Source organism: Tursiops truncatus, chromosome 1, assembly GCF_011762595.2.
Source record: "Tursiops truncatus isolate mTurTru1 chromosome 1, mTurTru1.mat.Y, whole genome shotgun sequence".
In the NCBI taxonomy this organism is placed as follows: domain Eukaryota; kingdom Metazoa; phylum Chordata; class Mammalia; order Artiodactyla; family Delphinidae; genus Tursiops; species Tursiops truncatus.
In genome coordinates this window covers 17541881-17686059 of record NC_047034.1, presented here as the reverse complement: position 1 = coordinate 17686059, position 144179 = coordinate 17541881, and positions in this window count along the sequence as shown.

The window sequence follows — 144179 nt, the reverse complement described above, 5'->3', positions numbered from 1 at the left end:
GCAAGTATTTTGTGTCCCAAAATTCACTCCAATGAGTTACAGGAATGCCCTTTGGGCCTAAGAGTAATCCAGACCTCCCGGAAGGCAGTCATTTCAGTGAAAGGACAGCAAAACATTAGTTTCAGGGTTCTGGTCCCTGTCAGTAGGAGAAAGGGCTGACCGTTCCCTCCCTGGGCTGCAGGGTGCTTTTGGGTTGGGAAAAATGCATTCTGTTTCTCTATAAAAAGAATTTACTGTAATTATCATATCTCTTCTCAAGGCACATGCCAAAATCATCAAGGATTTGTTTTTGCCCAAATTAATGCCTTCTAATAACTCTCATATTTTTTTGCATTTGTTGGAAGTGTGTTTTTTTTTATACACCTTGCTCTCCATTCTGTTTCAAACCCAATGGAGATCGAAATGAAGATACCACATTTCCTGCTGAGAAAAGCAGTCACATGGAGAAATAAGATCAGCTCCAAGGGTGCTGCAGCCTTGGAATATTTAAAGATGTGCTATGTTGGGACAGTAAAAAGTGCAAATGATTGTTGGTTAACAAGTATTTATTATGGCCTTGCAGTGCGCAGAGAGCTCATGAAAGCTGGTATCACTGATTTGTAAATTCCAAGGCTGGAAGGAGCCATAGAGAGACCTACTGTGCCCCAGTTCTTTTTATGGAATTGAGAACTGGGGCCAGAGAAGGAATGGTCTTGACCAAGTTCCAATAGAGAGTAAAAGCTAGAATCCACTTCTTTGCTCCTCTGGTCCAGTGTTCCTTAGGTCACTTTTGGCAAGCAAAGCCCTATTATGCAATGCTAGGGGGTAAGTAGTTGACAGGTTAATGAAGTCATTTAAAGCAGAGAATCATTAAAAGAGATGGTATGTATATTTTAACATTAACATTTTATTTTATCATGAAAATGTATAAGTGAACACATAATGAATGACTTAAAAACATTCATGGCCAAGGATAATTTATTTTTCTGAGTATGAGTCCAGGGATTAGAGCTCATGTTGTCTTCTTTAGATTAGCCAAGATTTCCAGTTGGATTGCTATGTAAAAACACTAAAACTAGACACTAAAAAACTAAACACTAAAAAGAAAACACTAAAAACACAATGTCAAAACAAATTCAGCTGGTATGAAATTTTCATATTTAAAAACAAGACAAGCCACCTACAAACTAAAAGTGATCTGCTGCCTGTGGGTACGGGTCAGTGTGCTTCACAGAGACAAAAGAGTATTGGTCAATCTGGGAAGTCACTTAGATGGAAAAGTAGCTACGAGATGTATCAAGATTTCCAAACTTTGTCCCATCAGCTGCACGAGGACTTCCCCAGCTACCCTAGTCCACAGATGTCCTTGCCACCTCTGATTTCTTATTCACTGTGTCACCTTGTTGTCTAACAAAAGCTGTCTCACTCTACTTTTTATTTGATTTTTATTTTTTTCTTGAAGTATAGTTGATTTACAATGTTGTGTTAATTTCTGTTGTACAGCAAAGTGATTCAGTTATACATACATATACATTATTTTTTAAAAAGTCTTTTCCATTATGGTTTTTTCACTCTATTTTCTTTACTATGAATATATCTCATTTTTACCTAAAATCTATGACTTCAAGCAAAAAAGACATACTTTTATTGTGTAACTACCCAAAATTTAGCATAGAGTTGGGCAAAGGAAAGTCACTGAAAATGTCCTAATTGAGTTTAGCTGAATTTGATGCTGGTACCTTTTGAGATCACCCAACAGCACACATGCCTCTTCTATCCACTGTCAGAACAGTCATGTGTGTGCTCTTTGAAGAGCTTACCCCATGACAGGCACATGAAAGAATAAACTAGATCGAATACCACTATACCAGGGTACAAGTGAGCACCCCATCAGCAAGGAAATCAAGGACCGCTCAAGGGTGTGTTGTGTGTGTTCACGTGCCTGGAAAAAGTCCTGAACTTAATGTATGGGCTTTGAGTCTATAAAGAGGAACTCCCTGAGAGGGAAGATTGCGAAGTATTAGAATTGATTACCAAGGGAAGTTCAGGGAATACTTTCCCACAGGCCTTTGTAGCAGGATGGATTCATCTCTGTCTGGCATTATGGGGCCACGAGGCCCCAGTTCTGCATTTTAGCCACAGATGTTCTTTGTTTCAACCATCCGAGACAAAGGAACAGCTCTTGTCTTATGGAAGCTCTGCAGGAAGACAGGCTCTAAAACCTCCCAGAGGAGATCATTTCAATGCTTTATCACTCAAACCTTGAAATGACCTTCTTTGGTCCAATGGCAAACTCTCTGGCTATAACTTAAGTATATTTCCTTTTGTGGGTCCTCTGTGGGCACGGAGCATATTTATTTATTTATTTAATCATTTATAGCTTTTAGAAAAGAAATCTCCATGGACTGAAGGACTATGCTCAAATCCTTCTCTCTCTTCTGTAGGTAAAACACCTCTGGTTCCTTTAACCTTTCCTTGCAGGAACTCTTTCTGATCCTTTTAATCATGCCGACTGCTCTTCTCTTGCCCAGACAGGATGTGTGAGGCAGCAGATTAATTTATGCTGGGGCAGGAGGATTCTCTGTTGATATGTGACACACAACCATCTGACTGCATAGACGACACACCCTCTTGGACCATGCAGAGTATGGTGGGAGCTCAGACAAAGGAGAGACAGAACAGGATACAACACTTAGGAGATGTCTTAGCAAAGACTGTTTAAAAGACTTTAAAAGATGCTCTTATGTGGGATTAACTACAGTGTTTTCAAAAACTTGATCAAATGGCTTAACTATGATACTAGTCCTCCACTTCGCAAAAGCTCAGACTTTCCTCTTGGGTATAAAATGTTCCCAACACTGAGCATGGTATCATAAAAATACAGTTGCAAAAAAAACATGCTGACACTGTAAAAATTAATAGTTTTCTTGGAAGTCGAGTCTTTTGAATACTCACAGTGGTAAACTGAAGAGAAAAAATTGATTTTTTTTTTCTTTCTCTTGTAAAGTTAGTTGACTTTCTTGTCTTAGTTTTCCCAAATGAAATACTTTGGACGGAGCGCACAGTAAATTCTCATCACCAGGCAGTCTCTTAGTTTGTCATCCAAATGCTCAGCCTTGTACTCTGGAACTCTTTGGGTCAAAACGGTTAATGATTGTGTAGAAATAAAAAAGTGGCCAAATATTCAACCTTTAGAATAGTTACCTAGAAAGAGTTTATCTTAGTTTCCCATTCTCTTAAATGTCATAAGAAATCATGGCTGTTAGTTTCTTCCATCACTGAACACATTTGCCATTTCTTGCTACTCAGTTCAATAATTAAAAATCCCCCAAAGAGTGGAGGGATTGGTTCTTAGATCTTTTAAAAAAGACCTGGGGAATGTGCCAATGTATATAAAAGGTGGCTGATTACAAATTGATGAGATACGTCAAGTTCGGGCGTAGATTTCCTTACGTCTTTTAAACTTGGAGAAGGTGACCTCTACAGTCGGGCATCTCTTTTTAGAAGAGCCTGAGGAAACAAAAAAGTCAAAAAGTTGATGTGAAAGGCAGTGCCAGTTTTTAAGTTGAAAACTTTATACTGGAGCTTTCCAAACCGGTTGTTAGTATTTATAAATTTCTAAACCAGCTGAGGTATTCTGAAGGAAAAGGGCTGGATAGGCCTTGGTGGGGGAAAAATGCAGAATCTCAGATCTAGAAGGGTTTGGGGGATAGGCTAGTCCATTGCTATGATTCTGACTATAAAATGTATTTGTGGTTGTTTATCTGTCATCTACTTTATTTGAAGAGTGGTCTTATCCCCTCAAAGTTTTCTCATCTTCAGGCTAAATGGTCCCAATTTCTATACTATCAAGCTATTTGAATTCTTTCCCATCTAGATTTTTCCTCGCTGGAAACCACTTTAGTTTGCTGAGGTCCCTTTTAAACTGTGACTTCTTTAAAATGGTACCCTTTGCTATGCATTTATACATCTAAATATGGATTTTTTTACCTAAGCACAATACTTTAATTTTTCTTTCTAACTTGTTGTATTATTAACTCAGGGCCAGTGTATGATGGGCTGGAACCCTACCTACTGGCTGAGATCAGCTTCCAGTAACACCTGCAGAAAATCAACCCACCCGCCTGGGCAACCACTATCCTTTCTCTGTGGGGCTAGAAAACCTAGTCTGACATAATGAAAATCTACTAAAAGTCATGGTCTTGAAAATTTGAAGGGAGTCTGAACTTTTTCTTCATGATTGAGCCACTTGACATTTGGTAAACGCAGCTTCCTTTTTTATGAGGAAAATGGATTCACAATGTTTCTGAAAAGATTCAAAAAATCTTTGTGGATACTAAATTGCTCCTGAAAACAATATTTTGATGATTATCGCGTAAATGAATCAGGATCACATGGGTTACATTTCTGCTCAAGTACACATGGTTTAAGCGTGAATGGAAAAGTGGTTATGTCTTGTGAGTTTCATAGTTTTCTCTCTTTCTGAGTCTTCGAACTTCTCCACTTACATCTGGGAAGGAAAAGGGAGAGTTTGAGAGCTTCACAAAACCTCAAGTACACCTGGCTTTCTTCTTGCCACCACTGAAGGCTTTATGGATAAATTTTTATGACATAAATAAATGTAGCTGTGGAAAACTAATAAACATTCCCAGCTTCACCAGGTGGGTCTGATGTCAAAAGAGCACAGTCTGAGGTTTTCTTGATTTCTTTCTTTTTTCTCTATTTGTCCAGCTTTCCTGGACATTTTTAAAATCTCTATGTCCTCACATACTCTCAAGTATAAATAAATCAACTCTGCTATTTCCTTGAATAACTTATAAGTCTAGGAAAGCACTTTCTTAGTTGAGGAGGCAGGAAGAACTCATTAACTTTAATGATCTTGTTTGCACCTGGAAGGGAGGTGGGTAGCAGATAGATGTAGTTGCAGGCTCTTAGACTCTGTATCTCCTCCTAATCTTCAGAGCTGGGTTGTAAAACTCCTGTATATGCAACTATGTGCCAGACCGGCCCCAACCTGTCTTCTCAGGACCCCGCAGTAATTCATTATTAGAATGTATTGTGGCTGGTCCCACTCAAATTTTAGCAGTAAGTTCCCCAGTTATTGGGTCTCTATCTTGTTTCTAAGTCCCAGTATGGCTGAGTCTCTATTTTCTAGTCAACTCTCTAGTGAACAAATTTCCCTGATCATCTTCATTATTCTTAAATGTCAAGATTTCTGCACTGTGACCTTAGTCCTTTTAGTGACCAGATACTTATCTGGCAGCTCATGCTCCAGGGCCTGAATGTGTGACTTCTGATCCCGGATCCCTGTGCTCAGGCCTCCGAGATGCTGTCCCCAGTGTGAGTGACATCTATGCGTTGCCTGCCACTTGTAAACTCTCAGCCTACCCCACCCCCCAAATTTCCTGCTCCATTCATTTGATTCACTCACTTGTTTTCTTATTTATTTGTTTGTTCATTCAATGTAGATCAACTGCATATTAGGTTAATCCCATGATACCTGTATTGTGTGAACAAAATAGGATTTAGCCAGGTGAAAAGCGGGGTGCAGGGCGAGCATTGTAGACAGAGGGAAGAGCATTTACTCAGGATGCTGGATGTAACACTAGGAAAAGGGCAGCTAGAGTCCTTGCCCTTGTAGAGCTTACACTAGAGTTGCTGGATGATCATTTTCACTTGGAAGCTTTATAAAGATCACAGATTCCCATATTCTTTCCCTGGAAATTCTGAACTGGTAGGTCTGTACTAGGACTTGGAAATTTGCATTTTAACAAGCATTCCGGGTAACTCTTATCATCACAAGTTTGGAAACCTCTGCAGCACGGGAAACGCGAAGGTTCTAAGGTGGGGCGTGTTTGGAAACCATGAGCAGTTCCATCTGGCTGGATTGTGGGGCGTGGGGTGTGGGATGGGAATTGGTGAGAAATGAGTTTGAAAGTAAGTGGGAGTCAGATCGTGAGAGACCTTGGATGCCAACTAAGGAAACTAGACTTTGTTTAAAGGCTGTGGAAGGCAGCAAAGGATTTTTTAGAGCGTGATGGTATGACAGTTTTTACAAGTCCACTCTTTGATGTTTGGATGGTCAGGAGAGGGGAGGGGATGAGGGAAGGTGGAATCAGAAGATAGACTAAGATGATGTCCATGGGTGTTGAGCTTCCTATAAAGGTTTGGGATGGAGATATGAATTTGAAGTCATCCTGACACATGTGGTAACTGAACAAGCTGGTCAACTGGATATTTTCAATTTCTGTTTTCCAATACATATATTGATTTCTTGGTTTCCCAGTTAAGCATGTGTGATTTTATCTCCAACCAACCACATGTAACCTTGCTCCTCTGTTCACGTCCCCAGATCCTGCCCAACATTCTGGGTCTTCCTAAGCTTCTCCTCCCAGCTTCGCTACCTTAACTAGTCTGGCAGGGACCTTGATCCCCAGTAGGCACGCCCGTGAGGGGCGAGCTGGCTGCTCTCTTCCCATCTTATCCCATCTGCTAGGCTGGTACTTGACTGGGGGTAGAATCTTTCTAAACCTCTGTGGTTTCCCACAGAAAAATGGAAGTAGGCTCCCTTCCTGGTGGGAAGCTTCACTTAGCTCTGCATGATTAGCAGCTGTAAGAGTCTGGACTAGGATGTCCTTTAGGGTTTTGGATTTAGGAGAAGAACAGGTAATTCGGAGGAAAGACTACCTGCCTGCTCCATCTATTTCCTGTGACTTTATCTGTAAAGCCAAAGTTTTGCTTTGAAAACACAATTTCTATCAACCTCGTGTTGGTTTTTAATAATAATAGGAACTAGAGCATTGGAAAAGCAGTTCTCCAGAGGATGCAAGCAGCAAACTCTATTATTCTTATTTTTTCTCACTATCCCTTAAACCAGATCTGTGGATTAGTTTTTCCTTATTTTTTTTGGTTGAAATCTTGACCAGGTTCCAGAAAACTTTTCAGACACTTTTAAATAATAAAAAGTCCACTAGTCACTTTCAGCCCCAAGACGCACAACTAAACTTGGCCATCCAGTTTTATAGTCAGCATGGTAATACCAAAATATAGTATTGCTTTAGTTTGGAAAGCCTTGAGGGTGAAGGGAAGTAGATTTCTCCTACCAGATTAAGTTATATTCTTTCAGGGAACAAATATTAAGCTCCCTGTGTGCTCTCCTTAGCGCCCCTTTCTATAGGATTGAGATGCAGGTCAAGTGATCTTACTCTATAAAAACACTTTTGAGAGTCTCCAGTTCTTTCAAACTTTGTATACCCTTGAGGTGGGTGATGGCCCAAGGCTGACCTGTCCAGTTTCAAAACATAGGCAGTCTGATCTCTCACCGTGTGATGTGGAAGTTCTGGGCATCTCATGCTTTGTTCTTGGTTTCTCTGCCTTGGCAAAAACCGAGTGAGAAAGAGTCACATAGAAGATTCCATTATCAGGTTAATTTTGGCCAGCACTAAATACTTTACAAAGTGTTTTCACATGTATTCATTTCATTTGTTTTGTAGCAATTCCATGAAATAAGCAGCACAAAAAAAAGTGACACCCAGTTAGGTTAACTGGTGTATATGAGCCTGGAAAGATATTAATAGTGGAGTCTGGATTGAAACCCAAGTCTTGCACCTTCAGGCTGGTTTAGGATTTGGCCCAGTGGAGCGGAAATATGATGTTTTAAAATGGGCCCCAAATCCAGCTTTACTCATTACTATGGTGTGACTTTTATGTAAATGTCTTAACCTTTCTGATCCTTAATCTCCTAATATAAAATAAAGTTAGTATCATGTATATCCACAATTTTGATGAAGCAATGCTGAGGGTCTTGTTACGATGCAAGTCTGGACGGTGTCTGAGATTCTGAATTTCCAATAAGCTCCCAGGTGAAGACTGACCATGAGTGGCAAGGGTTTAATGCACGTCATGTGTTTGGTACACAGTAGACATTCAGTAAGTATCAGTTTCCTTCTCCTTGCTGAATAGCCCATTTGATTTTAGGATCCATTATAAATTTCCTTGTCATTTGACACAGAGTCAGAGATAACATGGAATGCCTTTTAGAAAGACACCCACGCGCAAACCCCTCCTATGGTCCTCTTTGAGTGCAGTTGAGGGCAGAATGTACTAATGAATGAATTCTGGCTCCCAGTAACACAGTACCAGCAGCACTAATGTGAGAAAAATTACCCAGATCGGGGGCATGTCTGATTCCAGGTTCCCAAACAGCTACTTTATCTTTACTGAGCTAAGAAATAAGCAGAGGGCTTGCTAAGAAAGTGTAAAAGATGTTTTCTTGAGAGTTATTTTAAAGAAATGAGATGGTTGTAAGAAGCATGAAGATGGCTCAAGACCACCACACATGATGGCCTAAAGCCATAATCCAGCTATAGTTTGGACAGTCATTTTTCCATTATAATCTATTGAGAAGGGAGCGACAAAAATATTCTCAAACCCCAAACCTAACTTCCACTCCTGAACACACCTGTTTGAGTTCTGGCATGGCAGTATACTGGCATTCATTTAAGCTCATTAATCTTTAAGAAGGTGTAAAGGGATCATGGAAAAACCTTTCTTGCCAGCAAAGGGCTGCAAATTATGCTTTCAGTGTTCAGAGTCTTGGTGTGATAATCAGACACCATCTTAAATTGTCACCAGTTGCAAAAGTAACCCTAATCTGGGAGGGGAAGGTATTTCTTTTAATTGCATGCAATTCTTTACTTGTATTTTCTAAATTTACTTGTGATACTTGGTATTTCCTCCTGAGTGAAGACGCCTCCTGTGCTAACACCCTGAGCATCTTAGCTACCAAAGTCGCCTGGGATGAAGTAGCATGAATTCCTTCCCTAGGTAGACAAAATCAGAGGAGACTTCTTCCACTTTCCCCAGGTGGCCGTGTGTGGTCTGTGGCTTGTGGTGTGTAGGAGGGGACATTGACGTATTGGACACATGCAGTGGAAAAAGGAACCAAGTGGGATAAAATTGTTTGTGGTATAGGAAGGCACACTTTGTTTATTAATAGAAAAGACTAGAATATGCAGCAATTTTCTTGCAAAAGTAACAGAAATTTATAGAAGCTAGAAGAGTACAACAGAACAATTTGTTGTCCCTGAAATTTTTTTTTCATTACCAATAAATGCTGACCATAATGACATGTTTACTATTTTTTTCCATTGCAAAAGTAATACTTATAAAACAATATTTGGAAATATAGAAAGTTAGTGGAAATAGATCCATAATTTTGGCATTTAAAGGCAACTGGGTTTAACATTGTGTAACGTTTCTTTCTTGCCTTTTCTTTGCTAAAAAAAAAAAAAATTTGGTTTCCGAAAATGTTTTTGACCAGAATTGTGTGGGTTGATGGCCTCAGACCCACCAAGAAATGAGGTAATTGGCCTCTGCATAATAAGACAGTGCTACATGCCCTTAGTTACCAAGAAAGGTAAAGTCTCAACAAAGAGGTTCCTAATGTCTTACATCACTTGCCAGTGTGCTCCTTTTATAGATTCTTTGTGTTTAATGGACAAACTCTGAGCTCTCTCTAGTGTGGGTTATCGGTCCCCCTTTTATTTTTATTTATTTTTTAATTTTCAAAATTTTTATTGGAGTATAGTTGATTTACAATGTTGTGTTAGTTTCAGGTATACAGCAAAATGATTCAAATATATATATATATATAATATATATATTCTTTTTCAGATTCTTTTCCCTTCTAGGTTATTACAAAATATTGCATATAGTTCCCTGTGCTACACAGTAGGTCCTTGTTGATCATCTATTTTATATATAGTAGTGTGTATATGTTAATCCCAAACTCCTAATTTATCCCTCTCCCTCCCTTTCCCCTTTGGTAACCGTAAATTTGTTTTTTGTGTCTGTGGGTCTGTTTCTGTTTTGTACATCAGTTCATTTGCCTTCCTGAAGTTTTCTCTCTTGGGATTACTAAGTCTGCTCTCCCCCCACCCCTGCTGAGTATCATGAGATCTCCCTTCTATACCTGACTTGGGAAGAACCTCTTTCCCTCCTGACTACACTCACAAAAATTCTTGGAAGGGTCTTAATTTGAACTCTTGAATGAAAGCTAACCTGTAATTTTCAGGAATTAAAGAACTGGTAATCCCCAGACTCTAGCTTGTGAGCACCCCTCCTTCCTTCCTGCAATGTGAACTTTGTAGACAACAAGGTCACGTTTAAAGTTTATCGTTTTATTTTCTACAGAAGAAGTCAGATGGCATTGTGCAGAGTCAGCTATATCATGCTCTTAAAATGAATCTTTAACTGCTCTGATATCTGAATATTACTGAATTTCATTGGCCCTGTGACAAAAATATGTTAGTAGTGTACGTATTTGTTGGATGCTTTGGATTTTATTTTTCATCAGTCTTCTTGAGGTAAAATTTGCACATAAAACGTGTTCCAGTTGGATGAGTTTTGACAGTTGTATGCTCCTGTGTAACCAACACCACCATGATCCAGATACGGAACATTTCTGTCACCCCCAATTTCCCTCATCTCATTGTGGTCAGACCCCACCTGTATCCACCTTAACTCCAAGCAATTAGTGATCTTCGTCTTGTCACTATAGGTTAATTTTGCCTAGTCTAGAATTTTCTATCAATAGAATCATCCAGTATGGACTCTCTGGTGTAGGGTTATTTTTACTCAGCATAATGTTTTTGAGATTCTCCCACGTGGTTGTATCTTATAACGTGTTGTTGTTGTGTTGTTACTTTCTATTGCTGAGTATTGTTCCATTGTTTGGCTACACTACAGTGTATTTATTCATTCATCTGTTTACAGGTATTTGGATTGCTTCCAGTTAGGCTATTATGATTAGAGCTGCTATGGATATTTGTGTACAAGTCTTTGTGTGGACATAGGTTTCCGTTTCTCTTGAGTAAATATGTAGGAATGGAATTTGCCATTTGTATATTCTCTTTAGTGAAATGTGTCTTCATGTCTTTTGACATTTTCTAACAGAATGATTTTTACTGAGTTTTGAGAGTTCTTTATATATTCTAGATACCTCTCCTCTGTTGGATATATGGTTTGCAAATATTTTCCTCTCAGTGTGTACCTTGCCTTTTTATTATTTTAGTGGGGTCCTTCACAGATCAAAGGTTTTTAATTCTGATGAAGTCAAATTTATCAATTTTTCTTTTATAGATCATGATTTTGGTGTTAAGTATAAGAACTCTTTGTTTAGCCCTAGATCCTAAAGATTTTCTCCAACTTTTTTTTTTTAAGTTTCATAGTTTTACTTTTAAGTCCATGATCTAGTTTTTGTATAAGATATGAGACTTAGGTCAAGGTTATTATTTCTGGATGTCCAATTACTCTGCCACCGTTTGTTGAACAGGCTGTCATTCCTCCATTGAATTTTTTTTGCACTTCAGTCAAAAATCAGTTGGGCATCGCTTCTCAGCCTTTTGGCTAAGATCAAGTGTAAAAATCAGTTGGGCATATTTGTGTGAGTCAATTTCTGGGTTCACAAGTCTATTCCATTGATTTATGTCTCTGTTCCTCTGCCCATACCACACAGTCTTGATTACTGTAGCTCTATAGTAAGTTTGAAATTGGATAGACTCAAATTTATTCTTCTTTTTCAAAATTGTTTTTAGCAATCCTAATTCCTTTGCCTTTTCCTATAAATTTTACTTTTTTAATTTTTTAAAATATCTTTATTGGAGTATAATTGCTTTACAATTGTGTGTTAGTTTCTGCTGTATAACAGAGTAAATCAGCTCTACATATACATATATCCCCATATCTCCTCCCTCTTGTGTCTCCCTCCCACCCTCCTTATCCCACCCCTCTAGGTGGTCACAAAGTACCGAGCTGATCTCCCGGTGCTGTGCGGCTGCTTCCCACTAGCTATCTATTTTATATTTGGTAGTGTATATTTGTCCATGCCACTCTCTCACAGCCACTATGGAGAACAGTATGGAGGTTCCTTAAAAAACTAAAAATAGAACTACCATACGACCCAGCAATCCCACTACTGGGCATATACCCTGAGAAAACCATAATTCAAAAAGAGTCATGTACCTCAATGTTCACTGAAGCTCTATTTACAATACTCAGGACATGGAAGCAACCTGAGTGTCAGTCGACAGATGAATGGATAAAGAAGATGTGGCACAGGGGCTTCCCTGGTGGCGTAGTGGTTGAGAGTCCACCTGCCAATGCAGGCGACGCGGGTTTGTGCCCTGGTCCGGGAGGATCCCACATGCGGCGGGGCGGCTGGGCCTGTGAGCCATGGCCGCTGAGCCTGCGCGTCTGGAGCCTGTGCTCCACAACGGGAGAGGCCACAACAGTGAGAGGCCCATGTACCACAAAAAAAAAAAAAAAAAAAAGAAGATGTGGCACATATATACAATGGAATATTACTTAGCCACAAAAAGAAACGAAATTGAGTTATTTGTAGTGAGGTAGATGGACCTAGAGACTGCCATACAGAGTGAAGTATGTCAGAAAGAGAAAAACAAATACCATATGCTAAAACATACATATGGAATCTAAAAAAAAGGTTCTGAAGAATATAGGGGCAGGACAGGAATAAAGACGCAGACATAGAGAATGGACATGGGGAGGGGTAAGGGTAAGCTGGGACGAAGTGCGAGTGGCACGGACATATATACACTTCCTATAAATTTTAGAATAGTCTTATCTATATCTAAAACAAATCTTGCTGGGATTTTGATGGGTACTGCATTAAACTTGTGTATCAATTTGGGGAAAATTGACATCTTTATTATTTTATTATTATATTATTTTCTATGAAGATGGTAAGTCATTCAATTTACTTAGATCTTCTTTGAAGTCTTTCATCAGTATTTTCATCAGTCTTTCATCAGTAAATTGTAGTTTTTAGTATATAAGTCCTGTACATAATATTTTTTTAGATTTACACTTAAACATTTATTTTTTGACATTCTAAATGGTACTGTCCTTTTAATTTTGGTGTCTGTATGTTCATTGCTAGTATATGGAAATACAATTAATTTTATATATTTATTATGTATTGTGCAGCCTTGGTGAACTCTTCATTAATTCTAAAAGCTTTTGTAGATACTTTGGGATTTTCTATGTACACAATCATGTCATTTGCATCTAGGGTCAGTTTTATTTCTTCCTATTTGATCTGTCTGCCTTTTTTTTTTTTCTTGCCTTATTGCACTTGCTCACATGTCTAGCATTATGTTGAATAAGAGTGGACATCCTTTCCTTATTCCAAATCTTAGAAGGAAATTATTTAGTTTTTCATCATTAACTATTTATGACATTTTATGTTAGCTGTAGGATTTGTATAATTGCTTTTAATCAAGTTGAGAGAGTTCCTCTATTTCTCTTTTTCTGAGTTTTTTTTTTATCATGAATGGGTATTGAATTTTGTCAAATGCTTTTATTCCATTGATCAATATGATCATGTGATTTTTCTTTTTCAGTCTGTTGGTATGGTAGATTCCAGTTAGAGATTTTGTAACATTGAACTGACATTACATCCCTAGAATAAACCCCGCTTGGTCATCATGTAGAATTCTTTATATATATTGCTGAATTCTTTTGCTAATATTTTGTTAAGGATTTATGCATTTAATCATCATGAATTTATGAGGAATATCACTCTGTAGTTTTCTTGTACTGTCTTTATCTGGTTTGATATCAGGATAATATTAACTACTTAAAATGAATTAGAAAGTATTTCCTTTTATTCTATTTACTGAAAGTGATTGTGGAAAGTTGGTGTTAATTCTTCTTTAGGCATCTGGTAGAATTCTTCAGCAAAACCCACTGGGCCTGGGGATGTTTTTTGGTGTTGGTGGGGTTTAAATTACAAATTTAATTTTCTGAAAAGTTATGTGACTATTCAAATTATCTATTTCATACTGGATGAGTTGTAGTAGTTTGTGCTTTCTGAAGAATTGGTCTATTTATTCTAAATTGTCAGGTTTATGTGCGTAGAGTTTTTCATAGTATTCCTTTATTATCCTTTTGATGTCTTCAGTCTGCAGTGATATCCTCTTTTCTCCTTCCTGTTATGGTAATTTGTACCTTGTCTATTTTTTTCTTTTCAGTCTTGATAAAATTTTTTCAACTTTATTGATTTTTCTCAATGAGCTATTTTTTTATTTGAGTGTGTGTATGTGTGTGTATTCCATTTATACCCTCATTACGTTCATATTTTTTAAAAGTCATTGTGAATATTTGTCATAGTTGTTTTAACATCCTAGACTGCTAATCCCATTATCTCTGTCATTATGCATCTGTTTGTACCGACTGACTTTTCTCTTGGTTATGGGTCATATATCCCTGCTTCTTTGTATTTTAAATAATTTTTATTGGGATGCTGGATACTGCAAATGCTATATTGTTGAAAATGTGTATTTAGTCGTCTTCCTTTAGAAAGTTGAATTTTGTTTTGGCAGGGAGTTAAGTGACTCGCAGTTCAATATGACCCTTGTGAGGCTTGTTTTTAAGCTTTCTTAGGGTGAATCTGGAGAATGTTTTCCTTTAGGGCTAATTTAATTATACTCTTAAAGCATGCCCCTTCAAGAGGCTCTAATAAATAGTCAGGGTATTCAGCAAGTTCTCCCCATTCTAGCTGGTCACAATTTAACTCCTGGTTCACAGATCCCAGTAGTTGCTTTATGAGTGGCCTCTTAGCGTTACACCTTATGCATGTGTGGCTCCATGTTCAACGAAGGACTCAAGGTAACTTCTATATGTATTTCTGGAGCTCTTTCTCTCTGCCCGTCACATTTCAGCTCTCTCAGCCTCCTTGAACTCTTATCTCTGTTTCCTATATTCAGTGCTCCGCTAGGGTTCAAACCTCTTTTTCCTGCAGTCTAGGAAGTGGCTGCCTCCAGCCAGAAAGCCATGTTGATCATAGGACTTACCTCATTTCTTTCCCTGTTTACAGAATGCACACTCCTGTGCTCTGTTTTCAGTGTCTGAAACACCTGTTTCATATATTTTATCCAGTTTCCTATTGTTTACAGCAAGGGGACAAATTTGTTCCCAGTTATTCAATCACATTCAGAAGTGATAGTCCCTAAATTTGCTCCAAAAATGTTTAGATTTATTCAGACAATCGATGTTTCCTTCTTCAGCTTGTCTTAGTAGTTTTGAGGAGCTTCAATCCATTTCTTCTCAAATACATCCACAAATCACTTGGAATAATGTGATTGCAAACATCATTCCTCCTCTGCTCGCCATCATCACCTCTCTTCCCCGAAAACAGACATGTTTTTCTGAGGCTGTGGGTTTAGTAGGTAGGGCAAAAAATTTAGTTGTTCTCCCCTCATTTGGGAGGATAAAATCATAAGAATGAGGAACATTACAAGGCCTGGTGTTGCCCAACAGACTCCTAGGTAACTTGGAACCTCTCTCCCCATCCCTCTCCTTCTCTCCCCTCTTCCTTTCTCTATGTCTGTCCCTCACGTGTGTGTGGCGGGGGGTGGGTGTGGATGTATTGAATAAAGAGGCTTTTAGCTCATGTCTTGCCTGACAAGTTGAAAATGACTTTCTCGACAGATGTGCCATAAACAATATCTCCAAAAGCTTTCACTTAGGAGATCTCAGTGGGTATTAAAAAAAAAATACCTTATCAATAAGCTTCTTAATCACACGGCAAGATCTTGGTATTTATCAGAAAGAGATTTGAGCCAAGTTGTTTGATGTTGATCAGTATCTGGGGTGAGAAAAATCTCTCTTTTCAAGGGCCTTCAGAAAAATTTTCCCCTATTTGTCAGGAATGCCAGATTCCTCAGATTGAAGTAGATGTTCCAGGCATAGTTGAGTGTCGTAGGAATGAATGCCAAGGGGAATGTGTTTCCCCTTCTAGCTTTGTCACCCCTATACCTTTTAATTTTCTCTGAAGGGTATTAGAAAAACTGGAAATGATAGAGTGATACAGTTTGAATTATATTTTGTCACTGAAAGAGGCAAGTTGGAAACAAATGATTTTTTTGTTTTTGGTAGATCAGTTTAAGATAACTTGAAGAAGGGCCTTGAGTCTTAATATTACATACAGAATAAGAGGATTATATGAAGTGTGAAGAAAAGAGGATTATATGAAGTGTGAAGAAAAATTTCTTTTGAATATTTGAGGAAGGTATTGAAAATCCAAGACTGGAATACCAGTTGAAGAATATAATAGTAATCATTGAGTTAATCGAGGCTTCTGATGTGTTGAGTTTAAATATTCTCTAGAAGGATTATTGGAAAATATATGGAACTGTGTGGCTCCTAACCATTTATGAGGAAGACAAAATCATGCCATGATTGACTGAGAATTGCATTGATAATGGGAACTATAGGGTTTTTTTAAATTTATAAGACTCTAATGTTGAGTATAGTATGTTTCAGATGGTAATCAAACACAGAATGTTGTAAGATAGTTGATGAGATATTCTTCTGTTGGATTTTCTCAAATAATTAAAGGCTGTTGTTGATTCCACCAAGACAGCTTTGCCTGTAGGACAATAACTAGCATGTGTTTTTATCTCCATGAACATATGTTTGCAATTGCACCCATATACATTCTTAGGAAGGGGAAGTTTGCTGGTCTCTGACATGAAATCAGTACTTCCATAGCAGACTCCAAAGCCAACAATATAGGAAGCATGTATTGTCTTCTGAAAGAATCCGATTGGTGAATTAATCAGGGATGGTGGCCAATGTGGAGGATGATAGACTTGTCATAACTTCTTACAAATGTTCTCGCCATCAAAAAGCATCAATGTGCTTTTGACTGCTGTGGCTAGATATCAGATATTACCAGAACCCTCTGTCATTTATAAAGGAGCTTACAGTTGAAAAGGTGGACTTTTAAGAAAGTAAATAAATTAGTAGATTTATGTTTATCAGTCCCAAAACATTGGAACGATCTGAATTTAAATCTTGGCTCTGTTAAAGTGTGAATATAGGAATGTATTTTAATACTAAGAGACCTCAGTTTCCATCTCACTTACTAGCATCCAACCTTCCAGGTAAAAATCTGAAGAGTTGTCCAGTGTGCTTTATTTTTCCCTCATCCCTTACCTCAAATTTAGCAGCAAGTTCTATTGGCTCTGCTTTCAATATTAGCCAGATTGATCCTTTAAGTATGCATTGGATCACAGCACTTCCCTACTCTAAACCCTCCGGTGCCTCCCCATTGCCCTGGCAGACTATACTTCTCCATGCCCTTCAAGGCTCCATGTGAGCTTGCCCCTGCCTACCTAATCCCCAGCCACATCCAACCCTCCTTTCCTTCCACACCCCTACTAACTCCACTGTACCATCCAGTACCAGAAACTTGTTAAACTCATTTCTTCCTCAGGGGATATTCTTACTCCTTTTCCACATGCCTGGGATCTTCTTATTATACAAGCTGTATGTCTGGCTCAGCTACCATCTCAAACAGGCTTTTATCACCTTATCTAAATGGTAGCTGCCTTCCTCTCTGTCTACGCTCTTGCCCAGTTTTATTTTCTTCAGCAATTTCTTCTAGAGAATTGCTGCTTTGAGTGATTCCCAGAAAAAAAATGTCCAAATTGGCAAGGCAAATGTTTTGCATTTAGGCAAGTTTTGTTTACATGTCTTAGGTCCCCAGTAACCTGATTCATTTCAGTTATTGGCTTCTTTCCTTTTCCAATGGTCACAGTTGTCACATTATGCTCTCAGGAAGATGGGGCAGGAATCCAAAGGTCAAACAGATTCTTATATTTCCATTTCACTGGGCAGCCCTTAACTCAACATCTCTGTAACCAGTTGTAGTTTATACCAATTTCAAAGCAAACTTCTGGCTGTCTAGGAGGAAGCAATGATGCCCTTTGATTGGGGTCTTTAGATTATCCCTTCATTATCATGTCCCTTAATTTAACAGCTGCTTTGTGTGCTTGGCTCCAGTTGTCAAACCCCACAGAGGACAGTAGACAACTCCCCTGGCCTTGCAGGACACCAGCAACATGGACACAAACCCTGAAGGTGGCCCCCAGGTTTCCTCAGATCTCCAAGAGTATTTTGAGCCCTACAAGTCCAGATGGCCTCGTTCTCTCTCTGGAGATATTTTCAGTTTCCTGTAGGTAGGGCTGGTGAGAGATTATGTTGGAGTCACCCACAGCCCCATCCTTTAACCTCATCTCTGTTTTTAGGTACTCTTATTCCCTTGGTGATCTCATCTTTTGTCATGGCTTTAAAAAGCATCCCAATGCTGGCAGTTCCCTAAGTTTATATCTGGGAAGTAATTGGAAGGTTTAGAGTGAAAAAAATGATGGGATTCAATACATGCTAAAAGGATCAGCTCAGAATTTCTGCTCTGAATTCAAAACTTATTCAATTCCCTACCTAGATGTCCACTGGGCAACTCAGACATAATGTGTCCAAAACTGAACTCCTGTGCTTACCTCCCGATCTGCTCTTTCTGCAGTTTTCCATATCTCAGTCAATGGCAACTCCATCCTTCCAGATGCTTGGACCAAAACTCTTGGAACCATTTCTGATTCCTCTCTTAATCTCATATCATGTGTTCAAATTATCTAAATAAAAATCTGTTAAATATTGTTTGTCTCTACCTTCCATATATATCCAGAATCTGATCACTTCTCATCATCTTCACTGCAAATTACCTAGTCTAAGCCACCTCATCTTTCACTTGTTTGTGTCATAGCTTCCTACATGGTCTTCTTGCTTCTGTCATCACCCAACTTGAGTCTGTACTCAACATACCAGCCAGGGTAGTCCTTTCAATAGATAAGTCAGAGTGTGCTATCCTTCACTCAAAAACTAATGGGAGCTTCCCACATCACTAGGAGTAAAAGCCCAAGTCCTATAATGGCCCACAATAGGTGGTACCCCTTGCTATTTCTCTGACTTTATATCTTCTAATACTTTCCCCATCACTCACTCCACTCCAGCCATGTTGACCTCCATGCTGTTTTTCACGTAAGCTAGGGACATTCCCTATTCAGTGCCTGTCCACTTTCTACTGTCTGCCTGGATTTATTTTCCTTCAGATTTTTTTTTAAAGCATGCACCCTCAACTCCCTTAGGTATTTTCTCAAATGTCACTGTCTCAGTGATTATCCTATTTAAAATTGAAATCTCCCCCCATTCCTTATTCTCTGCTTTAATTTTTCTACATATCATTCATTACCTGTCACATATAATGTTTATTTTAATTTTTTATTATGTCTCCTCTAATTAAAATATCAGCTCCATGAAATCTGGGATTTTTATCTCTTTTGGTCACTGTTGTGTTCCTAGCTCTTAGAATAGTGCCTGGCACAAGGGAGGCACTCAATAAGTATTAATTGAATAAATAAAACAGGATAAGAAAGCCTTAAACATTTGCTTAATGTGTCTACTCAGTAACTCTTAAAGGGTTCAAAAACACTCAACTTCTCTTTCTCTTCTGTTTTTTTTCCCTTGCATCTAAAATCTGATATCTCTGAGTCAGACCATTAAAGGAATTGTAGTGAGCTCTCCACAAATCTTGAATTGTATAATATTTACTGAACTCCAGGAAGATCTTGTATTCAGTACCAAGGATGGGATAAAGCCAGTGGTGATGATGGAGACATTTCTAGGATCTGTGCCCACTCACATAGATTTTTGTTCACGGAATACCTTTTTAAAGGTCTATTCATCAGAGTAGAGTTTCAGTCCTTCAAATATATTGAAGAGTCAGTATTTATATTCCTCCAAAGTCTGGTCACAGGTAACTTTGACACAAAATTTTAAAAAAGAAAGAAACAAACAAACAAAAATGGCAACTTTAACCAATTTGATAAAATTGACTGAAAACTCTAGGAAAATCATACCACCAAAACACTTTTTATCCACTGCTGGACAATAGCTGAATTTGCTGAGATGCTTTCCTGACCATCTTACCAAATAGGGTCACTGAGCCTGCGTAATCATCTGTCTTTTGTAGTCAAGAGAGGTATTAATACCCATGCCTCATACTCAATTGAAAATGACCAGATCCCTGGCAGGTTGTCTATTGCATGCTGAATCTGGGGTTCAATGTACTGAAATATTTGACTACTTCTATTCAGAATTTGTGTAGTTCCCAAACATTCTAAGTTTATCTTTTTCCCCCCAATACTATGATGGGGTGAATATATGAGGTATCGCAGAGATAATTTTGTTTCTTCATATTTTATTGAATTCTGTACAGAAATATCCACAATATATAAACACATACAATTCAGTGAATTATCACAAAGTGAGCACAGATATGTAACAGTACTCAAGAAAGCATATTCCCAGCACTCAGAAATCTTCCGATGCCCCCTCCCAAACACCACTCCCTCCCTCCTCCTCAAAAGCAATCACTATCCTCATTTCTAACACGGTAACTCTGTTGTCCCCCTTTTCCAGCTTTAGAGAAATGCAATCACTCCGTATGAATCTTAACTCTGGCTTCTTTTTCTCCATATTTTCTCTGAGAAATTTATCCATGTTGTTGAATATAGCTGTAGTTTATTCACAGTTATTGCTTTATAGTACTCTACAGTATGAATTTACCACCATTTATTGTTTCTAGTATTTTGTTTCTACATATCATGGTGCTCTGGGTACTCTTGTTCATTGAATCTGAAAGTCTTCAGGTTTCATAGGGGAACTGAAAACATTTACATTTATTGTCCTGATACTTGGCCTTGTTTCTCTTGTTTTCAAAAACATTGTTACATTGTGTTTCTCTATTACAGTGAAGTCCCAAACAACAGTTTTTAATTCCTCCTGTGATCTTGGAACATTCTTTGAACTGGCACATAGTAGATACTCAATAAATAGCTGCAATAAATAACTGCTGATTAAATGACATGAATAGATGGCTGGCTGGATGGAATGGAATGGTACTGGTCTGCTAAGGGAGATGACTCGAGGACCTCCCAAAGAAGTCTCTTAAGTAAGGAAGCAGCTGCTTGTTTTTCTGGTTGAGTGTTCACTCCATATATTGAGCTAATTGTGGTCATGCACTCAAAGAGAGTTGCAATGCCTTCTTTTTTGCCTCTTGGCTAGCAGGACAGTGTTGTTCCCTCCCCAAAACATCCAGTTTTTCAAAGAAGATTCTTTACTTGCAAGATAGTTTTCCCTATTTCCTCCATTCTTTTTCCTTCTCTACCCTCTGAGGACAGTCTTTGTCTCCCAAGTGATTTTCTACAGCTCTGTGATGCCTAATAAGAGTGTAGAGAATGAGATGGGGAAGAAATGACAGAAAGACTAGAGAAAAGAATTAACTAGTGAGGCTAAGTGGAGTTACTCAATAATGCAATATAGGAAAAAGGAAAGGATTGAGAATAAAAGCTGAATGGACAGAGCGGAGAGGGAGAACTTGGGCTGAGAGTCAGCCAATGAGAGATTCCAGAAGCAATGGAGTTGAGTACTAAGAAGAGAAAAGCAGATATAAGAAGTGTTGCCAGGACACATGCATTGGCTCACATTAAATATCATTTAAGAAATGTAAAGAATGTAGTTCTATTTTCTTTTCTACAGTGTTCTTTGAAAAGGTCACCACTCAAATCACAAGTCTTTGCTTTTGATAAGGTAGGAATAATAGACCACTGTTATCTGCCTTGTCATTGTGAAAAGTCCTCCAGGAATAATGACAGATAGCCAGCTGCTATGCTGAGTTTCAATGTTGCATGTTTTCATTTGTTATTATTGCTGCACGGATGTTTTAAAGGGAATTTTTTGAAGACAGCCATCTCTAATAGAAACTACTAGCCTGATACCATTTTAATCAGTTTTACTTTGGAAAGGAAGAACGTTAATGGTTTGGAGGATGTAGAAGCGTAGCCCATAATGGAGAAACATCACGTAGAAGCATCCAGAGGTAAGTAAATCATGAATAGAAGGCAAAAGTACATCCATGTGGTTGCAACAGAGAGCAAACTATGGTTAGTCAGTGCACTAAAGTTAGCATTTCAGTAGAGAAGGAAAATCCTGCCAAGTTGTGCTTTCCATCCCCACACTTCTGGAGGGTTAGAAGTTCTTTTCCCCCCAAGGGCGACACTTCTGCCAGGACCACGACAAAGAGTCTCATTTCACTATATTCTATGGCTCCTGCCTGGACACTTTGGGTTTCTTGTTTTCAGGGACAATAGGCAACAAGTGGAGTCACCATCATGGCAGAGTAACTGGCTCTCATCAGCACTGGAGGCTCAGCTGCAGAGAGGAAGAGAGTGGCATCCGAATGATTCCACCTGGGTGTCCATTGTACCTGCCCCACTGTGATGGTGAATGGACAAGTGCAGCACCCCTCGCCTGATAAGGGCATGATGACCAGGGGCCCAGATCCCTCAGAGATGAGAATCTAGTGTATGCCACCAGATAAGCCGTAATACCAGCTGAGATGCTGCCTGGGCGGGGGGGAGATTCTAGACTGGATAATGGAGAAAAGAGATGATGAGTATCAGTTGCATCTCCAAGACCAGGTGCAGGAGCAGGGGCTGTGCTTCATCCCAATGACTTCTCATCTTAGTTTTCCACAGGAAGAGATGCTTGGTTAGAACGATGGAAAAACTGCTCCCCGAATATATTTGAGGAAGCGGATCCAACTGACACAAGGGATAGATTGTGATGGACACATAGATGTGCACCTCAAAACCTCCTTCTGAGAGGGACATGTCTCTGGCTACTATCCTCAGCAGACAGCCTGTGGTTCTCAGCCCCTTCAAGGACTATCTCAGCTGCAGAGAGCTGCCTTACCTAAGGTCATCCCTTCCCTTGGGGGGCCCACGAACAATGACTGATGGAAGTAGGGGTGTAAAAACTCACCCATTTTAGCCCTGGGTGGCATAACTGACAGGTTCTGGAGCTCCCTGTGGGGTTGGCTAAGGCCGTCCAGTCTGTCAGGTCTGTATCACAATCTGTATTTCTTCTGCTCAATCCCACTTTTCCCTCCACTCCCTTCCACAGGTGTTGGTCCCAAGGGAACACTCTGTATCCTGCGCACTAAGCTCTATATCAGGTCTGCTGCCGGACCACCCAACCTATAACAGTGCTATACGACCAAGGGGATTTTTGTGGGGTTAAAACTAGAAAAGAGTATGAAAGCTGAGAATTTCTTATTTTTTTTATTTTTAGCAGATGCAGTGTTCTGAGAGAGGGATTAACATGATTAAACTTGGTGGCCAAGAAATATGATTCTTGTTGGTGTGTTGGAAGATCTGGATGTGTAAGAGGCTAAAATATAAAACAGACTGAGAATCTGTTTCAGGAGTCTAAGAATGAAATCCACAGGCTAACAGAGGGCTGTAGCTGGAGGGAAAGAATATACTTACTTTTCAGAAGAGAATTGGAAAGATTTGCTGTTGACCTGGATATGAGGAAGAAGACAAGCTGGCTAGAATATATATTGATTCCAAAGTTGAGAGCAGAGGTGGTCTGAGCATACCACTGATAGGAACAGACAAAATGGAAAAGGGTTTGATGAAGAGGATAATACCCTCAACTTTTAACACCTCTAATTTAAAATGTCGACAAGATATTTAACTGGAAATTTCTTCCTGTTGGGAGCCATCTTAATTATCCAGTCCAATGGAAGGACTTTGTATACAGTGGTGCAGGCTGTACCAGCACTAGGGCATCATGTTCACAGCTGAACGGAAGCTGAGATCTAGCCTGAATGGGGCTGCATCTGCCCAGAGGAAGAGAAAGAGGAAGGGGTGTGTTTTCTGTCTGATTCATGTAAAGGTGTTGTATGAACTAATCAGGGCCCTGGCCATTGTCTTGAAATCAGAGAGAGAGAGGTTGTGATGTCTGATGAAATGCATGCATTTGATTTAGACTAGAGATGGAAAGTTCATGAAGGAGAAAAGGCTTTAATAAGTTAGATTTCAGAAGGGTCAGGGATTAGGCAAGACATTTAAACCTTCTAGTATTATATTCCTTATTCGTGTGGTAGGATAGTTAACTTCTCTGGACTACCTGACAGTTTCCTCATACCTAGATATGGTAACTAAATGAGATATTTGGCAAGGCAGAGAAAAGTGGTGGTGGCTCTAAGCCTAATAAAGTGTGAGACTTATGCTAAGAAGTGATTGTTTAAGCAGTGACAATGCTTAACCTTATAGATATTTTACTCTGAAACTGGACAAGGCAGGTCAATTTCCTTCGTCCATGCTTGAATGCGCAGGGTCTAATTTTTCTGGCATATCCACTAGATGGGGGGGCAGAAGGCCCAGTGGCCTTCAAGGGGAAAATGTGGGGCTCTTGGGAGCAAAGGCATGACATGGACAGATCAAAAGTGCTGCTTTGTCACTGTGGATCTGAGGAATTACTGGGGGGTATGTACCAGCTGGTCAGCATTGTTTATTGATAACAGTAAGATTGATGATTTGCACCTGATCTCAGTCAGACCTCAAGGGCTCTGTGAATATGGTGGTTACAGAGAAGGACTATGCTTTAGTGACCAACAGGGTATATGAAGTCCAGGCTGAGAGCTCATGATTGGCTCACTGCTGCAAAGGTATTCTATGCACACATTAGTTGTTTTGTTTTGTTTTTTTTAAGATTTTTTGATGTGGACCATTTTTGAAAATCTTTATTGAATTTGTTACAATATTGCTTCTGTTTTATGTTTTGGTTTTTGGGCCCCGAGGCATGTGGGATCTTAGCTCCCCAACCATGGATCGAACCTCCACCCCCTGCATTGGAAGGTGAAGTCATAACCATTGGGCTGTAAGGGAAGTCCCCTTTAGTTGTTCTTTTTTAAAAAAATTTAAGAATTTTATTGAGGTGATGTTGGTGTATAACATTATATATTTCATGTGTACAATATATTTCTACTTCTGTTTGCCACCAAAAATTTAGTTTTCATCTGTAACCATATAGTTGATGCCCTTTACTTATTTTGCCCTCCCCCACAGCTCTTCCCCTATGGCGACCACTACTCTGTTCTTTGTTTGTTTTTGTCAATTTGTCTCTTTATTTTTAATGTAACATTTGTTCAATTTACGGAACTAATTTTTTTAATCTTTATTGGAGTATAATTGCTTTACAATGGTGTGTTAGTTTCTGCTTTATAACACAGGGAATCGGCTATACATATACATATATCCCCATATCTCCTCCCTCTTGCGTCTCCCTCCCATCCTCTCTATCCCACCCCTGTAGGTGGTCACAAAGCACCGAGCTGGTCTCCCTGTGCTATGCGACTGCTTCCCACTAGCCATCTATTTTACATTTGGTAGTGTACATATGTCCATACCACTCTCTCACTTCCTCCCAGCTTACCCTTCCCCATCCCCGTGTCCTCAAGTCCGTTCTCTAAGTCTGCGTCTTTATTCCTGTCCTGCCCCTAGGTTCATCAAAACTATTTTTTTTTCTTTTTTTACATTCCATATATATGTGTTAGCATACTGTATTTGTTTTTCTCTTTCTGACTTACTTCACTCTGTATGACAGACTCTAGGTCCTTCCACCTCACTGCAAATAATTCAATTTTGTTTCCTTTTCTGTCTGAGTAATATTCCATTGTATATATGTGCTACATCTTCTTTATCCACTCATCTGTCGATGGACACCTAGGTTGCTTCCATGTCCTGGCTATTGTAAATAGTGCTGCAATGAACATTGTGGTACATGATTGTGAATTATGGTTTTCTCAGCGTATATGCCTAGTAGTGGGATTTCTGGGTCATATGGTAGCTCTATTTTTAGTTTTTTAAGGAACCTCCATACTGTTCTCCATAGTGGCTGTATCAATTTACATTCCCACCAGCAGCGCAAGAGGGTTCCCTTTTCTCCACACCTTCTCCAGCATTTTTTGTTTGTACATTTTTGGATGATGGCCATTCTGACCATGTGAGGTGATACCTCACTGTAGTTTTGATTTGCATTTCTCTAATGATTAGTGATGTTGTGCATCCTTTAATGTGTTTGTTGGCAATCTGCATATGTTCTTTGGAGAAATGTCTGTTTAGATCTTCTGCCCATTTTTGGATTGGGTTGTTTGTTTGTTTGATATTGAGCTGCCTGAGCTGCTTGTATATTTTGGAGATTAGTCCTTTGTCACTTGCTTTGTTTGCAAATGTTTTCTCCCATTCTGAGGGTTGTCTTTTTGTCTTGTTTATGGTTTATGATTTCCTTTGCTAGGCTTTTAAGTTTCATTAGGTCCCATTTGTTTATTTTTGTTTTTATTTCCATTTCTCTAGGAGGTGGGTCAAAAGGATCTTGCTGTGATTTATGTCAAAGAGTGTTCTTCCTATGTTTTCCTCTAAGAGTTTTATGGTGTCTGGCCTTACATTTAAGTCTTTAATCCACTTTGAGTTTATTTTTGTGTATGGTGGTAGGAAGTGTTCAAATTTCATTCTTTTACATGTAGCTGTCCAGTTTTCCCAGCACCACTTATTGAAGAGGCTGTCTTTTCTCTATTGTATATTCTTGCCTCCTTTATCAAAGATAAGGTGACCATAGGTGCGTGGGTTTATCTTTGGGCTTTCTATCCTGTTCCATTGATCTGTATTTCTGTTTTTGTCTTGATTACTGTAGCTTTGTACTATAGTCTGAAGACAGGGAGGCTGATTCCTCCAGCTCTGTTTTCTTTCTCAAGATTGCTTTGGCTTTTTGGGATCTTTTGTGTTTCCATACAAATTGTGAATTTTTTTGTTCTAATTCTGTGAAAAATGCCATTGGTAGCTTGATAGGGATTGCATTGAATCTGTCGATTGCTTTTGGTAGTATAGTCATTTTCACAATGTTGATTCTTCCAATCCAAGAACATGGTATATCTCTCCCTCTGTTTGTACCCTCTTTAATATCTTTCATCAGTGTCTTATAGTTTTCTGCATACAGGTCTTTTGTCTTCTTAGGTATGTTGATTCCTAGGTATTTTATTCTTTTTGTTGCATTGGTAAATGGGAGTGTTTCCTTAATTTCCCTTTTGGGTTTTTCATCGTTAGTGTATAGGAATGCAAGAGATTTCTGCACAATAATTTTGCATCCTGCTACTTCACCAAATTCATTGATTAACTCTAGTAGTCTCTGGTAGCATCTTTAGGATTCTCTCTATATAGTGTCATGTCATCTGCAAACAGTGACAGCTTTACTTCTTTTCCGATTTGGATTCTATTTATTTCTTTTTCTTCTCTGAATTTCTTCTCTGTCCCTGTCCTTAGAGGAAATGGTTTTAGTTTTTAACCATTTAGGGCAATGTTGGCTGTGGGTTTGTCATATATGGCCTTTATTATGTTGAGGTAGGTTCCCTCTATGCCTACTTTCTGGAGAATTTTTATCATTAACGGGTGTTGAATTTTGTCAAAAGCTTTTTCTGCATCTATTGAGATTATCATATGGTTTTTATCCTTCAGTTTGTTAATATGGTGTATCACATTGATTGATTTGTGTATATTGAAGAATCCTTGCATTCCTGGGATAAACCCCACTTGATCATGGTATATGACCCTTTTAAGGTGCTGTTGGATTCTGTTTGCTCGTATTGTGTTGAGGGTTTCTGCATCTATGTTCGTCAGTGATATTGGCCTGTAGTTTTCTTTCTTTGTGACATCTTTGTCTGGTTTTGGTATCAGGGTGATGGTGGCTTTGTAGAAGGAGTTTGGGAGTGTTCCTTCCTCTGCTATATTTTGGAAGAGTTTGAGAGGGATAGGTGTTAGCTCTTCTCTAAATGTTTGATAGAATTCACCTGTGAAGCCATCTGGTCCTGGGCTTTTGTTTGTTCGAAGATTTTTAATCACAGTTTCAATTTCAGTGCTTGTGACTGGTCTGTTTATATTTTCTCTTTCTTCCTGGTTCAGTCTCGGAAGGTTGTACTTTTCTAAGAATTTGTCCATTTCTTCAAGGTTGTCCATTTTATTGGCATATAGTTTCTTGTAGTAATCTCTCATGATCTTTTGTATTTCTGCTGCGTCAGTTGGTACTTTCCTTTTTGATTTCTAATTGTATTGATTTGAGTCTTCTCCCTTTTATTCTTGATGTTTCTGGCTAAAGGTTTATCAATTTTATCTTCTCAAAGAACCAGCTTTTAGTTTTATTGATCTTTGTTGTTGTTTCCTTCCTTTCTTTTTTATTTATTTCTGATTTGATTTTTATGATTTCTTTCCTTCTGCTAACTTCAGGTTTTTTCCTTTTTATTCTGCTTTCTATAATTGCCTGAGGTGTAAGGTTAGGTTGTTTATTTGAGATGTTTCTTGTTTCTTGAGATAGGATTGTATTGCTATAAACTCCCTTCTTAGAACTGCTTTTGCTGCATCCCATAAGTTTTGGGTTGTTGTGTTCTCATTGTCCTTTGTTTCTAGGTATTTTTTGATTTCCTCTTTGATTTCTTCAGTGATCTCTTCATTATTTAGTAGTGTATTGTTTAACCTCCATGTGTTTGTATTTTTTACAGTTTTTTTCCTGTAATTGATACCTAGTCTCATAGTGGTGTGGTCAGAAAGGATACTTGAAAAGATTTCAATTTTCTTGAATTTACCAAGGCTTGATTTGTGACCCAAGATATGATCTATCCTGAAGAATGTTCCATGAGCACTTGAGAAGAAAGTGTATTCTATTGTTTTGGGATGGAGTGTCCTATAAATATCAATTAAGTCCATCTTGTTTAACGTGTCATTTAAAGCTTGTGTTTCCTTATTTATTTTCATTTTGGATGATCTGTCCATTGGTGAAAGTGGGATGTTAAAGTCCCCTAGTATGATTGTGTTACTGTCAATTTCCCCTTTTATGGCTGTTAGCATTTTCCTTATGTATTGAGGTGCTCCTATGTTATAACAATTTACAATTGTTATATCTTCTTCTTGGATTGATCTCTTGATCATTATGTAGTCTCCTTTGTCCCTTGTAATAGTCTTTTTTTGAAAGTCTGTTTTATCTGATACGAGAATGGCTACTCCAGCTTTCTTTGCTTTCCATTTGCATGGATTATCTTTTTCCATCTGCTCACTTTCAGTCTGTATGTGTCTCTAAGTCTGAAGTGGGTCTCTTGTAGACATACATGGGTCTTGTTTTTGTATCCATTCAGCCAGTCTATATGTTTTTGTTTGTTTGTTTGTTTTTTTGCAGTATGCGGACCTCTCACTGTTGTGGCCTTTCCCATTGCAGAGCACAGGCTCTGGATGCACAGGCTCAGCGGCCATGGCTCACGGGCCCAGCCGCTCCGCAGCATTTGGGATCTTCCCAGACTGGGGCACGAACCCATGTTCCCTGCATCGGCAGGTAGACTCTCAACCACTGCGCCACCAGGTAAGCCCAGTCTATATGTTTTGATTGGAGCATTTAATCCATTTACATTTAAGGTAATTATCAATATGTATATTCCTATTACCATTTTCTTAAATGTTTTTTGTTTGTTTCTCTAGGTCGTTTCCTCCTCTTGTGTTTCCTGCCTAGAGAAGTTCCTTTAGCATTTATTGTAAGCATTTGTTGTAAAGCTGGTTTGGTCGTGCTGAATTCTCTTAGCTTTTGCTTGTCTGTAAAAGTTTTAATCTCTCCATTGAATCTGAATGAGATCCTTGCTGGGTAGAGTAATCTTGCTTGTAGGTTTTTCCCTTTCATCACTTTAAATATGTCCTGTCACTGTCTTCTGGCTTTGTAGAGTTTCTGCTGACAGATCAGCTGTTAACCTTATGGGGATTCCCTTGTGTGTTATTTGTTGCTTTTCCCTTGCTGCTTTTAATATTTTTTCTTTGTATTTAATTTTTGATAGTTTAATTAATATGTGTCTTGGCATGTTTCTCCTTGGATTTATACTGTATGGGACTCTCTGTGCTTCCTGGACTTGATTGACTATTTCCTTTCCCATATTAGGGAAGTTTTCACCTATAATCTCTTCAAATATTTTCTCAGTCCCTTTCTTTTTCTCTTCTTCTTCTCTTCATTCTTCTTCCCCTATAATTCGAATGTTTAATGTTGTCCCAGAGGTCTCTGAGCCTGTCCTCAATTCTTTTCATTCTTTTTTCTGTATTCTGCTCTGCGGTGGTTATTTCCAGTCCTTTATCTTCCAGGTCACTTATCCGTTCTTCTGCCTCAGTTATTCTGCTGTTGATTCCTTCTAGAGAATTTTTAGTTTCATTTATTTTGTTGTTCATCATTGTTTGTTTGCTCTTTAGTTTTTCTAGGTCCTTGTTAAACATTTCTTGTATTTTCCCCATTGTATTTCCAAGAGTTTGGATCATCTTTACTATCATTACTCTGAATTCTTTTTCAGGTAGACTGCCTATTTCCTCTTCATTTGTTTGGTCTCCTGGGTTTTTACCTTGCTCCTTCATCTGCTGCATATTTCTCTGTCTTCTCATTTTGCTTAACTTACTGTGTTTGAGGTCTCCTTTTTGCAGGCTGCAGGTTCATAGTTCCCATTGTTTTTGGTGTTTGCCCCCAGTGGCTAAAGTTTGTTCAGTGGGCTGTGTAGGCTTCCTGGTAGAGGGGACTGGTGTCTGTGTTCTGGTGTGTGGGGCTGGATCTTGTCTTTCTGGTGGGCAGGTCCACGTCTGGTGGTCTGTTTTGGGGTGTCTGTGGACTTATTATGATTTTAGGCAGCCTCTCTGCTAATGGGTGTGGTTGTGTTCCTGTCTTGCTAGTTGTTTGGCAGGGGGTGTCCAGCACTGGAGCTTGCTGGTCATTGAGCAGAGCTGTGTCTTAGCTCTAAGATGGAGATCTCTGGGAGAGCTCTCACTGATTGATATTACGTGAGGCCAGGAGGTCTCTGGTGGTCCAGTGTCTTGAACTCGGCTCTCCCACATCAGAGGCTCAGGACTGACACCAGGCCAGAGCACCAAGACCCTGTCAGCCACACGGCTTAGGGAAGGCTTCAGCAAAACAGAAACCTCATGAATGGAATGCATGCCTGTCGAAACCCTCTGTTACTCTGTTCTTTGTGTGTTTGTTTTTGTTCTGTTTGGTTTGATCCTTTATTTATTTTTTATATATTTCACATGAGTGAAATCTTTTGGTATTTTTCTTTCTCCATCTGATTTATTTCGCTTAGCATAATATCCTCAGGGTCCACCTATGTTGCAAATGGCAAAATTTCAGCTTTTTTATGGCTGAGTAATATTTCATTGTATACATATACCACATCTTCTTTATCCATCAGTGGTTCTTGATCAAGAAAGAAGCACTCCCTGGTATGGCCCTCCAAAGAGAGGACAACTGGAGCACAGGCCTGGCTCCTCCAGACCCCTTGCTCTGATGCACAGCTTTACTTGAATGCTGCTGCTATATTTTATCCTTTGCTTAAATAGTGTCATTTTGGATCCTGTCTGTTGCTATAATTAGTGCAGGACATCAATAATTAAATTAATTTGCATAAATTAGATGGCTACTTGGTGTATTTTGTGCATAGTTGATGCCCTCATAATGTCAATTTTTTACCTCCCTTATAATTTCAACATACCATTTTCTTTGCTTGTCTCCCTTTTCCTCTCAGAGATTCTAACTCTTCTTGCTCATTAGATATAGGAGCAAATCCCCTTACACATACCTTTTGAATTGTATTGATTTGAAAAAGGTAGAAAAGAACAGAGGAAATTAAAAATGCTCTGCAATATCACTGACCAAATATAATCACTATTAAGATATTTTCACAAATATTTCCAGTTTTTATTCTACAAATAAGACTCAGCATTCCCTTCTCCCTCCCTTAGCCTATTGTTTTATAATTTTGGATGTGCCATGGTCCTGTGATGAACCATAAAAGCTGGCAGACTTATTAATAACCATCATTGTTTTCTTATTGGAAGGTTGAGATAGACATGTGTAAATTGCTATAGGTTCAAAATTGTTTTTTGCTACTCTGAACCCAAGGTTCTATATTCTCACATCTTGGACACTGAGTACATATGCAGTGGGATTTTCCAAAAGGTTGCAGACTTTGCCCCAAACAACAAAGGAAACCAACCGCAGGCATAGCGCATCTTATAAATGATCTCCTTTAATCCGCACAGTGCTTTCATGAGATTGGTTGTGTTTTATCTTCATGTTACTGATGAGGGAACTGAAGCCAGGAGGTGCTAATTGTCTCAGTTAAAGTAGCCCCGCTGCTAAATGTCTCTGCCTTTGAAGAATAGCCAGTCATTGACATCTTCATCGCCATCACCTCTGTCTGATCCACCATAGTCTCTTGTTTGACCTACTGTAATAGCTCCCTAACTGCTACTTTCACCTTAGCCCTTGTGTCATGGCCAAAATGAGCCTTAAAAAAATATATAAGGAAGATCATGTCATTTCTCTGCTTAAATCTAACTTCCCTGACAGATCCCTCAGAGTAAAATCCAAAGTAATTACTATGGCCTGTAACGCCCTATATGATTTGCACTCTCTCTCCGCCCGCCCCCACCCACCCCGCCTTGTTCCCAATCCTCCCAATCTCCATGCCTACCTCTCTCCCTCTCCCTCTCTGGACACAGTGCCATTTTCCACACGTGGTTGCTGTATTTATACCTCAGGGCTCTTGCACCTGCTATATCTATTCTGCCTGAAATCTACCACTTCATTCCCATCTCTGCTTCAATGTCACCTCCTCTTCAAACCCTTCCCCTACCACCCTATATAAAATGGCACCCTCTCCAAGTCTGCTGTATCATTTTCATCGTATTTATTGCCACCTGACATTTATTTATCTATATCTTCATTTGTTTATTTCCTCACTTTTTGTGCAAGAACATGAGCTGCTTGAGAGTAAGAACTTGGCTTTATTTATTGTTCTATCTCTAGGTCCAAAGCAGGGCCTGGCCCTCTAAGGAAAAATTGATAATGAGTGATAGAAGGGAAGGAGCAGGAATTCCAATGCCTACCTTCATCCTGGGTACTGGTATATCTTCTATGCATGTTGAATACCTCAGAGCTACTTAAAGGAAGGAACATATAGTAAATACCAGTGATACAGTCAACATTTCTATCAGTCTACTTTTCCTGTTGCTTGATGAGATTAGAATGACAAATGAATCAAGACCAGAGTCCTTCCTCAGACCTTTCCAGCATTTACTCTTCCCCACTCTCAGGAAATAAGGCAATGCATAGAGAAAACAGCATTTATAATAATGAATTCATAGGAAAGAGATGAAGAGAGAATCTTATCTGGTGAAGTGAACTGGACTTTGGGGTCATAGGACCCTAGTTCTGCTGTGTAGCTTAGAGCAAGTTTTTTGTACCCTTCCTTATGCTCAGTTTTCTCATTTTTAAAATGGGGTTATAGAGGCAGGACAGGAATAAAGACATAGATGTAGAGAATGGACTTGAGACATGGGGAGGGGGAAGGATAAGCTGGGATGAAGTGAGAGAGTGGCATGGACATATATACACTACCAAATGTAAAATAGATAGCTCGTGGGAAGCAGCTGCATCGCCTGAGGAGATCAGCTGGGTGCTTTGTGACCACCTAGAGAGGTGGGATAGGGAGGGTGGGAGGGAGACGCAAGAGGGAGGGCATGGGGGATATATGTATACATATAGCTGATTCACTTGCTATACAGCAGACGCTAACACACCATTGTAAAGCAATTATACTCCAATAAAGATGTTAAAAAAATAAAATAAAATGGGGTTAATCACCTTTCCTTAGAGTCATAGACGAGTCTGGTTCTAAGGAAAAAAAAGCCAAAGGAACTGTTTTCTCACAAAATCTTGCGAGGATTTTGAAAGAGTTAGAGACTCCATCTTTGAGACTGAAGTAACAAAACATAGCAATGAGAAGTCAAAAGTAAAAGACAATTTAGCCCAGTGGTTTAGCTACTCTACCTTAGCAGGCAGATGCATGCTTATAGCTTTAGGAAATGGTGACCCCACTGACACAGATGTTACCTCTTGATGGCTGGTCCTGGGGTGGCCACAAGGGGAATTCACACAACTTCAGAGGCAAGGAGGGGAGCCGCCACCGTAACCATCTCCCCAGCCCCAACCCCCATCCAGTCCCCCCCTCTCTTACCCGCTTCTCTCTGTCTCTTCCCCGCCTCCTCTTTCTTTTCTTCTTCTTCTCCTTCATCCTCTCCTTCCCACCTCCTCCCCCTCCTTTTTCATGTAGGCATGAGATTCCTTGTCTAGGACCTAGGCTGCATTGGTGGGGAGGTAGAAATAATACATCAACTGTAATGTTTTATTTTTTTTAATTTTTTCAATATTTTAGTGTATTTTTATTGGGTTCACTTTTATTGTACATAAAAGTACACTAATCATAAATACATAGCTTGATGAATCAAGAAACAGAATATTACCAGCCCCCTCCCCCCAAAAGTCCTACCTAGGTCCCTCCCCAGTAACTAGCCACTCTCCTCTCCAACAATAATATTTTAAATAACTCATTAAGCACATACATGCCACACACTGCATGTGCTACATACAATGTCTTGTTTAACTTGCTCAGGGCCACACAACTCATAAGTGATGGTATCAGAATTTGAACCCAGGTCTGTGTGTCTCCAAGACACTTGTTCTAAGGCCATGCAGAGTTGAAGGGTGGACTCAGTCCTCCTTCATGGTCGATTGGATGTGGCAGGTGGTGGGTGGCAGTGAGGAGGAGAATGGTCTAGAAGGATTTCCTGGTTTCTGATTTGGGTGGTCTGTTGGACAGTGAGTGATGCCTTACCCAGGACACCCTGACTCCTAGAAATAATTCCAGTCTCTAATTAACATCAAGATCATTTTTAGGTTAAAAATGAGATTTTGGGCAGAGTTACAGGAATTCTTGTTTTAATCCTTTATTTGGTTTTGCTTACAACAGACTAGCTAAATGGTGAATGAGAGAACTCCTATTAACCTGAAACTGTCTTCCACTCAAAACAGTCAAACTATTAAGCTAATGAATGAGCAGCATTCCTGTTACCTTTCTATTTGTGCCCCCAGGGCCTTTTTTCAGATGGTCACTGGGTATCATGTTATGGCAGTGAAAGCTATTAGGCAGTGGTTACAGAAAGTCTGAAAAGTAGAAAAGTCAAGCACACTGGAGGAGCCCTGGCCGATTAAGGAGAGAGAAGTCTGGTTCTGATTACTGATAATTATAGATAAGCTGGAGCCGACAGTCATTTTCTGACCACAAACTCAAATCAATCAGTTAAAAGTTGAATGTAGCCGTACCACGGCTAATCAGCCCCAGGCACGTCAAGATGATCCATTAAGTTCTACCTCCACCGTGTCGTGGTTGCTGCATTCCATCTGCTACTCCGACAGTACATCAAATACACACCTCATTTTCTACTCTCCGACTAATCAAGAATGCTGTTAGCAGCGTCAGCCTTCCATCCACTTACTGAAATCACCCTCTTTGTACAAGAAGCCTGGTGATTGAGTCATCATTTCCTTTTTCCAAGCCGGGCATGCAAACCTAAGAAAAATAGTTCCTAGCGAGGACAAGCAATCATGGCTGAAGTATTTCACTCATGGTGTTACCTGCCCATAAAAACTGATGAAGGAGAGACTTGCAGAGGGGGGTGGCTGTGACAGTGGGGGACACAGAAGCTAGGCTGTAGAAGCTGCAGCTGATATTTCAGCTAACTAATCTCAAAAAAAGGGAGCTATTTGTGCTATTTACAATAGACAAGGCATGGAAACAACCTAAATGTCCATGGACAGATGAATGGATAAGGAAGATGTGGTGCATATATACAATGGAATACTACTCAGCCATAAGAAAGAATGAAATAATGCCATTTGCAGCAACCTAGATGGATCTAGAGATGATCCTACTAAGTGAAGTCAGAAAGAGAAAGACAAATATACTATATGACACAAATGAACTTATCTATGAAACAGAAACAGACTCACAGACATAGAGAACAGACTTGTGGTTGCCAACGGTGGGAGAGGGATGGACTGGGAGTTTGGGATTGGTAGATGCAAACTGTTGTCTATAGGATGGATAAACAACAAGATCCTACTGTATAGCACAGGGAACTATATTCAGTATCCTGTGATAAACCATAATGGGAAAGAACATATATATATATGTATAACTGAATCACTTTGCTGTATAGTAGAAATTAACACAACATTGTAAATCAACATACTTCAATAAAATAAATTTTTAAAAAAGGGAGATATTCAGGGGAAATGAGGTTTAGCTTCAAAATAAGGCATGTTGGAAGAGGGATAGTGATTCTTGGTTACTTCAGGTGCATGGATTCCCAAGGAAACATATTTAAATACAATCTAATGAAGAAGGTTTTTATTTCTGAGGTTGCAAACTGGTAGCCCATAAGTTAAAAACTGCTAGCAGATGTGGCTTGCTGTACCCACAGAGTATTTCAAAGAATATTGGAATTAGTTGCCAACATTTAAGGATCAAGGAATGGCCCAAGATTTTAGATTCTGGCTTTTTTTGAAAATTTGAACGATTCAGCAGCAGAGCCCAAACTCCCCCTGTTCTGCCTCCCAGCTGGAGGCTGTTTCCTTTGGAAAGGACTCGTGCTTTCCAGCTCACCACATTCTCCACCACTTTCTTTGGACCTACATCAGCCTCCTTCACTCATTTATGTTACTTCCTGGCTCTTGCTGCTTTTTTGAGTTTGTGACCCTTACTAAATATTGAAGCACCTTATGAAGTGATGATCACTCTGCCCTTTGAAGTGTTTGAACCCAGAGTTGGAAGAACACTTGCTGGAGGTTGACCGGACAGTGTGCCCTTGGATGAAAGTGACTGGTCCCCTGCCCTGGACACCATGCTTTTAGAAGGCCTGTGTTGGTTCTCTTCCAACTGTGCTGTACCCGTGGGAAGAGTGATCCACAGAGTCAAAGGGACAAGTCCTCCTAGACCCTAGTCCTCCAGACAGCCAGCGCCACCAGATGCTACCCCATGTTTGTCCTCCTGAGGATGGGGTGTGCCGCTGATGTGCACACACCTCGGTGTGAGAGGTGAGCAAGAGGGCTTGTTAGGAAAGATGTATTTAGTGCATTAAGATGTGGCTCGTTGGGTCCATAGACGTGCACGTGAGGACCCTTGCAATGCAGAACAAGATTGAGGGTGAGAAAAGAAGGTGAGCTGGGGGCCTCTGTACTCCTTCCCAGGGATTTTTCTGAGCTTATATTTTAAAATTCTGTGTCCCTAAAATTCTCTCATGTTCCAGCAGGGGCATGAATCCTATGCTTGGGAAAACACTGGTTAGAGGGTGTCCTCTAGAGGGGTAAGTACATACCACTTTAAAATATGATAGCTTTTCTTGGCAAGAAGAAAGGAAAGAAGAAACACTATGTTTTAGAGCATCTCCAGGCCAATTTTATTAGTTCTTTTCCTATTTATGGAGTATTGAGTCACAGGATATGGTACTGCCCTGGCTGCTCTGAAACATACGGCCTTTAAACCCAGAGAGCAGGATATTCTATCTCCTTTGAGCATGATTGCTTAATTCTCATGGCTTTTCTCTACTTGATCTGATCATGGGCACCTAGACTGAGCATGCTTTCATGGTTAGACTAACTCCCTTTTTGGAGTCCCCCCACTATTAAGATCAACTACATTTTTGTTTTAGGACGAGAAGAACCATTTGCTAAAGCAGCCTGGGGTTTGCATGGTCCCCATTGCTTCTTTAAAGAGGTAACTAGTGCCCTCATTCCAGTTGTCTGCCAGATGTGTATGGATTTCTCATCTGAAGACCATCACAGAGCTGCAATGTCACCATAGTACATGCCTTCTCAATGAGAGAACTTAATTTTGGTGACTTTTGCATCATCCCTCAGGTTATATAACAAACACATTATCCTTCAAGTGGGGAAAAAAAGAAAAACCACTAAAAATCTGGTCAACTGGGCATCAGATTTGACTAAATTTGTTTTCATCAAAATTAACTTCAGACAAATATGGGATGAATGAATTGACCGGTTACTAATTCAGTCAAATCCTGTCAAACTGGTTGGGCTTATAAACACAACCGTGGGCTATGAAGTTTACACCATCGCTTCCAGCTGCCAAAAAGGAGAGCCATGCTCCCAGTGCTTCAAAAATGCCCCATTTCAGCACTTTTCCTTTATCTGTGATCATGTTGGCTGTGCTTAAAATCACCACACCATCAAGTAAACTTCAATATTTGGCCACAAATCACAGAGTTGCAGAAACGTTAACAGCAAATGGACTCTCATCACTTTCCATAATTAGAGTAATAGAAAACAGATATCTATGAGTCCTTTCTTTGCCAGCTTATCCTTGCCATCTGAGATGACCTTAGGAAGAAAATACAATCCTGCCTATGGCGGTATTGGCTTATTCATTTGTTGAAAGGATTGAAACTTGTTATGAACATACGATTTGTGTTTGGGCGTTTACCACAAGCTGCTCCTGAAAGAGACATTTCTTTTCCACTCAAAATTTTTTAAAAAAGATATTTTGCTATTATTTTCCTTGTTCATTATCATTCCAAAAGATGACCTATTTACAAAACATGTTAGGAATCACTCCAAGTATCTTTGCATTATTTTGCAGAGACAGGAAATGACTCTAAAAATCTCAAAAGATTGTGATTCCATCTCCCTTAGTTTATAGATTCTCAACCTGGGCTGCATGTTGCAATCATCTGGGAAGTTTTTTTTTTTTTTTAACTATATGAATACAAATCACTTTATCCACCAAAGAAAACCGCCATTGATATTTTGTAGATATCTTTCACACAAGTTTCCTATCAGCTTATACACAAAATGGATGATGTTGTTATAACTGTATTTTCATTTAAAAATAGCTATTTGTTTCCATTCAAATAAATATACACGTCATTTTATTTGCTGCAAGTGGATGTAGCTTTTACTTAAATCATTTTCTATTGTCATATTTTTTTCCATTTGTCCATAATATGGGAAGTTTTTTAAAAAAATGCTTACCTCTGGGTTTCCACCTTTGAAAGTCTGATTTTATTAGTGTGGGTGTGGTGTGGGCATGAGTAGTTTTAAAAGCTCCCCAGGTGATTCTAATGTTCAACAACATTTGAGAAGAACTCATTGAGTGTAGCCTGGTGCATCTCAAACTTTAATGTACAGACAGCTGTCTTAGAGGGCTTCTTAAAACTCAGGTCCCTGGTCTGCATTCATAGAGATTCTGATTCTCTAGGTCTGGGTGGGACTCAGAAATTTTATTTTCACATCAGATGCCAGGAGATGCTGCTGATAGTCAAACTTTGAGTAACACTGGTGTAGTGCCTCGTTTCTCTCTTTCTCCCCTGCCTACAGAGCAGGCAAAGACCAGGGAGGAAAATGAATTGTCAGATGTGTTCACCAGCGTCTTTTAAAGGACAATCCAAATCCTATAATGGAATGCATCAGACATGTTAGATTATATTGGAGGAGGCCAGTAAACAAACTCCTGAAACCCTGTGGGATCGTTCTAATATCTGAGATATCAACACAAAGCTTAATTTATGTAGGAAGAAAACTGGGAATGCACAAAAAGAGAAAATCTGATCGCATGGACTCTAAATTTTAAAAACACTTTTGAATCCAATGAGAACTAGAAACAGGAAGAAAATAGGACAAGATTATGAGGGACATAAGAGAGGGAAATTTTTATTATAGGAGCATGTGTCGATTTTTTCTAGGTGTATTCCCACTTGGATTCTGGATCTAGAAAGATTTCAGTTTGATTTTTGTTCTGAGATTATGAGTTTTGTGACCTGACGGGGGAACAGCCATCAGTTGGTCCAGGACTTTCCTGATTTGAGCACTGAAAGTCCTATATCCTGGAAAACCCATCACTCCCTTGCACACTGGGATGTTGGTCAGCCCTAAAATGAGCAAGTAATTTCATGCCTCTGTAGCTCATTCTCTTTACCTATAAAATGAGGATATGAATACTTATCCCAAAGAGTCGTTGAGAGGATTAAAAGCAATAAAGCATAAAGCACCCAGCACATACCTGGCTCATAGCAGAAACTGAAAAATATTGGCTTCAAGTAATAACTTTTTCCTGGCCGTGAGACTTTGAAATGGGAGGTTCCTTAGACCACAAACTGTGACAATTGTTTTAGTAAGTAGCTATTTTGGTCTGAGGGACTGTTTAGTGATGACAAGGAATAATGGTTTTCTAGAATGAAGGACAGTTTCGAGCATTTGCTAGTTAATTCTTAAAGTCTTCAAGGGATGAATTTTGGGTATTTATTGAATAAGATATGCTATGGATCTAAAATTTAAGTGTATAGGGGTTCTCTGATGAGCTTCTGCACACAGTGGACTATTTTAAGAAAATCTGGTAGGGGAATCCGGACTTAAAGCAGATGGATTTGGCCGTGTTTGTTCACATTGTGAGAATCTTTCCTTTTATTCATTGCAGGGTTCCTTCCACGGACGGAGTTTCTCTAGTAGCAGCTTTCTGCCTTGATGCAAATACCCTGTATCTGTGCTGTCCAATAGGGTAGCTGCCAGCCGCACGTGACTCTTGAGCATTTGAATGTGGCTGATGCGATTTAAAATTTTATTTAATTTCAGTTAATTTAAATTTGGAGGGCTTTCCTGTGGTTAGTGGCTGTATTGGAGGGATGGCGCCTCTAGGACATTTGATAGAGCTTATGACAGATGATTAACGGAGAAGTTAAGGAAGAATGTAGATCGAGACGCCGAAAATTCTATTTTAATTAGAATGGAGCATAAGTTATTTCTGAAATTTTTTACTTCAATTGACAAAGATTTATTGACCAAAGGAACGCTAGGAAACAAATTTTCAGATGGCTATCACATAACCCAGTAGCCTGGGTAAAGGACATCTAGAAGAGGCTGGAAGTCTCATGGGGTCTGAGTTCCAGTTGTGGATCTGGTCTGACCTAACCTTCTGTGGATCCTGGGGCCAACCAGTTAACTGCACAGGGCAATTTTTCTCTGGGGTCCTTAAAAATCCCAACATCTTTTGAAAAGAAGGGCACCTGCACATTGGAACTAATGTTTTCTAAAAGCCATTCCGATTCTAGCTTTGTCCAAAGAGTAGGGATAGAGGGAAAATTATAGTCAGATCAACCTTCTTTTCTCTGGAGAGAATCTGGGTTGACATAATTCAAATTCATAAACATTCAGTCTTTACCTACCATGAACACAGTCCCATAAAGGATGGATAAAATAAATGCTCTGTTCCTTTATCACTTACAACCCGTTGGGGAGGAAGGTCAACAAGACAGCTCAGTAAGATTCAAGGCAGAATGAAATAAATGTGCAGGTAACATACAAATAATATGGGGCTGGGGCTATAAAGAGGTAGAGTTCTCCTTTCACAAGGATGTGGGCAGGGTGGGTGGGCTTTGGCCACTCAGGCCTGAAAGAAGAATCTGGTGCTTTCAACGGAGTAAGAAATTAAAGACTTGACCGATTGGTTTAAGGGCACGGAGCCTTTGTTCATGGTAGTGTTTTATTTTTTTATCATGCTGAAACAAGTAAAAATTGACATTTCTAGAGAACAAATAGAACCACAACTTCTGCTCGTTATTTACACAGCTTCCTTCTTTTACGGTTGACAGGTCTAGCACATTTTTGGTGATTGTAAATTTCCCAGCCACTCCTTTCCCAAACGCACCTGCGTGAGAAGGGTATTCTAGGTGAGGAACCGTGGTAAGAAAAGACAGGGAGATATGAGTGATGATTTCTAACATGTACTCATTATCATGCAATTTCACTCAACAAAACAATCTTGAGGACCTGTGGTGAAGGCTATAATGGGATTCTACCTATACTTCATCCCGCAACCTCAAGTCAGCTGCTAATTAGACTGCGTATTTATCTTTTTCGAAGTGCCTATTGACACTCCAATGCCCCCACACAAAAAGCCAATGCAGACAACTTCTACCAAGGCTGCTGTGCCTTCTGGTGGCTTTCCAGACCTCCCTCACGCAATTTCCTTAATTATATCTTCCACTCTCCCCAGCTGTACCACTGGAGCAGCTGCCACTAATCCTAAATAAATATTTCCTGTTCTCCTTAGATACAATTAAACCCAGCCTTTACCAAACCTTTGGCATCGAAAGCTCACACTGGTGGTGGTGCAACAGTTGCTTTTTGTCCTTGTAAATTGAGTAGAGACGAATTCTAGTCTATTCCTCCTATAGTCCTTTGTCTTGAAACAGAAGAGCCTCAGCTGATGTGTCTATAACCTTCTGGTTACGCAGAGTGAAATCGGTCCTCTTAGCAAATCACTCCCGGGAGCATTCTGCTCTCCAGGCAACAGAGAAACATATGGGCTTTGTGCCAACAGATGTGTGTCAGCTTTGGGGTGCCGGGTGCCGGTGGGCTCGGCTAGCTTCCAGGGGCCTGGAGCTGATGAGGCCCCTCAAAGCCTTCTTCCAATGTCTGCCTTTCCAGTGAACCCCGATGGCCCAAAGCACTCATTTTCAAACTTGGCTTCTCTCAGGAATCACCTGGATGGTCTTTTTAAAAATGCTGGGGCCTGGACCCACTCCAAGAGATCTGATTTAATTGGTCATGGAGGTGACCGTGGGCATTAGGATGCTTAAACAGCCTCCAGGGGATTCCAATGGCAACAAAACGTGAGATCTACAGGCCAAAATGAACTCCCTTCACACGCCTCCCTCCTGTCCCTTTGGCTGGGTGAATTTTTTCCATGTTGCTGTTCCCTCTGATGGTCAGCAAGACCAAGGTGGAAGAGACTGGGCTTCAGACCTTGGTTGTTGGCTTGGCTCTGCTTCTAACCGCACAACTAGCCCAGAGGAAAGAATATGTAAATATACATCCCACCCCTCCAAGCCTAAGCTCCGCTTTCCTTTGCTTTGACTACTCACAGTGCTTCATGAGAACTTAAGAAGCACGTTTAGATCAAACAGACTTCCAAGATGACAGAGGTGGCAGTGTTTCCCCAGCTCCCGAACGAATCATCAGGAGAGGGTACTGCTTGGTGGCAGCATCATTTCTGTGCAGGCTGAGCTGAGCTGGGGCACTGCCTGCAGGACCAAGAAGCCTTGGTGTAACCCATCGGGGCCTTTTCTTTGCAGTCTTGCAGTCCCTTCTTGGAGGCCTTGTTGTACTTTGAAGTCAACTTTCAGAGGCCCTTTACTTTACCCCTTATCAATATGGAGGCAGTCAGTCCAGTGAGGTGTGTAAATCTGGACTGGGTGCAAGCACTGACACACTGGTTTTCAGTAGCCCTGGGCAGTCTCTGTTCTACCATATCTCACAGGTCAACAGACAGCCCTTGGAAAGTTCACTGTAAGAGAGAGAGACGTCCAGTGGCTGCAGACTGGCAATTCTCTCAGTGGCAGCTCATCCATCATTTCGACTTTGTTCCATTTACAATAAGCACATTCAATTTATACTTTAATTAAGAAGCTGAAAAGCACATGATGAGGCAGAAATACAGCACATGTGAGTCCTGGGTAAAGTCTATGTGCCCTTGACAACAACGGCAACTTGAGTATTTGGTTTTGCCTAGCCGTCCCATGCATGGAGTAAGGCAATCATTTTGGGAATCACAGGTGGTAACTGTTGGACCTGAGTGGTCCATCTCTCATGGAGTCTGAGCTATCAGTCAGTCAACAACATTTATCAAACTCCCACTCTTTGTGGAGCTGTGGAAAGCTTCAGAGTAAGTCAACAACATGTGCATTAAGGTACACTCCGATTCCTGTGAGCCACTGTGTGTGGGTGTTTGTTCTCCCTTAAACATATATGAAGTGGAACTATAAAGCCTCATGAATCCACTAATTTAGCTAACAGCTTTTGAGTCTCTACTAGTGCAAGTCACTGCTAGATATGGAGGGAGAAACAGAAATGAACAAGACAGTCTTTATATCCACAGACCTTACATGATAGCAAACTAGGGGAAGGGGGAAGGCAAGTCAAATTTAGCGAAAGTGTAGTATTTACCATGCGTGTTCTGGGCACTTTACATTCTTTAGTTCATTTAAATCTCACAGTAACCCTTTGAAGTGGATATTTTCCATTCACCCCCTTCTTCCAATTGAGTGCTTGAGGAGTTTGAAGCTGAGAGGTTGAATAACTTAACCGAGGTCACCAGCTGGTAAGGGGTGGAAATGGGTCTGACCTCCTCTCTTCTGTTAGTGCTTCAACCCTGTGCTTCCTAGGGGCATCCTAAGAAAGGCAGAGAGAAAAGAAGGGCATGAAGTGGAGGGAGCCACTGACTGTAGTTGCAGGAATTATGGAAGGCTTTGCTATAGATCAAGGACCCCAAACTCTTTGAACTCTCGTTCATTGTCGATTAGGTAACCCTAGAAATGCCTAATGTGAAACAAGAGGGGTCTTACAAAAGAGAGTAGAAAAGAATGAAGAAAGAAGGTGAGAGAAACGGAAAATCAGAAATCTGAGACAGACATGGCATGTTGAAAGCTGGCTGGCAGTACCTGCCACCGGTGTGCTCTCCCACTGAAGTTCCTTAGCCTTCCCCAGTGGATTTTCCCCCTTCCCCACTAAAACCCACTCTTAATCTTTTAGATCAGTTTACCAGACACCCTAATGATAAGGCTGATGATGAAACCGCTTTGCTGAGTATCCTGGAGGAGCATGGGGGAGTGTTTTGGATGCCTTCTCCTTCTCAGATCTTTGAAGATAGAACCAAGAATTCCCCACCAGGGAGGCCCCCCACCCTGCCTTCAGGAGCTCACAGAAATACACCAGGACCAAGAAAAACCCCTAGAGTTTCTCAAGATGAATTCACTACTGTCCATAACTGCCGTGTTGGAAAATGTAGAACCCCTTCTTGGTTGCGTTCTTTGATCTGGCTTGGAGTCCTAATGTCTTTTCATGGCCCTTGCACGAGTTAAAAAATAAAAATATATCTTGAGTGGCAGTTTGCATTTATAATTAGCCAAGATGATCTAAACCCTCCAGCGCCCCCCCGTCCCATTTTTCTTAGAGCAAAGCCAAAGCCTTCGCAATGGCTGACTTGCTATATATGCCTTGCACCTCCTTCCTACTCCCTTGCTGCACCACACCATTCCATTTCCAGCCTCATCTCTTATTGCTTTGCTCTCTGCTCTCTGGCCTCATTTCTGTTCCATGCATATGCCAGGCATGCTCCTGCCTTGGGGCCTTCGCACTCGCTCTTGCCTCTCCTGGAACGTTTCTACTCCAAAAATCTATGTAACTCTTTCAGTCCCCTTACCTTCCTCGGGGGGGCCTTCCCTGATCACTTATTTAAAATTGCAACTTCCTTCCTCCTACTCCACTTTTGGGGTTTTGTCTTCAAGGGTATTCATCACCTTGTAATAAACTAACAATCGGATTTTTTCCTTTTTTTTTTTTTCCACTTAAACTTCACCAAAATGTCAGCTTCATGAGGGAAAATCATGGGTGTCTTAATCAGGGCTGGGTGTCCAGTATAGTTCCAAACAGACAGTGAATGTTCAATAAATATTTTAAAAATTCTTCAACTGACATTAAAAATAGAACCAAGTCAGCCCAGTAGCAATGAGCATACCCAGCATTCAGAGTTGTTTTCTGACATTATCCCGATAATAAAAAAAAAAGAGCCCGGGCTCTTTGGAGAAATGGCTGATCCTACAGCTGGATGTTCATATCGACATCTGCACATTCAATCATCTGCAGATTTGCAGTTAGTTGAATCCTCAGATGCAGAACCCTCCCATGTGGAGAGCTGACTGTACTAACCATTTTATATAAAGGACTTGAACATCCATGGATTTTGACATCCAAGGGGTTGGGCGGGGGGGTCCTGGACCAATATCCCACAGATACCAAGGGACGACTGTTTACAAGATGAGCCTGGAGTATCTTGTAGTGCCAGAAAGTAAGGCAGTACTAAAAACCACAGCAACAGCAGCAACAACAACAAAGCAACCAAACCAAAAACCAAAAAACCTCTACCTTGATGGGGGTGTGTCAAAGGGACACCAAAACCAGTTGGAACAATTAGAGCAACAAAACAAATACAGTAGGATTGAATTACAACACAAAGGATAAAATAAATATACATGAGTCCGTATTGATATAAGTAATGATTAAGTAAATAAGAGAGAAAAGATAAATCCTTGCAGAAGAATTTCAAATAATTTATGTAGATATTCTGCCTTCAAGGGGAGAGAACATGGCTCCCCTCTCCTTAACAGTGGGCAGCACATAGTGATTTCCTTCCAAAGAGGACAGTATGGAGAGAGAGAGAGAAAAAAAAGCATACAGTGGAAAAACCTGACCAAAAACCTGAAAAACACTACCTCAGCCTGGTGTTCAAGGTCAACGTCAACTGTGATGAATCATCGTGATAGCGTGTGCCCTTTTCTATGTGACGAAAATGCCGCTTTATCTCTCTAGTATTCCTCCCCCAAACTCACACCAGCCTAATCATGAGAGAAACGTCAGACAAATCCTGATTGGGGGACATTCTACAAAACACTTGACCAGTACTCCTCAAAACTATCAAGGTCCTTACAAATAAGGAAAGTCAGAGAAGCTGTCACTGCCAAGAGGAGCCTAAGAAGACATGACAACTAAATGTAATGTGGTGTCCTGGATGGGATCCTGGAACAGAAAAAGACTTTAGGGAAAATTAAGGAAATCTGAATCAACCATGGACTTAGTTAATAACACTGTATTAACGTTGATCACAAATTACAACAAATGTACCATGCTATTGTATGACATTACTAATAGGGGAAACTGGGTGTGGAGTATATGGAAACTTTCTGTATTGTCTTTGCAATTCTTCTGAAAATCTAAAACTGCTCTAAAAGAAATAAAGTCTATTAAAAAAAAATAGAGCCAAGTTCAAATTAGTTAGGAAGCCAGAAAACCATTATTATATCTAGAATATGTCAGTTCCAGTTGGAAATTTGCCAGCTTTTTGAGAATGATTACACTGACAGCTCTATTAATCTCCTGATACCAAATGCCTTTTAAATTTAGAAATGAGATAAATGGTCATTTTTCCTACCACCACCTTTTTTCCTTTGCTCTTGATATTTTAGCTTTGAGGTACCCTTTAATAGCATACTTTTTTTCCAAAGACTGCAATAATTAATAATTCTGCACCTTATTTCTTAAACTTGCTATTGGTTACTTTCCTCCAATCATTTTTATTTTATCAATAATTTATTCTAAAACTTTCGCTTTTCTTTTCTGTCTCTTGGGTGTAAAATTGGAGACTGGTCTTAGTCTTTGGGAAGGACAGGTTGCCTCTAATGCAACCCACAATCTGTACCTGTATATAATTTTAACCTAACGTGTTGAAGTAATTTGTCTACAATCTCTCCCTAGGTGAAATTTGTTCTTTTAGAGAATAATAAGACAATGACGTGGTGTTTCACATTTTTGCTACAATGCACATTTTCATCTGGAACAAAATTCATCAATTGAAAAAATAAAATTGAATAAAAATTAATAATTAGTTTGATATGTTTTAGGTGCTGAACAAAGTCCCATCTTAAAAAAAAAGTCTTTGGCTTTGCTTTCTCAGCATGTGGCTGTGACTCAACTGTTCTCCTACCGTTTAGTACTTTGTTTCTCTGGGAGAAAAAAAAAAAAAAAGTGTAACAATATTGGCTTCGGTCAGGTTGATTCTCTTTTTAACCATCTATTTTAACTACACCTGAGGATGACAGCTTTGAGTTTGCTTGGCTTTTCCAGGGTGTGTAAACATTGTAAAATAACAAATACGGGAATTCAAATGCAAAACCCAGTGTGTACCTCACACCGTGCACTCTTGAGCTGTGTAACCCTAGTCAGGAGATTTCACTGCTTTAAACCTTGGTTCGTTCACTTGCAAATGGTGACTGTACTGTCTTTCTTGCCCACCTTACATATTTGGTTGGGAGGAACAAATAAGATAAAAGTTGCAAACATTTCACGTAAACCACAAGGCACAAAGTAAAGATGAAAAATCATAAATAGAAATATTTTCAGTTCTCAATACACTACCTTTTCTTACAGTTTTTAAAAATAACTTTTGGAGGATTTTTAGTTATTTTCAACTCTTCCAGAATACTTGTATCTGCCATGCCCAGGCATTTATTTCAGCTTCCCCTATCACTGTTGGCCCTTCTCAGACCTCCACCTTGCCTATCCTTTCAGATCTTCTTTTCCCTCATTTTTTCCCTGCCCATCCATTCTTTCCATTCTGCAGATACACTAAGGATATTTCTATCTGGGTTTAGATATTGATTTCACCTTTGAGCTTCAGCTTCCTTATCTGCCAAGTGGGGATAATAATAATTCCCATCATGTTGGGTTGCTTGGGGGATTAATTGAGAAAATACATTGGAGATGATAGTTTCATAGGAACCTTAATAGGAACTCAGCAAATATTTGTGGAATAACTGAATGGATTTCCTTCAGTGGAATTTCAGGTGCACTTGTGAACAAGTGCCTTCTGGGCAGCTTGTTATTCTGGTTCTGACTGTGAACCCAGCTCTTCACCAGCTCAAGAGGGGCCATGTCCAGAGCCTGCAAATGTGAGGTGCAAGGAGGCCATTTTGATGATGGTGAGAAAATAAAATTTATCATCTAGATCAGTTCTTGGTAAAATGCTTTCCTTTTTTTTAGGCTTGGATTGGCTCAGTCAGAAAGAGCGTATTGTAAAAACTCAGTGGAGTGGAAGTAAGGGGAATTGTCCATATGCCCACCTCACCCTGGCTGTGTAGCTGTGTCGTCATTGATCAGGCAGGGGGTGACTCAGGCTTCTGGGCTCTGCCTGTTACTGTGGATACAATGTGGATATGTACCTCTCAGCATCATTAGAAGAAGGACTGACCTCTGGGGAACTTTGCTGTTAAAGCTTCAATCAGTGCTGCCGGATAATAATTCTCAGAAGATCTTCAATAACTGTCTGTCAAAGTAAGACTCGTGTGTGGTAGGTAGCCCAGCCCCAGAGATAAAGGTGTGTCAAAAGTCACTGTGACTAGGAGGAAGGAATGGAGAGAGTGGATGGAAGGAAGGAAAGAAGGAGTGAATTAACATTTTCTGAGTGTGAGATATGAACCAAGCACTAGACGAGGTCCTCCCAACTTGTTACTTTCAGGCCTGTCCTCAGCATCTCAGCACTCACTTCCCTCTTGTCTGCATTGTTCCTTTGATTCTCTCATGGGTTGTTTCTGACTGCTTACCTACAGGAATACAGGAGTGGGTCTTTCATGATATTTTCCCTGAAGCACTCTATTGGGACAAAGCATAGAGCACCTACAGAAGGGACTTAGTAAACCCCTGAGGACACGGGGCAGATGCTTAGCTGTTGCTGAGATAGAGACCAGGGCTCTGTCTGTATGGAGTCCACCTATGCTCTCTCCTGGGCAATGGGACCTCAGAATGCTGTTGCTTCCTTTTAAGAAACTATTAAGGGTGGGGGAAATCTCTGGGGCTACCAGGAAATTCTTCTGGAGGGAAGACTTTTTCAATATTGGCTCTTTTCATTAGCTCTGTCTTGTTTGGAGTGAGAGGAAGAACTCTTGTTCACTGTGCTCTTTCAAAGCTCTCATTCTCTCCAGAGAACGTGAAGCCAGCAGTTTTACTCTCCATCTCACTATGGCTTGGTAACCCATAACCTTGGTCCATCATTAGTCTCCAATATCTTTTCATATTGCCACAAATAATGGGCTATTTTTAGATTTTCTTGAGGTGGGGAGCCTCTGTGACATGCATCAGTACCTGCATGGTATTTGTGTTATTACATGTATGCTTAATTTATTTCTCTGGAAGACTCCATGCTTATCCAACCAGGTACCATAAATCTCTTCCCAAATGTCACAGCTTGGATTAAGGTCAGGACTATTAGACTCGAAGGACTGTGTTAGCTCAATCAGACTCTGTATTCATTCGTTCTGTGCCATCCCGGCCAGGAGTGCATTGCAATTTAAAAATGGACCCTGCCTTTCAATGTTCTCTTGGTTTTCTGGCTATATCTTTGGTACTCTGGAAGCAATAGGGAACAATAAATAGCTAACATCAACCTCTCGGGCAGTATCTGAATGGGCAGAACATGAGGAAGTCTGAAAGGGCTCATTCCAAGCAGGATGAGACCCAGAGATACCTGGAAAAGAACTTTTAGAAATATTTCTGAATTAGATTGCAAAGCTCAATATTCACTAAGCCAAAAGTCCTTTTTTTTTTCCCCCACAGAGTCTGTCAAAACGTCCAATAGCCAAAAGGTGGCACTCTTCATCCATTATTCATTTCCTTCCAAAGTGAGACCATCTCTACGTGTTCTTCTGTCCCGTCTATTAGCTGTTTCATAATAAAATATTATACCCCCATTCTCTCCTGATAAAACATAGCAATAAAACAGACCTTATTCTTTGGGTTGATCTGTGTTTTGATATATGACAGTCCTGATACCTCTGGGTAGACAATGCATAAAGTAAACTGTTTGCATTTTCAGTAGAGCTTGGCTTATAGCTCTGTGTGTATCTATACACTACGCCCTATAACTGAGCACCTTTATTATAAAATCGTCTCTGACCAGATCCAAGATTTTAATTTGTCTCTAGAGTTTGCCTCTCTCAATTTCATAAACCATGAAAACACAGCTGGAGCGATTTACAGACTGTGGAAAAACTCTTGAGTATTTTCGCTGAAGTACTAATTCAAGGATCATGCTTTCTTATTTCCTGTTTCATTGTTGTTTGTAAAACTAGTTAACGGGCAATGGGCTGCTTCGAGTTCTCCTGGCCCTGCCATACTGTTGCGTGCACCTCCTGTCTGGGCATGGCATGCATTAGGTGCAAGCGTGACAGAAAAACGGCATTGATTTGAGAATGAATTTGAGAACACATCAGTGAGAATGAAATCAGAGCAATTTGCAAAGAGCTAGGCTTGTATTCTTTGAGTACGAATGTGAGACCTGAGGCTTTTAATAACCAAATACTACTCTGTGATAACTTTCCACCAACCCCCAATATTTTTCAGATATACTTTCAGGATCAACGCTGGTTTAGCCACGATAGAGGAAGGGAAACTTTTGCAGCCTCCTGACTTACGGGTCATTAGAAGCAAAGACACAGAGCATGATGGAGAGCAACATGTGAGCATGGAGGAAAAGTATAAAGCAAGAAGATGAGCTCCACTCATGCCCCACTCACCTAGAATTTGGAAATCTAGAAACCTCAGTCATTTAGAACACAGATGTAAAATCATACATAAGTTAGAAGAGTTTCCGAACAGCATGGAAAATCTTTATCATAAAATGCAAGCACTTTTCTCTATAGGAATATAGTCTATAAGAGTTTTAGGACCGGTATAGTACAAGGTAGATGCTCAATAAATATTTATGAAATAGATGCGTGGTGAGTGAAGACAGGCCTGAGGGAGGTAGGCTTAATGAACTCAATGTTATGAAAGGATGTTATGATTGGACCATCCAGTGTAGGAGAAAATTGCCTTGCACTCATCAACAGTCTCTAAAGGCATCACCACAATAGCATGATTAAACAGTGGAGGCTTTCCATGTAAACTTCATTTGTTGACAAAACATGGAATTACGTTTAGAATGCCCTGTTCCTTAAGATTGAAGTGTATGTAGTAAAAATGGTTAAGATTCAAAACAACTCATGCTGTTAAAAAGACAAGCTTGAATTATTTATTCTGAACATTTACTACTGGTCAAGAACTGAACTTGATTCTAGAATATAGTGGTAAACAAGTTATCTGAAATGTTCACTTACATTGCATATTTTGTACTTTTATGGTGTCCAAAAAAGAGACTTTAATACATATTATTATGTACATATGAAGAACAAGTGCCTTTGAGCAGAACTGATCCAGGAGACTTATAGCTCTAGTTCAAGTCCTCTGTAAAACAGTGATCAGAGGAAAATATTCAGTGCTACATCAAGCTTGATTTTAACTTTTGTTGATTGTTGATTTACAATGCTGTGTTAGTTTCAGGTGGACAGCAAAGTGATTCAGTTATACATATACACATACGTTCTTTTTCAGATTCTTTTCCATTATAGATTATTATAAAATATTGAATATAGTTCCCTGTGCTATACAGTAGAAACTTGTTGCTTATCTATTTTATATATAGTAGTTTATAATTAATCCCAAACTCCTAATTTATCCCTCCCCCTCTTTCTGCTTTGGTAACCATAAGATTGTTTTCTATATCTGTGAGTTTGTTTCTGTTTTACAAAAAATTTCATTTGTATCATTTTTTTAGACTCACAAATAAGTGATATCCTATGGTATTTGTCTTTCTCTTTCTGACTTACTTCACTTAGTATGATAATCTCTAGGTCCATCATGTTACTGCAAATGGCATTATTTCATTCCTTTTTATGGCAGAGTAATATTCCATTGCATGTATATATGTACAATGGAAGTGGTATGTGTGTGTGTATATATATATATATATATATATATATATATATATATATATATATATTCTTTATCCATTGCTCTGCTGATGAACACTTAGGTTGCTTCCATGTCTTGGTTATTGTAAATAGCGCTTCAAGCTTGATTTATTATACGGATTTTTCTATATTGACAAGCCTTCTTAGAACTTTCTTAGTGTGTGTGTTATCCTCTAAGACAAGACAGTGAAATTAGGCGAAGTGCTAAGAAGACATGCCCTGCCTCTCTCTTACAGCATAGAAGAGCTGCATTATGAAAACTATCTTGTTTTTCAGTTAGCTTGTGGCTACACCAAATATTGTGGCTTCTAGTACTTTCTAGGTTGGGGTGAAAAATCTCATGCAACTTGGTGTGTAGACGATGAAGTGCTATTGACTGATATAAAGATTTCAGATAGTGTTCCCATTTTATTCTTCAGCGTGCTCAGCCATCCATTCTCCCAGTCATCGTAGCAAGACCCTTACCACATTTGTAGTGTTCTTTATTATTTCCATTGACTTTTAGAGGTAAAATTAGGTTGTAGCTCAAAGAATTTGCGCGTTCAGCGTCAGGCCACGTAGAGTCGTGGAGCAAGCCCAGGACGATGTGTGTCTTTAGATCTTTCACCGCTAGTACCCAACCCTTCTGCAAAATCTACACATTTGCTAACTCTGATTTCACATTTTCCAAACTGGAAGATGCTCTTTGGTTCATTTGGTTGGTTTTTTAAGTGTAGACTTTTTTTTTCATGTTTATAGGCTGATGTTGAGTTTTCAGAATGTTCTTTAAGTGGAAAAGTCTGGGTTTCTCCAACATGAACTTATTCTAGCGTTGCAGAAATGAAAGGACCAGTTGCTTATCTGATTTTTCACTTTCCAATCAGTTTTCATAGTGATTTGAAGATCTAGCCTCATCTCAGGACAACCCCTATAGATAAGGGATTAGCTCTTCTTGCATTGCAGCTCGAGGTCATGCCTCATTTCTAGCTGTTCCAACTCAGTGAGATTCAAAAAAGAAATGCCCCACTCATGCCACCAAACTAAACTCGTGAGTACAACTCATTTTCTCTCTACAAAGTTGGTGGTTGTTCTTTTTTCCCATTGACTGCGCTAGGTTTAGACAAACAAGAAGGTCACTCTGACTTCTATTTTGAACATACATTATTGCCCCCAAAGATGAATGAAGTGCTAAAACTAAGAGAATCCTAAGCTGTTTAGCTTAGGTTAAAATAAGTCTACTTCTAAAATATTCACATATTGATTTGAAAACCTAAATAGAAAACTATTTCTGGATTACTTATTCTATTGGTTGGATTTTATTGGTGGGATAATTGAGCCAACTATATGTATTTTTCTGAACCACTAGTCTTCCCACACTGTCCAGATTGTTTCTAAAACTATGGAAATTTCCGTCCAGGTTGCATTTTCTTTGTTTGCTTCCGTTGACATTTCTTTGCCCAAAGAATTTCTTTTGTGGTTCAACTTTTCCATCTTTTTAATTGACAGGGTTGATCCCAGCTGTAATTGTGCATGGTTATATACTGAAAACCCACATAAACAAACATCAACAAACACAGCCCTTTGATAGGATGATGTCATCACAATTGGAGTTTCAAAAGCAAATACAAGTGGGCAACTGGGGCACCTGTGTCAGCTCTCCTAAGTCCTCCCTCCCCTCACCCTTGATGATGAAAGAATTATCTTTACTGAAGGTGGAATGCTCTGTTGACACCAGCTCCCCTAGTCCCAGCCCTGGAAGATCAATTTCACGTCAACTTGTTTAGATTGATCCTGAGGCCACCTGGGCCTCAGCTGTCAGGAAACCCAGCGCTCTGCTTAAACAGCAGGCAGCTATCAAAATAGGGGAGAGAGAGAGAGAGAGAGAGAAAGAGAGAGAGAGAGGCTATCAGACTTAATACTGGCACACATTAGAGGGCTAGAGAACTCTCTCAGGTCAGCTAATGTTGCCATTACCATTTGTCAGGTGTACAATCACCTGGAGAATAGGGATAATGGGGCCTTTGTAGGATCCTGAATCAACATCCCAAACAATTCAACCACTGTTCACGGGTTAGAGCCATAGCTCCCTGACCCTTCTTCCCTCTCTTCTCAAATAAACCCCTACTCTTCCCACCTCCCAGGAGCATTACATCAATCGGTACATTCACTTTTCCTCAATATGACAGCTGGTTAAGTGACACATGAGATTCCCTTCCTAATAGCTGCTGTATAGAAACAGCTGTGGGAATGATTTTTCATGTTGTTCAACCTTGTTTCCAGCATCAGAGGATTTAGAATTTGTGCATTCTTAGAGAAACTTCTCTCTTGTGTTTTAAATTTATTTATTTAATAGAAAAAGTGAATGCCGTTCATGGTTAAAAAAAAAAACACAGTGGGGGGGATCATTTGCTCCTGTAGTTTATGAAATAGTCTTTTTCAGAATCACTTTCATTTCAGCATTAAAAATGGCAGCCGTCGTGTACGTCTCCATGATGAAATGCACAGAGAGCAAACTCAGCTCAGCTGTGCCATGTTACCTGGGCTGGTCTCTGCTGTGAACCTCCCCAGTGTGCTCAATTTTGTGACATTTATCCATTCCATTCCATCTTCTACCCTGGCTCTGTCTTCTCTCTCCTTGTGCTTCTCACAGGTCCTTTTCATCCTTTGTAAACCATGAAGCCAGTTCTAGAACTCCCCTGGAAGGATTTATTTTCCTCTCTTTTAACCATGGGAAGAAAATGGAAAAAGCTAAAATAGTAGTATTGAATAAAGAAGTGAAAATCTACGTTCTTGTTCACTGTAGCCAAGGCTCTCACAGGGGAAGTCCAGTGATATGATTATAGATTTCCAAAGCTGAAGTATGAGAACTAACATTGGACTGACAAATGGATGGTAGACACCAAATCATGTCCGTCAGTTGTTCTGTATTGTGGCCCAGGAAGAATTTTCCAGAGCCCTCAAAAACTTGTTTTGAAAAGACATGTAATATGGTTGAAGTTTTTCCAACACCAAGAAGAACCTCTTGACAGGGCTTCATTTCCAGAACACTTAGTTTTGCCTCCCTCTGGACTGACACTTCTGTCTTTTTTGCAAAGGGGACTGGTTCATTCAAGAGAGGAAAACATGGTGTAGGTTTTCAACAGTGCTACTTCCCCAAGCCTCTCCTTAGTGCTTAGAGTGTTTATAAAGAGGAAGGGTGATTGAAGTCTTTTCTTACACATTTAAACATCATTTACCAGCAAATTTTATCTTAAGAAGGTAACTCATTGACTTAAATTCACATTCTGGCACATATTATATGTGTCTAGGAGAAGAGAGAAAAAAACTTGGAGGTGCTGGATCCCATAGGGTGTGTTGTGTATATGTGTGACTTTTGCCTGAGACTGGCACTGTTTTGGTTCAAAGACAAATACTCCTAGTGAAATAATGTTTTTGTGGTTCTAATTATTACATCATGAAAGGATACTTTGGGCTCATTTCTGGGAGGCTCAAAGCAGTGTATCTCCACTCGAGCACACTTCAGCACAGACATTTCACAGTAGTGCCCAGTAGCAAATGAAAATTTTTTTCACAAAGGCTTTGGTCATTATAGCCAAATAGGTCCCTCCAACGCAGCCATATCGTGTAATGTGTAAATTAGGAACCTGTTGCTGAACCTAGGAATAAAACGTGTAAGAAACCCAGTCTGCAAGTATACCCACATAGTCACTTCGTGGACACAATTGTTGAATGCCAATCATATTTATTTAACAATGGGAAAAATGACTCATAGACCAGAAATCTAATTTTTATTTTGTTTTTATAGTAAGCCCCTAGTTCTTGGGTATGGGATGCATGGAATTCATTCTTTTTTCAGGTATTAGCTGCCACATGAGAAGGAGGACCCAAAATATAGCAATTCTTTGGGTACTTGCTCGCCATGCACATATGAGTAGATAGAAGGGCAAGAGCTAGGGAGAGGCAAAGAGAGAGACTTGGGGAGGGATGGGGAAGGGGGAGGAAGAGACTGGCTCGTTATTCAGATCCTTGGGAGTCCCTTGGTGGTTTATTTGTTGTGAGAAGCCAGAGAACAAATCCATTCTAAACTTTCTTCTTCCTGGCAGATTTTTGAAAGCTGAGGTTTCTCTGCTGACTGTGCATGTCCTTTTATCATGTGTTTGGTTTTTCGACATTAAGCCGTTTCACCAAGAATAAAACAGTTACTTTCAATTAATAAATCATCCTGCAATTACCCCACGTTCATAACCACGTGAAGGCTTCCGTGTGTGCAGATGATAGCTTACCCATTAAACAACTCTCTCCATTAGCCGTCTCTACTCCTCGCTGTGTTTTCCACTTTGCCTTCTCCCCTGACACTAAGGGTACGCCTGCTTACTGCCAGCTCTGCGGGGAGACACCCACATGAACACACCACATTTCATGTTCATTCACAAACTGAGAATAAAGATCTTTCCTGCCAATGCCCTGTGAAGATTTTCAACTTTGATGTCTGTTAATCGGGTGACTTATTTTCACGAATCTTAATGGCTGTCTCCTTGTATAAAGTAGAATTATGCTTTGAAAAGAAGTATTCATAGGTTTTAGTGCAATGAGTGGTTATTCTGCAAACTGTTGGTCTTCTGCTAATTGTCTTGGTCGTGTCAATCTGTGTTTGGAAGCTTCAGGACTGTGGAGACACAGAATGAATTGTAAGCTCCTGGAAGGCAGCACTGAATCTTTCTCATCTTTGTATTTCCCATGATTGAAAACAGTCAGGAACATGCTAGGCTCTACAGATACAGTGTAAATAAAGGGATAACATAGAGAACCATATTTAAGCCGGGCTGCCACCACCTAAAGAGAATGAGTATGCCCTTTGCTGTTCCTTTCAACTTCCTTTGAGTCCTTTCTATCCACTGAAACCAGCAGGCCAAGACCCAAGTTTCTTTCCTTTGTATTATCCTGAGGAAAATGATTAAAGAACTAAACTAATAGAGAACACATATAAAAGTCAACCTGGGTGCTTACTGAAAGCAAGACAAACTCTGCCGATGACTTAACTGGTTTGCTAAGTTAAATATTAACTATTCCTCCAGGTTGTCCAAAGATCCTTCCTCTTAAATAGGAGGAGACAGACATTTTCCCAGCACAACTTAACCAACAAAATTCCCAACAAAAACATTTTGTGGTTATTATAAAAAGTCCAACAAACATGGAAATGTATAAATATGAAAATGAAAATTACCCATGCTCCAACCATACATGAATCACCACTGAAACAGTGTGCTGTATGTCATTCCAGGTTTATTCTGCAGATACATATGCATATCTATCCATCCCTCTTTTAACAGCATCTATGTCTATTTAGAATACTACGCACATATTTTTAACTTCATTTTTTTCTCTTAAACATAATATACATTTTCCTCACTGTTTTAATGGCTTTCTGAGTATTCTAGTAAATGAACATACGTAATTAACTTAACTAATCCCCTATTCGTGGACACCTGGATGGTTTCCAATACTAATACACTTTTAATACTTGTTTCAGATATTGAAAGTGACACTGGACAACACAAGCAGGAAAACAGAAAGTTATCTTGACTGAATCAGAGCCTCAAAAATCTATTTATAATTTGAAATGATGCTTATATGTTAAAAAATTAAAATATTATAACTGAAAACTTATGAAGTTCTTCCATATAAGTTGGTAGATTTATTACATATAAATTGAAGATTATAGGCTAGTCATTTTATCTGTCACTAAATATTAAGTACTTTTATAAAACTATCATTATAAAATTTAGAAATGATGTAAGAAGGAAGCAAAAGCATTAATCGATTGGGGCCCGAGCACACAGTAAATATTTGGAAAACCAAGCTGGAAATCATAGCCTCTGAGCCAATGTCTATATTCAGACATTTAGAACTCTGCTCTAAGGGGTTTAGGTTAATCATTGCCATTAAAATTTATTTTAGGGGCCTATCAATATATTTTTTTAATGTTCCCTATTTGGTGTTTTCCAAGTTGCAAATGGTAGTTCATAAATTTTGCAGTAAATGTAATAACACAAAATGAAGGTGTAAAAGGTAAAACTAAACATCTCAGGGCCATCCTTCATGGTTGGGAGGGTTGTGCACTGCACAAGAGCACAGCAGCTAATAGGGTTCCAATCATATTGCAGACAGTGAAGAGTTTTACATTCATTGCAATGATTTTCTAGCAGATGGCAGTATATTATAAGAATATCCCAACAGATGGAAATAAAGCCTCTTGAGTAAGGGGCATCTTTCTCCAATTGACAGCATCTCTCGTTATTCCCCAAACTCATGTCCCCTTATCCCCCTCTTATATTGTTCAATCAGTACTATCTTATGAAAATTCTTGCAGTCTACGATATAGTTCTAAATCATTCTTTTTAAAGGTTGATTAATATCTCATACAACTTGTATGATGAAGTTGAAAGACATAATGGGATATAGTAGCTACTGATAATTGATATTTCAAACAACCACACACATGAAATCATCAGAACTTTAATTTTTGCCATATAATTCAGTTGGCTATTTCTGTAATTGATGCCTATTCATGGCAGAGAGAGACACTGCGGCTTCCTAAAATACTTTCTAAACCCTCAGAGAAAGATTAAATTGTGTTCAAGATTGTTATAGTGTTGAGTATTTTTTCCATGTTCTTTGAAACATTCATCTGTTGCTTATGTATGTGATACTTCTTTACTGTAATCAGTTAAACACCATCTTCATACAGGGCTTTACAGCTTCCAGAACACCTTCCCATCATTTTGGTATTTTTCTTTGAAATTACAATACCGTAAGGCAGGAGGTGTTAGTCTCCAAAGTTTCCTGTTGAAGAAATGGTGGCTTAGGAAGGACAGATATCTTGCCCAGGACCCTGAGGTCCTAACTATACAAAGTCATGGTGGGCACTCAGTTAGTTGTCTTTACATGGCCCCACTGCTCTAGAGAGTAGGATTAATTAGAATCTACCACTTTCTGCTCACCATAGTTAAACGGGGTTTCGCTCTGCTTTGGGTACCATAAAATATATCATTGCCGCTTATAGGGTCAATGTTCTTTCCTCTGTTAGAATGGTTCCTTTGTTGTGCATTCCCCTGGATACATTTTCACTTTCTTCCTCCAGGTTTCTCAGATGCTGTAGGAACACATATTCCCACTTTCCACCTCAGGCCACCAATCTCCTTCCCTACCACACACACACACACACACACACACACACGCACACACACACACACACACACACGAACGAAAGGCTAAATGAGTCTACCTATGACATTAGCTATCAAAACGCAACCTAGCAGCACAATAGACTACTAATTCCAAATAATCAATAATGTACCTTGGTTCTTCAAATCTTTCCATTGCGCATCTCTTGTTCTAGTCTAGACCAAGTTTATAGTTATAGTTTATAGTGCTTTACAGCTATGAGAATGCTAGTCTTTAAAAAAAACATTTTTTTCATTAACATTTAAAAATAATTCCCTATTGTTGGATTGGGTGAACACAACTTTAGTTAAAGAAGCCACATGATTTCAGTTTCCTGGGGCAGGGAGAGGGAACGTATAGAATCAAACCGCTTCTTTAAGATGGCTCTTTCAGGTCCCACTGTTTTGCCAACATCTCAGAGACAACACCATCAGCAAACAGCAAAGCATTTCTTCTTTTCAATGAAATAATGAACAGTTGGATCTTTCTGTCAAGAGCCGGTAGATTAGTTAACGGCACTTATTTACATTTTAGCATTACAGGCAAAAGAATAATTAACGGGTGAGACCCTATGCAGTGGACCTTGGCGGTCTGCAAGGATTAACGAATTAATTAGTTCTTTCCATCCATTACCATTTTATTCTTTTCCTTAGAAACGTGTGGAGTGTTTATTTCAGCCTTTGAAAGTTCCAGAGCGGGGCTGTTCACTCAGCTTTCTGAATGGCTGAATAGAACAATAAGATTGTGTAACCATTGGGACATGTCAGTCCCTCCAGCAAGGGGATGATATAGAAAGCGCTTTTCATCTTTTAGCAAGGGCCCATTATTCCTATGTATCTCTCTTCTGTGCTTTATGAAAAGGTTTGTACAGTAAATAATGACTGACTGTGTAGTAGTTCTTTCTTCTTTTGCCAAAGCTCTTTTTAGCTTTGGCAGCAATTTTGTTTTCCCTGTCATCATCTAATGTCTATTTATTTTACATTGCTACAAAGCCAGTGAAATTCCCTTATAAATCCCAGGTCATGAAGATGAAGCAGCAACCCGATTCCTTTTATTAAATGTCTCCAGTATCCTCTGCTTTTTCTAATTAGGTTCAAAGTGGTCAGTGGCTTGCAAAGGCTCTGGGCAGGAATCGAATCTGTTTGAACAATGCATTCCTACGGGCTGTGCATACTAGATGTTTGGATTTAATTAGAAGACAGGTATCAAAAGTCAGATACTCTCTGGATGCACTGGGGTTGCCGGCGCAGGTCCTCTTCCTACCGGGGCAATCTGACCAAATTCTTCCCCTCCCTCTGGCCCTCCCTCCCACAGACGCATACAATAGGCATTAGGTATTCAAAGCCTGGGGCTATTACTCACCACTGGTTTTCCAGAGCTGCAGTTTTCTTTTGTCAGCACTGCCACAGCATGAAGGTGAGAACAAGAAACTCTGAAACTGAAGGGGGAAAGATAAAAGGAAAAGTGTGCAGAAGAAAAGAGAGGCTATTTAACTGCTCTGTCAACCCAGTTTTTCTCTCTGCTCAGCTGCAGGCATGTTCTGAAGATGGACGGGCCTAGGTACAGCTGGTACCGGAGAGCAGCTGTGATTTCCATCTGGGTACCATTTAGTAGCAGATAGATTTTTCAGGCCAAAGTCACCTCCACTTGTTGTGGTTAGAGAGGGAGAGTGAGAAGCCCACTGTGTTTTCTTCCACTTCAGATGCTATTGTTCCAAACCCTCGCCTCTCCCTGTGTTGGTGCATTGTCAAAGAGAGGGGAATTATTTGATTGTGGGGTGAGTGGGTGGGGGAGTTAGCTGATGAGAGCTGGTGGAGCTCAGACACAAAGCATCCCATGGAACACATTAAATTTTAGATCAATCCAACACATACTTCTCATATTGTCTGTCATTACCTTCTTTCCAAACTATGGGGCCATCAGGAAAGACGGTGCTCCTCTGAGGAGTGATGTCAACATTTATGTCTGCACGGTGCTAGAGCAACTGGTTGAAATGTGAAAAATTCAATATGTGGACGACAGTTCCTGTTCGGTTGTGCTAGGAAACCGGTTTAAATCATTTCTTTTTACCTCTATGACAGAGTTGACATGAGATGGCAGGGCAACCACTTCAGCCAATAAGATTCTTCCAGACAGAATAATTTATAAAAATATTGCATATCTGAAAAGGTTTTGTGAAGTAGATTATTTGATTAAAATGCTTAAAAAATCCAATTTGTTACTATTTTAAAAATTGAAAGCTGATGTTTTTCAGCTAGTTGTATCAGTGTGGGATGGGCACTGACTGAATTAAATTATTGTTTTGGAGTGAATTTGATCTACACTTTGCTGTTCTGCGAGTCTTCCACCCGTATGTCAGGGGCTTTTACAAGAATCAAACTAGAGGCTGTTTTAATGCTTTTAGAAGATTTTGGGGGGCTGAAAGTTGGTGATTTTTTATGGTGGGAATGCTTCTTTTCAAGGCAGCACCTATATAGTATGCTCATGGGCCCCAGTTCTTTTATGTTATTCGGATTTGAGACCAGAGATGTTTCATAAGCATTCGCAAGAATTAGCAAACGTGACCCAGGGAGAGATTGCGAGATCTTTTCTGGCAAACCAAGCTTCTTTTTCCTTGCCAACATTGACATCTTCCAAAGTTGGCCCCAGTTCTTCAGCTCTCCTAATGTACTCAAGGTCAGTGTTTCTCTCCCTGAGGAGAAACCACTGCTGAGAGGCACAATCAGAGTCCATTTTATTTTGCCCCTTAGTTTATTGCCCTTTTACCTTCAAAAGCCCAGAGTAAGTTTATGAACGTGTTGATAAATATGATGAACGCATACTCGATTCTCACCTTGAGTTTCGAAGGAAGAATTCAACAGGTGGGATGAGGTGTATGAGGTCCACGCATAAATGAACCATCTGTAGCACTGCTGCCCAATAGAAATATAATAAAATGTCATTTTACCTTTTTTTTTTAGTAGCCATGCTAAAATAGTAAAAAGAAACTGGTATAATTAATTTTAATAATTTACTTGATTTAACCTAATATGTCTAAAATAATAGCATTTGGACATGTAATTAATATAAAAATTATTAATGAGATGTTTAATCTTTTTTCAATGTACTAGATCTTCAAAATCTAGTGAATTTTACGTTTACAGTACATCTCAGCTTGAACTCACCACATTTCAGGTGCTCAGTAGTGCTGTGAGGTTAATGGCTGCTGTATTGGACAGAGCGGATCTGAAGGAAATTGATAAAGAGGGAACTAATTTATATTGAACATTTCTATATGCAAGGCACTGTGGTAGCAAGGAATATACATTATGGCTAGCCTTCACAGCCACCCTTCGAGGTGACTATTATTTTAATTTTATGGAAGAATGAGGTGGCTATGAATTTATTGTTCAAACAGAAGCCCTTTTGGAGTGATGGGGCAGCTTTTATTAATCATCCAAGGACAATCATCGAGGACTGTCTCAGGCAAACCGGCATGAATAGGCAACTTAGATGGGGAAACGAGGTAGAATAAGTTAACTAACTTGCCCAAGGTCACACCTGGAAGCACGAGGTAAGATTTAAAGTCAGATCTGTTTGTCTCGAAAGCCCACGCCTGGAACGTGCTCCTGGCATTCCTTCTGGAATCCTCCCTTGATAGTTTGGTTAACCATTGTAAGTTGGAAGCATTGGTCTTGAAATCTGTTGGCAGCATGCTTCTCTACCAAGCAAAAAAGACTCAGCTTGTCTCTGTTCTTAGAAAGGTCCTTCTAAGGAAGCAGAACATACGCAGAGGCTGACTACGTACCCATCATTGTTAGATGTATATTAATTGCTACCACAATTAGTAGTTAGATGAGCAGCCAGCTTAGACTCCCTAGCTATGTCTATGTGGTGGTAGGTAGGGGGAGAGGGGTTGCAGATCTCTAGCAATTTTCTCTGCAGTGCTCTAATTTACTAAGTTGCTTTCCCTATTGGGAAACATATCATTGGAATCTGTACACAGACATGAAAGGGGGCCAGAAATGAAAACATTTTGTTTGACTTTCTCCAGCTCCCTTTAGGCCTCCAGAAAAATGGAACGTTGTCTCTTATGTAAATGACTGGGTTCTCTGATAATTGATTAGTGTTTTTTTATTTGCTTGTCTGTTCCTGACATGATCTGTTTCTCAGAAATGCATACATTGCTCCCTTTAAGTGACAGCTAGAATGAATGATTGCTGTAGAAAATCAGAACACAGCAGGAGAAAGGTTTGGGAACATTGCTAATAACAATAGCTATCATTTATTGAGAGTGTACTATGTGTCAGACCCTGCTTGGATTGCTTTATATCTATTATTTAATCTCAACAATGAGACGGTAAGATACATACCATAATTATCCTCTTCTTACAGATAAGGGAACACACTCAGAGATTTGTCCAGAATCACAAAGCTATTTAGTGTCAGAGCTTGGACTCAAACCTAGGTCTGGTTGATTACAAAGCACTTACATTAAATAAAAATCAAACCCACCTGCATTACTAAGACCATTACTTGGAAATAATCCGTATTGTACATTTGCCATGTTGTCCTATTAAACCTCTGTTGTCCTGAGAGTCCCTGAAAAATATGTTATTAGAAGATTGAATGAAAAAGGTGACTTCTTGGTTTGTATTTCCTGTAATGGCACAAGTTCTTGATAGATGTTCTGGAAATATTCTGGGTATTGATAAACACCTTTCTCTCCTGCGGGCCGAGTAGCATTTGGCTGCGTCTCAGCATGGCTGGCAATCTCATTTAGGAAAGATTAGGTCTTTTCTCTCTGTCTACTTCTTTCTAATTTTCCATACTTGGAAATTTTAGAGGTTGATAAGCAGTGCCATTTTTTTTCTCATTTACATTCTTCTAGTGAAAAGGTAAATCATTTAAGTTGTATGATTATACATATTTACCATGGAACGCAATAAGCTGTTACCAAGTAGAATTAAAAAATGTGGCCCAACATTTAAAAACAAAAAATTCTCTTGAATTTGCTCTTATGCTGCAGGAGGATGCCCAGGTGAAGCTACAGCGGCCTCTCTTTTCCTGTTCTGGAAGAGTACCTTATGGGACCCTCTGAAGCACAAAGGAGAGAGATTTGAGCAGAATGTCATAAACCAGGGTTATTGTTTCTATTAGACATATTTCAGAACTGCTTGTGACGTTAATATGAGTGGCTTGGTATCAAGTTTTATATTCTAATCGGCATTAAAAAAAAAATTGGTCTTTCCCTAAGGCTGAAACAGCCAAGATCTTATCTGTTCTTTGTGTTAATTGTTGATAATGGGCATAAGACACAATGGCAGACACTGACCAAACTCACAGATTGTCCCCGGATACAGAAGGTCTAGGTCTTCATCAGACTGTAAAAGTGAAGATTAGATCCACTGACAAGCAGCAGCTAGCAGGACGTTTCCAAGTTATGCTTCTAAACAGCACTAGGTGGGTCTGCAGAATGTTATTGCCGAGTACCCCCCTGGAAAATAAATGAAATAATCTTCCCCATGTTCAATCTTTGTAGGAACCTGAGGACTGGGGGGAAAAATAAAATAAAAATTGCATTTATAGGCCTGGAAAAAATAGGGGAGAATTATCTCCCTCATAAAACCAACTTCCAAACCTGAAATTGTATTTCTTCCAGACTAATATTTTACTTTATCTTTGATCATTATAAATTATTTTCTTTTATTTCTTTCTTTTTAAAGTCCTGGTTGAAAAAGTAGCTTGGCAGACTGTTCCACTGGAGCTCAAATGGAGTTACTTACTGAAAAATACTCAAAAGTAAAAATTCGAAAGTGCTTCCCACTACACTCATCTGAGCCCCCCAAGTTCACTGCATGTAACTGTCTGTGTAGAATTATGGGCAGAGTCAAGTAACCACCTCCTGGCTTCAGACTCAACTTTCCACATCTCTTAGTGCCAGATACGTTTGCTTACTAAGATTTTCGCTTGAATCATATTCTGTTTTTTTTTTTTTCTTTCTTTTTGGGTGATCCTAATTTGTGAGATAGTTGGAAAACTTTAGGGGAGGGGTCTGAGAAAAGCCCATGAGTATTGGGGGAGGGGGGGAAGGTGGTCAGGTCTTTAAGCCTTTCAGGTGTGGAGAGGTGATCTTTTCACAGTGGAATTACTGGAGACAGACATAAACCGCAAACGTCTTCCACAATAAGAATACATGGGTGTTATTATCATTGATAAAGGAGAATCATTTCAGCAATGGAAAATTAGAGTCTGCGAGGGTCCCAGTGGGCTCTTGTAAACATGACAACTCTTCCCAGAGACTGAAGCAGGGTTGGATTACCTTTTCCTCCCGTTTTCCTCAGTAGCTTTTCATGCCATACCTCTCTGAGGCATTGTAGCCTCAACTGGAACTCTAAGCAGGAAGCTTGGCGAGTCATCATTAGTAGCAACGATACTAATAAATAAATAAATAACAATAATAAAACAATCACTAACACTTAGGATTTTATGATTTACCAAACATTTTCTCATTAATTATCTCATCTGAGATAATGACCATTCTGTCACACCAGGCTGCTCTGGACACCTCTTTCAGGGCACTCCTTCCCAGATCAAAGGAGGAGCTTTCCCAGCCCCTGGGAGTGGTGGTGAAGTGAATCTCCAAGGGCATTAGCCTTGCCACCCAGGAGAACACAGGAGGGAAGAGGAAGGAATCAAAGGGTGAGCAGAGGATTTGATGCCATGATGTGGAGCCGCTTTGCTTCTTCCCCCATATATTTTTAACAGAACCCTTGGGACCTGGGGAGGTGGTTGGATGATCGCATGCTCTTTGAATGCTGTATTGTGTTTGAAACATAAAGCTTCTCCATAAAAAGTTTGTATTGTGAAATGTCAAGTTTTGGGCATGTATCATATTTGTCAAGTGAGGTTATGTAAGCTGAGCTTTCCAGCATGGCCTCCCCTTGTACAACGTTGGAGAAAAGTTTCACAGAGGAGAGCCCAAACCATCTGAAGCCGCATTGTTCTCAGTTTCCAAAGTTGTAAAAAAGAAAACCACCCTAAAAGAAATATTGGAAAAAAAAATTGACTGAATCCTAGAAAACATACTAAGACATATGGCAAGTTCTTATGTTTTGGGACTATCAGGAAGAGGGAGGATGAACGATCATATAATAAGTCCAGGTAGGGAATGGTCAATCTAGTCATGTGTCTTAAAGATGGAGTATCAGTTAATTAATTGCATTCTTCTTTCTAACCCCTGCCCCCCACACCCCAACCCTAAAGTCATTCAAGTATTTGTTGAATAAATAAATCTCCTAGCCAAAGCTTTGGTGGTGAATTAGGGAATGGAATAACTGGTGTAGAATCTTAAATTGAAAATAAAAATCCGGTAGTGATTTGGGGAGCAAGCACCTGTTGGCTGACTTGTGTTGAGCTGAATGAAAACGGGATTATTGAAAAGTGAGAAAAGTCACAGACAGGCTTCTGTAGGAGACCACCGTCTGTGTTTCCTCACCTGCCATGTGAAAATAAAATCAAGTTACTCTTGGTTGCATAGTTCCTGGAATTGCACAGAGTAGAGATGAGTTCCTTGGGTTGTTCCCTGGGCTAACTCCACTTGCCTCCACTGGCCAAAATGATCTGGGAACCACGTAAAAGGATGAGCTGCAATAGATCTTCTCTTTTTTTGTTTGTTTGGTTTTTTTTTAATTTTTTAAATTTTACATTGGAGTATAGTTGATTAACAATGTTGTGTTAGTTTCAGGTGTACAGCAAAGTGATTCAGTTATACATGTACATATATCTATTCTTTTTCAAATCCTTTTCCCATTTAGGTTATTACAGAATATTGAGCAACATTCCCTGTGCTCTACAGTAAGTCCTTGTTGGTTAACTATTTTAAATATAGCAGTGTGTCCATATCAATCCCAAACTCCCAATCTATCCCTTCCCCCGCCAACTCTTCCCCACTGGTAACCATTAAGCTCATTCTCTAAGTCTTTGAGTCTGAAATAATGCCTTCTGCAAACAACATGGATGGACCTGGAGATTACCATGCAAACTGAAGTAAGTCAGACAGAGAAAGACAAATATCATGTGATATCGCTTATATGCGGAATCTAAAAAAAGAAAGATACAAATGAACTTATTTACAAAATAGATCTTCTCTTTAATTGTAGTAACTCTTACTGCAGTTAACCCTTTCCTCAAATCTGACTCTATCTTGGGTCTGACCCTCCCAGGTACTAACCTGGCTGCTCATTCTCCTGTATCCATCCTTATTCTTTGGGCTTAACCACTGATAGGTGGCCTTCCTCCCATCTCCCATTCCCATTACACGCCCACCCCCACCCCAGGCTGCCCTTTTCCTATCTCTGGGTCTCACTAAGCTGAGTCTATCTCCTCCAGTGGGAACTTGAACTCCTCTATTCCAAATCCAAGAAGATTTCTGTCTCTTCGTCCCTTCCTTCCACTATAGTGGAAAAGAGAGGAAGAAAAGAAGGGAATCATCAATTTCTAGGTGTTAGGTAAAGAAAGTTACAATAAAAAACATCTCCTTTCTGGATGCAGTTTTTCAGTCTGTTTGTTTATTGCTTGAATAATAATAAACAAGGATTGGTTAATTAGCCATGATGACAGGACCATCTCATGTTTTTTGGGGCACTTAGTAAAAAATGAAGTTGGGCCCAATCTGTGAGACAGGAGAGAGTCAATATATTCAGTAAGAAATAGGCATGAGACAGATAAATACAAAAACCACAACAGTGAACACTGAGAAAGGTGGATTCGGGTTACTGCTGGTGGGTTGGAGCAAGATCAATAGTAATGAAACAATGCTCCACAGCAGATGACCAACTTGAGATATGTTTTAAAAGGAGTGGTGTGATTTGGCGAGTACCAGGTCTCGTGCACAACCTAAAAATCGATTCCACATTCTCAGTGCTTTTTACAGGGTGTTTGCACTAAAAGTGGTAGAGGGTATTTATTTTCGGGCAGAATTCAATTTAAAAGCAGGAATAATTGAAAACATCATTTTGAATGACGTGGTTCTAAAAACTGAATTAAAAACAATGTTGACAATCCTTCGGAGCCCTCCCTACTCCTTTACTGCAAGAGTAACTTTTGAGGCTAAAATTTCTTTTGTCATCTGAGACACTTTGTAATTCCTTTCAAAAGAGTGCAGATGTGTTGAGCTAAACCACGATTACCTTAAATTCCTAGGCCAATAAACCAATCGGTCAACAAGTTCTTGATTCTGCCTTCTAAATGCTTACAGTTAACTTGTACCACGATGAGGACACACCCATCAAGAAACGGACCCATGATGAACTTACTGAATATCTGGCTGCCCAGACATTCATGGTATCGGAGACACATAAGGACACTGCCTTATTCTCGTTCTAGAAAGGCCTTGTATTGCCCTAACCACTCTTCTTGGTGAGGGAAAATTTCTGGTAAAGTTTTGCCTCAGTGGATCTAGGACGTAAATTAAGTGGCTGCCTGTATTAATAATTTCTCCTCCTACTTCCTGACAAGCTTTAAGACAGTCCTGAAGTCCTTACCTAAATTCTGTCCCTTCTAAAAGGCCGAAAGCTGGAGTACTCATGAATCTTTCAAATACGCATCCGGTAAAGAAACCTCAGATTCAACTATGACCTCTTTTTCTCTTAGATTCACCCTGGCCAACTGAGTCCTGCTTGTACTCCTTGCTTATTGGCTCTTAAATTCATCTTTCTTTTCATCTGCACTGACATCTTGATCTTTTCTTACCTGGACACTCAAATTACCTTCAAAGGGGAGCCTTTCCTCTTTCAAATCCATTATCCACACTGCTGTCCAAGTTGAAAAGGTCAATCTGTTTAAAAGTCATCAAGGACTTCTTATCATCTTCAGAATGAATATGAGACTCTTCAGCAAAGAGTGCAAGATCCTTCATGGTCTTTTCCCAACTCTCAAGTCGAATTTGGTCATGTATCTTCATGTTCTCATTTATGAAGCCAGATGGCACTAAGGGGCTTGTCTTTCAAAGGGTCATGTCCTTGAACCTTTATGTCTTTAATTTAACCATTTCCCCTAAAATGCCTCTTCCTCAGTCCCCTGTCCATCTCGTCTATTTAATTACCCTTAATTGTCCTTTACTAATCAACTCAAGCCTGCCTTCCTCTGGGGCACCTCCCTGCACATCCCCGTGAAGAGTGAGCACTCATCTTCTATACTCTCCCCTTCGCAATGGTTTACCTACCACCTAGTATAACATTTTCATGCCGTTATTATTTGCTCATCTCTTATCTGTGTCTTCCTAAGCACTTTAACTGGCCTAAGCAGAGACACTGGGTCATGTCTGCCTCTTTATCCACAGTGCCTACCTGGCGCTTGACACAGTAATGTGTATTGTCAAGAATAACTAGATCATTTGCAGGGTGAGGCTTTGCCAGTTTCCATGAAAGAGGGAGTTTCCCCATGTTTACACCTTTTGCTGGAGGAACCCAAGCCTCCTCTGGCATTTGCTTTGGAGACAGGTCATGGGAGCCGGGGTTCTCATAATCCTACCCTTGTTTGAAAGTCTGGAGCCAGAGTTTAAAGTCCTGTCTTCAGCCCATAACGACCTTTGAATTTCCACAGACTTCAAAGATTTTCACTGAATATTACCAACTATTTGATTAGTGCTTTACAATTTTCAAAATAACATCTTTCCTAAATAATATCTCTCTTTCATTCTCTCTTCCAACATATGCAAGCAATTGAGCCGATATGTTTGTAATTCACATTTTGGAGATGACAAAGTGGGGGCTCAGAGAGTTATTTAACCTGCTCGAGGCCACACAGTTGGTAAATGAGGACATAGGGCCACTCAGCTGGGGCAATGTATTCATTTTCCATTGCTGTATAATGAATGGCCACAAACTGAGAAGCTTAAAATGACATATGTTTATTGTCTCATAGCTGGGTCAGAAGTCTACATATGGTTTAACTGAGTCCTCTGCTTAGGGTCTCATAAGGCTGAATTCAAGCTGTCAACTGAGCTGTGTTCTCCTTGGACCTTGGAGTTCCTTTCCAAGCTCATTCATGTTGTTGGCAGAATCCTTTTCCTTGTGGATATAGGAAATCTGGTCCCATTTTTCTTGCTTGCTGTCAGCTGAAGGTGGTTATCAGCAACTAGAAGCCACCTGCAGGTCCTAGCCATAAGGCTTTCTTAGTTCAAGGCGGTGAACTTCTTCAAAGCCAACTGGAGAATCTCTCTCTAGTCTTACAGTGGAATCTCACAGAATGTCATTTAATCATTGGAGTGATTATCACTTCCTATTCACAGGTCCTGCCCACTCTCACGGAAAGGGATTAGAGTACACTGAATATGTATACTGAGGGACAGGAACCTTGGGGGGCCATCTTAGACCTCTGCTTACTGCACACCCCATTTCATCATTACATTAAAATGTCAAGACTCCAAGGAACTGTCAGTATCCTAGTCATAGGGTATGCCACTAAAAGAATGCCATCTGCTCTGTGGTTTCAATTTGGACCATTTACACTGAAAGAAGAATCATTGTGTGTGCTGTGGGCAGTTTTTTCTTTTCTTTTCTTTTCTTTTTTTTTTTTTTGTTTCATTCTGGGTAAAGTAGAATTCATGACCTGTGAAGTGGACATAGTCAAAGACCATTTTAACTCTTCTGTGTCTAAGAATACCTCAATTGGATGTCCCAGACATCCAGTAAGAATTGATGTCCAGGAACAGGCAAAGATAGAACCTCATCTTTTCAGTTTTCTTGGTGCAGACTTTAGCTGAGGAGACGCAGGCGGTCACTGCAAGGCTGGCCCCTGGAATGGAGAACTCTGCTAGATTGTCAGTTAAGGGTGTTGATCCTAAATTGGGTGGTATCATCCAATGAGTCTGAGTTGGTTCCAGAGTCCTCTAAGTACGTAAGCTTTCCAGTTCTTTGGTCTTGTGTTCTGGATGGGAGTTAGCTGGCCATTTACCCATTTGCCTCTGGGCAATTTGTACCTTTGCTTTGTGGGTAAAAAGTGTCTATAGCTTGCTTTTCAGAGGTCACTTTTTTTAAGAGTCCCTCTCAGTGTATGTTGATGCCTTTGTTCTGGCCTGGTGAAGGGAAAGAGCAGTCGCATGGACCTTTGGGTGTGTTCACCTTGGTCTGACCCTATAGAAATCCATGAATATGGAATAGAGTGAAAGCTGTTTCTCTTTCTGGAGTTCAACTATAACACATCTTTGCTTACAAAAAGCCAGAGCAGCTATTGTTTAATTTCTTTCATTAGGAAACTCACCAAATGTTTGGCCCTAAATTCTCTACTCCTCCGAGCCAGCTGGAAAACACCACAAGTTGCAAGGCAACACTAGCCCACTAAATTAGTCACACAAGAAAATCTGTGTATGAAGTCTCTCTTGACACAATTCTTTCTATTTGTCCCTTTGATTCCACCTTGCTGTGATTTTATTTACTTTCTTAGAAAAATGGAGCCTTTTGAGAATCTGTTTTAGTGTATACCCACTGGGTCACACCAAGAGACACTGATACTAACATGCCGCATACCCAAGCATCCAATATCTACATGATACTGTGTCCAGTATGAAGGTTCCTCAGTACAATGAAGACCACACAGTGCAACTCTGGAAATCTGGGATTGGGCTGCTTCTGACCTAGTGTGTGTTATCACACTAAGCACCATCGACCAAGAAACAGCTTATTGAGAAAATCAAATGTGATTGGAAATAAGATAAGCAGCTAATATTTAATATTTATTATTTACTGACTCTGCTAGGGGATCTGTCCTGTGGTTTTTACACATGACTTTGTTTAAACCTCACAGCCTCTATGAAGCAAGGACTATTGTTTCCCAAATTTTGGGTTAAAAGTTGCTATTTGTATGACCTAAGGGAATAAGCTTTTGAAGTATGCACATGTACTGGAAAAGTCAAATACATTTCTGGTGTGATATTTATAAAATATTCTTTTCTACTCATTATAGAAGGCCTCTGAAGGTTTTATTAACTACATTGTTCACTGTGAGCTATAGAATCACTCCACAGTTGGCTGGAACATTCTGCTAATGAGTCCATTTTTAATTCCTAGGTCAATCAGTTAGTCTGGTTCTTTCCAAATGCATATAATGTTGTCCTGTTCTCAACCAAACATCAGAAGGATTTCCATAGTCACAGGTATGGCGAGTAGGGAGAGATTCAGAGTCTCTGGCTCATCATTTCTCAGAAGAATTCCTGCCAGGAATATCTGAACAGATGGTCATTCAACCTCCACTGAAATAACAGCATATAATAATCTATTTCATTAGAAAGTCCTTCTTTGTCTCAAACTGAAGTTTCCTCTTCTATAAAGCAGTCATGGATGTCTTTATAATCCTAGGTTTGCTTTTTGCTCTTCTATTATGAAATATTCTAAGGATAGACACCATTCCACCTGGCCCCCACCATGCTACCCATCCAGTTTCAATTGTCCAATGCATCCTTATCACTAAAAAAACATCTTAAACCTCAAGTTCCTCCCATGGCTTGCCAATGACAGCACTGTTCATATGAAGATGTGCACACTGCATCATGTAAGCCCCTTTTAAAAAATTTACAATAAAGGGATTTTTTACCATTTCACTTTGGTCTTTTGCAGTAAGTGAGTGGGATCTGTCTTGAAGCAAAATCCCACTCACTTACTGTGGAAACAAGGAGTGGAGTGTGTGTAGGGTGATGGGATCAGAGGTAGGGACATGGGTGGAGCATAACAGTGCCCACTAGGTGAAGTGTTGGAATCCAAGAGTTTAGGTATCTGTTACTTGGTTTGGAGGAAGTCTACTGAATCCCCACATTTTCACAAAACAAATGGCTATTTCCCAGTCACTGGGACAACAGCAAGATTGTTTCAACACATGAACCTACTGGGAAGTGCCTCCAGCCCCAGGGCTTCTTGTTTCCCTACAGAAGAGAGAAGAAAACTGGTAAATTCCATCCGGAGCTTCCCAAAGGTTACATTCAGGCATGCGTAGTAGCTGGGAGTGCCATGTGGTCATTTACATGGTATTTGTGTTCAGTTTGCAAGCATTGGGTTGTCAAAATATATTCCGTGTTAATTCTTGCCAACCCATCCTAACTGAGGAAAAACTCATGTTTCACAAGCATATAGCAGATGTGCAAGTGTGTGTGTGTGTGTGTGTGTGTGTGTGTGTGTGTGTGTGTGTGTGAAGGCCAGGGGGGCGGATGGTGGGTGGCAGATTGGAGGATGACGGGGATGGGTACACAAAAAGATGGGAGATTATAAGTGCTCACCAAAAGTCAAGAAAGAATTTTAGTGGACATAAAAATGGGTTAGGGAATAGATCTGGAATTTAGACCCCCTCTTCTACTGATCAGCTGAGAGATCTTTGAAAACCACTTTTCTTCTGAGTCGTAATTTCTCTAAGATTTCTCCAGTGCTAACCAGTTAGAGATAACAAGCTTTTTTGTGTGTTTGTTTGTTTGTTTTCTTTTCTGAATGAGCCACAAGGTCTTGGTAGTTCAGAAAATTCATACAACTTATCCCTCTCCCCAAACCCAAGGCATGGGGAATAGTGGCCTGAATTTAGGAAACTGTTAACTCCTCAACATTAGGAGAACTTTCTTATTTCTCACCTTCCTCAGTTTTCCTATTTCTTCTTGTTACTTTTAAGTTCCTTTTACCTGTCTTGCTTTTTCTGTCTTGACTCTCTGACATCATGGGGTCAACAGATACACTTGGCATTTGTGTGCAGGGTTATTGTGATAAAATTCACTAGAAAATTCATGTCTCCGTACTTTGCTTTCATTGAGGTTTATATGTTTTATTTCTAATCTAAGCTGCTTCCCTTTTTTGTTCTTCCCATAATTATAGAAGCATAAGTCAATGAGAAGCCATTCTGCCTTACCTTTTTGCATGTAAAATTTTTATATTAGAAGAAAATAATAAAGCATATCCAAGAGTAGCAGAGCTTCCAAGAGTGAAATCATCACCTCACCAAACAAAGCCAGTTGGGTGTGTTTGTGTTCATAGCACTTGTGCCTGTGAGTTTCTTCAGTTCGTGTGTGGGTGAAAGCTAAACAGACTTTTTACTACAGTTATTTATATATATTTAAAAATCCATCAAAATTTCACTGTACTAATAAACCCAAGGCAGACATACTATACAATTTGTGAGGTCATGAATAGCACTCTTTGAAAACTACATCTTGTTTTGCAGGCAGCCCGTGGTGGTCAAATTTGTCCATCTCTCATGTGTGAGAATAGTGCTTTAGATGGACCAAACCTTGATTTGAGGAAGAACAGACCAGCTCATTGGATGATTAATGTTCAGTCCCAGGAACGAGAGAATTCCAGCCCAAATGCATCACTTCATTACTTGCTGGATTGAAATTTTTAAAAAGGAGAGATCGTTTTGTCTGATAATATAATTGCCTTGCGTATACCAGGATATGAAGCCCCCAAGGAATCTGAGGAGTTAGACAAAGAAAATTATGAACCCCAGAGTATTAGGAATTTTATTGAACAAAGAATGTATGGCTCTTACCCATCTTTTGAGGACTAACGTATTGCTATGAAAATCCTTAAGTGTAGCAAGCAAGAGCCCCTATAAAATTTCCTAGTTGTTGGTTGTAGAACTTCAGAACCTAGGCTTAGACTGGCCCAGCACTAGGTCTTAATGTAGTGAATTCAGAGCTTCTTCACATACTCTCAATATACTGTCACGTATTTTTTTTAACATCTTCATTGGAGTGTAATTGCATTACAATGATGTGTTAGTTTCTGCTTTATAACAAAGTGAATCAGCTATACATATACATATATCCCCATATCTCCTCCCTCTCGTGTCTCCCTCCCACCCTTCCTATCCCACCCGCTAGGTGGTCACAAAGCACCGAGCTGATCTCCCTGTGCTATGCGGCTGCTTCCCACTAGCTATCTATTTTATAGTTGGTAGTGTATATATGTCCATGCCACTCTCTCACTTCGTTCCAGCTTACCCTTCCCCTTCCCCGTGTCCTCAAGTCCATTCTCTACATCTGTCTTTATTCCTGTCCTGCCCCTAAGTGTCCATCGACAGATGAATGGATAAAGAAGATGTGGCACATATATACAATGGAATATTACTCAGCCATAAAAATAAATGAAATTGAGCTATTTGTAGTGAGGTGGATGGACCTAGAGTCTGTCATACAAAGTGAAGTAAGTCAGAAAGAGAAAAACAAATACCGTATGCTAACACATATATTTGGAATCTTGTCATGTATTTTTAATTAATTGTTTGATATGCATGGATATTATCTTCTTGGCAAGGCTACAAGTTACTTGAGGGTGAGCAAAAGTTTTATTCTTCTCATTTCCCCAGTTTTAGCAGCTGTTGATTTGGCTGTCCCTGGGCACTGAGGATTTTGTTGCCAAAAAGTTGGGGCGTCTTCCCATACCTCTGAGAGTATATGCTAGCTAGGACCAGTAGCTGTTCTGAAGGCACTGGAAATCTCCTTGGAACAAAGAAGACAAGAGTAAAATAATGACTTCCCAGATAAGGTACCTTTATTCTGGTGGGCTCTGTATATTAAACAAAAACAAAACAAGGGAAAGGAAGGGAGAAAAGGAAAGAAAAGAAAAAGAAAAGAAATGCTTTAATGGCTGGGAAGGAGGTGACGCCTAGGCATTTTTCACTCTTCTATTTTCCTGAGAACCAGAGAGCATGATTTCTTTTAAAAGAATGTCTATCCCACTTGATTTCCCCCTATGCCTTGCCATTTTCCAGAAGTATACCTCCATCCAATGGAAAATGATAAACAAACTTTGGGGTTAAAAGTAGCTCTTTCTCTCTCTCCAAGAGGGAAGGGACCCCCTGGGAGACAACGTAAGCCTGCCCTGAAACCCACTTCTGCTCAGGACCTTGTCTGCCAGCAACTTGAATAATATTTGAAACTCAGCAATTTATATACAGAACAGACACCAGGAACTTTTTTTTTCTTTCTGAAAATAGCAAGTATTTGGAATAGAATTCCAGGCCCGAGTGTAAGCAGAACAGAAGCAATTAGATGCTGCCCAAGGAAAAAAGAGTATATTGGAAAGGAATGGCCTCCATGGACCCCACTGACCTTCTCCTGTTCCCTGGGTTTCTTACTTTCATATGAATAATGAGTGAATTTGAGACCACTATCCACCAGGGCATAGATCTTTCTGCTTTTTATGTTCTTCATTTGCTACTTCCATATGGTAGAGTAATTCTCCAAACATTTAGCCCTGGTATATTAACTGGCCATTCTGGGTGGGAAGGGAATGCTAGGCTTATAAAACAGCCGATAAAATAGTCTTGGACTGGCCTTAAACACAACCCACTCTTCCTAGATGGATATAAGGAAATGAGATTAGCTTGGTGCTGTCTAATTTAAAATCAAAGCTGGCCTCATCACTGAAGCTGGCTGTAGGATTCTGTAGATGTACGCATTACAGAACAGAGACCATGCTCATTATTAATCTGGGTGTAAGCTTTTCACATAATTTCTCACCCAGTAAAGAGTAGAACTGCCTTGATGTTCCCTCAAAGTGAGCTGGGTGAGACCCACAGGCTTCTGTGATTTAACAGCCCCAGAGCAAAGAGGTCAGTTTCCCAGGATACCCGACCCCTAGCAGAAGCCAACTCTACGACTATGACAGAATCAGATAAGATAGAAACAATCAGCCTTTCTCACTGTAATGAAACTGCCTAATGTCATGGGCAGAAATGATTGTCCTTATCATCCAAAAGCCTCTTCCAGTAAATTCGATTGATTGATATTTTCAGTCCTGTTAATGCCTCAAAATGGTAGGGCACTGATCTTTTCTACTGTTCCCCAGAAAATGAAAAATAGTGAGGCTGATATGTTGCCATACCGGTCAATTACCTCATGAAATAACTTTGGCATGGTAGTTTTCATGCCACCATGCAAACAGAATAAAGCCATCGGGGGCAGATATAATTTCCCTCCTTCAGGAAGTTGGTGTTGCCACTGTATTATCCAAATGCATTTAATTATTAAGGCTTTTTGGCTCACGACATGGGCTGAGGTTTAGGACAGAACAATCTACCTAGAGTCAGATTCCATCCTCCTGAAACTTAGTGTTGAAGTATTTTTATGCTATTTTATGAAGGGATTAACCTCTCCAAGGTTGGAATTTGCCTGCTTTGGCTAAACTAACAGTTCCAGAGGGTTTTTATAATTTACTGAAGGCTATCCTTGGAAACATGGAGAGCTATGTGCTGACAGTCCACGCTAGCTACTTACGTTTTAAAAGAGATCAGAATGGTTGAATGACTAGTCCAAAGCCATGGAATAAATCTACCTTTGAGATGATAAGAGAAACCAGGCTTTCCACGTTTTCACTTTTGTCAAATGCTGAACTGATTGGATAGAGCAGGAGGAGGTGGGACAAGAGGGTGGGGTGCAAAGAGGCGCCAGCAGGGCAGCAGGCTGTGCTTCGGATGGGGGAGCAGTAAAAGAGCTGAGTAGCAGGATCCCTCTAGGCTTTATACAAAAGGACAATCGAGGATTTCTCTGAAGGGCCCCAGAAAGAAATCTAAAATCTGTCTTGGGAATGGGCAGCCGAGAGATCATTTTGCATTCTTAAGTTGAAATAGTTAAGGACTATGTTGTGATATTGTATTTATAGTAATTGGGTGTGTCTCTTTCACGTTTTCATTTCCTCTGACTTATATCTTCCCCATCCTCCCTAAAGGACATTTAGGGTTCAGTGTAGGGTCTTAAGTCTGGTGCTCAAGATAGGCAGATTTCTCCTTTCCACTAAATTCTACCTGATTCGGGTTGGAACTGATAATCAAATGAATGTTTCATGTGCATTCATTTGAGGTGACTCTGTAAATGATAATGACTCAGGTTCAACCAAGCAGGAAGGAGGCTGTAAGATATTTCAGGCTTCTATGGATAAGAAATCAAACCAAGGAGATAATATTTTATATTTTATTTATTTTTATCCTTACAGTAAACACAAGGTTTCTGGATCAGAGGCAGACTGATTTATTTACTTATGCCCCATCTCCTCCTCAGGGTGATATGATAAAAGCAGTCATCACATGCACGTATGGAGGGAGAGGGTGACTAGAGTGCAGGAGAGGAACCTTGAAATTGTGAATCTTGGAGCTCATATAGGAGCAATTGTACAGGTGTCTTTATTCCCTCCTGAGAGAAGGACAGAAACTTTTGCTCCTTAATGTAAACAAATCTTCTCTGAGGAGAGAAGGGAAAGGTCCCAAGGGTGTTACAACCCTTTGGAATGTGAACAAATAGCTCCAGGGTAGATAAATCTGTAAATCTCTCCTGAGTAATGTATTATCTTTAACTTCCAAGTCTTGTTTGCTATTCACTCATCCTTTAACCCAGATTACTCAAAAAGCTTGAACATGCAGAAACATGAAGATTTTCACGTTGTTTTCTGACACTAGGGAACGCAACTAAGGAGCCAACAAGTGCCATAGATTTAAAGAGGCAAAAGCAGGAAGTCAGAGTCTGAAGGAACAGGACTGGTGGATGCTGATGCCAGGGGAAAGGTCATTTTCTCTTTCTGTCTGGTGGGTATGGGTGGCTCTGGGCCAGGGGATACTAATGAAGTTGGTGGCCTGTTGGAAAATATACTGCCCCAGACTGGGCAGATAAGGAGAATAGAATTCCATGGTAACTAGGTCCAGTGATGGTAGAGGTAGCCTGGTTAGTCAGTAGAAAGGCTATGGGATGACCAACTAAAAGGGAAGGGAAAGAGAAGTAGGATTTATTATAACAATGACATGCTAGGCACTGCATTATACGTATGTTCTCCTGTTTGATCACACACCCACAACCCTGTTTTGCTGATAAGAAAACTGAGGTCTATACTGATGAACAACCTTCAAAAGATATAGCGATAGATGGCAGAGCTAATATTCAAAGCCAAACTTGCTTGGATCCAAACTCCATGCTGGGTTTGAGTTCGTGCTCTGTCACATACAAGCTGTGTAATCTGAAACAAATCATTTAACCTATTTGAGCCTTAGTTGCCTCATCTGTGAAATATAAATAAATAAAATCATAAATTGTTCTGCTTTTTGTTAGGCGGCTTACAAAGCAGGCAATGCACTTGCAAACGTTTTATAAAGTAATATGCTCTACAAATTGTAGTTGTTTTTATTAGTAACAAAATCCTGTAAACTATTGTTATGATTTTAGCATTTTGGAAGTTAAATTGTTTCTAATGTTTCACCTTTATATTTCATGTTTCAATGAGCATTTTAGTTCATATTGCTTTTTTTCCTTCTCTTATTTAATTATTTTCTTATATGTGGACAAACCGAGATCCAGAGAGACGAAGGGATTGGCTACAATCCCACAGTAGGTTGGTTTTCCCACATTACTTGAAACCATACCCTGACCGTGGGATTAGACACTATTCTGTTTAGTAGAACTTGGGGAAGGTTCCTAAAAAGATTTCATCTGTGAGCTGGTGGCTTCACTTTAGCTATTGCTCTGTACCTCTAACTTCTAGGTAAATGGATAAGATCAACTGTATTTCAAAATTGGGGTGGACGAGTGTTATTTAGAATCACATTGGGATAAGGAGGAAGGGAATCCCTAAGGGGACTCCATCTGAACCAATGGAATAGTGATGCTGATCTTTGTCTTGCTGTCTTAATAGCCTTGGCTCTGGAGAAAAAAATTAATTCTTCAGTGATGCAGTTAAATTGACTGGGAAGTCCCAAGCGAGATGGGTGTGGAACATGCAAGGGAGTACTTTTCATAAATTAAAAAAGAGAGAGAGAATATTTCATCACATGGTGGGTTTTCTATTAGGCCCACTACATAATTTGTTTCAGCTCACTTTTCTGGCACCCAGTTGACTCTTCCTCCCCATCTCTAGGGGCTGGAAAGGATTACAGTTTCCAAAAAATCATGTGTACTCTCTTCAGAGCCATCCGAAGAACCCAGCAAAAAAGAAAAATCTGGAATGGTTCTTCTACTGATTTTAAATGACGAAGAAACTCAAAGTCTTCGAAGTGCTTAACTTCATCCGTGGTCTGAAATTAGGAGCCAGGGATATAATACTGCAAGGACTTATTTTCTTGTTTATGCAAGTAGATTTTGCAGGAGCAGATGGCAATGGGCAAGGCAGGTTCCTGATAGCATGCTGTGCATCTTCTATGTGTAAAAACCCATGAGACAGAGGCTAACCCCCTTCAACGTGTGTGTGAGTGTGTGTATGGGCTTTAAGGCTTTTAATATTTTTAAGTTTCTACTTAATTAGAATGTTATACATTATTACTGAAGCCCCGTATTCCAGCTACTTAAGAAAAAAACGAAAAGAAAGAAGTAGGTCTACTTACTTCTAGTTCTGTCAAAAAATATTTAACAAATAGTTGGAATATAATAGTGTTGATGGTAATGAAATCCACATTCCTTATCATGACTCACAAGAGTCTTGGTGATCTGGGCCCTGTTTGTCTCTGATGTCACCTACCATCACCTCCCTTCTTCCCTTCTCCTCACCTTCCACTGGCCTCTTCGCTGTTCCTCACACCCTCTGCTCTTCCCACCTTTGGAATTCTCTTCTCCATGTCTTTTTCTTGCTAACTAAGAAGGTCATTGTTCAATAGGGTCTTCTTTGGAGAGCTTCCCTGTCTATCTTATCAACTTGACCCAACTTCTCCCAGTTACTCTCTGTTCTGTTACCCTGCTTTATTTTCTTTCTAGTACCGACCATTCTGTGACCTTATTTTATGCATTTGTTTCATGCTTATTATCTCTCTCCTCTACCAGATGTTACTCCATGAGGGCAGGGCCCCTCTTTTACTCACTGCTATACCTACAGTGTTTAAAACAGTCCCTGATGCACAGTAGATGCACAAGAAATACGTGCTGAATAAATGAATAAGTAAAAAGAAAAGAGATAGGGAAAGGTTGAAGGAGAAACACATCAGAGCTATTTTCAGTGACATTATTTAATGACGACTTTACTGCACTGATGAAAACGGTTCTCTTTTAGCATGATTGATTTCTTTTCCTCTTGATTGCTAAGATAGTTGAATTAATTCCACCTCCACTTTTTTTTGCACCATTAGGCTGAACCAACCCAGGTTGAGAAGTGTTTCATTTTCCCTAAGAGAACCAGCCTGCTTTTTTTAAAAAAAAATTTATTGGAGTATAGTTGATTTACAATGTCGGGTTAGTTTCTGCTGTACAGCAAAGTGAGTCAGTTATACATTCCATATATCCACTTTTTTTTAAAGATTCTATTCCCATATAGGTCATTACAAAGTACTGAATTGAGTTCCCTGTGCTATTCAGTAGGTTCTTATTAATTACATATTCTATATATAGTAGTGTGTATATGTCAATCCCAATCTCCCAATTTATCCCTCCCCTGCATCCTTTCCCCCCTGGTAACCACAGGTTTGTTTTCTAAATCTGTGACTCAACTTCTGTTTTGTAAAAAGGTTCATTTGTACCACTTCTTTAAATTCCACATGTAAGCGATAGCATAGGATATTTGTCTTTCTCTGTCTGAGCCTGTTTTGTTTATAAATGTTGGTTTGTTTATTTCTTTTACAGTTTTACTTTTTATTAGATTTTATGTTTTTAAGTAAACTCCTTAATCTATCTTGGATATGTTTGTGTTGGCATCCAAAGTCAACATGTGTGTGGGTTTGGACATACAGGTTTGGGAGAAGTTGCTAAGGAGAGCTGAACCATTCTGCATAACAGCTGGGGTGTAGGGGCTCAGAGAAGGAGGGCAAGGTGAGTTGGAGAGGTGGCAGAAGGCAATGTGACTCTTTCCTAAGCTCTTTGCCATGACCCTCAAATTTCAGCAGAGCCTACTTAGGCTTATGGAAGTTTGTGTGAAAATGGAGAAACTTAAATGTTTATATCTGTTTCAACGTTATATGAAAGAGAAGCACCAAAACATGCCTAGAAAAAGAGATGTGACTAGGTGAACATATATCCCTGGGAATCTGCAAAAATCTCTAGATGCATTGGGACTTCCACAGGGCATAGAATGAGCGTCTCAAACCGTATGATCTATGGTTTAAGGGCCACGTGAGCTACGTATCTATGAGTGTAGGTCAACACAAAACAACCAGAGGAGACTAAAGCTTATGCTATCACTTCAGTAGCTCCAAGTACCATCTTTAGAACCGAACAGGTAAAGAGGTTGCTGCCCAGGCTCTGTGAGGTACAGTATGTGCTTACTGGTGGATCCTGTTGTCTTAGCGTGATCGGATAGAACTTAAAAGGAGGCTGACATCTGGTCTGACTTGCTTTCTGCTTTTGTACTCTAACTCTGGGAAGTGTGTTTGCTCTTCACTACCTGCCTGGAGAATTCAGATCTATTCTCTGTGGCATAGCAGGCCGTAGTCCCCAACACCAGCTGCTGGATCCAGCTCAGTTTCCTCAGTCTGGATCATGGACACCCATCTCCCTCATGAATTATATCATCTGCTTTGGTTTCTGTTATCAGGTCCCCTGGATCTTGTTACAGACTGAATTGTGTCCCTCAGATTCATGTGTTGAAGGCCCAGCCCCCAGCGCGGCTTCATTTGGAGGTAGGAACTTTGTGAAATTGAGTTAATTGAGGTTCTGAGGGGGGACCCTAATCCGATAGAACTGGTGTTCGTATAAGAAGAAGGTGAGACACCAGAGCTCTCTGTCTCTGCAGGCACGTGCGCAAAGGAAAGGCCCTGTGAGGAAATAGCGAGAAGGCCATTCCTTCCTATAAGACAGAAAGAGAACTCACACCAGGAACCAAACTGGCTGGCACCTTGATCTGCGACTTCCAGCCCCCAGAACCATGAGAACATAGACTTCTGTTGTTTAAGCCACTCAGTCTGTGGTATTTGACATGGCAGCCTGAGTTGACTAACACAGGCCTTTTCTAGTAGGGCCCTTTATTTCGTTTATTTTATTTTATTTTTTTTTACTCCAACAGACAACATTTCCAGATCTCAACTTCTTTTCTTCCTCATCTGCCACCGTTCCTTCCTGATGGGTAGCTCTTCTCATCTCAGCGTTGCTACCTGTTCTGCCTGTTTTCACTGCTCTGCCTTTGTCCACAGACTAAAAGGGTGCTAGGACATGAGCCCATTGTTAGAGCTTGCTTTTCATCTTAGTATTTCTAGTGATGAGGAAACCTGTATTCTAAGCAGGTACTGCCACATCACATGACAATGAGTAAAGGAACAAAAGAAGGGGAAGAATCTAAGGTTATTGAGTGCCCACCGTGTTCCTGATTACCCCCGTTTTACAGACAAGGAAACTGAGGCTCAGAGAAGTTAAGGTCCCATGGCTTACTGGTGGCAGCTCTAGGATTCAAACTCAGATATGCTTTACTCCTGCTCTCTGTTTTGTCTTTTGTACTACATTGCCCCAAATCTTTTAATCACGCCATACAACCTCTCTAAAGTCTTAGTTTCTCACCTTGAAAATGAGGAGAGTTGGACGGGATGGAGGCTATGTAAACTCCCTTCTAATTCTAAAACTTATAAATATAGAGACTCCAGCTCCTAACTGTCTGTGGTTGATCATTTCCTAATGACCACAGGTCTTCTCCATACTAGTCAGAGCGGAGCACAGGAAGCAAAACCACTCTGGCTATTGTAGACAGAAAGCGATTTAAAATTAGTAGAAGGACTGAAGGACTGGGGGTCAAGGGCCCAGCACAGGACTATTCATGGTTATGGCCAAGGCATCAGGAAGCTGGCTGCTGTTACACCACTGTGGTCCCTTCTGCTGCCACAGTAACTGCCTCTTGATACCCAGGAGACTTGATATCCAACACTGGACTCCTGCCTATGCCAGCAAAAAGGCCTTTTAAGAGTTACATCTCTATGACCTGGTTTGCCAGCACGACATTGGCACGAAAATAGCCTCCTTTACTTATCTCTAAATCTCAGACCAATGCAGGCATCTAAATGTATTTAGATACAAGAGAACCTGATTTTTATCCCCAACGTCCGTTGCTAAGGAGTCTGGAAAGTGTAGATTTCAGTTCACTAACCTCTGCAGAACAAAGAGGGTTGAATGGAGACTGAGAAAACAAAACCACAGTGCCCAGCACACTCTCTTGACTTGTAAATGTCATCTGCCTTTCTACCGCTCAGCCTGCAGCAGCCCATCTCTCTGGTTCACTGTAGGACACCTGTCCTATTGATCTCTACAAAGTTAATTTAGTGGAGAGGGTTTTATTTTCCCTGAAGAAGTAACATGTTGCCTGATTGATGAACAGAAAACTTAGGTATTAGGAAAGGTGTGGTAACCTCACAGTGTCACCAGAGTAGCAGAAAACATGTTTGGAGTATGATCGTTCATAGGTATGGTTTGTAAAATTCATGTTTTTCCCTTTGGAGTGACCTTAGAGATATAAAAAGCTCAGTGGAAGCTACCTTTACTGAGGAGGAAAATCTGAAGGTAGTTTTCCTCCTTGCAACTTGGAATTCAGAAATATGCCATTCTGATGTAGGCACGAGGGAAATATTCTAGTGCATGGTTGCTCTGTCCTCCCTGAAAAAAAAAAAATGCTGATTCTGCAGTTGAGTGTGGCCTGAAAAACCTTGTCCATGTGGAAGACACAAGCCTATAGTGCTTAACCGCTTTTCCCTTTGCACAGCCTTATTCTGCAGGAGGCCACAAGTACAGCATGTTAACTCAGACTTTTCAAAACCATGAAACCACTGAATATCTCAGTATCCGCGTGTGGACTCTCATTTGCCTACTCTGTGTTAACAGAGAAACATTTGGTTTTAAACAAGACTTTATTTAAGGGGAAAAAGTGTATAGGATTACATTTGAAAATGTAATTACTGAAAAGATAAACCATATGTTGTAAGTCTTTGTTTTACCTCCTTCGCACTGAGGCCCGCCTTAAAGAGTTCATTTGGAGGTGTATGGAAATTCTAATTCTTCTGGAACCAAGCTGGAGGAGCGAAACGTAGCTTACTCACAGTCATGTGTGTTTACATTTTGAGGTAGTTCCTGCCAAAGAATCTTATAGTCCAGTGATATAGTCTTACTGAAAAAGAGCACAGAATATTGGCTCAGAGATATAGAGCCTGAGGGGGCCACACCTGCCTTCTAACTCTTCCCACTGCCACCTCCCCAGGACAGTGGCTAAAGGGAGGCTGGGACAAGGATATTGAGACTAGGGGCTGCAGGTGGGAGGTATGGTGTGAATGGATAAAGAATGAAAATTGTGTCTCCTGGTTCCTCTTACGTTAAGTTGAGCGGGTCATGTCCATGCCACATTACAACTAGGAACAAAGGGTAAATAGCCAAACTGGGCCCTCACCAATGCTAAAATCCATCATAGGTCAGTCCAAATCTTTTACAGAGGTTAATTCTGACTCTTGGTAAGCAGAATTAGTAACCCTCTCTCAAAGGAAAAAAAAAAAAAAAAAAAAAGGCTAACCCTGATGCCTATTTCTGCCTGTTGTGATGTTACCTAAGTTAATTTCGATACGCACTACTCTTGGGTTGTTTTTGGTAGGTGAAGGCAATAACGCAAAATGTTTGAGGTTGATAGATTCCTGCTACAAGGTTATAATGAAAGCAAGCTTCTGACAAATTTCATCACAGATACAGACATTTTAAAACAAACTTTTATGAGCAAGCAAGCACAATATAATATGTTCTGTGAGTTCAATGTGGTCAAGTTCTCTCTTCTTTTAGTTACTCTGACCAATGCCTTGCAAGAAACTTTAGCTCAAGGAAAACTAGACAGTATTTTGGAAGCAGCCTTCCGTTACCTGTTTTGCAGCAACCAGAAATCCTTGTAAACCAGTGGTTGGAGATAAGCCTATTGAAAGGAAAATTGTGGAAGACTTTTAGAGAGTCCAAAAGATTACTGGGTGTTTTAGTAGAGAACTAGGTTGTTTAGAGCATACTCTTTTTTGGTTATTTGATTCTATGGGGTTTCTGCCTTTCATTGTCTTTGATCTATTTTACAATTCTGTAGATCTAAGTCAACCTGTAGAAAAGTGAATAGTAATACAAATAATTCTTGTCTATATACGTGCAAATACATTCTCTCTAGTGCAGATTCAATTGACTTACCTTTTCTATAGTAGAAGAAGCCAATTTTGTACCCATAAAGAAAATTTATTTCAGTATAACCAATGGACTTACATATTTGTCTGGTCTTTGAGGTTTCCTTTGAACAAATTGCAACTTCTTTTCTGATTTTCTCACTAATTAATGAGTCAAATAAAATCTTTGATACATGTCCATTTTATATCATAGAGTCATGATTTTAACTATTTAAAAGAAATGTATCCCTATCACTATCCCTGTCGGCTTGCTAGATTCACCAGAGAATGAGTGAATTAAAATATTTTATCCAATTTCTAATGTACACAGCTTAAATAACTTTAATTTAATAAAATATTTCACCCAATCTATATATCTCAAATATATTTAAATTTCACTAATAAGCACCCAGTTGTAACATTCATTAATCTAAATAATGACTCTGAGAATCTGATATGTATTGTGTTAATTAACAAAGTCTCAGGGGTTGATCAAGATATGAATAATAGAAGTGCTTTTAATAGACACATGTGGCCTTTCTGATATGATACTAATTGGTTTTTTCCAGAGTGCAGATTTTCAGTCGAAGGAAGTGACTGTCCTTAGAACTGAAGCTTAAATTACATGGCATATTTACAGTATCATAATGCCTATACTGAAGTATTTTAAAATAAGCTACAAACACCATAACACTGCCCTTTAAAGACATTAAGAAAAACCCTCAAAGTGGAAAGTTTCGCATTCTATAGCACATTAGTTCATGTAATCTTTAAACACAAAGTAATTTGGCACTTACGTTGTTAGCAAATGAAAAGTTGATGAAATTTCATTTGGGTTGAAATGAATCCTGACAACTTGAGTATCATATAGCTATTCACAGAAATCTGCAGAAAAAAGTGTGTATATTGAACTTCAATATCAGTATGTATTTTTTGAAGAGGGAAAAGAAAGAATTATACAAAGTAGGTAGTAATTTACATATAATAACAGTGCTTCGTATTTATATATACCACTGTTAACCATTTCAAAGTGAATTTGTGACCCAATAAGAGCTAAGCAGTAGAATTTCAAGCCAATTCAGCAATATGGATAAGCAGTTCCTTCTCCAATGGAACATCTATAATGGGGGAAGGAAACATTTAAAGGAAGGACATTTGAGTAATGGGGGAGAGTACTCAGCTCAGAAAATGTTTTCTAGTCACCTAAAGCCACAGAGTAACTCATCTGAATACTAGGAGCGTTTCCTACTTAAAGTCATAGGACAGAATCCATTTGAGTTTGAGAGGAACCTCATTTCTTACAGGTTTCATGTTGTATGGGATTGTGCAATAAAATATAAGAAACAGGAGTAACAGTTGCAAAAGCAGTAAATGTTCTGTTGCAAATCTTAGGGCAGTTGAAGCCAAAATCCTGTATTTTAAGATGGAAACCTGGAACAGTTGCAGGGAATTGAGGACTGAGTGCTCTATGAGGGAAGCAATCAGACCAGCTTGATTCAATGAGAATTGTAGCCACATACAATTTGGATTGGAGACAGTATCGAGACAACAGAAACAGGAAATGGGGCGAAAATATTTCTCTTGACAGCTTGGCTAAGGGGCTCACTAATACCCTAGAGAAGGGATTTGATTAATTTCCACCAGAACTACATTGTTCTTATATCTGCAAGTGATTTGCAATTTGCTGTACACTTTTATGCTTGAGCTGTTAAAAGCTCATGTTATTCCAGGGTATAGTTTTAGTTTATATAAATTTCAAAAAAGTAGTAAAGTTAAAGAAATAAAATCTTAAGTTAAAGTAAATCTCCTTAGGTTATGTTAAGAAGCATTTAAATCAGGAGAACTGAATGGACAATTATAGTTCCTATTTTCATAGATCTATTAAGTATCCTTTATAAAAACTGATTAGAGCAAGGCTGTTTCATTGGATCCGTCGCCTCTTGTTTCCACCATATTGTTTTTTCACCTCTGTCCTTTTGCAATTGCCAACTGAAGAGTGTTGCTCACCATCTGGCTCTACAAGGATTGAGTCATTAGCCACTGCAGTCCCTGACCTTCAGCTTACCCTGAAAGGAGTTCAGGACTGAGATCAGGAATGAGACACTCTGTGCTCTGGGAAGACTGGCAGAACAGGCCTTCAGATAGTTTTTCAGGAGAAAATTTTATGAAGCCAATTTCTTGCATCTTCCCATACTTAGAAATGCACTACAATCATTAACTAAGATATCTGTTTCTCATGACTAGCAGCAACTGTCTACCGATATGTGTGCTGGATTGCACGTTTTTTCAAAATCACACCCATGCTGACCTGCCTCCCACCTCTTTGGAGCAGTTTCTCTGAGCTAGCTGAAAGGCTGTCTCCTGGGCTACAGTCCTCAGTAAGTCCCCAGATTAAACCAAAACTCACAGCTCTCAGGTTGTGCATTTTTATTTCAGCCATCACTATGATCCCCCCTTTAGGAGTCACATTCTCCACTCTAGCAGCACCCCTCTCCCAACCCCCTAACCCCCAAACACCAGGTTCACTTCTGCTCATCCTTCCACACTGGGCTTACCGTTCAATTCTTGCTGGAAGCCTTCACTGACCCACACTGTATGCTACCCTGTGCATAAGCCTATGATGGTATTGCCACAGTTTATTTAGTGTTTCTGTCTCTATCCTCCCAACTGTGAACTCTCTGTGGGCAAGAGCTGTGTCTTATCCATCTCCACATCCTTAACAGCTTGAACCATGTGTCAAGCACACAGTAAATGTTCGACAAACACTGAGGGGAAGATTGAAGGGGTGAACTGTAATTTCGTGTTAATTTAACTCAACACTTTCGTATTACATAATAGAAAACAAAGACCCAACTTCCTTTTCTGGCCTTGTTTCAGACAGGATGATCTTCTACAAAACACTTCTAAAAGGCATGTAAAATGTCATCAACATTATCTCCAATGCACAGAGTAGCTGTGATTACCAGGGACTAACTTTAAGTGGATGTTTGAAACCGGAAGGTGAAGGATCACTGGGTTTGCTGAACACTTCTTCACCTAAATGCTGGTTTTAGATCAGGTGGGAAGAGAACTCAGCGCAAGGTCGGTGGGTGGGTGGGGGGGGTGGTGAGGGGAGGAGGGGAGGGAGGGGAGGCAATTAGGATGTTTGAAAGGCCACACCCTTATGAAAATATGGACTGGGAAAAAAATCCTCATGAAAAGGGAATGATAAAGAAACTTGTCTTTTTCCGTTAGGGTTCTGGGTAGCAAAACAAATTTCCTGACGATGTTTAACACAGATCCGCCATCATATGGGTTTTGACTGATCAGCAAAATCCCAAGCTAAGGTATTAATATGATGGCCCACCAGCATCCTGGGGTGTCTGACAGAAACATGTAAATTCCCACTGGAGGGGCAGATTTCAACCCTGATGCATAGGCTTGTCAGAGATACATACAGGCTAAACAGGAACACGCTAATCAAAGTTTATATAACACACAAAGAAACAAATATGCAGGAGGCCGACTTGTTGGATAAATAACATATAATGAGTATGCTTAAAATGTTTAAAGAAAAATGAGCCCCACTTTGGTTAAACAGGACTCAGCAAATTTGTGGCAAAAATCTGAACTCTATTATATCCAAGGCTGGCTACATAATTTGCATGGTCCAGTGCAAAATGAAAATGCAGGGCTCCTTGTTCAAAAAAGGAGGAAAAAAGTGTTATTAAAAGCACTAAAGTAAAAAGTTTTTTCTTTAAAAACATTCCGTTACTTGTAAAACATAATAGGGATAATAATGTTGCCTGAGTAACAACATAAACTTACAAATTGCGATAATATGTTGGCTTCATAATTTTAAATAAATAACAATACTTTATTAATGTGATATCTTGATTAATCATAAAGTTTTTCTGACTCAATCTTCTACAAATTTATTAGGTCATCGAAATTTATACTTTTAGAAATTTTATTTTCAATCAATGTAATTGAAAGCAGGGTCAGTTCTCTTGGCAGTTGTAAGATTGCAAATAATTCTTGAATATTCAGTTTTAAGAAGAATTTTTCTGTGGATGCAGCTGTTACTGGAGCTGTTAATAGTATTTTATAGACTGACAACATTGGAATAAATCATCTAGAGCTGATGATTTTTATAGAACAATTTTTTAGAAAAGATTTAACTTTTTATACACATCATATAAGTCTGAATTTAATTTTCAATGTAAATGTACACAATGGCATTTTATTGTTTTCTCTGACATTTCCTGTAACTTGCAGAGGTCATATAGAAAAAACAAAGGTGGCTTCAAGATTTATATACAATTCAGAACATTTTTTTATACATCATATTATAATATATTCAATTACAAAGGAAAAATGATTTTAAAATCGTCTGCCTTGTTAATAGCTAGTTATCTGAAGCTTCATGTGAGAATAATGTTCTTTTTTGTTGACTGTAACAATCTTTAATTCCTGTATCTGAGTTTGTGGAGATTTGCTTTGCAATGCCGTAGAAGTTTTCAAAACCAGAGATTCTAAATCCTTTAAAGAATTTTAATAATAAATGAGTATATGGTTTATTGCAATGTCTGTGTGCACAGTCTTATTCTGTAATAATTTTCTGACAAAGTTTACTGCTTGAGCTGAGGTATTTCCTGTTCCAGGGCTCAGACTGGAGAATTAGTTTTGGTACGGATGCTGTAAGGACGGGATCTGGGAATGAATGGGCAAGCTGACTTCTCACCTCTGGTCTTGGTCCTGCCACTGTGCACAGTCCCTGCTCTCTCCCTCCGCCATGGCCATGGCTGCTGCTGCCCCAATTGATGCTTTTGCCCCATACTCACTGTACCAGAGGACCCAAGTCTGTACATACGTGTGCTGACACCTGGCGTATCCGCTCTGCTCGTGCTTCATTCCCCCATCCAACTTCACTTACAAAGCACAACCTCAAAGATAAAATTATTTAGGATTTCAAGTCAGTGACAGGGAAGCATTAGACGTTTAGCCCTTCTGAGAGCAGGGCCCTATGCAGCTGCACTGGTTATCCTCCCATAAACCTTGCCCTGATTGCATAACTTCATTTTATTCTCCCTACCACCTTTTAAAGCAGCTAGAGCAAATCTATTCTCCAGTGAATACTGGAAAATCAGTGTTGAGAATATAATTACTGGTCTATGTTCAAACAAAGTAGTAACAAAAACAAGCATAGAACCTGGACCATTTGACTTTAAGCTTGAGGTTGTTTTAGATTGTTTAGGCTATATTTCCACAGTCATGCCAAGGGGAAGGAGGCTGGGGGAGGGATGGATTGGGAGTTTGGGATGAGCAGATGCAAACTATTACATAGAGGATGGATAAACAACAAGGTCCTTCTGTGTAGCACAGGGAATATATTCCATATCCTGTGACAAACCATAATGGAAAAGAATAGGAAAAAGAATATATATATATATAACTGAAACCCTTTGATGTACAGCAGGAATTAACACAACATTGTAAACCAACTATACTTCAATAAAATAAAAATTTTAAAAAGTACCCAAATTTCCTTAGCTAAAAATTTTGATGTTTAGCAACGCTCCCCTTCGTCTAATACTAATTCTATCAGTGAGAACTGGAAAAACTTAGGCATACTAGGGATTCAACTTAACCTTACATGTAGCCCTGAAAAATCCCTTAGTATACTATGCATATGATGAAACTCAAAGGATAATTTATTGTTCTCTCTGATGAGCTTGCTTTACACAGAAAGTCAATAGTAGTAGGAAAAACTTTCCAAAACGAATGTGTGTATCTGTGTAGTTGTGGGTGTGCCTGTACCACTCTGTGAATAGGTAATCACTCACTCCGATTAGATAACACTTTCTGATATTTCTGTATGTTTCATATGGTCTTTATGTGCACATGGAATGATCCAGTATGTTGACTGGTAAATATTAACAACATATTTCTGAGGCTGGTCCACAACCAGTTTCTAAGGAGATTAATCCTTCAGTCCTTCTACTGGATCCCTCCCCAGTCTTTGCAATTTCCATCACTGCCTGAAACTCACTGAATCTGGAGTCGAGACCAAGGGAAAGTTTACAGGAGAAATTTTGGATTTTATTCTTCATGATGATTTGAAAGAAAGGTACATTAAAAATGGCCTTTGAGAAGCTGGATGATTGAAATGCTATTCTAACGGCACTGCTGGAGGCTTTGGACATAGCTAAGTAAAGCCAGTTGGATGAAGGGTAAACTAAACTCATTCTTTCCAATGTCTTGTCTATCAGGAAAGAAAACATAAGGGCTACGTCTTCACTTTTAATATGATATGATAAACACAGGAAAGGGAACAGCATTCATTGTGTTTAATATTCCATGAAGGTATTTTAGCAAGGCAATATTTTATTGTCTGAGAATATAACAAATGTCTATGTCATTTCCCAGGAATGAAACATGTCAAGAAATGATCATGGCTTGGGAAAGTGGAGTTTAAAGAGCATGCTTTTGCTAATAAATCATAGAATGTAACATAATATGGTGTGACTATGTTAAACAAATAATTATATCTACAAATGGAATCTGAGCCACAAGGGAAACATACACTATTTTGCTTTGCTTTGGACTCCACCCCACACTCACACAAGCATACACGCTCACGGTGCACACACGTCTCTCGCACATACGCCATATCATACTTAAAGATCAGGGGTGTATTGCCTGATGGCCCGGAGAATAGAGACTAGTGGAAGCACAGTTGATTTTGGTGACCTCTGCCCCATTCTCCTCCTCTGAGTCTCCATGTCTATGCCACTCCAGTGATGGAATGTAGAGGAATTCTGTATCCTGAGCCTGCTTTACTTAAAACCTAGAATAGAGTAGGAGTTGCTAAAACTGACTATGCAGTTGACATGAATATAAAAAGCCCCAGCTCCCTTCTATCCCCCAAACACCAACTTTCCTACTTGGAATCTTCAGGCTTGGTATTTCCACGCTCATTCCAAATTTTGCCACTTCCCTGCTTTCCTCCCATCCCCTTATATCTGAGGGGAGGTAAGCCCCATAGTGGTTTTTTACACAGTAAGTAAGTACACAATAAACGTGTATCGTGTAAATACATGGATATGTTTTTCTGAAAAGCAGATGAATTCTTTCTTTTTACTCTCTCTACCTTTTGAAAAGAAACTGAAGCAGATACCCAGAGGTCTCTGAATAGATTCAGTTATTCTTGATTTTCTTCTGAACTTCTGAGGCACCAGATCATTCATTCTGATGTCTTCGTGATCATTCATTCTGATGTCTTCATGTCCTCAGAGATCGAGTCTACCGGCTTTAAAGTCTGAGCAAGCTGGGTAGGGGTGTGTGTGTGTGTGTGTGTGTGTGTGTGTATGGGCTGGTGGGGGGGCAGGAGCCATTCTCAGCAAGTCTGACAGAATTTTCTAAATGTTATTACTGTTGGCAAAGTCTTATCTTAGATAAGGTGGTAAATTAGTAAACTACCATGGAAAAGTATGATTTTATAAAATTAGATGGGGTATAAAGAAACACAATTAATTCCAGGCCCTCAGGCAAGAGAGATGAAGTAACTGGAGTCTTTGTTCTTTCAGATTATCAGATATACCATCTTTTCTTCTGAGTAATAGCAGGCACTCTCTAGCTGTCAGTGGAAATGCCAGGTATGCACTTGCAATGTGGACGAGGCCACCCTAGGATTACACTTTGTGGTCTTTAGGGAGAAAAAGAGTGAATCACCCTCCAGGGGTCTGTTTTCTCCCATTAACCCTAAACCCCAATGTCACTATTACATCTTAAAAGTAACGAAAGATTGGTTACCAGCTCCAAATCAGCCAGTAAGATCCACAATGAAACACCCAGAAAGCCCCGTCGATATGAAAATACACTTTAGGCTCATGAAGTGTCTTGAATTTTAAGGGATGGTGCTGGAAAGAGTTTAGAGAGATGCAGATTGAGAAAAGTCCTCTTTCTATTTGCACAGAGCCTCAGGCTGAGAAGTAAAGAGGGAAAAAACAAATATGTTAGAACAGGGTACAGAGGTGTACCAACTAACGCCACACTCCATGGGCCAACACTGTGTGAGGACATCAAGGGAGCTAGTCTACAGACCATGGAAGATCTACCCTCCTTTTGCTATTGGATCTCAGCTCTCTTTGCATCTTCTGAGAGGGGAGTTCCAAGTTCTTTCAACAATCAGTCTCTGAAGTGCTGTGCAGCTGGGCAGTACCACCTCAAGCAGATACTTTAGATCACACAGATTTTCACTCTTCACCAAACAAGTTAAAAATGTAATGGAATTAAGAGTTAAAAGGGATGGGACTTAGAGGTGAAACATAGTTCAACTTCTCATACAGTGTTATGTAAAGTCCCCTTTACAGTAATTTGGTAGAAAATGTCCTCAGAGGCACTTGTTAAGAAGAAAAATTTTTAAATGTGAGAAAAGAGACATAATCATCACTGGAAAAATGACTTTATCTTTAGGCAGAGCCTTTCTGCTGAGAGGGAAGATCTACAGCTATCCTAACCTAATTCATAATGTATGTGGGAGTCACCAATATGATACCTCAAAAATGGCCTTCACACACATCAGCCAACAGTTTACTCATTTAAGAAATATTTATTGAGTACTTACAGTATGCCAGATAGCATTCTGAGCACTGGGGATGTAGCACTATGCTCCTCTCAAGGGGCAAACATGAGATAAATGAGTAAACATTGGTTAGAGGTAGCTATTTTAGTGTGAGTGATGAGGGAAAGCCTTTCTGAGAAGGAGACCTTGACTGAATTCCAAGAACAAGACAGTCATGTGAAGATCTGGGAAAATGACATTCTGGGCAAAGGAAGAGCCCACTTGGAGATGCTGAGGCAGAAACGGGTTTGGTGTGTTTAAGGCACAGCGTGAAGGGCAGAGTGGTAAAAGGGAGTGAACGACAGAGAGAGTGGACCAGATCAGATCAGGCCTCACAGGCTATAGTTAGAATTTTGAATTTGATTTTAATTGCAATGGGAAACCCTTGGAGGATGATAATCAGGGGGATTATGTGATTTTATGTTGTAAAGATATCAATCTTACTGCTCTGTGAATAAGAGATTACAGGGGCAAGAGACGATTACAGGGAGACGAGCTAAGAATATTCAAGTGGTTCATGTTATAAATATCCGGGTCCTAGATTACACAAGCAATAATAGGAAACACTTATAAAACGTTTACCATATGCCAAGCACTGTTCCAAGCATTTTAAGTATAGCAACTCACTGACTCCTCATAACAGCCCTACCGCAATTCCATTTCACAGGTGAGATAACTGAGGTCCAGGAGTTTTGAGGGGCTTGGCCACAGCAGTTAAGTGGAAGAGCTGGAATTCAAATACAGATAGTCTGGCTTCAGAATCTGTGCTCTCAACTGCCCCTCAATTATGGTAGAAACCATAGAAACGGAGAAACACGAATTAGCGTATTAGTTTCCTATTGCTGCTGAAAAAAATTGCCACGGCTTTAAGGGCTTCTACATCATGAGTTTATTACCTTATAGTTCTGTAGCTGAGAAGTCTGAAATCAGTTTTCCCGGGCTAAAATCAAGGTGTTGGCAGGCCTGTGTTCCTCCTGGACCCTCTAGGGGAGAATTCATTTCCTTTGTATTCCAGCGTCTAGAGGCTGACCTCACACCTTGGCTTGTCTAACATAGCCTTTTCTTTCTTTACTTCCGCTGTCACCTTCTGTCTGATCTAACCCTGATCCTCCTGCCTCCCTCCTCTGAGGACCCTTGTGATTACATTGGGTCTACCAGGTAACCTGTCCATCTGAAGACCCTTAATTTAATCACAACTGCACGTTTCCTTGTCCATGCCATGTGAAATATTCACAAGTTCTGGAGACTAGAATGTGGAAACCTTTGGGGAAGCTTTATTCAGCCTACCGTAGATAGGTTCAGGATCCATTTTAAAGGCAGTGCCAACAAGACTTTGCTGACAAATAGGATGGGGGAACGAGGGAAGGATTTATAAATCCCGGATATCTCCTAAGTGTTTTTGGCTTGGGAAACTGGCTGGATGATGCTACCATCTGTCAGGACGAACAAAATACTATGGAAGAAGTCATTTTGCAGGGGTAAACTGAAGAGTTCAGTTTTGTTCATGATAAGTTTGAGGTGCTGAATTGAGATCTCAAGCAGTTGGTTACATGATAGCCGTCATCCACATTTTGAGTGGAGTGGAGGGGACAAGGCTGGAGAAAGGAGTTTAGGAACTGACATTTTTTTTTTGTTACTAAAAACCATAGCATGGGTGAGATAATCAGGAAATAAGATAAGAAGAGAGATCCCAAGTCTGGTCCCTGGAGCACTTATCCCTAACAATTATTTAGGGGTTCATCAAAGGAGCAGAAGTCAGCAAAAGAGACTAAAGAAATAGTGTAGAAAATGAGAGAGAAACTAAGAAAATGCAGAGATAGATAATCCAAGAGAACAGCGTGATGGAGAACGTGTCCACCAACATCTATTCTCTACTTCTTCCGCAGAATTAGGGTGTAGCGGGGCAAATGCCTACCGTCTGAAAAGATTGTCTTTGCAAACACCTGTTGCACCCAGGTGTGGCCACATACTAAATGCCTCAAGTGGGTTGTGAGCAGAATGGCACATGCCATTTCCGGGCTGTACCCTTATAACATTGCACATGCACTTCCCATGCTCTTTTCCCCGACTTCCATCATGTAGATAAGAACAGTGCACTAAGGCATGGTAGAGAAACAAGATGGAAAGATGGAGGAGAACAACTCAAGAGAGCAACAACTTTGACTGTTAGATGAGAGAGAAATGAAGTCTTTATTCTCTAAAGGACACCGCTGTTAAGCCTCTTTGATCTTTAAGACACTGTATTGTTGCCCAGCTACATCTTAGTTAATTCAGAAATTGGCACTAAAAGTGGGGTTCTTCCAACTAAACCAGTATATATGACATTGGCTTAGTGGTCAGGCAGCAGTTGGCCTGGATATACCAGAGAGCTTATGACCTTTATAATGCTGTGACAAAACAGTTGCTAAACCTCTTTCCTATAATACATTTTATGGCCTTTGTTCACTGAGCCTGTAGGTTAAAGAAAAGCAAGAAAAAGCCAGCAGTTTCGTGTCTGTTTCCAGTTCTTTGCTGCTTTAGCAAGGTGTTTCAAAAAAGATAGAATCTCAGAAAATAAGTGGCTAATTTGCAAACAGAAAAGAAAGAAAATAGACAGTGCCTAGAAATTTGGAGTCTCTCATGTTAGGAAAAGCTAATTCTTTATATACCTCAAAGAGAAGAGAATATTACACGTAACCTTAATTTAAGGGGACACAGGATGGACAAAGAACAGACCAAGGAAGTGGCTTTTCCAACCAGGCTTGTGGTTCAGAAGACCTCAAAGCAGTTATCATTCAAGTGAGCAATAGGCATGTGTCACAAGTGGAAATGGTGAAATAAAGCAGGAATTAGAAATATGTCCAAAAAAGAACTTTAGGTAGTTTGCTAACACATGAAAACAACTGGAAGCAAAAATATCTAAAGTCTAATATCATTTTTTTAAGGGAATTGTATTGGCAAAGAAATGACTGTCTAAGCTTTAGTCAATTTACAGGACATCAAAACTGCACCAGCAGGAAGTAGGGTATAAATGTTGTACTTTTGCCAAGAGAACATAGTTCCCATCACTTATTTTAGATGTGGCTTAGAAGGATAATGGACCAGTAAGAATTTACCAGAGTTTTAAAAACGGACACAGATCAATGGAACAGAATAGAGAGTCCAGAAATAAACCCACACATATATGACCAATTAATTTATAACAAAGGAGCCAAGAATATACAACGAGGAAATGGTAATCTCTTCAACAGATGGTGTTGGGAAAACTGGACAGCCACATAAAAAAGAATGAAACCAAACAACTACCTTACATCATACATAAAAATTAACTCAAAATGGATTAAAGACTTAAATGTGAGACCCGAAACCATAAAACTCCTGGAAGAAAATGTAAGAAGTAAGCTCTTGACATTGGTCTTGGCGATTATTTTTTGGATTTGACACCAAAAGCAAAGGTAACAGAAGCAGAAATAAACAAGTGGGACTACATCAAACTAAAAAGTTTCTGCACAGCAAAAGAAATCACCAACAAAATGAAAAGGCAACCTACTGAATGGGAGAAAACATTTGTAAATCACATATCTGATAAGGGGTTAATAGCCAAAACATATAAAGAACTTATACAAGTCAGTAGCAAAAACCACAAACAATCCAATTAAAATTGGGTGGAGACCTCAGTAGACATTTTTTCATTGAAGGCTTATGGATGGTCAACAGATACATGACAAGGTACTCAACATCATCTCACATCTGTTAGAATGGCTAATATCAAAAAGCTAAGAGATAACTAGTGTTGGTGAGGATGTGGAGAAAAGGAAACTCTTGGTCGCAGTTGGTGGGAATATAAATTGGTACAGGGCTTCCCTGGTGGCGCAGTGGTTGAGATTCCGCCTGCTGATGCAGGGGACACGGGTTCATGCCCCGGTCTGGGAAGATCCCACATGCCGCGGAGTGGCTGGGCCTGTGAGCCATGGCCGCTAAGCCTGCATGTCCGGAGCCTGTGCTCTGCAACGGGAGAGGCCACAGCAGTGAGAGGCCCGTGTACTGCAAAAAAAAAATAATAATAATAATAATAAATTGGTACAGCTCCAATGTAAAACAACATGGAGCTTCCTTAAAAAAACTGAGAACTACCTTATGATCCAACAATCCCACTTCTGGGTATATATCCAAATGAAAACAAGATATCAAAGAGATATCTGCTCACCAATGTTCATTGTAGCATTGTTCATAGTAACCAAGATATGGAAACAGTATAATTGTCCATCAATTATGAATGGATAAAGAAGATGTGATATGTGTATGCAATGGAATATTATTTAGCCATGAGAAAGAAGGAAATCCTGCCATTTGTGACAACTTGGATGGACTCTGAAGGCATTACACTAAGTGAAACAAGTCAGACAGAGAAAGACAAGTACTTCGTGGTATATGTGTAATCTAAAAAAAAAAGTCAAACTCATAGAGACAGAGAGTAGAATGGAGGTTGCCAGGGACTGGGGGATGGAGGAAATAAGGAGAGGTTGGTAAAGGGATACAAACTTTAGGCTATAAAATGAATAAATTCTGAGGATCTAATCTAAAACATGGTGACTAGTTCATAAACACTGTATTGTAATATAATTGAAATTTGCTAAAAGAGTAGAATTTAAATGTTCTCTCTCACACACAAAAGATAAATATTGAGTTGGTGAATGTGTTAACTAAATGGGGAGAATCCTTTCACAACGTATACATGTTATCAGGTCATCACGATGTACACTTTAAATATCTTACAATTTTATTTGTCCATTATACCTCAATAAATCTGCAATCAACAAGAAAAGAACTTATTAGTGTTCAGTGTCGGGGAAGATGAAGGAAGGACAATGATTGAGAAAGTTCCTCTCTCAATCTCTCAATTTATCCCTCCCATGGGAAAAGAATTTAGAAAGAGTGGATACATGTATATGTATAACTGATTCACTTTGCTGTACAGCAGAAACTAACACAACTTTTTTTTTTTTTTTTTTTTTTTTTTTTTGCGGTACGCAGGCCTCTCACTGTTGCGGCCTCTCCCGTAGCGGAGCACAGGCTCCGGACACGCAGGCTCAGCGGCCATGGCTCACGGGCCCAGCCGCTCCAGGGCATGTGGGATCTTCCCGGACCGGGGCACGAACCCGCGTCCCCTGCATCGGCAGGCGGACTCTCAACCACTGTGCCACCAGGGAAGCGCTAACACAACTTTTATAATCCAATAAAACTATACTCCAATAAACTCCAATAAATTTGTAAAAATTTATAGTAAAAACTATACTCCAATATACTCCAATAAAATTTTTTTAAAAAAGTTCCTCTCAGAAAGCAGAAGCAGTGTGAACTGAGACTATCTCTGTTGCCATAGCAAGAAGACTTCAAAATCCCGCCCATCAGAATTCAATCCTTCCTATAGACCAGTGACTGGTTTGTATTTCCCATTCCTCTCTTTTAATTATTTTTTTAAGTTTTTACTTTGAAATAATTTTAGACTCACCAAAAATTTGCAAGAATGTAAGGTTCTTTTATACCTCTCACCCACCTTCCCACAAAGTTAACATTTTGCATAGTCATAGTACAATTATTAAACCTAAGAAATTAACATTGGTACAATCTGTTAAGTAAGCTAGAGACTTTATTTAGGATTTCACCAGTTTTTCCACTAATGTCTTCTTTGTGTGTTTGTTCATTTGTTTGTTTTTACAGAAGTCAATCTGGAATCCTGCATTATGGATTCAAGTTGTCCTGTATTCTTTATTCTCCTCATAATGTGTGACAGTTCCTCAGTCTTTTCATGATTTTCATGACCCTGACCCTTCTGAAGAGTAATGTTCAGTAATTTTGTAGAATTTTCTTCTATTTGTATTTGTCTAACGTTTTCTCATGATTAGATGAAGGTTATGAATTTTTTACCAGAATGCCACAGAAGAGATGTGTCCTTTTCTGTACATTATATCAAGGGGCATATGAAATAAATAAACCTCATTATTGGTGATGATAACCTTGATTACATGGTTAATATGATATCGGATGGGTTTCTCCATTGTAAAGCCACCCATGTTTTCCTTTATACATAAATATCTTGAAGAAATACTTTGACATAGTACAAATATCCAACTTCTTTTCAAATTTTCACCTACGAATTTTAGCATCAGTTAATGGATCTAATGTTGATTTTCATTCTTTCTATGTTTATTAATTAGATTTCTTCTGTAAGGAAGAGCTGCCCCTTCTTCATTTATTTGTTTATTCAATTATTTACTCATATCAATATAGACAGAGTATTATTTATTATATTTTATGAAGTAAATCTAATACTGTTGTTATTTTTGATGCTAAAATTTGTCCAGATTTGGCCATTTGGAGCTCTTTTAGGTTGGCTTCTATATTCATGCTTCCATCCTCTGGGACCATTTCCTTACTTTCTGGCACCAAGTTTCATTTGTATTTTCTCTGCCCAACCCTAGAATAAACCACTTCTCCAAAGGCCCCTGGTTCCCTTTTTGATAATGATATTTTAAAAGCAAAGATCTGGCTCCTGGGTATGCTCATTGCTACAAGCGTGTCATTACTTCTAGACAGTCTCAGTGTACAGAGATTAGAAGTATATGTATACATACTAACTCATGCATGCACATACATCTATGTTTATTCTGTTTCTATTTGTATTTATATTTTTTATAAAATGAGTTGCTAGTGATACCTTTCATTCCAATCCAATGCCATGGTGTTCATTCTAACCTTGCCCCTGGGCTGATTTGTCACTTTCTTCTCTGACAGTGGGAAACTTGGCTCTCATTATTTCTAATATATTTTTTATTTGTTCAACCCTAGGATAAACACAGAACTGCTAACTTATTCCCCTGAGAAAAGCAAATTTACTAACTACAGATTTTCACAGTTCTTTTATTCTTTAGTCTTACCATATCTGACCAAAATACTCTATTCCCAAGTAATTTAGGTTAATTCTTTTTCTTCCCTACCCGCTTTGGTGTAGTTATGCTGTTAGTTTGTGATAGACCTACGGTCATTTGTTAAGTTGTATTCCATTTTGGGTACCCACAACAACATCCTTGTTGATTTTTTTAAAAAAAATTAACATACAGAAAAATTAATCTTTGTGGTATAAAGCTCTATGAGTTCTGAGAAATAAGTGTTTGCCGTCATAATCACGATACACAAAAATTTCATCAGCTAAAAACTTACCTTTGCTGTGTATTTTTTTTAACATCTTTATTAGGTATAATTGTTTTACAATGGTGTGTTGTTTTCTGCTGTATAACAAAGTGAATCAGCTATACATATACATATATCTCCATATCTCCTCCCTCCTGCATCTCCCTCCCACCCTCCCTATCCCACCCCTCTGGGTGATCACAAAGCACCGAGCTGATCTCCCTGTGCTATGCAGCTGCTTCCCACTAGCTATCTATTTTATAGTTGGTAGTGTATATATGTCCATGCCACTCTCTCACTTCATTCCAGCTTACCCTTACCCTTCCCCGTGTCCTCAAGTCCATTCTCTACGTCTGTCTTTATTCCTGTCCTGCTCCTAGGTTATTCAGAACCTTTTTTTTTTCCAGATTCCGTATATATGTGTTAGCGTACGGTATTTGTTTTTCTCTCTCTGACTTACTTCACTCTGTATGACAGTCTCTAGGACCATCCACCTCACTACAAATAACTCAATTTCGTTTCTTTTTATGGCTAAGTAATATTCCATTGTATATATGTGCCACATCTTCTTTATCCATTCATCTGTCGACAGACGCTTAGGTTGCTTCCATGTCCCGGCTATTGTAAATAGAGCTGCAATGAACATTGTGGTACATGACTCTTTTTGAATTATGGTTTTCTCAGGGTATATGCCCAGTAGTGGGATTGCTGGGTCGTATGGTAATTCTATTTTTAGTTTTTAAGGAACCTCCATACTGTTCTCCATAGTGGTTGTATCAATTTACATTCCCACCAACAGTGCAAGAGGGTTCCCTTTTCTCCACACCCTCTCCAGCATTTATTGTTTGTTGATTTTTTAATGATGGCCATTCTGACCGGTGTGAGGTGATACCTCATTGTAGTTTTGATTTGCATTTCTCTAATGATTAATGATGTTGTGTATCCTTTCATGTGTTTCTTGGCAATCTGTATATTTTCTTTGGAGAAATGTTTGTTTAGATCTTCTGACCATTTTTGGATGGGGTTGTTTGGTTTTTTGGTATTGAGTTGCATGAGCTGCTTGTATATTTTGGAGATTAATCCTTTGTCAGTTACTTCATTTGCAAATGTTTTCTCCCATTCTGAAGGTTGTCTTTTCATCTTGTTTATGGTTTCCTTTGCTGTGTTTTTAAGTTTCATTAGGTCCCATTTGTTTATTTTTTATTTCCATTTCTTTAGGAGGTGGGTCAAAAAGGATCTTACTGTGATTTATGTCATAGAGTGCTGTGCCTATGTTTTCCTCTAAGAATTTTATAATCTCTGGCCTTACATTTAGGTCTTTAATACATTTTGAGTTTATTTTTGTGTATGGTGTTAGGAATTGTTGTAAGTTCATTCTTTTACATGTAGCTGTCCAGTTTTCCCAGCACCACTTATTGACAAGGCTGTCTTTTCTCCTTTGTATACTCTTGCCTCCTTTATCAAATATAAGGTGACCATATGTGCATGGGTTTATCTCTGGACTTTCTATCCTGTTCCATTGATCTATATAGTACCATACTGTCTTGATTACTGTAGCTTTGAAGTATATTCTAAGGTCAGGACCCTGATTCCTTCAGCTCCATTTTTCTTTCTCAAGATAGCTTTGGATATTCGGAGTCTTTTGTGTTTCCATACAAATTGTAAAATTTTTTGTTCTAGTTCTCTGAAAAATGTCATTGGTAGTTTGGCAGGGATTGCATTGAATCTGTAGATTGCTTTGGGTAATATAGTCATTTTCACAATGTTGATTCTTCCAATCCACGAACATAGTATATCCCTCCATCAGTTTGTATCATCTTTAATTTCTTTCATCAGTGTCTTATAATTTTCTGCATACAGGTCTTTTGCCTCCTTAGGTAGGTTTATTCCTAGGTATTTTATTCTTTTAGTTGCAACCATAAATGGGAGTGTTTCCTTAATTTCTCTTTCAGATTTTTCATCATTAGTGTATAGGAGTGCAAGAGATTTCTGTGCATTAATTTTGTATCCTGCAACTTTACCAAATTCATTGATTAGCTCTAGTAGTTTTCTGGTAGCATCTTTAGGATTCTCTATGTATAGTATCATGTCATCTGCAAACAGTGACAGCTTTACTTCTTCTTTTCCGATTTGGATTCCTTTTATTTCTTCTTCTTCTTTGATTGCTGTGGCTAAAACTTCCAAAACTATGTTGAATAATAGTGGCGAGAGTGGGCAACCTTGTCTTGTTCCTGATCTTAGTGGAAATGGTTTCAGTTTTTCACCATTGAGGACGATGTTGGCTGTGGGTTTGTCACATATAGCCTTTATTGTGTTGAGGAAAGTTCCCTCTATGCCTACTTTCTGGAGGGTTTTTATCAAAACTGGGTGTTGAATTTTGTCGAAAGCTTTCTCTGCCTCTATTGAGATGATCATATGGTTTTTCTCTTTTTTTTTTTTTTTAAACATCTTTATTGGAGTATAATTGCTTTACAATGGTATGTTAGTTTCAGCTTCACAACAAAATGAATCAGTTATATATACACATATGTTCCCATATCTCTTCCCGCTTGCGTCTCCCTCCCTCCCACCCTCCCTATCCCACCCCTCCAGGCGGTCACAAAGCACCGAGCTGATCTCCCTGTGCTATGCGGCTGCTTCCCACTAGCTATCTACCTTACGTTTAGTAGTGTATATATGTCCATGCCTCTTTATCGCTTTGTCACCGTTTACCCTTCCCCCTCCCCATAGCCTCAAGTCCATTCTCTAGTAAGTCTGTGTCTTTATTCCTGTTTCACCCCTAGGTTTTTCATGACATTTTTTTTTCTTAAATTCCATATATATGTGTTAGCATACGGTATTTGTCTCTCTCTTTCTGACTTACTTCACTCTGTATGACAGACTCTAGGTCTATCCACCTCATTACAAATAGCTCAATTTCATCTTTTTTTATGGCTGAGTAATATTCCATTGTATATATGTGCCACATCTTCTTTATCCATTCATCCGATGACGGACACTTAGGTTGTTTCCATCTCTGGGCTATTGTAAATAGAGCTGCAATGAACATTTTGGTACATGACTCTTTTTGAATTATGGTTTTCTCAGGGTATATGCCCAGTAGTGGGATTGCTGGGTCATATGGTAGTTCTATTTGTAGCTTTTTAAGGAACCTCCATACTGTTCTCCACAGTGGCTGTATCAATTTACATTCCCACCAACAGTGTAAGAGGGTTCCCTTTTCTCCACACCCTCTCCAGCATTTGTTGTTTCTAGATTTTTTGATGATGGCCATTCTGACTGGTGTGAGATGATATCTCATTGTCGTTTTGATTTGCATTTCTCTAATGATTAGTGATGTTGAGCATTCTTTCATGTGTTTGTTGGCACTCTGTATATTTTCTTTGGAGAAATGTCTATTTAGGTCTTCTGCCCATTTTTGGATTGGGTTGTTTGTTTTTTTGTTATTAAGCTGCATGAGCTGCTTGTAAATTTTGGAGATTAATCCTTTGTCAGTTGCTTCATTTGCAAATATTTTCTCCCATTCTGAGGGTTGTCTTTTTGTCTTCTTTATGGTTTCCTTTGCTGTGCAAAAGCTTTTAAGTTTCATTAGGTCCCATTTGTTTACTTTTGTTTTTATTTCCATTTCTCTAGGAGGTGGGTCAAAAAGGACCTTGCTGTGATTTATGTCATAGAGTGTTCTGCCTATGTTTTCCTCTAAGAGTTTGATAGTTTCTGGCCTTACATTTAGGTCTTTAATCCATTTTGAGCTTATTTTTGTGTATGGTGTTAGGGAGTGATCTAATCTCATACTTTTACATGTAGCTGTCCAGTTTTCCCAGCACCACTTATTGAATAGGCTGTCCTTTCTCCACTGTACATTTCTGCCTCCTTTGTCAAAGATAAGGTGACCATATGTGCGTGGGTTTATCTCTGGGCTTTCTATCCTGTTCCATTGATCTATATTTCTGTTTTTGTGCCAGTACCATACTGTCTTGATTACTGTAGCTTTGTAGTATAGTCTGAAGTCAGGAAGCCTGATTCCTCCAGCTCCAATTTTCGTTCTCAAGATTGCTTTGGCTATTCGGGGTCTTTTGTGTTTCCATACAAATTGTGAAATTTTTTGTTCTAGTTCTGTGAAAAATGCCAGTGGTAGTTTCATAGGGATTGCATTGAATCTGTAGATTGCTTTGGGTAGTAGAGTCATTTTCACAATGTTGATTCGTCCAATCCAAGAACATGGTATATCTCTCCATCTATTTGTATCATCTTTAATTTCTTTCATCAGTGTCTTATAATTTTCTGCATACAGGTCTTTTGTCTCCTTAGGTAGGTTTATTCCTAGGTATTTTATTCTTTTTGTTGCAATAGTAAATGGGAGTGTTTCCTTAATTTCTCTTTCAGATTTTTCATCATTAGTGTATAGGAGTGCAAGAGTTTTCTGTGCATTAATTTTGTATCCTGCAACTTTACCAAATTCATTGATTAGCTCTAGTAGTTTTCTGGTAGCATCTTTAGGATTCTCTATGTATAGTATCATGTCATCTGCAAACAGTGACAGCTTTACTTCTTCTTTTCCGATTTGGATTCCTTTTATTTCTTCTTCTTCTTTGATTGCTGTGGCTAAAACTTCCAAAACTATGTTGAATAATAGTGGCGAGAGTGGGCAACCTTGTCTTGTTCCTGATCTTAGTGGAAATGGTTTCAGTTTTTCACCATTGAGGACGATGTTGGCTGTGGGTTTGTCACATATAGCCTTTATTGTGTTGAGGAAAGTTCCCTCTATGCCTACTTTCTGGAGGGTTTTTATCAAAACTGGGTGTTGAATTTTGTCGAAAGCTTTCTCTGCCTCTCTTGAGATGATCATATGGTTTTTCTCCTTCAGTTTGTTATTATGGTGTATCACATTGATTGATTTGCGTATATTGAAGAATCCTTGCATTCCTGGGATAAACCCCACTTGATCATGGTGTATGATCCTTTTAATGTGCTGTTGGATTCTGTTTGCCAGTATTTTGTTGAGGATTTTTGCATCTATGTTCATCAGTGACATTGGCTTGTAGTTTTCTTTCTTTGTGACATCTTTGTCAGGTTTTGGTCTCAGGGTGCTGGTGGCCTCGTAGAATGAGTTTGTAGTGTTCCTCCCTCTGCTATATTTTGGAAGAGTTTGAGAAGGATAGGTGTTAGCTCTTCCTAAATGTTTGATAGAATTCACCTGTGAAGCCATCTGGTCCTGGGCTTTTGTTTGTTGGAAGATTTTTAATCACAGTTTCAATTTCAGTGCTCGTGATTGGTCTGTTCATATTTTCTATTTCTTCCATATTGATTAATTTTTAAATGTTGAATCAGTTTGTAATCCTTGTATAAACACCATTTGGTCATGACCTAGCAACCTTTTTATATATTGATGAATTTCATTTGCAAATATTTTGTTGAAGAGTTTTGTGTGTATGTTCATGAGGGATATTGACTTGTAGTTTTCTTTTCTTGTAATGTTTTGTTTGGTTTTGATATTAGGGTAATGGTGATCTCATTAGATGAGTTGGGGAGTGTTTTTTCCCCTTCTGTTTTCCAGTAGAGATTGTTTATAATTTGTATTATTTCTTCCTTAAATGTTTGATAGAATTACCCAGTTAAATCATCCAAGCTTGGAGTTTTCTTTGTATGAAGGTTTTCAACTACAAACTCAATTTCTGTAATAGATGTTTCTTGTTATTTATTTCTTCTTGAATAAATTTTTGTAGCTTGTGTCTTTCAAGGAATAAGTCAGTTTCATCTAGATTGTTGCATTTTGATGGCACTGAATTGTTTGTAGCATTTCATTTTTCTTTTGTCTGTGGGGTCCTGAGTGATATCTCTTTTTTCAGTCCTGATGTAGGCAGATTATAAGCATAACTTTCTCTGTATCCAGTAGATGTTGTTACAGTATAGTTTAATTTTTTTCAGCTTAAAGTGTTTTAAAATTTCCCCTGACTGCCCATCAGAATCATGGGTTTTTTAGAAGTATGGGTTCTTAATTTCCAAATATTTAAGGAATTTTTCAAGTATCTTTCTGTTATTGATGTCTAGTTTAATCCTTTTATTATCCAGGAACATACTTTGTATGATTTCTATCATTTTAAATTTGTTAATGTTTATTTTATGGCCCAGAATATAGTCAGTTTTGCCGAATGCTCTGTGTGCAGTTGAAAAAAAAGTGTATGTTTCACTATTGCTGTTAAGTGCTGTGTTTTACACAGCTTTAAATTGAACATCTTTCTAAGTTTATGTTGCTCAGCACATTAGTACAGAGAATTATAAAGAGAAAAATGTATACTTTTTTCGTAAAGGCTAAGAGGTTAGTGGAAGATGCAAGCACACTTAGTGAAGGATTACTATAATTTAGAGAAAAGGAAAGATGCTCTTTTCAAAACAGGCTTCTCTAACAGTTAGAGTGTGACTCTATAACGTTTGGCCTACTTTCTATTCAGATTTTGGGTCTGTTTTTTCCCATAACCCAGGATACTCGACCTCAACCAGACACCAACTATTGCACAGGGCCTTGGGATCAATTCTGACCAAAGCTGATTGCAGGATTAAGGCAATTTTATTCATCACTGATTCTGAGCTCCAGGTCTTTATGTTGTCACACAGTGTTTCCAGGAACACTAAGTTCCACTTGGAGGTCCACTTTGCTGAGAGTTTATTATCATCGTCCACTATAACGGGACCCCAACTACTGCAGAGAGTGGGCTTCGCATGCAGAAAATGCAGTATCTTGAGTCAAGCAATTAATTTGGCAAAGCCCTCACTCCTTTCAAAACTAGCAACATCTCTGAACAGCTGATGGAATTTTAGAGTAATACATCTAGGAAGCTGTAAGCATAGGAATACATCTGTTTCCATTGTTATAGAAAGATAAACAAGACCAGACTCAAGATACTGTGGGAAAAAAGTTGTTGCTTGTCTGCTTACTGTTTACTGCCTTTCTGGAGGAAGAAGTGTCATGGATGTGTCAGATGGTGAGGACAAACTGGTATACAGTATAGTCATCTCAAATATGTCCTGGGAGGAATGAAAACAAGGCTACCTCAACATAACAGAGAAATGCTCAGATGATTATTTATTTATTTATTCATTTATTTTTTGCCCACATTATATCAAATTCAAGAACATCAAGGAATTCACATTTATCATTGCATGTTGGCTTTTTGGGCCATTTTGTATCAAAGTGTGATTGTTGTCTGTTTCATGGATGTTTCTAGGATATGCTAGCTTTTCCATGACAAACTGTATTAAGTTGATTAATAATAGATTTATCTAATGCTTTCTTGGAGCATTTGATATTTTCAACCCATACAATGTCTTGGAAATAATTTGCTACTTGCTATTTGAAGAAGTATCTGCTTTTATTTGCCTGAAAATGACTGGTCTGACTGGGTTTTTTGACTGAATTAACTGGAAGTTTTGGCATGTTGATGATGTCAGAAGTTGCTAAACAATCTAGAAGAACAACATTATTTTTTCCTTCTGGGGTGAAATTATGAATTTTTACCAGTTCAAAAAATCCAGGCTCCAAGTGATCTTTCAAATCTTTTCAGTCAGAAGCCATCAGACAAATGGAGATATTAGTTCATATTGGAACTTTTTGGAAGAGAGAGTGAGCCTTCCTCTCTGTTAACCCTGCAGGCTGCACACTGGCCAATTCCAGATTGAAGACCTATTAGTCATGTCTGACTGGAAAGCACACACTGTATTGGTGGCCTTCAAGGTGATATATGGGCATCTGATCTGCCCTTCGTTTCCCCTGACAATTCCCAGCACCTGCTTTCCATCCAGCATCAAATAATCAAGGATCCACGGTTTGAGGGGTGCTAGTTACTCAAGTGATGGATTTGTGTTAAACCCTAGAATCAGTACAACCTTATGAATTAGCCAGTGGAAGCATGTCCCAATTAGAGACAGAGCTCCTGGCTGCCAACAAAACCACGTGCTGCTCCCCTGGCCTGAACATCAGGGCTTTGGGCAAATACCTCGTAAAACCCAGGGACAGCTAGAACTGCGGACAATGTGTGCTTGAAGGCTCTTACGATAAATTTTCTCCTTTTTAGACTCTGTTCAACATTTGTGACCCCCTGCCTCACCTGGCTGCAGATTCAGAGGAGATGAAAGCCAGTGGGTTTTTCACCAGCAGGGTAAATAAATGAGGACTCAGCTTAGAAAAGGGACAACCTCTCATGCTTTCTGCACCTCTGCTGGGCACTGAACAGTAAATTGAAAGAGAGTACAAATGATGCAGAAAATACGATGATCACTCTTGGCAAAAGGACTACCTTTCAATGCATGGAAATGTTCATATGGAAGATTCCACTAGAGGGGAAACACTTCTCAAATGGGCCCAAATTATCTGTCCTATGGCACTGAACCTTTTTTATATACATCCATATATTGAGTTATTTGTGGGGAATGCTAAAACCACAAAGTTCCTGTTTGCTCTATTTCTTAGGGATAAAGTTATTCTGTGGTTAGAGACACCTAAGACCATTAGGCACGCACATTGCAGATCTGAAGAAGGTCTATTTACTTGAGCTTCCAGGAAAAATATTGACAAGGCAGTAAAAATACTTTCCTGATTACTCAACCTCGTATTTTAAACTTAAAATTACAGGAACTTTTCTCTTTTAGTCATTTATTTTTAGCTTCTCTATTTTTCAACCTTTTGGGGATTTTCTGGCTCACCTTTTAAAACATGGTCTATTTATACTGACTCTGCAAATCGAGGAATAGCAAACCCGTTAAAGCACTGTCACTGTTTCCTCTGACTAGTTTTCAAGCTACTTGGGGACAAGTGAATCTCAGCTTCTGGAGATAAATGGATAAAGGAGAGTTTGTTACAGGGCTGAAAGACACTTCAAAAAATCTGTTAGTGGGCTTCCTTGGTGGCTCAGTGGTTAGGAATCTGCCTGCCCACGCAGGGGACACCGGTTTGAGCCCTGTTCCGAGAAGATCCCACATGCTGCGGAGCAACTAACCCTGTGTGCCACAGCTACTGAGACTGCGCTCCAGAGCCCATGAGCCACAAGTACTGAGCCTGCATGCCACAGCTACTGAAGCCCGCGTGCCTAGAGCCTGTGCTCCCCAACAAGAGAAGCCACCACAGTGAGAAGCCCGCGCACCGCAACGAAGAGTAGCCCCTGCTCGCCGCAACTAGAGTAAGCCTGCGCACAGCAACAAAGACCCAACACAGCCAAAAATAAATTTAAAAAAAAAAAAAAAAAAGTCTGCTAGTGCTAGCTTTCAGGAAAGCCTGCAGGTTAATCGTTTCTAATTTCCCCTTTTGACCAAAGGTCAGAAATAGTTACAAATCTGTGGGGGGAGGAGTTGAGTCCGTCTCCATCAATATCACACAGAGGGACTTCCCTCGACTCAATCACAGCACTCCAGAAACAAGGGATCCAGACCATTCTGTCTTTCCTGACGCCTCTCTACAATACCCTCAACCCGGTTATCTCTACTTCTTGCCCTGTTTCATTTTTATTCAATGTACTACCTGAAGTTGGAATTTATATTTGTTTGATTATTTATGTATTATCTGTCATTTTCACCAGATTTTTAAACTACAGGAAGGTGGGAGGTTTACATCCCCTACATGTAGAGAGGGCTGGGGACAGATACCTCACCATAAAAGCTCAAACATGCTTTTATTGTTGAATGGATAAATCAGAGTTTTTCAGTTGACTTGCTTTTTTTTTTTTTTTTTTTTTTTGCGGTATGCGGGCCTCTCACTGTTGTGGCCTCTCCTGTTGCAGAGCACAGGCTCCGGACGCGCAGGCTCAGCAGCCATGGCTCACGGGCCTAGCCGCTCCGCGGCATGTGGGATCTTCCCGGACCGGGGCACGAACCCGCATCCCCTGCATCGTCAGGTGGACTCTCAACCACTGCGCCACCAGGGAAGCCCTGACTTGCATTTTTAAAAAGCTGATCTGGTTGCTCATTCACAACAGTCAATGCCATTTCCCTCTAATTTCTAATTGACAGAGACTCTTCTTTGCTCCCCAAATCTAGAAGGTCCTTGGGACTTCTCGCAGTTTGAAAAAACTGCTCACAGAAACTCTATCAATGATGCTGAGCCCTACCTGAAGAGTCCCTGCTGAAAACACCCAGATCATTTTCAGAGTTGAATGAATGCATTATGCCTGTTTTGTAAGCTTTTGCTGAGTCTTCTCAAGGGTTAATATCTGTTTTTTAACACTTCTGCCTGGGGCCGCCCTATGGTACTTCTGCTGCTTCAACTTGCCATTTTATACTTTATATAGCTTTGTGTTTGCTTACTTTATATTCTGCCATAAAAATGCATACACTCCTGGCCGAGCACCGTCCAGAACACACAGAGGACTTTGACAAAGATAAAAGAACAGTTGGGTCACCTGGTGATGAAACACAGATGTTCAGTCCTGGAATGAATACCTGATGCTCGGAGAGAAAGATGGTTAGTTAGTTGGATGAGGAGGAAAAGTGTTGTTACTTAGCGTTGGAAGCCTGGAGGAAAGCTTTCATAAAATGAGTCAATGCCTCATTCACCACTGGACATGTAGGCGAATGGTGGATTACTCATCTGAAACTTGGATTCCTCAAACCACAGTATCTTCAGTTTTCAAGAGGCCTGACAAATCAGCCCACCTTCTTCCTATCATACAGCATATTGTTGGGCCAGCCCCCTCTTTGATAGGCAGCTGTCTGTGCAGTCATCATTATTGGGAAAATCTGTCCAGCTATTCTGATGTGCAATAGACATGATAAGGAGTTGACAATACTTAAATAATAATGAGGAACACTTCCTTAGCACGTCCTATGGGGCACACACTGTTCAAAATGCTCCAGACCCTCTCTTACTTCTCACAGCATCTGAGGTAGATACTCTTAGTATCTCCATTTAAAACAGAGGAAACAAAGACGAGGAGAAATTCATTTCTCCGTGGTCATCATGATTTGAAACCACAGCGCGTTTTTCAGAGCCCACCTAAAGACGTTTCCAGTCCTGACAGTGACTGAGCAATGTTTGTGCAGGCTGCAAAGTACCTTACCCAAATGAGTCATTCTCATTCAGCTTTTAAGATCTGGCCACTTCTCTGTTTTCGATTCCACAAATTTTGTAATTTCCACGAGAAACCTCAGAGGTCCCATTTCTGTCTCAGGAGAGGGTTCACACACTCCACCCAAGAGTCTCCTAGTACTGGGCTTCATTTATTTTCCAAAATATAGCATGTTCTGTTTATTAATCTGCTTCACATTGTTAAAGCAAACCCACACACCAACATTGAGCTAAACCCCAGCCATGTGGTGTGGCAGTGACCTTGACCTCATTTCCCCCACAAACTCTTGGTCTTGATCAATTCCCAGAATCCAAAGTTCTGTAGTAGAGTCCTCTGACAAAAACAAATGAGGGTGTTCCAGTGACTTGCTTCCACAAGGAATCAAGGGCTCTCTTCTGATATGTCTCTTGACAACCATCCACCAAGCGTTTAAAAAAAATAAAGTTTCCAGGAGAAAACGCATGGAGTTTTTTAAGCAGATAAATTTATTTGATAGGCAGACAAAAGCTGCATACATCTTATGAAGTAAGGAATGCTGGCCTGAGACTTTGACCCCAGTGCCTCTCTCTCATGCCTTTGCCTGATTCCATTAGGGCTTTGTGCCTAATGGGATCATTTGCTTCCGCTCTGAGAGTCCAAATGCAAATGTCTCTTGGTGAGGTAACACAGGAAGCTGCTGTCAATCTTTAACATCCTTTTGTGATTCAGTTAACCCTAGAGGGATTAGGTCATAGAATCAGTAAGGTTTTATCAGGATAAGAAGGGGAGAGGAAAAAAGAACTCAAAGGCACCAAGCTGATGGAAGAGACCTGGCAGTTGGCCACTGGAGACCCTGGTGTCCCTGAGGAGGGTACCATACACTTGAAGGAAAGGGGTCTTAATACCCTGGCTTTGGACCTCTCCAGCTAGGCTTCCACCTGGCTCCCAGTCCCAGCCTTCCTCAGGATTAAGCCTATTCGAGTTATGACTTTTAACAAATGCCAGTAGGGAGCTGGGCCTGAAACTTTATTAAACTTAAAGTGAAGGTAGATGAAAGGGTTATTCCTCTACATCAGGAAATAGAAGTGTTTATGATGTAGCAGATAGCAAGCACTTATTTTTATGGAGTGGATAGATGACAATAATGGAATAATTCATAGAATAAGACTGAACCCAATTCCATCTTTCAGTAGATCCTGCCCTAATGTACACAAACAGCTATTTCTCTCTATTTATTCACTCTGTTCCTAAGTCTTCTTTCAAAAGGGAAAGAATTATGATCTAGCTGAGGAAATATAAAGAAGTTCCTCTTAGATCCAGAGGATAGGCCGGTGACCTTCAAAGTAGTCTATTTTTCCTAAAAGCCAGGCAAATGGGAGCTCTTCTTCATGTGATTTAATAAAGGTGTGATTGACCGTGCCAAGACTGCAGCTCCAGGTACTGGGTGGTTTCCTGACCTATCGTGTGAAGGGAATTTGGGTTTGGTGTGTATAGCCTACAATGTCCGTGGCACATAGATTCTTGATACTTGTTATTTGAATGAATGAATATATGAATGAAGGAGGCCCTCCTTTTGTAGCCTAAGTCTTTGGGGCTAACTGACCTTAAACTTAATTATTTATAATGGGTGAAAGAAGTGAATGGCAGAGTGCAGTAGATTGTGTGTAAAGCTGTCCACCAACAATTCTTCCCATCCTTCCACCGAAGGGAGCTCTTCCCATCAAGAAGTAGCATCTGATTCCCCATCTCATATATTAGGGATGATCTAATGACTTGCTTTGACCAGTGAATGACGTGGAAGTGATTTTCTGAGCCTACTGAGGTCAGAATTTGGGAAGGAATTGCATCTTCTTTTTTCATCCTTTTGGTATCTAGATGCCACAGAAAGGAGCTTGGGTTGGATGAATGAGTTATGAGAAATGATGTGGAAAGACAGAAGCCCAGGCAACCCCCAGCCATTCCAGCTACCCCAGCTGAGGTGCCAAATATGAGTGCAGCCCTCTTGGGTGTTCCAACCCTAGCTGAGTTCCTGGCTAAATGCACTCACATGGATGACCCCAACTGACACCATGTGCAAAAGGACTGCCCAACTGAGCCCAGCCAACACACAGAATCATGAGAAATAATAAATCATTGCTGTATGAAACTCTAAGTTTTGTTTTTGCAGTAGTTTTGTTAAGCAGCAAGAAATAACTGAAATGCATAGTAAGGCAGCCTTACCAAGGTCAGAAGCAATGCCATCCTGCAGGGGGAGGAAACTTTAATGGTGCCTCTTGTGCTGAGTACACTTTTCTCTGTTGCAATTTGTGTCTCCCTGAAGACCAAATGGCTACAAATGACACCAGGGGTTGGGATACCTTTAAAAGCCTTACCACCTGGGATTTAGAGAACTGGACTCCTAGAGTGGGAAGAGCCCAGAGGAGACATTGCCAAAGGGACAAGAGTCATTTATGGTAGTAGAGTCTGATCCCATGTTTAGTTGTATTAACATTTTAATTTAACTAAGCAAACAAGACACAATTAAATAGAATTTTTAAAATGTGTATGTCACTTTATGTTTGCAAAGGCTTTGATGTGCCCTGCTTCATTTTGATGCTCATCTCAACCCTCTGAAGAAAGACACACCTTTTAATAAACTCAAATTTATCAAGACATAATTTATACAGAATAAAATTCTTATATTTTAGGTATATGAGTCAAAGAGTTTTCACAAATATATACACCCATATAACCTTTACCCGAATCAAGACATAGAGCATTTTTATTTTCCCAGAAAGATCCTTCTTGCCTTTTTCTTTTTTCTCTTTTGTATTTTCAAAATTTCAGGGACTTCCCTGGTGGTCCAGTGGCTAAGACTCCATGCTCCCAATGCAGGGGACCCGGGTTTGATCCTTGGTCAGGGAACTAGATCCCACATGCCACAACTAAAGATCACACACATGGCAACGAAGATCCTGCACAGCCAAATAAATTAAACAAACAAACAAACAAATAAATACATATTTTTTTTAAAAATTCAGCTTTATGGAGGTATAAATGTCACATAAAATTTGTAAGTTATTTAAAGTGTGCGCTGTAGTGGTTTCATATGCGATGTGTTGTGAAAGATTTCTCCCCATGGAATTAATTAATGTAGTTAATTAATTCTTCATCACCTCACATATTTATCTTCTTTTTTTATTTTTATTTTTTGGTGAGAAGATTTAAGTTCCACTCTCTTAGCAAATTTCAATTATGCAATACAATGTTATCAGCTCCAGTCACCGTGTTGTACATTAGATCTTCGGACCTCATTCATTTTTTAGCTGAAAGCTTGTACCCTTTACCCTCATGCTTTTTCATTCAGCATCCTCCAACACACCCCCCAGGACAGACTGAGTTTCTCTCACTGTAAGACAGTTTTGCCTTTCCTAGAATTTTATAAAATGGAATGATACACTCTGTCCTCATTTGCTTGTGGTTTCTTGCATTCAGCCTAATGAACATAAGACTCACAACATGTTGCATCAGTCTGCACTTCTTTTGAGAAAGTGCTTCTTTTTTCATTTTACAGAGCAGGAAACTCAAACTCGAAGAGTAGGGTCATTTTTCTGCAGGTCTCAGCTCACAAGTAGCCCATCCAGGATTCCCACACAAGATCTTCAGCATCGGAGCTTACTTCTCATGATGCTGCTCTTGGTGCTGAACTGAAAGGAAGAGAGTAACATTCGTTCCATTTTGGTAGATAATCAACATCTGAAGAAGGCACTCCAAGCGCAAGGAAAGAGCACACTCTGACAATTGATGCAAGGGTGACGCGTTGGCTGCGGGATGAGCACCAGACACAGACAGGCCAATCAGGATTCTTCACCTGGGGCTTCCCTGGTGGCGCAGTGGTTGAGAGTCCGCCTGCCGATGCAGAGGACACGGGTTCATGCCCCGGTCCGGGAAGATCCCACATGCCGCGGAGAGGCTGGGCCCGTGAGCCATGGCCGCTGAGCCTGCGCGTCCGGAGCCTGTGCTCCGCAACGGGAGAGGCCACAACAGTGAGAGGCCCACGCACCGCAAAAAAAAAAAAAAAAAAGAATTCTTCACCTGGATTTTCCAACTGGGAATAAAGAGAAGATAAAGCCTCTTCTGTAGTTAAAAACTGAAGGCTATGAAGCCTTGGATTGGCCAGGTACTGTGTTTTCCTGTGCTCTGGAAGAAATCTGAACTAAAAGAGAAAGAAGCCAACATAGAAAAGGAAAGATAAGGGACACAGAAAGAAAGTCCAACAGTTTTGAAACTTTGGTCCATTTATTTTTGAGGGCTAACAGCATCCTTGTCCTTCTAATGAATTGGTTATTTAACCCTTCATTTGATAACTTGAGATGTTCCAGTATCAACCGATAAATTCCCTCTAAGTAAATTTGAGTTAGGTTTCCATTACTTGCAATCAAAAGAACCCTGTGTAACACATAGCACTTAAAAGAATTTAACTGGATTAAGCCATTTGCATAATGTTGCCACATCTTGTAAAACACACGTGGTTTTCATAGTACCTCTAGTTAAATATACTGCATCTGTATTGTGCCAGGAAGAAAGACAGCACTGTATTTACCTTTTGAAACAATCTTTGTTTCCATTTGACATGTGCAGAGGTTGAAATATTAACAGTGCATCCCAGGAGAAAAACCTAACTCTGTAGGGTCTGTGGGTGATAAAATATAGTATATAAATACTCTCTGTTCAAGATCAGCACATACTATACATTTTTTTTCTGCTGGGAGTTACTCATTTTTATGGGAAATGTCCTGGCCCACTCTAATAAATATGAGCAGAACTGCTGGGGGATACTTTTTTCTAATTCTCATATCCTACACAGGTAGTGAATAATGTCTTGTGTATTTTAGGATACCATTTTCAGAAGTAGAACCCTTGCATGTGGGAAAGACTGGAGGTAGTGAAGCTCCTTTAAGTAGAAAATGTGCCAACAGCAAAAATAAGTTCTTCTTATCTCACGCAAAGAAATCCCCCCTTTTTTTGAGGACCAGCTCCCAAGAATGCTATCGGTGTCCCCAAAGAGAACTCAAAGAGCAACAGAAGTTAACACTTGGTTAAGTTTCTCTTTGCTTTGCTTTCATGACTCTAACTCTTCTTCCTGATTATAGTCTAGATGCTTTTTCCTTCAGTTATTGTTTCCCTTTCCCTTCCTTCCCATTTCCCCAGGGCTTAGGGCCAAGTCTCCATTCCTCCTTCTTTTTTTTTTTTTTTTTTTTTTTTTTTTTTGCGGTATGCGGGCCTCTCACTGTTGTGGCCTCTCCCATTGCGGAGCACAGGCTCCGGATGCGCAGGCTCAGCGGCCATAGCTCACGGGCCCAGCCGCTCTGCGGCATGTGGGATCTTCCCGGACCGGGGCACGAACCCGTGTCCGCTGCATTGGCAGGCGGCCTCTCAACCACTGCGCCACCAGGGAAGCCCCATTCCTCCTTCTTATGCTCCTTTGTGAACTGGAGGGAGTGACCTCACTACCTGTCCTCATGCAGGGAGAGCTTTCAGTAGCTTCCAGTTTAGACTTTCAAACTCCTACATGTTGGGATGCTCAGAGGGCAAATGTATGAGAAAGAGAGGATAATTGAATTACAGATTTCTATTGTGTTCAAGATGTTAGCTCTTGTACACATGTAGCAATTCCTGATTGCTTAAGAGGTCCCTGGTGTGTTTTTGGCAAGTGAAGACCTTTACATGTGCCTGGCTCTGGTCCAAGTGACATGCACAGCGCTGGGATTACTTAACTACTCATCTGCCTGCATTTTCTTCCAATTCCTTAGAAAGAAAATTGAAAACAAGGAGAGAGAAAGAAAAGGGTTGTTGACCTTGATGACTGAAAGAATTCCTTTTAGATAAACTTCAAGATTATAAAGATAAGATACTGCTCAATGGAATACTTGCAAAAAATAAGATCTCATACAGAAAGGCTTTCTTTAAAAATAAGACCCAAGGAAAAGGACTAACCCCTGGCAATGTGTGTGTGTGTTCATGTGTGTGTATGTTTGATTTCTTTCTGTGAGCTGAATCTTTAATGTGATCATAAAGCTGTGATCTTGAATGACTTTTTAAATCTGCCTAGGATGAGGAATGAGTGAAAAATTATCCAGAATAGAGGCTGCTCTAACTATGGGATATATTGGTCTGATTTAGGAACCACCTGTGAGGCAAAAAGAATGAAAAAAACTGACTGGAAAAACTTAAAAGTTATTTCTTTTTTAAAAACGCATTTTAAAGATATAAATAGAAATTACCATGCTTAGTATTAATTACAAATAGCCAGGATGAGCATTTGCAGTTCCAAATAGAGGGAAGAGGGGAGAACAGAAAGTAACTTGAAGGCCCTAGGAAGTCACACGGATCTGCATCTGGAGGATCCAATCTCCTTCTTTCTTTCCAATAGGGACCTTGTTTGCCTTCAGCTTTCTGGGGGTCTCCAGTGGACAGGCACGTCCTCCTGAGGATGCTCTAAAGCAGAGCAAACATCATGTTTACTTAGGGCATGCTGCTCCTTTTGCTCTAAAAAAGAAGTGGTTTCGGGCTTCCCTGGTGGCACAGTGGTTGAGAGTCCACCTGCCGATGCAGGGGACACGGGTTCGTGCCCCGGTCCGGGAAGATCCCACGTGCCGCGGAGCGGCTGGGCCCGTGAGCCGTGGCCGCTGAGCCTGCGCGTCCGGAACCTGAAAAAGAAGTGGTTTCTTCTCTCTCCTTGATGACATATCAAGTATGATGTTGAAAGCTCAGCCTCTGCACCAGTGCCACAGTGCGAATCATATCTTGGAGACAGAGTTTTGGGTAAAGTAGAACAGAATAGCTTTACTGCTTTGCCGGGCAAAGGGGGACACAGCAGACTTCTGCCTTGAAAAACTATGTGTCCCAACCCGGGAGGATCTGATGAGGAGTTTTATAGCAATGGTTCAAGGGTGGGGCTGCAGATAAGATTAGGGTGTGTGCAGAGCTTGAACGCCTTTAATCTCATCTCAGGTGGTGGGTCTCCTAAACTTGATGAGCTCCCCTGGGCCCTTTAATCTCGCCTCAGGTGGTTTCTTAGCTGCTCCTCCCTTGATTAGCAGCTGTTTGAATCTGCCCTTTGCAACTCAGGGAAGGTCATGGAAGCTGGAGTCTTGCCTACAAGAAATGGGGGACAGAAAGGCTTCTGTGCCCAGGAGCCTCACAAGGTCCTGCTCGGTTTCAAGTACAGCAGCCTGACCATCAAACTCTAAACAGAAAAGGATCAAGGACAGTAATGGAACTTGGTGGTAAATGAAAAGGGGATGGTGGAATAGACAGTCCTCTGAAGCTGAGAAAGAAACGTCTCTTGTTCTCTCCCCTGATGTAGATGGAGTATCCCAATCATCTGATTCATGGTCAAGGTATAGTCTTAGAATAGGGTAGAATATTTGAGATCTGGACCATCCATGAAAAGATTGAAGAAGAGGGGGATGAAGGTGGAGGATGCTTGAGTGTGAGCCAATTTAATTGGTATCTTGTCCCAAACACCTAGCTGATTGACACTGAAGAAATGAGAGTGTTTTAGGGGGAAATAGTTCAAGTGTAAGACATAATTTTGATCATGGAGCCCTTCAAGGTTGGATGGTATTGAGTGGTGAAAGGTCCAGATAATGGCTCTGATCATCTGCAGATCAAGGGAAGATGCCATTGCATTATAGAAAAAGTGGCAGAAGAGGAGAAAATAAGAACTGTAGCAGGAGAGAAGTTCAACAAAGGAGATGAATAAAGACCTATCAAAATCTGCCCATCTTGCTCTCTCTCTGCTATCATTCCTATTGCAGTTTCTATAAAAGTGTTCTCTGCTTCACATAAATCCTTTTTTGATCTTTCCTATAACACTGAACACTCCGTAAGGGTGGAGCCATGTTTTGTATGCCTTTTGTATTCTGCTAAATCATCACTCTTAACCCGGTGCCAGGAGCAAAATAAGTACTCCGTAAACACTTCTTTATTGAGGGTTTGACCAGAGATGTCTAAAGGACCAAGCTACAAAGTGGAAAAAGCTGGAACACATCAAGGATGCATTTTAGAGAAACCACTGTTTCGCCTTTACCCTGTTTTTCAAGGGAATTTTTCTTCAATGTCAGTTTGCTGTTAGCAATATTGAAAAGAGAGACAAAGAGGTAAAACTAATTCCCTTTTACTAATCCTTTGAGAATCGAGAATTTGTTGTTAGTACAGCCAAGAAAACCATCAGCACTTTAGGTAAAAGGATTCCTCAGAGCCACCCTGCCCTCCCACTTGCTTTTGGTCTCTTGTTCAGGACAAAAATCATAAGTTCAGGACACAACCAGGAACGCAGAGGATTGAGATGAAACTCTGCCAAAAGGGAGACGTTAGGCAAGGGATGCATGCGGCCACAATTTTCTCTTCACGTGATGTTTAATAAGCCTCACAATATTGGTCTAAACTGTGATGAAGGGCTACTTCAATGTGATAAAGTTCTGAAAACACCACTTCTGACAAATGGTGAAAATTAAGTTTAACCCTCAGAAGAGGACTGAAGCACCAGATCTGGACAAATAAACAGTAGGAGCCGCCCTTCAACTTGATAGTTATATGAGCCTTTCTCATCAGCCACCAGGAATTTTATGTTGCAGCCAACTTTCCTGGTGGTGGGAGCGACAGACTGCAGGGCACCAAGGGCGAGTTTATGGGAGCCATAGAGAAAAATTGCGTTGGAGTTTTTTTTTCTCCCCTCCACCTCTCTGTACCGTTTAGCTAAGCTTGTTCTGAAATCTACCATAGAAAAGGCCTTGATTATAAAATGTAATATTCACGTAAGATTGTGCCATTCAGCCTCACGTTGGGGAGTATACAGGGCTTCAGTGTTCCTTAATAAATTACCTCTTCGTGTAGCAATTAACCCCCTTCTGCGACGGTTCAGTGTTTCCTTGGGCCCGTGCCAGTGCTAACAGCTATGGCTTAGCATTCTTTTTAATGAGCTGCAATTACTGCTGAGAGTGGGGAAACATAAAATATTAACACTTAAGCATCTTTTACACTCCTTTGAACATTAGATTATGTTGAAAATATAACTGACTTTTCATTCTTAAACCCGATATTTGCTTAGAATTCCACAGGACCCATGAAAATGTTTCAGTAAGTGGTTTCTGTTGATTTATTAACTCCCATGAAAGCTTAATGGAAATCCCTTGTGACCAAATATTGAATACGTTTTATGCATGCTTACAAAAGTCTTGTTTACCAATTCAGTGGCTTCCCCGCATCTTATAGAAGATAAATGATGTGGAGCACAACTTGATGTGAGTCCCATTTTTCTCCTTCTGTGTCATCTGTTGGGGAAGGAAAGAATGGAAGCTTCAAGCCATCCAACTCTTATGTACAGGTTAAGTTGAACAGGGGTCTTCTTAAAAATCTAGTCACTATTATCTTTGTTCACGTTACTTTGCCTTTTTTGGTATTATCTGTTGATGTGAAGATCTAATGAGATATATGATGTTAAAATGTTGGTAATCTTACATCACTTATTAGCCTTTATTCTCTATTTAGCATATATATGTAGAATGAAATATATATGTATATATCCACTGCATATGCTATATATAAACTATTTACACGTAGCTTTACATTTTGTACTATATAAACTTTATATACTATATATGCACAGTATATGTATAGTGTGTATACTATGTTATATATAATATATACACTATATGTTATATATAATATACACTATATATATGTGTATATATATACTTTACAGAGCATAGGGAATAATAAGTAATGTACATATATGTATAAAACATACTTACATAGTCTGTGTATGCACACACACTATATATATATGTATACACTATATATATATATATACACATACATACATATATGTATGTATATATATGTAGTCATTTTGGTGCGTGCTTTATAAAGCTATGGAGTAATAGAGCTATAACTAATTTCAAGAGGTTATATGAATCCATTCCATGATTTCAAACGATTGAAAGTCTAAATCCATTAAGGCTGATCTATTTTCTTCTTTGTCATCTCTAGAGATGGCTACTGTGTAGACTTTTAATTATAGAAGTGGCTTATGCACTCTTAACTGTGGAAGTATTTTCTACACCACCAAATAAATAATTTTAATAACTACTCACATAACAATTTCTCATGAACTAAATATATTTCATTCTCTAGTATTCATTTCTTTTGTTTTACTTTATTTTAATCTTTGTGTTTCTCCAACAGGACTTGCAGCATTAAATATGTATAGACTGATTGATACTGAGCTTTACTCTGGTTCTTGTAAACATTATTATTTTTTTGTTAATATTGACTCTAAAGTCCCTTCCAATGTTTAGTTAATCTGACAGCTAAGAAAGTCTTCCTTATGAATTACTGAATTGTTTTATCATTTACCATAAGTCCATTTCCTCCGTCTCGTCATTTAATACGATTCAAAGTAAAAACAAAAATCATGTTGACCTCTTCCATTTGTAAACATAAGATTCAGGTATTGCTTAAATTCAAATACACCTGTTTTTTTTTTTCTTGCTTGCAATTGTGGCAATCTTGGAATTTCCTCAGTGAAATGGAATTATTTTAGTTCTCCAGCACAGAGATTGGCAAACTATGGACCGTAGTTCAAGTCCACCATTGCCTGTGTTTTAAATATAGTTTTATTCGTAAATAAAGTCACATTCATTCATTTATGTGCTGTCTGTGGCTGCTTTTGCACTTCAGCAGCAGAGTTGAGCAAATGTGACAGACGCTATGGCCCACAAAGCTGAAGATAGTTACCATATGACCTTTACGGAAAAAGTTTGCCAACCCCTGTTGCCAACCCCTGCATGTAGATGAGCATTTAGCACCATTAATTATGCAGCTATGGAAACAAGCATTCACATATAGTATTGTTAGCTGCATTAATAAATCCATCCAATCATGGGACCATTTCTATGTGCATTTCAGCATTCCATATCAAATATGTTCGCATTTAATTGCTTGTTTCCAAGATAAATCTCTCTACACCTGGAATCTACCAAACTTTCCTTGAATTCAAAGTTCTTTTGCCTTTTCTTTGGGTTACAGAAATATCAAAGTTTACATGATGGTTAAAAACATGACTTTTGGGGGGGGGCTAATAAGTCATGATTCAAAGCAAGTTGTGTCACCTGCCAAGCACCCAGAGAGGAATATATAACCTTGGGTATGTCACTTGAACATTCTTAGTCTTATTTCTTCATTTAGAAAATGAAGGTAATGAGAATATCTATCTCATTTGTTTAGTGTGACGATGAAATAAAAAATGTTATAATGCATTCATGGATTATGCCAGAGCACATGATGTATGCCCCATAAATAATTAGTGTATTTTATGATAACCAAAGTATATGTACAATAAAAAATAATAATTATAATACCATAGTAGTTGCCTCCATTCTTTACTTTATATGTTACATAGAGCCCTTAGTCTTGTTCCTAAATCAGTGACTCTGATCACTTCTTTGACTCATAATAAAGCTTAGAAGTTCATTCTGTACCATAATGATATGACATGAGGCAAAGCAGAACTCCTAGTTTATTTATTTTTCTTAATTAGTCTCCCTCATTGAGTCTCCCTGTCTCCAAGCACAATTAAAATGTTATGTGTTTCTCTAACACAGCAAACAATTCTCAATCCCCAAGCACCCTAGAATCTCAAGCTGATGAAATGATTAAGGAAGAGGAAAATCCCAGAAATGGCCATGGTGATATCTAAGCATCAGAGATATCAAGAACGCTCATATTCATGTTGCCACTTGGGAAATCCAATGCACTAATCCATGGCTGCCGATGCCACACTGCTTAAACACTGTCAGGCAGATTCTTATCCATCCAGCAGTTTTGGTGCTTTAACTTACACTGGGCATTTTTACCTCTTATGCATATTGCCACAGTATTTGTAGTTTTACCATTAGAGAGTCATTTATTTGAAGATTCTCTTTCCACTCTCTATCGAACAGGCAAATAACTCCTTGTAGCAAAACATTTTCCCCAGTGAAAAATAATTTCTCCTTCCTCTGAAGTCTGCATTTTGCTTGCCACTGTTTCATAGCTTGTAGCCTATGTTACCTTATGATTATTTGCGTATTAACCTGAATTGCTTCCCCATGCTCTCTCCATACTTGTCAAGAGACCTGCGCGCACATTATGCATACTTGACTCTGTATGCCCCAGACATACACCTGCAAACAGGCATTTCTCAGCACTGTTATCACTCTGAAAACTGTTTGTTTTCCACAAGACCTTGTCTCTTAAAAAATATGCTTTATAACAATTCTATTACCAGTTAATAAAAGCTATAATATATTGATCAAATAATCTTTTCTGCTATGGACTGAATGTTTGCGTCCCCCTCCTAAAATTTATATGTTGAAACCTTAATCCTCTATATGATGGTATTTGGAGGTGGGGCTTTGGGAAGTTAATTAAGGTTAGATTAAGTCATGGGGCCCTAATGATGGGATTAATGTCCTTATAAAAGAGGAAGACACAGATCTTTCTTCTTCCACTCTATGAGGATACAGCAAGAAGGCATTCATTTGCAAAGCAGGAAGCAGGACCCTCATCAGGAAATGAATCTGTCGGCATCTTGATTTCGGACATCCCAGTGTCCGAAACTGTAAGAAATAAATGTCTATCGTTTAAGCACCTAGTCTATGGTAGTTTTGTTATAGCAGCTAGAACTGATTAAGAGCCTCTGTAACTGAATGTTTACTTTTGGCAGATACTGTTGGTTGGCTAACTCCGTGCCCAGTCCCAAACTCCTTCTCCCTTGCCTACTTCCACTTATAGAACCTGCCAAAAATACTGCTTGCCTTTGCAGTTAGGTGCAACCATGTGACAAATCTGGGCAGTAGCATGTATGAAGAGTCTTCTGGGACTGCTGAGAAAGCTTTTGATTTTCTAAGAAAAAGGACAGATGTCACTGGTCCAGGCTTTCCCCTCCTTCCTGACTTGCCTGTGGACCTAATGCTTGGAGCTCACACTTCTATCACACTTCTAAGATGACACTCCTTTGTGTTAAGGGTACTGACTGGACAGAAAAACCCTGGATCCTTGATGACATTGCCAAGCTAGACCAGACCAGACCCCAAACTTTGCGTTATACCAAACAAGGAGCCTCCCTCGATTTGTTTAGGTCATTTAGGTGTACTTACTGCTGCTTGCAACCAAATGTAGTCCTACCTGTTCAACACATGATGAAAAAAATCAGCAAGATTCTTTCAAAACACGATGTTAACCATATGATTAAAAATCATACTGTAATATAAGAAATATATATATAAAGTAACTAAAAGAGCAAAGAGCTTAAGAATAAGGATTTAGTTTTGTGCCCCGGCCCTACCACCCACTAGTTTACTTAGGTAAGTTATTTCACATCTCTCAGGCTCATTTTCCATGTCTGTAAATTGGACAGAATTATGTCATAAAAGGACTATAAGGACTGAATGATAAAAATGCATGAAGACACTTGGCACATAGTAAGTGCTCAGTAAAGATGGAATATTTTTGTTATTTATAATTTTATAGATGAAGTCATGATAAAGAACTCAATTCATGGAATCTTACACTTTATTGAGGTTCTACTTTACACATTCACAATAGTTCATACTAGCCTGCGTCAGTTTGACATCAATAAATAAACTCATTTCTACTTACTGAGAGATCTTATTCTTGTGTCGGTTTATCATGCTATTATTACTGTACCTCTATCAAAATTTCATTAGCTCCCAACTAAAGGTTCGTTAGTGTTAGGTTATTAGAATTAATTAGAATTAAAACAAATGATTAGAATTTATTAGAATTAATACCTCAGTTGCCAAAGTTAATTTGAATCACCTCATCCATTCACAGAATGCTGGTTATTCCTCTTGCCCACTCAGCATTCAAAGATTTGATTTATTCAGTTTCAGATTAAGAAAAAAAGACTTAATAGCTTTTTATTTTTTCCTCCCTCTTCTCAATTTGGAAGAGACCTCATTCCTGGTTACCGTTAGCTAAACAAGGAAACATTAAGTGGAAGAAATGTGTGATTTGTATAAGAAAGAATGAAAATAAAAATCACACCCCACTTAGAGGAAGAGACTGGGGCCCAAGTCAAAATAGCCCGAGATGAAAGCTGAGCAACTTTGCACGTTTTAAGCACTGCCTGGAATTCTGACTGATGGGATATTCTGGAAGAGGGCTTAAGTAAATAAGTACGCTAAGAGGAACACTGAAGTCGTTTCATGCTGTGGCTGTTTTAATCTTTGAGCATAAACTAGTAATTATTTTCCTAGGGTGTGGGAGGAGAAGTAACCAGGGGATTTCTGGGGCCCATAATGGACTTCTGTGGTGTGCGCTGAGGATCGAATGTTATACCACAAGATTACAGGACTCTTCATCTCTTCTGACCAGGGCAGATTCGAATCCACACTCTAGCTTTCATGTGTCATCTCAGCTGGAGTCTGCGGAAGGGGCTTTTTCTTGCTGCCTGGGTTTTGGAATAAATAAAGTCTTATTAGCCATCGCCTTAGAGGTTGAATGAATCCATGGCTCTTCGGAAGGTATACATAGGATGCCTTTACAGTTTGAAGTCTATTTCTCTCAGGTAACTGCAAAGCCAAAACAGATGAAAAAACCCAGGCTCTCTGTTACTGAGAAGAAATGATAAAGCATCCAGGAAAGATAAAAAATAGCAAGCTTCACTAAGTGACATTCTTATTGTGGCAATCATGTGTATTCAGATGTTTTTTTGTTGGTAACGAAAGTCAAGCTATCTGAGTCTGTCATCTCATATAGGAGGCAGCTTTTATTTATTTATTTAGGCCATGCTGCATGGCTTGTGGGATCTTAGTTCCCCGACCAGGGATCGAAACCAGGCCCCCTACATTGGAATCGCAGAGCCCTAACCACTGGACCTCCAGGGAATTCCCAACAGCTTTCTTGAAGCTTAAACTACTGTGACTTTATATTGCTCCCAGTATCTTATGCCTGGGATGATATTAAAATTGTCCATATTGACTTTTTTTAAGTGTTTCTTTTATTTTTGAATCTAAAATTTCAAACTAATTTTTAAATTTTATTTACTTATTTATTTCTTTTTTGAATATTTTTTATACAGCAGGTTCTTATTAGTCATCAATTGTATACACATCAGTGTAAACATGTCAATCCCAATCGCCCAATTCATCACACCCCCACCCCCAATCCCCCATGGCCTTCCCCCCTTGGTGTCCATACATTTGTTCTCTACATGTGTGTCTCAACTTCTGCCCTGCAAACTGGTTCATCTGTACCATTTTTCTACGTTCCACATACATGCATTAGCATACGATATTTGTCTTTCTCTTTCTGACTTAACTTCACTCTGTATGACAGTCTCTAGATCCATCCACATCTCAACAAATGACTCAATTGCGTTCCTTTTTATGGTTGAGTAATATTCCATTGTATATATGTACCACATCTTCTTTATCCATTCGTCCATCGATGGGCATTTAGGTTGCTTCCATGACCTGGCTGTTGTAAATACTGCTGCAATGAACATTGGGGTGCATGTGTCTTTTTGAATTATGGTTTTCTCTGGGTATATGACCAGGAGTGGGATTGCTGGATCATATGGTAATTCTATTTTTAGTTTTTTAAGGAACCTCCATACTGTTCTCCATAGTGGCTGTGTCAGTTTACATTCCCACCAACAGTGCAAGAGGGTTCCCTTTTCTCCACATCCTCTCCAGCATTTGTTGTTTGTAGATTTTCTGATGATGCCCACTCTAACTGGTGTGAGGTGATACCTCATTGTAGTTTTGATTTTCATTTCTCTAATAATTAGTGATGTTGAGCAGGTTTTCACGTGCTTCTTAGCCATCTGTATGTCTTCTTTGGAGAAATGCCTATTTAGGTATTCTGCCCATTTTTGGATTGGGTTGTTTGTTTCTTTAATATTGAGCTGCATAAGCTGTTTATATATTTTGGAGATTAATCCTTTATCCATTGATTCGTTTGCAAATATTTTCTCCCATTCTGAGGGTTGTCTTTTCGTCTTGTTTATGGTTTCCTTTACTGTGCAAAAGCTTTTAAGTTTCATTAGGTCCCATTTGTTTATTTTTGTTTTTATTTCCATTTCTCTAGGAGGTGGGTCAAAAAAGATCTTGCTGGGCTTCCCTGGTGGCACAGTGGTTGAGAGTCCACCTGCCGATGCAGGGGACACGGGTTCGTGCCCCAGTCCGGGAAGATCCCATATGCCGCGGAGCAGCTGGGCCTGTGAGCCATGGCCACTGAGCCTTTGCGTCCAGAGCCTGTGCTCCGCAACGGGAGAGGCCACAACAGTGAGAGGCCCGTGTACTGTGAAAAAAAAAGAACCAGCTTTTAGGTTTATTGATCTTTGCTATTGTTTTCTTTGTTTCTGTTTCATTTATTTCTGCTCTGATCTTTATGATTTCTTTCCTTCTGCTAACTTTGGGTTTTGTTTGTTCTTCTTTCTCTAGTTCCTTTATGTCTAAGGTTAGATTGTTTATTTGAGTTGTTTCTTGAGGTAGGCTTATATAGTTATAAACTTCCCTCTTAAAACTACTTTTGCTGCATCCCATAGGTTTTGGATCATCGTGTTTTCATTGTCATTTGTCTCTAGGTATTTTTTGCTTTCCTCTTTGATTTCTTCAGTGATCTCTTGGTTATTCAGTAACGTATTGTTTAGCCTCCATGTGTTTGTGTTTTTTACGTTTTTTCCCCTGTAATTCATTTCTAATCGCATAGTGTTGTGGTCAGAAAAGATGCTTGATATGATTTCAATTTTCTTAAATTTACTAAGGCTTGATTTGTGACCCAAGTTGTGATCAATCCTGGAGAATGTTCTTGTGTGCACTTGAGAAGAAAGTGTAATTTGCTGTTTTTGGATGGAATGTCCTATAAATATCAATTAAATCTATCTGGTCTATTTTGTCATTTAAAGCTTCTGTTTCCTTATTTATTTTCATTTTGGATGATCTGTCCGTTGGTGTAAGTGAGGTGTTAAAGTCCCCCACTATTACTGTGTTACTGTCGATTTCCTCTTTTATAGCTGTTAGCAGTTGCCTTATGTATTGAGGTGCTTCTATGTTGGGTGCATATATATTTATAATTGTTATATCTTCTTCTTAGATTGATCCCTTGATCATTACATAATGTCCTTCCTTGTCTCTTGTAACATTCTTTATTTTAAGGTCTATTTTATCTGATATGAGTATTGCTACTCTAGCATTCTTTTGATTTCCATTTGCATGGAATATCTTTTTCCATCCCCTCACTTTCAGTCTGTATGTGTCCCTAGGTCTGAAGTGGGTCTCTTGTAGACAGCATATAGATGGGTCTTGTTTTTGTATCCATTCAGCAAGCCTGTGTCTTTTGGTTGGAGCATTTAATCCATTCACGTTTAAGGTAATTATTGATATGTATGTTCCTATGACCATTTGCTTAATTGTTTTGGGTTTGTGTTTGTAGGTCCTTTTCTTCTCTTGTGTTTCCCACTTAGAGAAGTTCCTTTAGCATTTGTTGTAGAGCTGGTTTGGTGGTGCTGAATTCTCTTAGCTTTTGCTTGTTTGTAAAGCTTTTGATTTCTCCATGGAATCTGAATGAGATCCTTGCTGGGTAGAGTAATCTTGGTTGTAAGTTCTTCCCTTTCATCACTTTAAGTATATCATGCCACTCCCTTCTGGCTTGTAGAGTTTCTGTTGAGAAATCAGCTGTTAACCTTATGGGAGTTCCCTTGTATGGTATTTGTCATTTTTCCCTTATTGCTTTCAATAATTTTTCTTTAATTTTTGGCAATTTGATTACTATGTTTCTTGGCATGTTTCTCCTTGGGTTTAACCTGTATGGGACTCTCTGCGCTTCCTGGACTTGGGTGGCTATTTCCTTTCCCATGTTAGGGAAGTTTTTGACTATAATCTCTTCAAATATTTTCTCTTGTCCTTTCTCTCTCTCTTCTCCTTCTGTGACCCCTATAATGTGAATGTTGTTGCATTTAATGTTTTCCCAGAGGTCTCTTAGGCTGTTTTCATTTCTTTTCATTCTTTTTTCTTTATTCTGTTCCATAGCAGTGAATTCCACCATTCTGTCTTCCAGGTCACTTATCTGTTCTGCCTCAGTTACTCTGCTATTGATTCCTTCTAGTGTAGCTTTCATTTCAGTTATTGTTTTGTTCATCTCTGTTTGTTCTTTAATTCTTCTAGGTATTTGTTAAACATTTCTTGCGTCTTCTCCATGTTTGCCTCCATTCTTTTTCTGAGGTCCTGGATCATCTTCACTATCATTATTCTGAATTCTTTTTCTGGAAGGTTGCCTGTCTCCACTTTATTTAGTTGTTTATCTGGGGTTTTATCTTGTTCCTTCGTCTGGTACATAGCCCTCTGACTTTTCTTCTTGTCTATCTTTCTGTGACTGTGGGTTTTGTTCCACAGGCCCCAGGATTGTAGTTCTTCTTGCTTCTGCTGTCTACCCTCTGGTGGATGAGGCTATCTAAGAGGCTTGTGTAAGTTTCCTGATGGGAGGGACTGGTGGTTGGTCGAGCTGACTGTTGCTCTGGTGGGCAGAGCTTAGTAAAACTTTAATCTGCTTGTCCGCTGATGGGTGGGCCTAGGTTCCCTCCCTGTTGGTTGTTTGGCCTGAGGCAACCCAACAATGGAGCCTACCCGGGCTCCTTGGTGGGGCTAATGACAGACTCAGGGAGGGCTCACGCCAAGGAATACTTCCCAGAACTTCTGCTGCCAGTGTCCTTGTCCCCACAGTGAGCCACAGCCACCCCCTGCCTCTGCAGGAGACCGTCTTCCCTGGGGTCACTGCTCCTTCCCCTGCGTCCCAATGCACACACTATTTTGTGTGTGCTCTCCAAGAGTTTAGTCTCTATTTCCCCCAGTCCTGCCGAAGTCCTGCAATCAAATCCCACTAGCCTTCAAAGTCTGATTCTCTAGGAATTCCTCCTCCCATTGCCGCAGCCCCAGGTTGGGAAGCCTGATGTGGGGCTCAGAGCCTTCACTCCAGTGGGTTGACTTCTGTGGTATAAGTGTTCTCCAGTCTGTGAGTCACCCACCCAGCAGTTAGGGGATTTGATTTTACTGTGATTGCGCCCCTCCTACCATCTCATTGTGGCTTCTCATTTGTCTTTGGATGGGGGGTATCTTTTTTGGTGAGTTCCAGTGCCTTCCTGTCGATGATTGTCCAGCAGCTAGTTGTGATTCTGGTGTTGTAACAAGAGGGAATGAGAGCACATCCTTCTACTCCGCCATCTTGGTTCCTCTCTTCCTATTTACTTATTTTTTGATAATTTTTGTTGGGGTATAGTTAATTTGCAATGTTGTGTTTGTTTCAGGTGTGCAGCAGGGTGAATCAGTTATACATATGCATATATCCACTCTTTTTTAGATTCTTAGAATTTAAGTGTTTCTTACAATGCAAAATGTGTTAAACTTAAAGGACTGTCTTTTATTCCAATGGTATGTAATTGGTAATTAGGTAATTATTCTCATAGTAAAATAACTTTTAATTTATAACACACACACACACACAAATGTCCATATTGAAGAACAAAGAGGGACAAAACACTCAAGTTCCTGGGAAGATCCCTTTATCTCTCATTACATTAATCTTTTACTTCAAACTGTCTATTATTTCCCTAAACCTGTATATGACTTAAACGCCACTAATTTCTCTTTATCTCCTCATTGCAGGTATAGGATATTAAAAATAATAATGTCATTCTCAAATTTACTAGTTTCAAAAAGGAGTTTTTTCTGCAGTTCACATATTTGGTGGACATTTGATCAGGAGAAGGTCCTCTAGGTTAAGTTCTGCACTTGCTATCACAATTTCCTTACACAGCAAGGCTAGAATAACCTTCCTTGGGTATTACTTTTGCTATGTCATAAATGAGCCCTGGTTTCTCCTGTCTGGGGTGTAGTTCCTTCTGCGCTCTGGCCAGCCCTAACTCTCAAGCCTCTTCTCTCCTTACTCTTTTACTTGAACTTGATTACTAAGGTCCAGACAAACGTAGTTACTGATCATTCTTCCAATGCTCCATGTCATTCTGCATTTGCGTTTCTTTGCTTGTCCCCTCACTTCAGAATGCCCTTGTCAACTTCCTGTGTGTCAGTCTGGTTTATGCATCAGGATCTAAATGAAAAGTCTCTTCCTGCAAGAGACCTGTTATGGGCAGTGTAGGTCTGATATTTCCCTCTCTAAATTCCTACAGTATTCCGTTTATACCACTATTAGGTCATTCTTTACTTATTGCCTTTGATTAAACTATTTGAAGACCTACCTTCATTGATTCAAGGTGTATTTATTGACCATCCTCTCTGTGTCAATAACTGTTCTAGGAAAAAGGGATACTGTAGCAAACCAAACAGATGTGAACCCTACATTCATGAATCTCTGGGGTTTCTCTTTTATTAAATTGAACTCCTTGAGGACATCCACTTCACCTTTATATTTTACATAGGACAATGTTTTGAACATGGAAAGGAATTACTAATTTGTATTAAATAAGTAAATCAATGGTTTCCAATCCTATAGAACCCAAGGCCCTCTTATAGCCAATACGTTGTCATGTGCTTTTCACTGTGCTGAAATAGAAGTAACAAATGACATCATCTATGTACACACATAATTTCAAAAACATTAATATGTCTCCATGTAAATATAATACCCTCAAAAAGGACAAATAAAAGAAAAGCAGGGACTTCCCTAGTGGTGCAGTGGTTAAGAATCCACCTGCCAATGCAGGGGACACGGGTTTGATCCTTGGTCTGGGATGATCCCACGTGCCGTGGAACAACTAAGCTCGTGTGCCACAACTAAAGAGCCTGCGCTCTAGAGCCTGCAAGCCACAACTGCTGAGCCCATGTGCCACAACTACTGAAGCCCGTGCACCTAGAGCCCGTGCTCTGCAATGAGAAGAGCCACCGCAATGAGAAGCCCATGCACCACAGCAAAGCATAGCCCCTCTCGCTGCAACTAGAGAAAGCCCACGCCTGGCAACGAAGACCCAACACAGCCAAAAATAAATAAATAAATAAATAAAGTTTAAAAAAAAAGAAAAGCAATTTATAACAGTATGCATCTCATTATGTAAATGCCTGGACAGGGCTACTTAGAATATGCAGTGAAGTAGTCAGATGAGTGAGTTTGGATTCTCGATAGAAGATGCAGTGAAGTAGTCAGATGAGTGAGTTTGGATTTTCGACAAGTAAAAAGATAAGAAAGCATGCTCCATATGATAAGCAGGGAAATGAAATAGCAGAGGTATGAGTTACACTAAAATGGAAGCTAGTGTGTGGATAGGTTGTAACAACCTGGATTCATTCGTGTATAATAAGGGAAAGAGAGAAATGACCTTAATTGAAGTTGGGATAACATGCCAAGGAAAATTGCAGAGCAACAAAGTGGAGAAATGAGGAAGTGTGACAGTCTGACAAATGGGCCGTATCTCACTTGTAAGGGGAGAGTCAGAATAATTCATACGAAATGACCCAGGGCAGAGTCGTGACAGAGTAGCACAGAAAGCATATCTTAGGTTTTAAATTGCTGCCACGTGTTGGGGAACACTTTCAGTTTCTGTTATTTATTTAACAGACTTTGAAGACCAAATATTTTGGCAGGTGGTAGGGAGAAGAGGGTGGATTAAGAAAAAAGAAGAGTAATACACACAGGAGGCTGTAGAAAACGGTTTTAGGATATGTTTCTGGGGCAAGAGGAAAATCAAAATTAACAGGGAACTCACTTCTGCTTCTGGTCATGGCTGAGGAACTAGTATTAGAATAGTCTTCCTGCCGTAAACAATACATATCTGCACCAAATGTAGGAAACAACTGTGTTCTGATGTTGGACACGTGCCAGTGCAAGACTGGGATTCCCAAGAGATGGAAGACAGGTAAGGGATGTCATCTGATTGCTCTGGTTTTCCGTCTGAAGCAGGGTTCTGGACCACAGCACGGGGAGGCACAGCATACCTGGAGCACAGCCGTCTTGCTGAGCCCGGGATTGAGATCAGAGACCAGGGAGGCTGAGAGAGCTAGAATGTGCAGGGAAGAGGGCCAGGGAGAAAGGAGAAATGCAGAGAAAGCTCCAGAAAATCTGCATAGAAGTCCCATTGAATCTAGAATGGAACTTCATGAGGCTGGAGAAAAACAACTACTGTGGAAAGACAAGTAAGCAGGAGCTATAAGGCAAGCATACACAAGCCTGAGAAGAGTTTGAATCTGATCAAGTTAGAATGAAAAGACCTCATTAAATATCTGGAGCATTAGGAGATGCCCCAGAGAAGACATGCCCTAGGAGTACAGCCAAAATAGTTACTCAAGGCTTGACCTAATAAGGCTGAAGAACAAGACTCCAAAGAATCAAGGTAATTCACACTTAATTTAACAGCTGCTGGAACAAAAATTCAACACTCTTGAAAGGAAGACAACAAAATGGAGAATACCAACATTATAACATTTACACTATTCAGAATCGAATCAAAGTGTACTCAACATGAAAAAGCAGATTCCCAGTTACCCTCTTGATCATCTAAAAGGTCTAACAGGGCTTCCCTGGTGGAGCAGTGGTTGAGAGTCCGTCTGCCGATGCTGGGGACACGGGTTCGTGCCCCAGTCCGGGAAGATCCCACATGCCGCGGAGCGGCTGGGCCCGTGAGCCATGGCCGCTGAGCCTGCGCGTCCGGAGCCTGTGCTCCGCAACGTGAGAGGCCACAACAGTGAGTGGCCTGCGTACCGCAAAAAAAATTAAAAATAAATAAATAAAAGGTCTAACAAATGTGTCAATTGGGGTCCCAGGAAAAGAGAAGGGAAGAGTAGAAGAATATTTGAAGAAATAACATTCAAAAAATTTTCTAACTTGATGAAAATTATAAACACACAGGTCCACGTGGCCTAATGAACTCCAAACAGGAGAAATGCAAAGAAAACTACAAAGGGGCATATTATAGTACAATTCCTAAAAACTGATAAGAAAGAGAAAAATCTCAACGGCAGCCAGAAGAAATAAGACAAATTATGTACCAGGAAACAGAGATAACAATTACCACTGACTTTATCAGAAGCAGTGCAAACCAGAGGACAAGGAATGACATTTTAAAAATACTAAACAAAACAAAACAAAATTCTTGTTAGTCAAGAATCCTAAAACATGCAGCAACATGGATGGACCTAGAGATTATCATACTAAGTGAAGTAAGTCAGAAAAAGAAAGACAAATATCACATGATATCACTTATATGTGGAATCTAAAATGCAACACAAATGAACATGTCTACAAAACAGAAACAGACTCACAACATAGAGAACAGACTTGTGGTTGCCAAGGGCTAGAGTGGGATGGGGGAGAGAAGGATTGGGAGTTAGGGATTAGCAGATGCAAACTGATATATACAGGATGGATAAACAACAAGGTCCTACTGTACAGCACAGGGAACTATATTCAGTATCCTGTGATAAACCGTAATGGAAAAGAATATGAAAAAGAATATATATATATATATATATATATATATATATATATGTATATGTATAACTGAGTCATTTTGCTGTACAGTAGAAATTAACACAACATTGTAAATCAACTATGCTTCAATAAAATTAAAAAAGAACCCTAAATCAGCAAAAACAGCCTTCAAAAATGAAAATGGAACAGACATTTTCACACAAACAAAAGCTGACAGAATTTGTTCTCTAAGTATTACAAAAAATGTTAAAGGACGTTCTTAAGTCTAAAGGAGAAAAAAGATACCACTTAGAAACTCAGATCTACATGAAAACATTAAATGCACTGGAAATAGCAAATATCAGGCAAATATTAGGGACATTTTCTCGTTTTCCAATTTCTCCAAATACAAGTGACTGTTTAAAGCAAAGTAAGTAAAAATGTGGTGTGGTTTATAATATACATAGAAGTGAAAAATAAATGACAGTAATATTACAAAGGATTGGAGGGAAAAATAGAAAAATACTGCTATAAACTTCTTATGTAACTTGTAAAGGGAGTACAACATTATTTGACAGTAGACAATGATAAAATGCACATTTCATACAAAACATAAACTATGTATGAGGCTAATTTTCTAACAAGACAACTGGCTCAGTAGAATACTACACTTCTCAGAAAAAAGAGGCAACCCAAATAAAATAAATATGCATTTTTTAAAGCACAATTTTCTTATTATTGAGCTACTACATATATCTGAGTAATAATATAAAATATTTAAAAATAATCCTTGGACTTCCCTGGTGGTGCAGTGGTTAAGAATCTGCCTGCCAATGCAGGGGACACGCGTTTGATCCCTGGTCCAGAAAAATCCCACGTACAGCGGAGCAACTAAGCCCGTGCACCACAACTACTAAGCCTGCACTCTAGAGCCCATGAGTCACAACCACTGAGCCCGCGTGCCACAACTACTGAAGTCCGAGAGCCTAGAGCCCATGCTCCGCAGCAAGAGAAGCCACCGCAATGAGAAGCCCGTGCACCACAATGAAGAGTAGTATCCACTCGCCACAACTAGAGAAAGCCTGCGCACAGCAACGAAGACCCAACACAGCCAAAAATAAATAAATAAATAAATTTATTTTAAAAAATGAAAAGAATCCTTACTCCACTAATTTAATAATATTAGGTTTTAAATTTGTTGAAACAGTTAATATCATCTTTGCTGTATGTTTTAAGCATATTTAATGACCATTGCAATATAATTACAGTTACTGTACTTTGTAATAACTGTGAGATAGCACTGAAACTTTTTCCAGCTAAATATGAAGTTGGAAACGCTCTAATAAGTAATTTAGCTTATTTCCAAAGAGGTAGGTTTGAAATTCATAACTTTGTAATTAGACTGATTAAATTCTTTGACCCCTGTCCTTTCTTTCTTTCCCAGGTAACTCACTTTGCAAATGTTGGCTGACGGACCTTTTCCATTTCAAATAAATAAATCCCACGCAATCACTAATGAAAATTCATTCAGATCTTTACATCTCATCTATCAGGTTCAGCCATATAAGAGTAATATATTATCAATATGAGTAATATAATATCAATATTATTACATTTAACCTGATCCAACAACATCATTTCATTGTTCCAAAGAACAATGAAAATGCTCAGTGATAAAGGTTATTTTAAAAGAAATGTGTTTCTTGATAATTCCTATGAAAATTCCTTTCACTTTAATGTGATTAACTCATTTCCTTGCATCATCAGGATCACTTCATTTAACTTCATCAAGAACTCTGAAAAATAAACACATCATTTTTCAATATTTGAATTTTGGCATTGAATTTGCCACTAATTTTTCATTGGTTAAATTAAATAGCTCTACAGCAGCATCAAATAGTGAACAAAATATTTATAAGCCACTTCCTTTGAGAGCCATTCAAATGTATGGAAAAAATTACCTAGTATGTCAGATAAACTTTTTAATATCTTTGTCATGTCACAGGTTTCTAAATAATCTGTCATTCAAAGAATTAGTCTTAATTTTATTAACTTCAGACTGCTAAAGTTTGTATTTCTTTGAAATCAATAAATTTATTTTTTATTTTATTATTTATTTCAAAAAACATTTATTGAAATGTTTCACCAAGATCCTTGTCTACTGGTTTACTGTGAAAAATAGAATGAACTGCTAAAATATTATGACACTTGAAGCTGTTTATAAAACCTTGTTTGGTGACAAATGATAGCTGGTCTAATTATCTATGGTACAAACAACGATATAGAAAATGAGATTTTTTTCTGTTTAATATATTTTTTAAGAATTTCAACTATTGACATCCTTTTTTGTCCTCTATCAGGAATTTTGAAAATAGTTCTTTCTTTCAACTTTTTTCTTTTCTTGCAAATCTTACATAAGTGAGCAGTAAATATTTTCGTATAGGATGCTTTCATACACTTGCCAAAATTTGCTTGTTATAGTTCATTACACAGCTAATTTTTCAATACTATTTGCCATCTCATCAATTCTTCTTGAAATAGTAACATTGCTTAATGAAAAATTAAAAAAATTATTTTATTTATATTCCTTTCCATCACCATTCTAGTAAATTCTTGTACAGCTAGTAAGACTATCTTTTCTCCAATATTTTATAGATTACCACATTTTGTAACCATTTGTACTACTAAGATTTGTTCTTTTTTTGTTTAAAAGACTATTTATAAACATCCCAGAGACAAGATTACTTGGAAATGTGGCATGTCTTTAACAATTTTATTAGGATGTTCTGTTGTAAAATGTTTCTTCAATCTTAATGATTTTGTTGCTTCATTTGAAAAAAAAAAAAACCACACAAGAATTGAAGGTACAATGATGACTTTTATGGGCAAAACTATAAAACTCAATTTAAAAAATCAGCTGGATATTGTTGTCACTTTCCTTTATATTTGATGTTTTGAAATAAGATCTAAAGAAATATATTCATACATAGGTTCAATCACGAATGGAACAACTGCTAACACAAACTAATAACAAGTGTTGTGCATTAGAAATGCAAATCCTATGACCTGAGTTTCTTTTAGTGGTGGTTTTCCAAAATGTTGAGAAAATCTTTGTAACAAAGTAGAGTCTTCTTTTGATTTACACGGTAGTTGCATTTTTGGAAAATTTAACATATATAGAAACTGCTAAATAAATTCTTTAATTTATATGTATAAAGGAATTAGGGTCAAGGTTCAGGTAATTATTCCAGTTAAAAAAATGTTATCTGCAGAATGCGAAACAATTATTTGTAGTTTGGCACGTCCCCGAACGTTGCAAAACATCTAACATACCTGGTCCCTTCTCACTAAATGCTGGAAACTTCTCAAACCTTGTCTCAACCAAAACACATGGCAGGTTTCAAAAATGTCCTTTAAAGACTTCTTTGAATGACATTGGGGTAAAAGAATAATTGTGCATTGACTGTGGGCAAGCCTTCCAGGCTACGTGCTTAAGCTCCACATTTCAAACACTACCCATAAACGGAGAGGGAGCTGAAATCCAGTCTGTGTTCAGTCCTTCCTGGAGAAGACATAGGCTCCATTTTCTTCCTTTGAAAAAGTGTCTTCCTCTTGTCAAGTAATGATCCAGAGAGATCACCTTTCTCTTATTTGTACAAAGGTACCAGAAAAGCAGATAATGTACAAGATGGTCAAGCAGGATACTCCCACAGCTAATTCAATATACATGAATAAGGAGCGAGCAAGCTAAGAAAAAGTAAAAAAAGAAAAAAGTAGTTCTTGAAATGGAAAAATGGTATACCTAACATGTTATCTTTATCTCAACATTATCATAATTGTGGGTTAATGTATATTATAGCTTCTGACTGATCATGTAAGCATGGAGGTCACAGGGTGATTAAAATTACATTTCACCATCTTTGTCATGGATTCAGAGCTCTGACATTTACTCATTTGTACTATATTATAGCTGGTTTTCTAGTAAAAATCAACACATCATTTACTGTTTGTTAATAGTTTTGTCATACATTGGGAGTAAGCATAAAAATTAACCCTACTCAAATAAGTGAATAGATGACGCTTTGGAATCATTTCTTTGCTGAGGACACCAAGTGTGTTCTATTTTTCACTCTGATATTCATGCTGATTACAATCTCTATGGAATCCTAATTTGCAGGGGGTTGGGGTGGGCGTTGAGAACTTCTGAGATGGAGTGATGGGACTGAGTGATAGAACTAGCCTGGAACGGGGTCCTACGTGTCTGGTGTCTTTTCTCAATGGCAAGTGTGGTGGTTGCAGAAAACTGGAAAGAGTATGGGTCCAACTCAGGGCAAGCAAGGCATCACCACTCAAGGACCCTTGATTGAAAATATCTAGGTGTTAAAATATATTTTAAAAGATTGTTTTCTGAGTCATTATTGCCACTGAAAAATAATAGTAGCAAGCCACAAGAAAAGTCTGATTTGCCTGAAGTCCCCACTCAAGCCCAACTCTGACACTACCAGACATTCTTGGTAACTTGGCAACAAAATATCTTCTATTATGGAAAGGCCATGATCTTGAATATATATTAATTCCTCTCTATGGTGTCTGGGTCCAGTCAGCACACAAAGTTGTTGGAGACTATACTGAAGCATTGAGTCAGACGCTCTAGGATTATTACATGTTGCTAGACAGAGAGAAGCAACACGAACTTGAACTTGAATCTTAACTCTTCCACTCCCTGTGTGAACCAACCTTCCTAAGTCCCAATTTCCCCAGTACTTGAAGCCAGTGCCTCAGACATCCTTAAGACAAGTGAGAAGCAGATGAGACTCCAGGCTACCTGATGCACAAGCAGAACAAATAAAAACATTACAGAAGAAGAAATGTGCTGCGACTTTATGAAATTGTCAGGGACTAATAACTCAAATTCAGACCACTCTGATTTTCATGAACTAGAGAACAGGAGAAAAAAAAAAAAAAGACGGCAACAACTGTAGAGCAGAGCTTTTAAGATTTTAAAGCGGGATTAACATATTTTATTTGTGGTTCCTTAGTGGACTTAAATTTAATAGTGCTTCTTTTCTGGCTGGGCGTGACTTGGAAACTGATATTCTCCACCAAAGTGAAAGCGGGTCCTTAGGTCTGTGTTTCTTTGTCTGAGAGTGCATGCCCACAGATAAAGACCTGATCAGCACATGCATTTTTAGGACAATAAATGCATTGCAATGAATCTTATTAGAATAAGGCAGATTATTTTGCTAATTATCTGGCTCCGAGGATAATCTCTAGAATCACCTAATTAAACGTATCATGATGTCAGCTTACGATGTAAACACTTTCAGAAAAAATATAACACTAATTCTGGAATAGAACAAGAATTTGGTTTTTTTTTTGCATTCAATATCAACATGCTACAAAGCTTTAAAACTTTAATTAAAATACCTTTTGTATTTTCCCAAGGTTCTAGATTAATTTCCAAAGTGTGGAAAGAAATCTTGGGCTTCCTACCTCTTGCCATTTGTTCCCTGCTTCTTCCTCTGCTCCAGAGTGACATCCCACAATCCTAACACTTAGTTGGAGGCTCTTTGAACCACCGCTGGGGCCCTGGGGCATTGTGGATGATGCTTGCATGGGGGCATTAAAATGCTAGACTTCACTTTTTGTCTCCTGGTAAAGATCTCTCTCCATTGAAGAGGCAGGCTTCAGCCCCTTTCAAGGAATTTTTGCAAGTGCAAATTATGGGAAGCCGAGAGAATTAGCTGTATTTCTTTAAATAAATCCCCTCCTGGTTCTTCTGAAGATGGTTGTGGTTCTCTAAGAAGCAGTAAATTCTTCCTTAAAGGAATGGTGCACCAAAACCCTCCCCAGATTCCTTCTCTAGCAGGTATCCAGTCGGTTAGGTGGGTGGGGCTGCCGTGGCAATGACATGGATTAAGTAATACCTCCCATTAGACTGCAGATGTGTGAACTAGTTTAAAACTTTTACTAGGGCTTTTATTAGACTCCGATGCAGTCCCAGCCTCTTTACCTTTGCCAATGCAGCCAGTTGCTCACAAGTTATAACAAACTAGGAATACCTAATGCTTAAGCTATTCTTACACTTTGGGGGCAAAATCCCAAACAAATCATGGTCTTCCTTATGAATCCACTCTTCCTCTTAGAAATTACACTTCCAGGCAGAATGGCACTCGAGCCAGGGTTTCCTCATGGCTTTGTTAATAACGATGTGGTTCAATTCTCTTAAGCACATAAAACCCAGGATCGTTTCTCATTCTCTGCCTGGCCCCAGAATGCCATCTCCTGCGTCTTTGAAAGTTTTCCAAAGTCATTTTTTCCTTTCTTTTTATTGCTCATATCCTTTAAGTGACCCTAATACTTCTGTAAGTGCCAGATTGGCATCTCTGAAGGTTGACATAGACTTTGGATCCCCAGTATAGGTATGGTGAGGCAGAAGCTCCCCATCCTTCTTCTGCTTGGGGGAAGAGCTGAGAAAGAAGGGACACCTCTCTCACCTAGGGAGACATGGCAGCCTGGTCCTTGGCTTTAAAATTTTTATTACATGCCAGCGAAACAAGCTTACCAGGCTGTCTAGCTCCTTCATCTGAGAAAGACATTAATCTCCCCTGATTTAGAATGACTTACATAGGAGGGAATAAGCACAAAGCAGGTTCCTTTTCTTGGTGTTCAAAGTGCTCGTTGAAATGTGTCCATTCATCAGTCCTCAAACTTTTCTCCCCTAAAGTTTCAATCCAGGCACCAAAATGAGATTGTTGTGTCCTAACAGCTGCACTGAAACACACATCCTTTGAGCAAATGAAATGATAGGACATGTTGAATCACTATCATGTCGTAGTTATTAAAAATATCTTATTAAACTTATTAAAAATATTTTAATGCAAGATGTAAGGCATATGTGTAAAGATCACCTGCCTTGTTCATAACCAATAATCAAAGATATTAACTCAATTTAGTGTGCCTCATAGTTTTGCCTATTTTTGGTCAGTTTCTGTTCAACTTCCTGCCACAATGGTTACTTCCTGCGGTAATGGTTACACATCAGGGAATAGCTTAAGTATTCTCTGAAAAATTATGCAAATGTTAAATCATTTGCATCTCAGTCCCTTTCTGTTACAGGTAACATGTTGTCACAGATGGCAAGAGTTCCCTCTTTTTTATGGCTGAGTAATATATCTAATCAATATCTCTCTCTATCTATCACATTTTCTTTATCCATTCATCCGTTGATGGACACTTAGATGGTTTCCATGTCTTGGCTATTGTAAATAATGCTGCAAGGAACTTGAGGGTGCAGATATCTTTTCCAGTTAGTGTTTTAACTTCCTTCAGTTATACACCTGGCAAGGGAATTTCTGGATCATATGGTAGTCTTATTTTTAATTTTTTGAGGAAACTCCATACTGTTTTTCATAGTGGCTACACCAATTTACATTCCCACCAACAGTGTATAAGTGTTCCCTTTTCTCCACATCCTTGCCAACACTTATTATTTCTTGTCTTAGTTAGGGTCTTATACCCATTTCTATTAAAGAGTCCATTAAACATACATAGAGTGTTCTTAATGCAGTATTTAAAAATATA